Source organism: Osmerus eperlanus, chromosome 8 (genome assembly GCF_963692335.1).
Source record: "Osmerus eperlanus chromosome 8, fOsmEpe2.1, whole genome shotgun sequence".
NCBI lineage: Eukaryota > Metazoa > Chordata > Actinopteri > Osmeriformes > Osmeridae > Osmerus > Osmerus eperlanus.
Genome location: NC_085025.1, coordinates 17,726,954 through 17,869,655, shown reverse-complemented (window position 1 = coordinate 17,869,655; position 142,702 = coordinate 17,726,954). Strand labels below are relative to the sequence as shown.

The window sequence follows — 142,702 nt, the reverse complement described above, 5'->3', positions numbered from 1 at the left end:
TGTTGAGATGCACATTTTGTCATATTTGCTGAAATAAACGAGGTGACACACACAAATTCCTGGAATTATAGATAGGGCACAGTGCCTGTAATGCAGTCGGTGAGTAAGATGTTGGTGACACACACAGATTTCTGGAATTATAGATAAATTGTGCAATGTCCGTGATGCAGCTGTTGTTGACAGTTTTTCTTCGTAGCTTTGGTAACTACATTTCTCAAAAGTACTTCTTCTTCAACCTCCACAACATGTAGGCCAATCATAAAAGCAATTTCTCATTATTTTGAACAAACTGTCAATGCTCTGGTATATTCATTGCCAATGAATAGTCTGCTGTTTCCTACATTATCAGTTGCTTGTCATGTTGATCAAAATGTATTTTATTGGTTCTCTTTTAAATAGTGTTCCCCCACAAACATCTAGACATTTAGTTATTTGCATAAGTCATTACATGCAAAATGGTTGAGGCAGTTGTCATAATTGTTGGCCTAATTCACCATACAGCGCTGCATGTACAATTCTACCTAAGCGTTTGCCATTTTTACAATAACATTTGTATTTTTTCCTTTGTGCTATGCAGTGCATTTGACACCGACAACCGACAGAGGAGGCTAAATTTGTAAAAACATTGTTCCTGTTGTAGGCCCTATACCTGTTTGCGGCTCGCTATATGCGTCAAGAAACTGATTGAGGAGGCTGTGCACCAGGGGCGATTCTAGGATCAGACCTTTAGGGGTGCTCAGCCCGCAATGAGAATGTGACATGAATACAGTGCCTTGCAAAAGTGCTAAACCCCCTTGCTAATATAAATCCCTAATTTCACTGGATAACAATTAATACATTTATGTATTATTATGCAAAATATTTAATGAATGAAAAAACTAAGGATGTTCCTTTCTTCATGAACTACCAGCATCAAATGATAACAAAACAATATTTTTTTATTATTATTATTTTTAGGGGTGCTGAGATGAAATTTATGGGTGCTTGAGCACCCATAAAAAGGGTCTAAAATGGGTCTAAAATCGCCACTACGTGCACATTTACAAGGTGTGAGTTTTTGTAAACGCATGAATTAATTTAACAAAATTCACTGCTGGCCTGTTTACGCAATCTTTCGTGGAGTCCCCTTGTCTTTAATGAGTTTGTCAGAAAGCTGTGCACTTTGCAAGACTACCGGTATTTAATTTTCACGAACCACTCATCAGAGCTGGCTATACAGCGTTTTAACTCCACACAGTGTCGCTTGAGATCAGTGGCTCAAGAGCTTAGTGGAGCTCAGCTTAATGCTTTGATAGTTATTTCTCACAAGATCCATAACTTGGCAAAAAGGATCCAGTGCGAAACATGGTGGCAAATGGTGGCGTTGCAAAGACGCTTTGAGTCGAAGCGTTTTTTCGAGTTTGCTTCAAGCAATCTCAACCTCACCGTCACCCCATGTAGGCCTATTTGTACGGTGACACACGGGTGCACAACACAACATTAGCGAAGCAAACAAAAGCTGAAAACAACAATATTAGCACACAACACAACGACATTAACAAAAACGAAACATTTATAAAAACGCTGCATTTCAAAGAACAATTAACTACTTACAACACCATAACATTAAGTGACAACACAACAGCATTCACAACCGGTTCTAATAAAACTTACACAGACAGACGGACGGACAAATATTTATTGCTTTATTATTACCTGGAAGCGGGAACTAGCACAGACTGACGCATTAAAGGGGTGATTGACTGTTTTTTGGGGGGTATTTCACACTGTTCCTTAACCCTCGTGCTGCCTTCGGGTCACATGACCCAAAGGTTCATAACGAACCATCATTGTGTTTACCCAATTTTACCCAATACAAAAACAAATAAAAATACTTTTCTTTTAACCTTCGCAATGTGGGGGGTCTGAGACAGCCCGACGGTTAAAAGAAAATGCTTCACTTTGTTTTTGTATGCGGTAAAGTTGTCGCAATACGACGGTGGGTCACAATGACTGATGGGTCAGAACGACCCGAGGAGAACACAAGGGTTAAGGTCTCCGAATAGGGTATGTAACATTGGTTGGGCTGAAAATGGCCCGGGTGCTGTTCTATGCTCGCCTGGTCCTAACCAGACTCTCGTACATTTCATTTGTACAGAGTCTGGCCTCGCTCCATTGACAAGCATTGACTTCCTTGTAGGCGGGTACTCTGTTGAAGTTTAAAACTATTGGATCTGCCCAGAGCCACTCTGATCTGCCATAACCAATCGCTAGCGTTCGCCAATTCCTTCACCACTACTGTAACAGAGCTAGCTGCCATAGCTGGAAAATCAAACTTTTCCCGAACCCCGTGGGGAGGAGGGCCACAACATCATGGCCACCAACAAAACTCAGCAAAACTTGTTCTTGCTCCGGCTTTAGCTGTTGGATATTCGGCAGCGTTGCCACAACGGACCGAATGGCTTCGCTCGCATCTTTCTCCGCCGCCATTACGGAACTACAACACAAACTAGCGCACGCCATTAACGTCATCGTTCTCAGCCATTCGCTGATTGGCCGGTTGAAAATCAACCTGAAAAATCTGACTTACGTACTGAATGGCCAGACCTAGTACAGAAGCAAAATCTAAATTGAGCGGAAGTACGTAGGAGGGCAGAGCCAGGCTAGTTCTATGCCCCCTGATGCTTCCATTCAATTTGTCCCGGGAAAAAACGCGAGGTTTTCTCCTTTTATGGTATGCTCATGAGATGAGCTGCGCGCTGATTGGTTGCTTTACAACGAGTGAAGCTGTGGAGCAAAGACGCAACACGGCCAAAACTCACTGAAACAACGAAGGTGGAGACTTGAAATAAAAACGTACAAATAAATCTATTGTGTCTACACAACACTGTTTTCAACAGATTGACTAGATATCATTTGAAATGATTACGTTAGTTGTTTCCACTTCTGTTGTCGAAGCAAACTGTATCGACTTAGGTGGGTAGAACGTTACAGCTTAGTAACTATATCGTGATTCAACTCAGCTTCAGTTAGCTAGATAAAAAATAACCTGCCAAAGATCTGGACAAACATGCATCGTGAATTGTAGATTTACATGTACGGGTTATTTATTCGAATGAAACTCAGTCAGGAACATGAAATAACGCGTTAGCCCCATTGCCAATAAACTAAATCATCACACATTACCTATGCTCTTGCATTAGCAAGCTAAACTAGTTTACATGCCTACTCTAGGTTTTTTCGCTATCTAGCTGTTCTTGCATTCCTTGCAAATCAGCGTTAATAAAAAGCAGATGAGCTAGAGTCTAGCTAACATTAGGTGCATTCGACATGAACTGACTTCATGCAGCGCTGCAGCCGGCTGCGGGCGGCTGACTTGAAACAGTGAATTCTGGTTAGACTTTTTGTCCGACTTGAGACGGCGCCGAGGCTAGGTCACTGTGACTTGGCCATCAAAGTACCGTGAGATCGATTCGAGAACTGCCGGCTGTGTAGCCGAGCGCATTTTCTCAAGAGCAACTGCACGGGTTCTAATGACGACACAGCTATTTCATGATTGGCCAGACTCACACACGACAACTTTGACGCTTGTTTTGTAATTATTCTGACACCTTCAGTTTCGCCAACGCTCAAATCCGGACCTAATAGTTTAATTGAATTAAAAATGTGTTGAAGAAAGGGTTTTAGTCTGCCTCTTCACTAACGAAAAGACTAAGTTTAATTATAAATAAAGTAAAGTAAGCAAACAGCGCTTGATCAGAAGCATTTATACTCCTGGATAGCTCCTGTCAGCTAACTAAACTTACTGTGTGATTGGTGATCGGATGTGTCCCTTTGTTTAGTAAAGTTCTAGTTGCACCTGACAATGGCCGGGTTTCCCAGATTCGTTAAGAAGCTCTTAACGCTATGAGCTTCTTAGGAGCGTTCTAAGAGCGTTCTAGAGCGTTCTTAGAACGTTCCTAAGAAGCTCTTAGCGTTAAGAGCTTCTTAACGAATCTTGGAAACCCTGCCAATGACTGTAACCAGTTGATCCAAGAGATCCATATTACAGTATATACCATGATGTTTTTCATGGTATTATGTGCCTGAAAGATTTTGACACTGGAGTGAACTATTGTGCAGGTGATGATGTATACAAGGAAATGATGCCAATGTTTTGCAGCGAATAACCACTTGACTGAGAAGCAACAGTCAGTTTAGACCAGCAAGATATATTCAATTGGTAATTGGCCTAACTGAAGGCAATTGTACTTAACCATTTCATAGATGTGCTAAATCATTTGAAATTTGTGCAAACTGTAGCAATTGCACTTGTCATTTACGAGGATGTGCTAATACAATTGCAATTTGATTAAAGGAATGAAAAATTCCAATCGTTTGTGAACAAGTTCCCAGTGTTTTGGAGGTTTGCACGTGTTGTTTTGAGAATGTCATTTCTGTTTCGTGAAATGAGCCAAAGCAATGGGGAAAAACTGTAATACAGAGTTGTTGTCCTCTAAGGTCACTGTTGTAGTCATGGCCAAGCGTGCAGACTTGGATTCATGTACTCACACAATCAATCAAAATACCACTTTTACACAACATTAATACTGAATTTTTATGTTACGCCACCGGTCACTCAACCAGTCGTTTGTAGGCTGGGCAAGCAAGCTAGCAGTGGCACAGAACAGTCACGTAATGTGACGAGACTGAATTTAAAAGTATAAAAACATACTAGGGACACTGACAACATCGGCAACCCTGCACCATGCATTATTAGTTTAATGTAATCTTTAAATTCAGGCTTGTCAGATTACGTAACTTTGTTCTGAACAGAACTGGGTGTGCAGACACATATGATAAGTTTCTCCTCCATCTTGAAATTGTAAAACCTAGACATGTTTACCATGAGCAACAGTTGCTACGTTACAAGAAACAAGAAACCAATCCGATTGGCCAACGCTAGCATTTTCACGCTCCTCATTTACATAAAGTTGAGAAAATCCAACTTGCAACGCTCTGCTCCGCTCGCCTTCCCACAATGCCATACGCAAGCATCAACGCCCAATTTCATTGACAATGAATTGGAAGCCGACGCTCCGCGCCGCTCCGCTCCGCTGTAGTGGACACGCACCGTAAGCGATCTCCGTTTATGTTCCTGGACCGGAAAACCAGAGGGCGGGTAAATGTAAATTTTGGGGCGTGACAAAGTTGATGCTGCAAACTTGTGACGTTTCAAAAGCTAGCGTTTGCAAGTTGCAGTTTCAAAATAGTAGTGAGAAGTGAAATTTTGATAGGAAAGAGGTTTCAATGGACTTTGAGGTTCACTGTATGTCTATTTTCAGGGGAAATCAGGTGGCTGAGCGGTTAGGGAATCGGGCTAGTAATCAGAAGGTTGACAGTTCGATTCCCGGCTGTGCAAAATGACGTTGTGTCCTTGGGCAAGGCACTTCACCCTGCTTGCCTCGGGGGAATGTCCCTGTACTTATTGTAAGTCGCTCTGGATAAGAGCGTCTGCTAAATGACTAAATGTAAATGTAAATGTATTTTACACACCAAACTGTCATTTTTCAACTATGACAAGGTAAAATCGGTTTTGCAATCAATCGCCCCTTTAAAGCAAACTTACATTGACAACTATTTGTGCAGTTTAGATTTTTTCGGCTACCTGCAAATTTGTCTCATTAGCTCTTATTTCATCTGATTGAAATCTAGGTCCAATATAGGATATTGTATCAATATATAGGGATCTTCATGTAAACCCTTCAACACTTCCATCAGTTGACTCCCTCCAGACATTCCTAGATAAAAAAAGAGGGAGAACTGAGCACCGAGATTGTGTTCACACTGGTTGAACTTGATGGTGTCTGTCAGAGTAAAGGAATGTCATCCAATCACTGAGCACTCTGTCCCCCAGGGAGGAGGCCTCGTGCTGGGTGGCCGTGGAGCAGTGTCCCTTTGTGCTGGGCCTGAGCAGCGAGAATGGAGAGCTTCTGCTGGACGAGTGGATCCAAGTCACTGAGGGCAACAAGACCAGAGAGAGGCACATCTTCTTATTCTGCAATGTGATTTTCATCACCAAGCTCAAGTAAGAGCTGTGCACAGATTGTAACACATGCACACACACACAGACACACACATAAATATGATAACACACCCCCACATAGATGAAAACAGATGATAACACACACACGATAACACACACCCACACACACACACAGATGGTAATATATGCACACACACACAGAAACAAATAGTGTATGAGTTTATCTAGCCTATAAACAAACCTAGAAGCTAAAACAAACTGTTCATCATGTCTATGTATTGTTTCACTCACAGTCCATTCCAAGAGCAAGGTTCTGCCCTTTATGATGGCAGAATAGCAGGATAGGACGATAGTACACATTAGTTAGTAATTAAGTTGTCATGTGCAAATTCTATGTTGGATGGAACAGTGTTTGGAGACAGACTTCCCTCTCTGATCAGACTTGGAGTCTGGACTGCTCAGTTTTGACACTTGCTCACACATAAACACACACTTGCTGTGCACACACACAAGACTGTACTTGACTGAAAATATCAGTGTGGCTAATTACAGGAGGGCATTTATGACAGTAAGGGGAATTCCTGGGTGGATGGGTTCAACCGACTTCTCTTTGTAAATAAAGTCGACACACAGGCAGAAACCTGGGTGCTTTCCTCTGAGGATTTGCCAAAACTGACCACTTTCGCTTTGTCACTGGCTTTGTTTTTCTCAGGAAGTTGTGAAGGATTTGAAACCTTTACAGATGCACAATAGTTGTCAGCTGATTTAGATAACACAGGATGAATGTACTGTACAGGTTAAAAAGCATAAACAGTGGAAGCTTTAACTAGCCTTGAGTGGGAGTTCAATCACAAGAGTAAGTGTTTTCTTCTTTCTTATTTCCCCTTACAGCTGCCCACAATTCCAGTTGAGAATTTGAGGGGGTAGAGTAAATATAATCATTTGAAGTTTATATATCAAGTTTATAACCACTCTGAGCAGTCTTATTCTACCCTCCTCCCCTTTCACCCCCTCCCCTTCATCATCCCCCATTCATCACCCTTCCCCTAAAATTCAGCCCTACGTCATCACCCCTCCTAAAATGACATTCAATCAAATCAAATCAAATTTATTTGTATAGCCCTTTTTACACGCAAGCATGTCACAGAGGGCTTCACATATGCCCATAGAACTGCCCCTCAACCAACCTAAACCCTCAAATTCAATCGTTTTTCCTACTTTCAACGATTCCAGGAAACAGTCCGTTGTAAATGATTTTTTTGGTGAAGAGGTGTGGGAGATGAGGAAATGGAGCTGCTAAAAGCTGAGCCATTACATGGCTGACCTCATGAAATTACCTTTCTTAAAATGTCATCACAATGTCAAGCAATGGATGACATAGAGAGTAAGGTCGGGGTTCAGAGACAGGTATGCTCTAAATAGCTGATAACTGGATATGTGATCTGTGTTCATTAAACTTCATAACTTTCAGACATCATATACACCACATTTTAATGCATGGTAGCACATTTGTTAAAAAATTGTTAATATTTGTAGGTTGAGACTCCACCTAATTTCTGGCCTGTACTGTACGTGTGTTGTGGGGGTGGTTGCAATCTACGCATTTATGACAGGGTGAAAGTCTATGGTACAGTATGAAATTAAAAGTGGTTAACAGGAAACTAGTCATGGAACACAACACTCTACCTCATGTCAAAAGACAGTACTGACATGAGCACTTCCTTAAAGCAGTCAATCACTGAATCCATTAAATGCAATAAAATAATATGCTAATATCTATCTGTCTGTCTGGCTCCTGTCTACTGTCTCATGTCTGTCTGTTTGTCTGTCTGTCTGTCTCCTGTCTGTCTCCTGTCTGTCTGTCTGTCTGTCTCCTGTCTGTCTGTCTGTCTGTCTGTCAATAGGCCGAGCTCTAGCTACCGTGTGAAGCATAGGGTGAGTCTTGAGGATGTGTGGCTTTATGGATTTGAGGACGAGCTAGAGGAGGAAGATGGAGAAGGAGAGATAGACCTCAAGACTTCCCTGGTCTTGGCATGGCCTCTATCTTTCTGTGTCCTATCCTTTCGGTGAGTAACAGCCAACACATACACGCATACAAACAACATTCTTTTTATCATGTTTTGCTTGTTTAGTAAACTTATGATTAGAAAATAATCAATTTGATGAAAATCCAGAGCTCTATGGTTGCTCCACTACAGTTATTTTCTTGTGGGTAAAACATTGATTACTGGTATCTCTTAATGAAGAATGTTCACCAAATTGCTATCCCTTGTAGATTAATTAACAAAACACAAAATCCAGCTGGATCACAAAAATTGCTACTTTTGTGAGAATGTGAGTTCTTGGATGAAATGGGGAAGTGAGAGCCAGTTAAGCCTTCAACATCACAAGATTATGGCTGGAGAAACAGGAAGTAGAAAACTGACCATTAGACTCATCATATGCTCGACTTGCAACAGGGGTTTTACTGCAGTGTACTTCGGACAAACAAGTATTCATTTTGGTCTTATGGTAGAAGGATAAACTAGACAGTTTTCTAATATGAACAAAATATGCTCAAATTATGATTATTTGACACCATGGATTAATTATATAAAGAAAGTAAAAGTGAAGTTAAATAAGGATAGTTAAAAACAATGAACATCAACAGGGTGTTGATATAGCTCAATGATAGAAAATTTGACTGCTTATGATCAGCAAATCCCAGGTTCAAACCAACCCCCTGTATTGTCTGTTGCTATGTTAAATGAATCCATTTTTATGTTCACATAAAGAGAGAGAGAGGAAGAAAAACATGATAGAAAATAAATAGATTCTATTGTTTAGAATCTAACTCAGTGTATAATTTTACATCAGTGACTTAATTATAATGAATATTGAAAATGGGTCATTGAGTCATGTCACTCCCACGGTGTTGTCAAGCTGTGCTGTCAAAACAGAACCCTCCAGTCTGGGGCACATCAGCCCTCACAGTGGTATCTGATTGATCAAAACTCTCTCTCACACACACGCACACAATTCCTGTTTTTAAATTAATGGACACGCACAAACACGGGCAAGCACAGCCACACACAGTTTACCCTTTAATCTGGGTTAGTGTATAGCACATGCACTCATCACTGTCTTTCCACTCCTCCACCAACCACAGTAGCTCCAGTTTGAAAGGAAGTGGAAGGTGTCTGGTTGGTGGCCACCATGATGCTGCTTCCTGTCCCCATGACTGAGTTCTGAGTTTCCAGCCAAGCTGTTAAAAGGGAGGGCGTGTAGAGTCTCTTCAGTCTGTGAAATGACACAGTAGTTGTCTGTGGATTAGTAACTTGCGCCATGCTGTTATTTTGCCTATAGCTCGCTTGAGGTGAAAGAACGCTGGATTGATACTCTTCACAGGTAAGCCCTATCACTCATTGATAATACAATAATACAGTACAAATGCTAATGGTTACTTAATCTTTATGATTTGATCAAATGTACAACACACTATATCTGTCATATTTTCAACAGTGTTATTGTTTTCGTGTCTGAATGTGAACTTTATTACCTGAACTTTTTCACTCATACCTGCTGTACAGTTAAAAGATGTTTAAGCAACACTTATATTAAGATGACTATTAACTATCATGTAACTACATAGAAATACCTAGAGTAAAAACAGTGTAGATACCTCAGAATTGTTACGTCATTAAATGGTATTGTTAGCGGTATAGGTTATTTCTAAAGTGTAAGAAGGCACAGTATGGGGGAGTTTAAGGGGTAAGTGGATATTGTACAGGGGCAGTTGATGGTCTTGTTACCAAAACAAGAACAATGTTAACATTTGCTTAACCCTGGAAAACCAAACCTCCCCCATACCAAGTTTCGCTTGTGTTATAACTTGTACCGCTAAACTGTAATGAAGTGTAACTACATAGCAGATCCATATGTAACTACAATGTTGTTCCTATAGCAGTAACGTGGCCAGAATAGCAATTTTGGGGGGTCATTTTAAAATGAGGGGGGAAAAATTGTAAGTAATCAGAAATTTGGGAAGACAAACATGTAAATGAGGGTCCTAGGCCCTCCAAGGCCTCCTAGTGGCTACGCTGTCCTATAGGTATTGGCAAGTGGTCACGTGGTAGTTAATGTGATCTGAATTTAAAGTTTTTTGAAAATTTGAAAATGTTTATCATTTAAAAAAAATCTGCACAAAATGTAAGGATTTATTAACTTCTGAGTAATGTGTTATCTAGCTGTAATAGAATAGTACTTGTTTTTGAGGAGAAAGAGCCAGACTCTTGCCACTCCTCCGTTCTATAGTCCATCTCAACTATGCACTACTGAACGGAAGTCACTGATAAAAAATGTCTCCTCATTCCAGGAGGACAAAGGAAGCTAAAGAAAGAGCAGGCTATACTTCTCAACCCCCAGGTGTCCTGATGAAGGTGTTGAGTAGCAGTGTCGCAGTAAGTCTCCTCTTCATTCTGCCATGTGAAGCAGCAGACATGGTGCTTCTCAAGGTACTGACCTAGAGACGGGGGACAAGACTGTGAAAGTCACTCATCTCTCTCTCTTTCTTTTTCTCTCTCTCTCATTTCAGGCTAAAACTCTAACAGGAGGAGGCATGGAACCTTTAATCAACTTTCCACTTGATGTGAGTATTAACTTCTACTGTGCTTCCATTTTTCTTTTTGTCAGCAGTTTAGTCATGAATGCATCTGTTTAACTAAAGCACCTGTGTCTCCCACACGGGAAAAGGTATGTCTGTTTTGTTGAAGAAGTGCTGGAATGTGACCAGTTTTGCAGCCTGTTGAACAGAGAAGCAGAGAAGCACTGATCATCCAAATCAGACTTAGGGAGGAAGCCTATCTGTGTTGTTGTGGGTGTGATGGTTTGAAGCAGGTGTTCTTTGGGGGGGTGGGGGCTGGTTGTGTGTGGTGTTTGATCCACTCTGCTACCCTCACATGTAGGTAGGCGGGTGGCCTGGGGATGTGTGAGTGTGTGGTGTTACACGTCCACACCCTACCCATTCCTTTTGCATGTTCCTCTTGCATGCTCATGACATCATCTAATTGTTCTATTTGGCATTTCCAGGGCGAAGCAAAGATCTACCAAAAGCAGTGTAACGAGGACGACCGAGGGACACAGCCCATTGGTGAGTTTGAAAGTCAACGACTCTCGACCGCGAGGTCGGTCGAGGGCTCAGTGTGTGTGCCAACGTGCGGTAGTGACACATAAAGGAAAAAGGAAACAGTTTGCAGTCCCAGAAAAGAGAGAGAAAAATAGTAGAATGTTTTGTATTAGCAAATGTCTTATTCTCTCCATTTCAATGATGGTATCGTTTCATGTGTTGCCTTCATCTGACACTGTGGCTCATCACTGATTCCTCTCATGGCAGAAAACGGCAGCAGGTGGAGTATTCTGAGGAAGCTGAGGGGCTCCAAGCTCGCCAGCACGTCCTTCCGTTCTGAGATGGACAACCACCTGTTTGGACGACCGCTCTCCAAGACTTGCCCCAAAGAAGGAACTCTCCCCAAACCCATCACAGTACGCACCCCCTCCTATCTAACCACTAGTACAGCCTGATGCTGATGCACACATACTGGCAGGCAGCCAACGCATCCAGTCTGACCCCCTCTGGTTCCTCTCTTCAGGAGATGTTAGTGCTTCTCTGGAAGAAGGGCCCCACCACTGAGGGAGTGTTCAGGAAGACGGGGAACAGCAAGAACCTGAAGATCTACCGGGAGCAGCTCAACTGCGGTGAGGACGTGGACATGGAGAACTTGCCCGTGGTCATCCTAGTGGGACTCCTCAAGGTAAACAACTCCATATTTTATGTAGTCCTTTCCTCCATCTCAGCTAACTGAACACTACTCTTGCAATGCATTGAATTGCCAGTCCAAAATTGTTTTTACCGGTTTTCCTGAACTCCCAAACCAAGCTAATTTCCCAGTTTATAATATGGGAGCCATTCTCTCTGGTGTTACAGCCTCCACTCTAAAATCTACATTGTGAAATTACTTAATCGCACTTTAAACTATCACTCTCCCGGTAGATTCAGCAACTGCATTTTCATGTGCCATCACCTCCTTGCATCTCCACTTGTTCATTCCAGAGTTTTCTGAAAGATCTTCCGGGTAACCTGCTGGTGTCTGAGCTGTACGAGGTTTGGATGAAGGCCTTGGAGACTGAGGACATCCAGCAGAGATCCACCGAGCTCAGGAGGTAAGCTAACAACCGCTAATAAAATAATTAAATCTACTCTAAGAGCACTATTAATTACTTTCATACCATATTTGAGTGACCCTGCGAACTATGGATGAGTAAGAAATAACTTCACATACAAGGGGGTTGTAGACAAACAGGTGTAGGAGTAAAAAAAAAAAACTGGTGTGGTATATAATTAGTTTAGGGGCTTTTGGATGGAGTTTTACAGAGAGAACAAAAACAGGAAGAAATGCCACTGCCCTAAATTATGCATTTCAGACAGGACACTTCTCTTTATGCCACCTTCCTTCTGAAAAAGGGAAGCTGCAATGTGGTGTGGAAGAAAAGGGCGGCAAACCAATCACTAATTTTCTTCCTGTTCTCTCTTGGTGTCCTTCCCCTCCCCCCTCCCCAGGGTGGCAGACAAGCTGCCTGGGCCCAACGTCCTCTTGCTGCAGTGTTTACTCTGCGTGCTTCACAACATCAGTGAGAACTCTGATGCCAACAAGATGGATGCCTACAACTTGGCTGTGTGCATCGCACCCACTCTGCTGCACAAGGACAGCACACTAGACGAGCAGAAGGAGCAAGTGGATAAGGTAAGAATCCAGTTCTGACTAAGCTAGCGCACTGGCTCTGTGAAGCTGCCTGTGCGGTCGGAGCAGTGAAAGCCACAAGTAGTTACCCAAGATCTGTAGACTTCACTCTGCAATGGGGACTGTCATGGCACGAATATATAAAACCGTGACACTTTCACACTTAGCACTTTCGTTTCGAGAACTTTTTCACTCTCTTTGAAATTAACTTTGTGTTTAAACTCATGTTCCTCATTATGCAGGTGACCGAGCTGAGCCAGTTCCTCATCAAACACTGCTATGAAGTATTTGGAGAAAAAATTCAGAGTCTGCTGGGAGATCCAGATGAGGAAAACTCAGGTAAATAAACAAGCCAAGTCATTTTTACAATTGTGGGTTCACTGAAATGAACTTATCTAAACTCAGTTGGTCCCTCACATCGGAAAAGACGACTAAGTATACGACTGACCCCATCAAACTGACCGAATCCTCTTCGCTCCCTTTCTCTGTCTTCAGATTCCTTGTTCTCCCAGCAGCATGACTCGGCCTACGACAGCACCGACCCAGACGGAGGGGACAGCATGGGCTCCACTCAGGGGGAGGGCAGTGGTTCGTCCCCCTCTCTCCTCTTCTCTGGTAGAACAGAACACACAGCTGTCCCTTCCTGCTCCTTGGATACTATTTTCCACACCTTCACCAAGCTCCCCTTCAGCCGTCGCTGCTCCGAGCCAACCATCTTCCCCTCGGCTGAGGTGAGGTGCGTGCAGGGCCTAGCCCGCAGCCATGATGACTTCTCTGTGGAGAGGACGGCTTTCGAAGAGCAGCCCTTGAAAAAGCAGATCTCCAATGACTCCTTCCTGAGGTCTGGGCGGGGTGGGGCAACAGGTATTCAGAACCTTGGTGGTGGCTCATCCACAGAAATGCCGCCCTTCGACATCCGTAACCCTGGTAACGCCTCCTTATGTTCTTCGTCCTGCTCCCTGGAGAGCGCTGCGTCCAACCAGTCGGAGGGCTCGGTTTTCACCAGCTCCCCGAGGACCTCGCCGGCATGTCCTCGCAGGGCCCAGTCAACGCGTCATACCTCTCCCAGATCCAGCCACCAAACGCTAGAGTCCCCTGGGGTGACCCTAGAGGTCAAGCGACGCTCCCAGTCCGGGAGGGCCGACGGTAAAGTCCCAATGAGGACCAAGAGCCTGGGGCCTTTCTCCCGCTCCAGGGCCAGCCTGAAAGACCCCTTGAAAGACAAGCCTTTTCCCTGTGAGACCCTCCAGGAAGACTCCCAGAGTGAGGCTGAGCCTGGAGAAATGTCTCCCCGACCACGCCCGCTGTCAGCCATCGAGGTCTTCCAGCGGGCGGATAGCAGGCTCCCCAGCCGGCCTCCGTCCTACGAGCAGGCTGTGCAGAGTGCAGCTCAGCCCGCTCCTCCGCATTACCGCTCCATGACAGTGCAGGATGCCTCCAGAGAGCTCAGAAGGTCCCGCCCAGCCTCTATGAATGAGAACTTCTTGTCAACCTGTCCTGTCAACCAGTACACAGACTGTTTCTCCCAGGACCCTGAGGTTAGCGCCACTAGACCTGGGCAGAGTGTCACGTTCCGTCAGAGGGCCATGTCTGAATCTTTATCCCATGCTCATCATGACACGTTGACCAGGCGCTGCAGCCAGCCTTTTTATGAAGAGTATGCTTGTGCCAAGGAGACATACGTTTAAATACAATACCATGTGTCCCTATTTCCCTTGAATGTACACACATTATGTGCAACTATTAGGGTTAGACTTTTTCTATAGTACTGTTCAGAGGACAGAACCAAGATGTAAAAACAAAAAGCTATTTAAAAAGGATATAGAAAATCCTATAGTCTTTCCACTGAAAAAGGTATGTCAATAAACATGATTTGCAAATAGGGGAGACCCACATGCTATAGTATCAGTTTTTGTCTATTATTTTCCTTTTGTTGATTTGATTTGTACAGCCATTATGGACCTTATTGAAGTAGATTTCTAAGTGTTGTACTTGTGTCTTTTATATGTCTGAACAAAATCTTTACTTCCACTACATTAAAGCACCTTTATTATAAACTATCCTTGGCTCCTTTCCAGTTTGTTTGTAATTGAAGAGCTTGTGATTTTAATGCTATATCTTATCCTGTAAACAATAACAATGATGGAAGTTCCCAAACTGTAATGGAATCGTATTCGTCACATGGGCACAATGATTTGAGTATCTCATTGGACCACCGGACCACATCATTAGTTAATGCATTAATTAGAAATTTGGTCAGGGTTGGTCATGCAAGGATGGGTGAATATGTGCTAACTACAACACGCCTCCCATGTGCATGCCTCTTATGTAACAGACGCTGAACCCTTAATTGAGAGAACAGTATGTTCTGGCCTCTGCGCAAAGAGAAGGAAACCAGCCTCTATCACGTGGAAGTTTTTTCTTTGAATCACGATGAGACGATGCCACTGCTACTCTCTTCCTCTTGCAAACTTTGTGACATTATTGCTTCCTTGCTTCTCCTCTCTGAGCTGGCCTGCACTTTGATTACATTTGAGCCTACCAGCAGAAGAGATACATGAAGTCAACACATCTATAAAGACCCTCTGTCTGCCTTCAATATTTCAGACAATCACCCTTGTGAACATTGATATTATGAAATGCTTTAAAGGACTGTTATCAGGTGGTCACTGAAGACCACTCAGTTTCCATAACTGAGGTGCAATAGAAAGCTGGCATAGAGGAGAATCTTAACATTAAAACCACTGATGCTCTCTATAGATGTGTGCTGTATCTAAAAACCAAGAACTGAAATGTTTAACTTAAAATAATTGGATGAGTGGCCTGCTTATTACATAAGATAACTGAGAAAGGTTGAGAGTAATGAGCAATGACAAACCTTAGAATCAGGCAGAATAGTTTACCCTTCATCACAGATGACAGGAGATTAACAATGATCATCCTGAAATCACAGTGTACGAGGAGTTGTCAACAAACTATTTACAATACTGTGACCTCTGCCTTTAGTAAATGGTGGTCCATCACTTTTGTTCAGATTAGAATAATGAGACATGGCATGTAAATAGAAATTAACTGAAGCAAGGCATGTATCCAGCCTATATTAGGATATAGCCCACCCACAGATAATGGATTTACAAACGCCACATCTTACATAAGCTGCATGCCTTCTCCTTGAACCCCAATAAAGAAAAAACTATATAATGCAACAAAAATAGACTAAACTGTTAGTTATGTAAAGCTTGAAAGAAAAACATGCAAGTGGCTGATAATCAAAACCACCTGAAATTTGAAGAGAAGGCTGAGAGGATAATAACAGTGATTTGCAAATTGTGTACAGGTAAGGAATGTGCGTGGAATAGAGACGGAAGGCAAAACATTTAGACAAAAATTTACTTTTACCAATGAAGTTTGACCTTTGTGACACCAGCCTACTGGAGTTACTTCCTCTGAGATACTTTTCTGTTAAAACAGAACTGACTTTTGACGAGAGAACATGCTATTTGTGGTTCACATGCAACTCATCTGCCAAATTAGTGTTTATGTTTTTGATTTGTGCCCATATTTTCATTGCAACACATTGTTTTGCACAACATGTCATGTAGAACTTTGTACAAACTTATACTGATACTGTCTGTGGTTTCATGCATTTCAAGCATCAACCATGTTGTTTTCTTGCTTCATTATGTGACCACAACTAGTAGATTAGAACAAACACAAGAAGCTGTGCCAGTTCTCTACTGAAACAGCTTCAGACCGTGTAGGAACTACAGTCATTGTATAAGCATACAGATATAATGTAAAGCATTGTGAGAGAGCTTAGACCAACAACATAAAAAAGGAAAAGTGCCCTATATTAAACTTATTCTGTGAATCTTAAATATTGCTGGCATTGCGAAGCAACATTATTTTAATTTGGGCATAATAATAATAATAATAAACAATATAACATGATTTCTGTCTTCCAGTTTTTATTCATTGTTTTTTTTAAATAACAAGTAGGAGTCAACAACATGGACAACTCGATAATAAAATTCATAAAGCTTTTCGAAAAAGTGTATTAAATTCTCTACTCTGTTTTGTAGGGATTAGTTTTGTAAGCAGGGGGATCTCAAGTTGGTGATGGCGTGATGATATTTTGACCATGGAAACCAATGTTGTTCAACAAGGCAGCATGTCAGACACTGTGTAAGGATAGCCTGTCCACTCCCATGCAAATATTTTTTTACGGATGCAAATGTTTTTCTGCGGATGCAAATGTTTTCTTGCGGATGCAAAATATTATTGACCCTAATTTGACTCCATAATCGTGGCGCTTCCAGGCGCTTCCCAGCCAGTGTGTCCCAGGCGTAACCTGTCAGCTGTGTTGTAGATGCCTCGAGAGAAAAAAGGAAGGCCGTTTATCAATCCACGTTTTTCTCCGTTCTTGTGTTCTTGCGAACTCGTTTGACGTCATCTCATTGCCCAAGTACGGTTCCAATAAAGAACACAAGTCACCAAGAACGCCAAAAATACCCGGAAATGTTCTTGATCCGCCCCTTTTATCGAGGATGAATCGGATGGTGACTTGGCCAGCGAGAACGCACATGATTTCCCAGAAGTCATTGCAAGATGTCAGGAGAGGCGGACAAACTACTTTAAGTTTTTACTATTCATATTTCAGCTAAACAGTACGTGAAAATCTGCATCTGAATTAAAATGTGACGAAAATGGGCAGTTTAGTCGCTGAAAATTTGTTTATTTTATTGATGAAACGGCTACTTTGTAAATTTGCTCCGACTTTTCGATAACCTAGCGAGTCCAGGGTATTGCGCAATAGCCAAGAAAACCCGCATCTCAATTCATTCTCCGTCTTTGCGGTCTTGCAAGACCATTCTCGCATGAACGCTTGTAAGAACGTCCTTCAAAAGATTGTACTTGTGTTCTAACAGTGCGTTCACACTGCAGCGGAGCGGGCGGCGCGTGGCGTCGGCTTCCAATTCATTTTCAATGAAACCAGGCGTTGACGCTGCGTAGGGCATTGTGGGAAGGCGAGCGGAGCGGAGCGTTGCAAGTTGGATTTTCTCAACTTTATGTAAATGAGGAGCGTGAAAACGCTAGCGTTGGCCAATCGGATTGTTTTCTTGTTTCTTGTAACGTAGCAACCTTTGGTCATGATAAACATTTCTAGGTTTCACAATTTCAAGATGGAGGAGAAACTTTTCGTATGTGTCTGCACACCCAGTTCTGTTCAGAACAAAGTTACTAATGTGACGAGCCTGAATTTAAAGATTACATTAAACTAATAATGCATGGTGCATGGTTGCCGATGTCGTCATTGTTCCTAGTGTGTTTTTATAGCCTACTTTTAAATTCAGTCTTGTCACATTACGTGACTGTTCTGTGCCACTGCTAGCCCAGCCTACAAACGACTGGTTGAGTGACCGGTGGCGTAACATGTATTCTACTGTAATCTTGCACTAGTAAAATCTTGCACTTACATAAATGTTGTGTAAAAGTGGTATTTTGATCGATATTGTGAGTACATTAACCCAAATCTGCACGCTTGGCCATGACTACAACAGTGACCTTAGAGAACTACAACTCTGTATTAACTTGTCTAACACGCCCCCGAGCGTGGTGTACTGTGGGAAGGCAAGCGATGCAGAGCGTTAAAAAACGCTGCAGTGTGAACGCACTGTAACGCTGCGTTCACACTGCAGCGGAGCGGGCGGCGCGGGGCGTCGGCTTCCAATTCATTTTCAATGAAACCAGGCGTTGACGCTCGCGTAGGGCATTGTGGGAAGGCGAGCGGAGCGGAGCGTTGCAAGTTGGATTTTCTCAACTTTATGTAAATGAGGAGCGTGAAAACGCTAGCGTTGGCCAATCGGATTGGTTTCTTGTTTCTTGTAACGTGTTCGTCATGGTAAACTTTTCTAGGTTTGACAATTTCAAGATGGAGGAGAAACTTTTCGTATGTGTCTGCACACCCAGTTCTGTTCAGAACAAAGTTACTAATGTGACGAGCCTGAATTTAAAGAATACATTAAACTAATAATGCATGGTGCATGGTTGCCGATGTCGTCATTGTTCCTAGTGTGTTTTTATAGCCTACTTTTAAATTTAGTCTCGTCACATTACGTGACTGTTCTGTGCCACTGCTAGCTCGCTAGCCCAGCCTACAAACGACTGGTTGAGTGACCGGTGGCGTAAGATGTATTCTACTGTCATCTTGCACTAGTAAAATCTTGCACTTACATAAATGTTGTGTAAAAGTGGTATTTTGATCGATATTGTGAGTACATGAACCCAAATCTGCACACTTGGCCATGACTACAACAGTGACCTTAGAGAACTACAACTCTGTATTAACTTGTCTAACACGCCCCCGAGCGTGGTGTACTGTGGGAAGGCAAGCGGTGCAGAGCGTTAAAAAACGCTGCAGTGTGAACGCAGCGTTTGCCTTCTTCGGATTGATAAACAGCTGAAGTGACATGTGTATGACATCATTGTGTATGACAATTTACATTTTAAGTTTTTTTAAGACAAAATAGCGACTTTAAAAAAAAGCAGTGTGTATTTTTTGTGCCTCTCTTTTCGAATTCAACATTCAAATTACTAGACAAAAAATTACATCCTGAGAAAAGTGGATTTTGAGGAGTATAGCTCCATAGACCTCCATTCATTCTGCACTCGCCCGTTAGCACCCTCATATGGAACTAGAGTGGAACTGCAACCAGTTCAGAACCCGGAAGTTTCCTGAGTGGCAGTTCTCTCCCAGAGCCATAGAAAAAGGCTTTTTCTATGGCTCTGCTTGCTGCTATCTGCATATCGGGAAGAGAAAAAAACAACAAAACAAACTTCCCTTTACAGTAGGCTACGTGTGTTTGCTTAACACTCGTCAGTTGACTAAGCCCCAGAGTTCAGGAGGCGAAACAAGAATGGCAGAGCCCCTTAGGACGTCTTTTGAGGGATGGAGGTATGCACATTACTTCGTATTAGTTGCGCGAAAGGACAAAAACGTAACTGTACAATGTACATTGTGCCCACGCCAAAAACACCTCTCCACCGCTGCGAACACAACCTCTAATCTGTCAAAGCATCTTCAACGGCAACATGCTAACTCAAGACTATAGCTAAGGATCCCCAAACCCTGAGTGACACTGACGCCGATAAAAGGTTGCCGTTTATGGAGGATTATAGGTGCCAAAACTAAATAAATAAATGGATAAATATGTAAAGGGAATTGTGTACTGAATGTAGAGAACAGAAATTGAAACTTAAGTATCGATCTTATCACGCCAGTATCAATCAATAGGCTACTGATACCAACGTTGGTATCGATCCTATCGGTCTTGAGATCGATTCGCCCACCCCCTATGCTGTACCATCTCGCCGAGGATCGTGAACACATTTTCATTGATGTCTGTGTCAGTCAGGGCCGATATCATTGATATAATTTCAGCGAAGCTCCCACCCCTCGCCCCTCGGCTTGAAGCAACGGCCCCGGTGGATGTAGGTGGTATTGCATTTCGTGTTTGACTTCCGACTCTCCCGGTCGTTTTTATTCTATTAACTCCAGTCAACATTTACAAAACTATCTCCCCCAATAATTTTTGTTCGATTCTCGAACCTGGCTCATACTACTAGCTTTTTCATAGAATAAGTTTTCCTGATTTTTGCTAAGTTTGAAACCAATCCGAAATGGGTAAACTAGCACCCCATGTATTTGCTTACGTCAATAAAATTTGCTTGCAAATGTGCTCGCGGATACTAACAGGGCACGAGCACAAAAGTTCACGTTGGCCGATAGCCGATTTACTTGGAGCTGAAAGAAATGGCTTGAGTTGCCTGCCCTGTTGTAGCAAGTTTAGCAAATGGTTGTCACACATACATGAAATGTTGTTAATATAGTTTATTCCCGTTATTTTAAAATAGATTTGATTTTTCGTAAAAACGTTCATGACATGATGGCAAATATTATATTATGTTAAGCGTGAGCATAGATTGTTGACATGTCTATCTGGAGCAAAGACGAAGATTAATAGTACTTTAACTGATAACCACAATAGGAAATGATATATATATATTTAAATAATATTAGTCTTGCCTTCAGAAGCTTTTGTTAAACACACTCATTATTCTTTTTTTGATCGTGTCAAAGCCAGACTGCTTTTGTGGGACAATGAAGGTCCTCATGTGACTCTATGTTTCACCCCCACTTATATCTGATGGAAACGTCTTGTATATAGTTCTGTTAATATGCCCCTTTCAAAGGCACGTTCAATAAAGTAGATTATATTTTAGACACACTTCTCAATTTATTACATTATTACCAAGTCTTGTTAGATCACGTTATATCCATTAATAGGCGTTTGGGTTAGGGTTAACCCTACAAAACCAATTGGTTTTGTAGGTTGAACATATAAAACACAAGCCACATTTCTACACTGATGTTAAATTGAAGGCAGTGTGATTTTCGTGGAATTTCGTTTGAATATAAAGTTGACAGTAAGCTATGGTAAGTCTGCATTATGGAAGATTTCTGTTACAAAAATAACTATTAAGCTTTCTTTGCCTGGCGAGAACAACGACGGAGCTAAGTGTTCATGTTAACAGTTTATTTAATCCGATACAATGCGTTGGAAATCATACTCAAATCACGAAGAAAAAAAACAACATATGTGATGAGTTCCATCTAGAATATCCCTATATATAGCCCTATAGACTATTTCTAAAAAACAAGTGAAAGGAATACTATACAGTGACAGCATACATTTCCGTAAAGTTTGCATCATATCTCTGATTCTTATCGGACTTCTACCCCATTCTGCCACTGCAATGCCTTAGCTCACACGCTCGCAACCATATAAATCTATGCTCGCGACTGGTTGTCGCAAAGTATGACGTGTACAGCTAGTTGCAACCGGAAGAGTCGGAAGTGGAAAGATGGCGCGGTCCAGTTTCGTACTCTCGCTTGCCTCACTGCGCCACTGAGCACTTTTCATAGAAATTAATGGGGACGCCATCTTGGAAGACAAAAGTTGCTTCCTCTAGTTATATTAACTCTATGATCCGCACTAGGTGCTGCCATCTTGAATGAGTCAAAAGCAGTCGATTCAAGTTGAACCACTAATCAGAGGCTTAAACCCGCCCCCTGACTTTGTGACGTACACGACGGATTTATTTTGCTGCAGCAAGTTACACCGTGGATAAATGTAAGGATAAATAAATAAATGTAAGGATAAATAAATAAATGTAAGTATAAATAAATGTTAACACATTAAAACGTAAATATATATATACACACAAATACATGTAACATTTATATATTTAGTGTCTCATTTAATTTGTAATTTATATATTTTGTATGTCAATTAGGCATTTCATTATATAATTAGTCATTTATTGAAGCTTTGTGTTATATAATTATTTATTTAGTCTTGGCCCCTATAATCCTCCATAGCCGTTGCCATTGTTGCCGACACCAGCCATGACTTGACTTTCAACATCAGCAGGTTACCAAAGCAGAGATAAACAGGCTTGTAGCAGCATACATAGTAGAGGAAATGTTGCCATTTAAAGTTTTAAGCATTATTTTATTTTGAGACATTTTGCTTACTGCCAGTACTGTAGCCTAGTTATGCTTGACAACTTTTAGGTTGATGTTCAAAACTTTTTTGTGAGCTTTGTGGTATTAAAAAGCATAAAAGAGAGATCTGTCCTCATTATAAGTATGAGTTGATTTGTCCATATATATTGTTATTTGGCAAGTGCATCTCAGGTGATGTCACGGAGTAATCCAAAAGTAATGTAACTAGTAGTGTAACTAGTTACTTTCAGCAGTGAGTAATCTAGTCAAGTAAAGCATTAGTTTTTTTTTTTAAGTAACTATTAATGTGTAATCTATTACTTTTTTTGAGTAACTAACCCAACACTGCAGATAACACAATTAATAAAGCACTGTAACACAACACGTTGTGAAATGTAAATGTGAAATGTAAATGCAACACGTTGTGAAATGTAAATGCAATCGACTGTGGGCGCTGTTTAGCGTTTGTAAATGGAACATAAAATACTAAAATTATTTTACATAAAATGTATTGGTATTTTAATGAATTTGACAAGTATTTAATTCCTATTTTAATTAATGACAATTATTTAATGGTGTATTTATTTAATTCATTTTGGCACTTTTAGTCCTCCATCGAAGCAGGGCTTTCTTAGTTTATTTTTACAGGGACAGTGCACATTAATCAACGTTTCAGTAAAAGTGCCGGTTTTAGCCAGCCGGCTAATTTTCAACCGCAGTCCCTGGGCAGGTTATTAGACAGAGATTTTCTCCTTTGGAACAGACTTGAACATGGTCTTGATGTTTAGGGCTACCTTTCTTTTTGCCCATTATATGCCATTTAAAAATCTGAATATTAAATTGAATACAACAAATGTGGACACAAATTACTTTAATAAAAGTAAATTATTCACACAAAATGAATTGAACAGTTTTTCAACAGGTATACAAACTAAATGAATTAAGTCACATGACAGCAAACCCCAAATGTCTGTTCCTTCCCACCAATACTGGTTGCCAAACTTTGGTTACTCTTCACAAAAAGACCAATATATACCTCAACTTCATTATAACCAGGTCGTCAAAACCTGATAAGGACTTGTCATCTTATTCCCAACTTCACCCATTGTTCCCAAACTAAATAACATATGGTCTACTCTTGCCGTGTTGATAGGAGCAGCAAAGATAGCTGATCTAATTGCTTCCAGATTAATATTTTAACCCTGTACATGGAAAACCCAAAGCTCTGTTATAAGGCTGTGAAGTTTGATGGTTGATAAGCAAACTAATTTCTGATGCAGTCAGATGTCTCCAATTCATTGTTTAAATATTCAAAAGTTCCCATGTTATTTTCAAATTAAGCTATAATATTGGAAACAATGTCCTGAAATTTGATCAAATTAAAGCGCTAGCATTCTTTATAACCAAATTAATCTCCAAAAGGAAGTCTAATTGAACCTGACAACTGGATATATCATTTACAATTTGTATAATAAAATTTGTGTTATTCCCTCTCCACCCCCACCCTACCAGGGGCAGCCCTCCTGGCCTGGTCAGGTCTCCAGCTTGCTGTCCTTTTTCACATGGCTCTGCATGTGTCCAGGCAGCTCCTGTAAGTGGGACAGGCCAGAGATATGTTGTCATAGCTCAGTAGCACAACACCAGAGAACTCAAATACTTGTATCCCCTTGTTTTCACAAGAAATGAAACCAGGCGCCTTACTTTCAGCGAGGATTGTTTGGCAGAAAAGAAGGCGTCACAGGACTTCCAGCGGCACTTGACATTCTGCAGCTGTGCATTACTGTGGTCACAGAGCAGGTGCTGAACGAGGTGGTCCGCCACGGCAAAGATCAGAGAGCAGCCCTGCCACTGCCACGGTCAGGACGACAACGTTGAACATATTATCAACTGAGGTGGTTCCTTTAACGCTTTCTTCCGAAACACGTCAAAGTTCTATCCTGAATGTACCCATTTCATTGGAGTGACCCGTTTGTTTTTGGGACAAGCGTGGACACCATACACATCAGGACATTAAGAGAGAAGGGACAAATTAGAGCGTCGTACCCAGCAACGATAGTTCTCGATCAGGTTGAGTTTCACCGCTTGTACAGTCCCATCGTAGCAGCCCGTATAGATCTATAGAGTAGACAACAACATTAATTGTACATGAGATCCATATTCTAGCAGCATGCAGGAGCCCTCTGTGTCAACGAAATTTTTATGTAACAAAGAAAACAATACTAATAACCATAACCCTAATAATAAGGGGGGGGGGGGGTAGTTCCTTTCATGAACTTACTATACTCTTATGGATGGCCATACACATCACCATGTCTGTGTGGCCTCCGTACACCTGCAGGCGGTCATGGGACTGGGAGGAGACAGGGAGAGGGGTAGACAGAGAGAAGGTTAGACAAGGAGGGGGAGGAACACACACAAACAACAACTTAATCATTCTCCAAAATTTATAAGTGTATTCATCTGCTAAATAAGTGGTGGACAATGTGTTTAGTGTTCGCATTCATACCAACACAGTGAGACAGATGTAAAAACTGTTGGTCAGACTGGTTTCTGACTGTGTCCAAACAGGGCTTGGCTACTCAACATACGTCTTGTTTAGTGTGCACCTCTGGATGCTACGTGAACAAACCACCACAAGGCTCTTACCTGTAACTCGTACACGCGCACCAGCTTGTCCAGAGAGGCTGTGACCATCACTTTCCCCAAGATGGCTAATGCTGTCACTGCGTGTCCATGACCCTTATAGATGCGTACCAGCTCTCCATTCTAACCACAGGAAAAATAAATGGACAAACGCATCTCGACAGGGTAACATCTTACAGCGTATGATATCAGAAGATTTTTTTTTGTTTGGAGAATGTCCTTCATCCCACCAGCAGGAGAGGGGAAGGAGGAGGGGTTGACAGGAGAAAAGGAGGGGTTGAGAGGAGGAGGAGGGTAAGGAGCAGGGATTTAGAGAAGTAGGTGGTGTTTAGAAGAGCCTCACGTGGATGTTGTGGGCGTGGACCGAGGTGTCACTAGAGCCGCTGAAGACCAGATCGTTCACCACCTGAAACAAAACACCTGAGTTTTAGAGTTTAGTTTTACAAGATCATTCAAATGTGTGTAGGATATCCTTGACATCCCCCTACAGTACCACAGGAGGTACCTGGGTGCCGTTTCTAGCATCAATAAAAACATAAAATAAATTAAGAGTACAACAACTTCTCCTCCCCCAGTCAGACTAACCCCTTGTTCAGAGTACATTCGAGGTCATGCCCACTACCTTCATGCAGAGAACCGTCTTGGTGTGTCCCTGCAGGGAGCGGAGCAGCAGGCCGCTGCGGGCGTCACGGACACTGATGCTGCTGTCGTAGGAGCCCACCAGCAGCACTCGGCGAGAGCCCTCCTGCGCTGTGCCCAGGCAGCTCACCCCCCGGGGGCCGTGGCACTCAAACACATCCAGCTGCCTCTGGGTCTACGGCCCAATGAGGGGTGGGGGGACAAGGGACACAGGGATGGAGAGGAGGGCAGGGAGAGGAATAAGGAAAGGAAGGAGAACACACGAGAGGACAAGAGTTTGAAGTCGAAAGAAACCCCCATTTGATGAGATTTGAAATGGGCACCGAGGCTTTGAGCTGACCTTTAACTCGAAGCTGACCACAGATCCATTGGCAAGGCCCACGTAGAGAATCTTCCAGGCCGTGTGCAGACACAGCACCCGGTCAGACAGGGAAATCTGCTCCAGACACTTCATAGACTGGGAGGAGCCGAAAACAGAAAAGGCAGTCCGGGTGACCGAACGATGGGACATTTGCTATACTTTGTGACAGAAATATCAGGCCCAATGGCATGCTGTTTGTGTACTTTGATGCTGTAGCAGCGGACGGTCTGGTCACTGGAGCCTGTGTAGAGGCGAGACGGAAGACCAGGCAGAGACGACACCAGCAGGCAGTTGATCTTGTTGGTGTGGCCCTCAAACACAGCCTGGCACTGCCTGCTCTGAAAAGACATGTGCAATTCATCCATCCATTCAGTTCATTCCATCAACATTATTTCGGTAATACAACGTTCCGTACTTTTAAACTGGGATACATGGCAGAGGCAGTACCTGTAAGTTGAAGGTCCGTGCTGTGTTGTCTCCGGAGCATGTGTATAGCAGACCTTCGTGAATCTGAAGTCCATGGACAGGGCCTGTGTGGCCTTCAAAAAACCCCAGAGAAGGTTCTTCATCTGAAGGTCCCGTCTTGTGGGGGTCTTGCTTGATACCCTTAAGGAGTGCTGGGGGGACTCTGGTCTGGGTGCTGGAGGAGCTAACTTCCACAATGGATGGTTCCAGGGGCCCAGGAGGGGTAGAGCTGGCCTGGGGAGGAGCAGGGGAACCACGGTCATCCTCGCTGTCGGAGTCCTCGATGGCGACTACCTCCTCCATGCGGCTTGCTGAGGTGGTCTCCACCATCTGGATAGAACAGTCGCTGTCCTCCAGCGACTCCGAGGCCACAGAGGCCTTGATGGGCCCCTCGAGGTCCTCCTCGGAGTCGCTGGCGGAGGAACTCGAATCCTCCAAACTTCTCTTCATCTCCAGCCTCAACTTGTCTTCTCGAACATCCACAGACTTGGAGAGAGTTGGTGCAGTGGTGACATTTACCTCCCTCTGGTTGTTAGGAGGTGACACTGCAGGCAGGTTGACTAGCAGGGAGGCTGGGTTTGATGGGGCAGTGGGGGGCATCAGCTGGGCAACACTGGGTGGAACCGGTGTGGTTATGGGTGATGACGGAGACTGGCTAGCCCTCTGGAGGTTCGGACTGACAGCAACTGAAACCACAGAGAAAAAAATCACGTGATTAAATGAGAAGATCATGGCTTCAGTTTTATTAGCATAGAGATGTGAGCAAGAATAATCCACAGCTCCTACCCGTTTCCAGACTGGGTGGGAAAACATACTCCTGTTTCAATATCTGACTTGGCAAGCTGTAGAGGGGAAGGTGTTGGGGGTCAGGGTTGATTGTGGGGGGCAAGGGGCCCAGTGTGTGCAGGGACGCGGTCAGGGTGGGAAGGGGAGGCGAGAAGGCCACGGGGGGCAGGATGGAGGAGACCACGTAGGGGTTTGACAGCACAGGAGCAGGGGGAGGGGAGTTGTGGGTCGACAGCGCTGTAGCGGTGTCCTCGTTGCTAGTCACCACAGAGTATCCAACTGCAGATCAGAGGTGGAAGACAGGAAATTACATCACTGGGCCTCATTGTCATTCTTGCTTGAAAAAGGAATTTAAAAAGGTGATTCCCAGGAAATGTTCCTCCCTTCCCAACACTCACCTTGCATCCCCTGTAGGATCTCAATACGCCTGGCTCGCAGACCACTGACCTCCGCAATCACCTGGAGGAAGGGCTTCCGTTTAGATAGACTTAAAAAAACTAACATCCGTGCCAAAACAACACACGTCACACTGGTGTGACCTTGAAAGGAGGTTTGTGCGCACCTGCTGTTTGACCAACAGGAGCCGCTGAACTTCGGTGTAGGCGGCCTGCAGTGAGCTGCGGGCCTGGATGAGAGAAGCGTCCACAGCCAGCATGGACCGGCTCAGCTCCTCCTCTTTCAGAGACACGGCTAAGAGCTGATCCACCTGGCCAGAGTCTGCTGCACAGTATAGTTCATCAGTTACAGCCACCAGGGACAGAGTCACACGCTGTTCTAGACAGATGCAGCTTGTGCTGCTACGACTAGTCTAAACACCAAGTAACTGTATGCAATACTTCTAGCACTGTCCTAACGGCCTAACCCAACTAACATTAGCAGCAGTAGGGAAACATTATATGGACATACCCTTCTTTAATTTCCCCTTCTGTCTTTCTCCACTGTGGTCAGCAGATACACCAGGTAGTTCGCTATCCTATTGCAAATGGGCAAAAACAGTTTTTGTTGTAAATGTTGCTGTGGGGATTCAACATGTATATGTACACAAACATACATGCCTATACACATTGTGACGTCACGAGAGGCTGGGTCCTGGAGGAGTGCTACATTCCCCAGAGGTGGCTGCAGCCCTGAGCAGCTGTGGCTCCCTCTGCTGGGGGAGTCGGGGGCTCCATCCCTCCCTCAAAGCGGGGCGTTCCCGCACACCTGGGACTGATCAGACCCTGATGTCCTGAGAGGTTTTGTTTAACCCTTGTGTTATCTTCGGGTCATTCTGACCCATCAGTCATTGTGACCCACCGTCGTATTGCGACAGATTTACCGCATACAAAGACAAAGTGAAGCCTTTTCTTTTAACCGTTGGGCTGTCTCAGACCCCCCACATTGCGAAGGTTAAAAGAATTATTTTAATTTGTTTTTGTATTGGGTAAAAACAACGATGTTTCGTTATGAACCTTTGGGTCATGTGACCCGAAGGCAGCACGAGGGTTAAGAGGGAGAGCCACAGTTAGGTGGTGTGTGGGGTTTGGAGAGGAGGAGGTGGTGTGTGGGGTTTGGAGAGGAGGAGGTGGTGTGTGGGGTTTGGAGAGGAGGAGGTGGTGTGGGGTTTGGAGAGGAGGAGGTGGTGTGTGGGGTTTGGAGAGGAGGAGGATTCCTGCGCCAAGAAGAGGCGCCGTGTATGTTTTTGACAACCTATGTGAGTTTGGAAGTTTTTTTTTTGTTGTTAATTCTGAAGACGTCTAATAAACTCCTTGTTTTTGTTCGACCCCGGTGTCCTCGCACTACTTTGAGCTGTCCCGCTGAGGGCTGTGTAGCCTCTCGTGGCGTCACAACATACACACACACACACACATTTATCTTGACTAAATGTAAATCTTTCTACACACACACACACACACACACTCGCTCACAGTGTTACACCTCTTCCTCTTCTCAGCTCTGTGGACCACTACTCCATCGTCACCATGACACCAGCTAGGCTCTGCCTTCAGAGAGACAGGGAACCCTGACGCTGCTCTGGGCTGTTCCACCCTCTGGGCCCTGGACGCTCCCTCTCCGTCAGGTGAAGCCTGGGCTGGGGGAGGAGACAGGTCATGGTGCCCAGACAGGGGAATTTCCTCGTCAACAGTCAAGCCCTCTGGGTTGGAAAGATGATGTACCAGCTCAATCCCAAACCTGAAACAACATTAAAGCGAAATCAAGTAGAATCCCCGTTCACACACAGTTTTTCACTGGTTCAGTCTATGAAAGCCTCTCAGCCAACTGTGAGGCAGACTGATTGACTTATTCACCTGGGCATGCCTTTGACCTTCTGCTGGTTTTTCCTGGTGGCCTCCTGGTACAGCTTCCAGTTGACCTTCCTATGGGAGCCAGACAAGCTCAGCAGTTTCTGCATGGTGGGCTTCAGCGCCGCCTCCTTCTCTGCCTGGCCCTTCCATGATTCGCTGGCGTTCCGGATCCTGCAAGCCGTGTTGAGGTTGGGCTGAGGCCCTGCTTCACTAATATGTCTGCTAAGGGAGGGGGGCAGCTCCAGGGTACGGAGTCTGGGCACCCTTCCCTGGGCTGCACTATCCCCGTTAATCTGCCTTTTTGTGTCAGACATGGGGTCCACAGTTGCCTTTGACAGCTCTGTTTTCTTTTCTCTGTGCGGCTGAGTCTGTGCTTCACTGGAGGCCCTGCATGGATCCCTCCTCCCCAGGGCCCTCCTAATCTGGTGGAGCATCACAGTGACTTCCTCACTCCGTATGGGACCAATGTCTTTGTCTTCAACCTGGGAAGGGCCTGGGTTAGGGTCATGTAATCTACAGGTAGACACAGGAGTGTTGAGTGCACTTTTCCCTGAGTCCGGGGCTCTTTCCGGAATGTTCGGCATGGGCCACATATGAAATGTTATGGACCCAGCTTCAGGTAAGTCATCATTGGTGTAGTCCAGGTCTGTGCCACTACCAGTAAAGCTATTATAAAGACCCATGTCTCTGCTGATGGACATAGTTGACTTGTGTGGAGTGTGGTTGACTGGTTTAGCTCCTTGAGGGTTATTTTTTTCTTTTTCAAGCTTGCCTGCTAATGACAACCTCTCATTGTCGTCATCTCTGGTGAATTTATTCTGGTGCTTGTTGTTGCAAGAACCTGAAGTAATGGATTTATTATGGTCCTTTCGTTTTGAGCTTGTTGATTGGGTGGCCTGGGATTGCTTATTGTGGCTAAGTCTCTCCGGTTTATCAGACTTTCCACCACCATGATGCTGGGGTGTGCTGGGGTATCCAGGCAGCAGCCACCCAAGTCTTCCAGCTAACCTGTTCTCCTTATTCTGATCCTTCTGCTCAGGCTGACTTGTTGCAATTCTGGTTTGGGTCTTCACCAGAGGTTGCTGTCTTTTCACCTGCTTTTGATTCTGTCCAGGGGTTATGTTCTTCTGTCGCCCCTCTGCTGTTGCAGGTTTCATTGTCTTTTGTTGCTGCAAGTTGTGCTTCTTTGTCTTGTTTCTTTTCTTTTTCCTGGAGTAAAAGACAAACAACGAATCACGACTTGTTTTCAAATTAAACAAAATAACTTGACGGACAAAATACAAACCACATAACTAGCTCTGTATGAACATATGAAAAACCATGCCCCTACTGTGAAAGTCTGAGTTCTTTGTTGCGTATCCTGATTCTTGAAAGGGTCTCATTGTCCAGGGTCCACTCAACGAAGATGGGCTTTTTATTTTTCAGAATCAACTTTTTTATGTTGGCTTTGTGTTTAGGTGTAGATATGTGACTTGCATAGCACTTCAGACCAATGTGGCTTGTCCCACAAGCCTGGCAATCATGAGTATAGTCCCTGTAGAAGATAAGGAGAAGGAAGGATGCATTTCCCACCATCAAACAGTCAACATTAGTTCAGTTGCCCAAAAAAAAATCATTAATATGTTTACAGCTGACAATGAAAAAACGGCCTTGTTGTGAACGGGAATTGAGGATGGAAACAAACGCAGGAGCTTACCTGCCTGTCACAGCCTCAAGTTCCCGGTGGTGTTGCAGGCTCTGCATATGATTATGTGCTTTCTGTAAGATACAGACATATGTATTATTATTAAAGTTTAGTCTTTCACTTAAATAAAAACAATACTGCTTCCAACTGGATGAAGTAGCTAGCCGCCTTCTTACTGTTTTGTTAAATGACATTCTGCACAGCATACAGTTGCTCTTTGCGGCAGGATTTTTCATGGTAACGTTGGTCATTCTTAACTCTAAAAGGTAATCTGTAACATTGACATGGTTGTAGAAAAAACATTTAAAGCGACTTGTTATGGTTGAATGACAAACATCTTGAAATACAATTGAATCATTGCAAGAAAGGTATATCCAAAACATACCTCACAAACCTTACGTTAGCTAAGTATCAGTCTGTTATTTGTAATAACTTGGATTGTAAGGATGGATTGCAACATGTGCTTACAAATGTAAAGTTGTGTCAATTATAACTCTTCCTAGTCTTGTTGACATGTAAATAATAGACACCGGTTACTTGACAAACCAAAAATTATACATTACTGCTGTTTAGCTAAACCTCACATGCTCAACTAGCTAGATCGGCGCCATGGTTGAAAGTATAACTCCACCCCCTTATGTCCAACGTAAGCAGTACGGTTTGAAGCAATAACTGTAAGGTTTGGAGTAGTCTACTATGGCAAGTCTTCATAAAAGGCTAGATTTCTTTAGAGCAATATCAAGACAAAACAAATAGAAAACATCACAATTATTTGATTCCATCAAAAAAAATCCTAAACATTTGTTTGAAGTCTTCAGCCTTACCCCTCGCAGCTTGGCGGTATTGCATTTCCGTTGTGGCACCCGGCTCGTTCCGGTCATTTTATTCCATTTCTGCAAGTAAAAATATGTAAAACCATTCGTTTTAAACAAATCCAAAATGAGGAAACTGGAACCCTATTTTTTTTGCGGACCGTCCCGCCTGCCGGGCCCCATCAACCGTTTAGGTGTATTCTAATAATAAATAGACGGTGTGATCGGCTGCTGGCCACACACTCACTGAACTGTAGGTGGCGGCATAGGTACCTTCAGCAGGGTGCGACTGACTCCCAACCATATCAAAAAAAGAAGAAGAACGGGTCGTTACATTGCGGAAGTGAATACTTTGTGATGATTATTCTGCTAGAGTAGCCTAATAATAAAAACTGTCACACCGTAGCCGACTCACAGATCTTTTTAATTAATTATTCCGCTAAAGGGGGGAGATGTGCAATGGTTGTGTACAAAAAGAATACCCTGACAGGGTGAGTTATTTCATTAGCTCTCCGTGATGTGTTTATGTATGTTTGTACAAAAGGCCCCAAAGTAATTTGACATTTTAGTTCGGTTGTGATTGGTTATTGTTTAATTAATAGGGTGAGCCAACCCACGTGACCGTAACTGTCACAGAATAGAAGTAGGCTTTTCAGTTGTGGTCTGGGGTAACACTATAGCATTTTTACAGTTATTGTGCTTGAATGAAAAGTGAGTATTTCTTCAATTGTATTACTTCTTGTATTGTATTTTCTTGTGTTTTTATGCAGTTATGTTATATCTTATTCGTTAGCGAGTTTGTGTTTGAGTTTGTCACCTCGTCTGCTGATAGCTAGGTGAGTTCGACTTCATGCAGCTGTCGGCGCCGCCGGCGCTGCATGAAGTCGAATGCACCTATATACGACCTCAGTTTTCAGCCCTCGGCTCACCAGACCCGTGAATCTGCCATGTAGATTGTAAACCTGTTGTAGGCTACGTTAGCAGGACGGCAAAGTTATAATTGAAGCCATTTTGTTATTTCTTAGTTTATGATTAACATTAAAAGTAAGTTGATAATATAATGCATATGGACATATACAGTATGTTGTGCTATTTTTCATTGTATCTTTGTTATCCTGTTCTATAGGAGACCACACACACACAGACACAGACACGCATACACATACAGATGCAACAAGGAAGAATAAAGAAAGAAAATAGTAAACCCTCTGAGCTCATTTATTCTTACATGCTGTGGACACAGTGGCCTTTAATGGTTTTCTGGCCGACACACTGGGGTGAACACAGAGATAATGCAGAGCTAGTGCCCAGTGTTAGAACTCATTCAATATCTCCACTACAATGTTCGTAGATAGAACTTTGTCCTCTTTTACTGAGACCACTTTGTTAAGGGAGAGCAGAGCGAAAACAAGACTTTGGAAACTCTTGCACCAGTGCATTGGCTGGCTTGATCTCTCCAATAGTCCTGGAAATGCGACCACATCCCCTCTGGTGTTTCAGAGGCCATCTAGATATCAGCCAGACTGACACAGCCAGACTGACACATGATGTTGGTAGCCCTCCTTCTCAGCTAGCTGCTCTTAGTTGGCCTCTGAACAGTATGGGAGACACTTTCTATGATGTTGTAGTTTCATTACGGCTCCTAGTGCGGCAAAAGATCAGAATATCATGGGATCTTCTCCAGCACTGATTAGGTCAATTATAAAAGTCTACTTTGTGTATAAACTTACAATTTGTAATTCTGGGACATAGGCCTACTGTATCTGTTCACTAGCTTGACCATCTTTATCACAAACACAGGGAAGCATCTGTTTGGAGAATGGTTCCTATCTGATGAATTACCTGGCCTGTGCCAACTGCCACCAAAGGGACTTTGTCTTGATCAGTAATAAGTCCACAGAAGAAGAGGATGGAGAGGAGATTGTCACTTATGACCGTGAGTCTTATGTAGTGCCGGCAGCAAATACTTACCTTATTGTATTAAAATGGTTATATATGATACTATTATCTTTGCATGACCTCTTTTCTGTCTTACAGATGTGTGTAAGAATTGTGAACACGTGATAGCCCGGCATGAGTACACATTCTCTGTGGTTGACGAATATCAGGTAAGGACAGTTGCACAGTATGGAAAGACAAACCTGTCACAGGACTGACAGATACTCTTACTCAAACATTACAACATTAATACCAAATGTACATTTAGCAGCTTTCATGCAGTGCAACACAGTTAGTCAAGTCAATTTTATTTAAAATAACAGCTGTTAGCCAAAGTGCTGTACAATAACGAATAATTAAAACACAATAGGACACAAGACACAATCACAGACATTGCACAAACATTTTATCACTCTACCTACGGCCATATGCAACAATAAATAAATGAGTTTTAAGAAGAGATTAAAAACCATCATATGTTGTTGATGCAGTTTTTATGTTAAGTGGCAAATTATTCCAGAGTTGTGGAGCAGCCGCTGAGAAGGCTCGATCTCCCCTCACTTTGAGCAAAGAGTATAGCACAAGAGGCGACACTGATGCTTTTTTGGTAACAGTCACTAGGGAACGCTTCGTTCGCGCGCCGCCATTGTGGAGTGACAACATAGGTAAATATTTATCATATTCTCATGTAGGCCTATGTGTTAGTGCATGTAAACCAGCAGATACTATTTTAAAACAAATTCCTGCATTAAAATAATGCATCATGACAGTTTGTATGATTTGAAATGGTCATTTCACAATAGCATTTAATTATCGCGGCAAACAATGACTGCACTGAACTGTAATAAGTAAAGTACAAAAAAGTTAAAATAACGAAACCTGTAATTATTAGTTGTGAACGAATATCATTCACGTCTAACTAAACCTAGTCACGCGAAAGTGAACGAGGTAAACAATTCCTTTATCTTTCATCTTCTGAGCCTATGCAGGTCACGTGAAAAATGATCCAAAGACCCGTACCCGGCAGATTTTTATTTTAACTTATTTTTTTTCTCTCGGCCACGAGAAAATGAACGAATCGCTCTCTGAGACTACTCGTTACTCCCGAGTCATAGCCTACTAATTATTCGTTCAAGAATCGTCACAAACGACACATCACTACTGCCGAGTCGCTTTCACTCCAAAATGGCGGAAACGTATCGCTGCTACTGGGCACTGGTGTTGCAATGGAGCGTTCTATTGGTTCTATTGTTTATCAGAATCAGAAACGTTTGCACAGACAAGGAATTTGCTTTGGCAGGAAGGTGCAAACATTAAACATATAGGAATCTAAAATTTAAATATGAGGACTAACTATACTAAGGGTACATAACTAGCAAACTAAGGGTACATGACTAGCAATGGAATTAGATTAAAATAAACATATATACACAATAAAATATAAAATATAAGTTGCAGTAATTTACAATATAAAAATACAAATATTACAAAAAATACAAATGGTACAGGATTGTATTGTCCAGTGCAAAAAGCAGTGTTGTTTTAAGGGCATTAAGTATTCACTTCTTGTATTCACTTGTCAATAAGTTCTTTGGTTTGAGACGTGTCCTTGGAACAGTCAACCGAAGACTACCGGTTGATCGGAGGTCTTGTGATGTATTTTGATGGAATGAAAGAAGATCAGAAATATATGGACCCATGCAGACTATTATAAACAAACAATAATGCCTTTAACTGAATACTGTATTTGACTGAGTGCCAGTGTAGTGACCTGGGGCCTCTTGTATAAACGTTGCGTACGCACAAAAAACTTGCGCACGCACACTTTGTGATGTATAAAGATTTACTTGACGTGAGAATGTGCGGGCCGTCACAGAAAGTTTTGAGCAGACGTGAGAATGTGCGGACCGTCCGCAAAGTCTTGTCTGGCTCTGTAACGTGGCGAATTCTAACTGAAAAGTGCCAAAACTCACCAAACATTACAAAATAAAGTTTCCACTACTAGGTTTATGACGTTGACTATTCAAAAAACATAAAAATAAAAGTTTGATCATTAATGTGGATGATCACATCAAAATGCCAAAACCCATAGCCTTCTGTTTAATCCGCCACCACTTAATAACTTCTGTTAAACTTGAGGGTGTCAAACGAACGACAAAATCACTCAGGAAATGCATGTCACGCTAATCCTATAGCTGCTATGCTGTTACGATGCGCCACCACTCGTTTCTTCATTTAAAGTTTTACATCGGACCATTTCTTCTTAATTTCTGCCATGGTCCGGTTCTCTGAACCCACATCATTTATGTGGGTTCAGAATTCGGTCAAATAAAATCAGTAAAATAGACGCAATGAGTGGAACATGGCATTTTATTTTGTTTGAGTTTTAACTTTAACTCGCTCTGGATAAGAGCGTCTGCTAAATGACTAAATATAACTTGTCCAGTGGGGCAAGTACATTTCTCTTCCACTTTTCCTACAAAAAAAATCCACTTGTCCCGGACAAGCGGACAAGCCTTAATGTCGAGCCTTGCAATCTGGATGAAATGAAAGCATGTATTACAGACTCCATAGTTTTGGATGATAAAAATGACTTAGTTTTTAGCTATATTCTTTAGTTGATGGAAACTTCTGACCACATCATTGATCTGTTTATCAAAAGTCAATGCAGAATCAAACGTAACACCTACATTTCTAGCATGTGTATGAAAGTTCCCAGATAGAGGTCCTAGTTTACTGGCAACCATCTCTGTTGAAGCAGAGGGGGCCAAAGATTAAGACTTGCGTCTTTGCTTTGTTTAACTCAAAGAAATGTTCAGACATCTAATGCTTAAGATCTCTCAAACAATCCAACAAACACTGTACACTTGAAACATCCTTTGGATGTAAGGGAACATAACACTGAGTATCATCTGCGTAGCAGTGATATGAGGCATTATATTTCCTAAAAATGTTATACAGAGGGAGCATGTATAAAGAAAATAAAACAGGACCCAGAATTGAGCCCACTGGAACCCCATACAGAACTGGTGCATTAGACAATGAATAGTTGCCAACCTCCACAGAAAAGTTGCGGTCCTTTAAGTAAGAATCAAAAGTGGATGAAATAAGTGCACTAGATAAAACAAAGGCTGGAAGTGCACAGTTCTAACTGTATAACAGTGCCAAATTAATAATTAATGCCAAGGAACGGTCTGTTACAAGACACAGTGTAACAACAACACTGTGATACATATGACACATGCACACAGTGGAAGTCAGACAGTGTTTAGACCCTTTCACTTCAGCACATTTATGTGTGAGATTAAATTATAAATGGATAAATTAGCTATTTTATTATTGTAATAAATAATAATAATTGTGCAATTGTCTATCAATCTACACTCCATTACCTATTAGGTCTGGGTTTTGACTGGGCCACTCAAGGACAGTCAGAGACTAGTCCCAAAGCCACATTGTTGTCTTGGCTGCGTGCTTCAGGTCACTCTCAAGTCTAAGGTTGCGGGCACCCTCGAGCTAGTTTTCTTCAAGGACCTCTCTATGTTTGGATGTATTCATCCTTCCCTCAGTTCTGACCAGCCTCTCTGCTGCTGAGAAGCAACCCCATAGCATGATGCTGCCCCCACCATGCTTCATCATAGGGATGTTGTTAGCCAGGTGATGAGCAGTGCCTGGAGTTTTCCAGACATGGTTCTGCCCAAAGACCAGAGAATAATTTAAATGCTGTTTGGCAAACTTGCTGCCAACAGCCCTTTTACTTGTGTGGCTTCCTTCATCCACTCTACAGTTAATGCCTGATTGATGGAGTGCTGAGATTTACAGCAGGTTCCCCCATCTCTGCAGAGAACTTCCAAAACTGTCTTAGAGTAACTTATGTTATGTTATTGGTCACCTCGCTGACCAAGGACATTCTTGCACGGTTACTCAGTTTCCTGGTGGCTCTAATCTTCTGTTTAAAACATTTTTCAATTATACTAATATTGAGGCCTCTATGCTCCTGGGAACACTTAAAGCTTTAGAAACGGTTTTATATATTTTGCCCTGATATATGCCTCACTACAGTTTGATTGTGGAGGACTACAGAGAGTTCCTTGGACTTTATGTCTTGGTTCTGGTCCTGTCTGACATGCAATGTTAATTTTTGGACCTTATACACAGGTGTGTGCCTCTGTAAACTAGAGCCAAACGATTCAATTTGCCATAGTTGGATTCCAATCCAGTTCTAGATACATCTCAACAATAAGTAAAGCAAACAAGATGCAGTTGACACTAAATTGTGCCACAGCAAGAAGTCTGCATACTTATGTAATGAGACTTGTTTCAGATTTTTCATGAATTAGTTGAAATGTCTAAAAACATGTTTTCACTTATTTCACTCATTATGGGTAATTGAGTATATATGACTGTGGGGGAAATAAATATTACACAATAAAAGGTGCTAAAAGTGATAAGGTGCAAATACTTTCTGAAGCCACTTTATGTATACGGTATACATTTTTCAATACCCTGTACTGTTCCATTTAGCCATGGATGCTTTTACCACAAAAATGGATGACGTTGTAATGTGTTGTTCTTCTAGGAGTACACAATGCTCTGCTTGCTCTGTGGGAAGGCAGAAGACTCCATCAGTGTGCTGCCAGACGATCCCAGACAGTCTGCCCCTCTCTTTTAGACCTGCAGCTCAGCAAGCTTACAGCCAAGACAAACCAGCAGCATCTCACCTTAAGAAGGCTGTGCAAGTATCGCGTCACAGACCACACTGCATTGGTTCTCTCATATCTACACTAGAGATAGTATCCATTTTCATCTCAGATTTAGTATGTGGTGAAAATATCAGTGAGTGTGAAAGTGGTAACTTCTTTAACAAGATTTGGAGCCAAGGAGAATATAGATCACATGCAGGGGAAGCAGATTCATTCTGGACCTCTGTCATGTTGATAAGCTCAGTCAGTGAATACATTTTGGGGAAATGTCTATTGAACTTCTGAGAAAGAAAGGTTTTGTATGAATTGTTTAATCTTGGAATCAAAATGTCAGTTTGTGTCAATGCAGCTGTAACAATGGGAAGAAAAAATAATTGTATAAAATAAACTTTTTTTCATGTAGTATTGTACGTAATGAGAAATACAAAATTTAAACAGTTACTGGTCTGTATATTTGATCGAAGTATAACAAAATAAATAAGTACAAAACAAATAAACTACAAGCCAACATTTACAAAGTCCTTGGCAACAATATTCATGCTCTTTGTATGCATCATATGTATATGGAGCTTAATGATTACGGGTTCACACATGAAATCGAAATAGTATGTCTTTGTCTGAATTTCTGCAGCCTTGAAGTTTAGACTCACAACATTGTGATACTGGGTTGTACGTCCTCATTTTCTTTGTCAGTGATGATACCGTCAGGCTACCACCAGCTAAGACTGGAACCATGATCTAACAGGAACCACATACTCACTACCTTAAGCATTGTTCCTCAAAAATGCAGTCAACAACACTCCCAGACCTCAGTGCTCTGGTACTAACTCCGCTCATACTGAAATGATGAAAATAACAACTCACTACCTTAAGCATTGTTCCTCAAAAATGCAGTCAGCAACACTCCCAGACCTCAGTGCTCTGGTACTAACTCCGCTCATACTGAAATTATGAAAATAACAATCCAGCAAAATAAATGGCGGTTATTCCATAGGCTCGGACTCAAGATAAACATGTTATATATAGGGGAGACAGGAATGGACATGTTATGTAGGTTAGGCCAGAACGTTTTTCTAGAGGACTTAATACATTTTGCGAAATAAGTTTCAAGGTCAGAAAAGAAAGATTATTAATTTCAGCAAAAGATAATTGTAGTGTATTCTTAATGTCGTAAGATGATTAGAAAAAGACATTGTTCGCTGGTCTGCATGATAATATATTTGATATGGACCAGTTGATAAAAAATACACAGTTAAAGCCAACACTGTACAAAAAAAATATGCAAGTCATTTGCAATGATATCCATGCACTTACACTTCAGCACGAGTGCATTTACATTCCAACATTTTCGATGACCTCTCTTTTGTTAGCAAATAAAACCATACAAACACATTGCTAATACGCTAGAATGTGTAATATATTTCTAGATACGTCAGAATAATACATTACAGTTTAGATTAGACTACATGCCCTGATCCTTGACAATATTAATGCTGATGTTTGTATAGTGAGGTTCATATGGAATGCCACTTACTTGCTCTCCAATTCTCTTTCTACAGTTTTTCTTTAGTTCTAATGATACATATCTACACCGCAGCAGTTATTATAATATTTTTTTACATCCCTCAAATACTGTGGAGTACAGATCTTTTTGGTCTTATAGTATGTAGTGTTAAGATAATGGATAAAGAAGAGTTGGCAATTTCCAGGTTTGAGTCATTCCTTGAATCAAGCCACATTGTCAAGTACTTTTGAGAAACATCCATCAAATAAATAAATAAATACATTTTTTATCATACATTTTACAATTCATACAGTACATTCCCTTGAGTAGATAAGGTATTTACACATGCTTCCATGAGGCTGGGCCAGAAACGGCCTTCTGTACATACATGGACAAGATACAGCATCATGTTAGTTGCTGTACCACCACCCCCCCTCCACCTATCCAGTCATCGGCTCACTTTGCCGGAGCCCCTCCCTTCGTGGCTGGGCCCCCCCCCTCGGTGACCCAGCGCGGCCCCCCACAAGCCCCTGGGAGGGGGGGACCCTGAGATGCTGGAGGGGGAGCGGCTCCACCCCGGGAAGGCCCTTCCCTGGTGGAGCTCCTGGCGGGAGGGGGAGGAGCTGAGGGATCGCTGCAGGGCATTGGAGGAGCTGCGGGGGCGGGGCGGAGGGCTGAACACGGCCCGCTCCTGCATCAGCTGGGTTAGGCTAGCGAGGAAGTCCGCATCGCTGGTGCTGCTGGCTCGAACCCGGAACCGGCGACGCCTAATGAAGGGGGGGGTTTACGTGTTAACAAACTTGGACCAGGACAATCATTCACTTCAAATCATAACAGTAGTAGATGCTGCTTCTGATGAGGTGGAAACAACATAAAAGCAGAGCTGTCCAGTGGTGCTCCTACCTGGTGTCTACAGCTGGCCGGGTGGGAGGTTTCCCAGGAGGGGGGCGAGGCAGGAAGCGGCCCGCCAGCTCCGGAGCAAGGGGAGAGCTGACAGGGCGCGGGATCTTGCTCCTGCTGCCAGAGGAGGAGGATAGGGACAGGGGCTCCTCTCCAAGCCAGTCGGAGCAGGAGAGACGGTCCCGGGGCAGGGCGCAGGGCAGGTTGTCACAGGACAGAGAGGGCGAGGGGGAGTGGGTGGGGGAGCCGGGGAGGGGGCTGCTCCAGCGATGGCGCTTCTCGGCTGCGAGCTCCCGGGCGAGGGGGTCAAGGGGGGCGTTGGCGTCCCGTACCGGGATACGGCTCGACCTCGGGGAGGCAGGGGAGTCCCTGCGCCTGAGTAGGGGGGGAGGAGGGGAGGCGGCCTCTCCAGATGGCTTGGCCCTGGGGTGCTGGTTGGGCTCGGAGGAGCGGTCGGGTAGGCCGGAGTCACTCTCTGGGTCTTTGGCCAGGTGAGCTGGGGTAGTTGTGGCCAGGCTTGGCACTGGGCTGGAGGCTGGCTCCACCACCTCTCCCTCCCCTGGTCCTTCTGCTGGGGCTGCTTCCATGAATGGGGCCTCCAGAGGTATGGCAGCGCTCTTTTCCTGTACTGGGGACTGTGGCACAAGATGAGTGGGCACAGACTGGGGATGGAACACATGTTTAGGAGAGATTAAGAAGGGGAAAGAAGAACACAAAGGAACACCCAAACAAGGTGTTTGGAAGCATTATCACACTGCGTGACGCATGCTCTCACCTGCTCCAGCTGGGCTCGTCCTCGAGGGAGGACGGAGGGCATCTGTCCCAGCATGCCTGGCAGCCTGCGGTGGCCCAGCAACCAGGTGCAGGGCATGGCCATGTGAGACAGGACGGGGCTGCAGGGAGCTGCCTCCGGGAGGCAAGACGGGTCCTCGGCCAGGGCCTCTCCTTGTGGCTTCTGCTCCAGCTCCAGCATCACCCACTCCTGGGAGTTTCCCTCCAGAGGTACGGGGCCCAAATCCTCCTCCTGGGCGGGGGTCCCTGCCACTGGACGGTCCTCGTTACAGGAGGTTGCCTGCTCCCCTACAGTCCTCTCAGGAATGGGCTTCTCTCTCTCCTGGGACAGCCCCAGTCGCTGCTTACCCAGACTGGAGAAACAAATCGCACGACAGGTCAAGTTAGGTCCATTAACGAGACCAGCGATTATATGAAACACACAATCCAGTTGTGTTACCAGTCCAAAACCATACATTAGCACATTATTAATCATCATTACTGCTACTGACAATACTTCTTTGAGCCTTTACTTGCTGCAGGCCTCAATAAAAACAGCTTTGCAGTAAAATATTTTGTTAACTACAGCTGTTTAAGCAGCAGAAGACAATGGCTTTAGAGAAGCTGTGGAGTATATCAGAGGAGGGAGCGGTTCTGGTACTGACTAGGCCTCCAAGAAGCGTTCAATGGTGGGTTTGGGCTCGGGGGCCAGCCTCTTCTCAAATGCCAGGCTCTGGCTGTGCCTCATCCTCCTCAGCAGCGGGGCCGCCCGGTCCAGGAACATGGTCTCGGAGCGCACCCGGCGAGGAGAGCTCTGGATGGAGCCTGTGTTGGGGCTCTGGTTCCCCTGGTTCTGACTGTGCTCATCTTCACTCACCACCTGTGAGAAAGACCAGCTCATAGAAATGTGTCGCAAAACAACAGTAACTCTGACAAAAAACTGCAGTTTTGGGCATCCATCTGCAGGGTTTTTGTTTTCAGTTTCCATGGATCTGTCAAGTCAAATTGTATCTTCTATTCCCTAAATAATTTAGCCACAAAAGTGAGAAATGTAATTAACTAGATGGCAGAAATTACAGTGTAGTAATCATGGGCTTCGTTTCCCGATAACGATGGATCGTAGCTGTTACGAGGGTTCTCTACGATCAAAATAACGATCCATCGTTATTTCTTACGTGCGTTTCCCGAACATGCTCGTAAGGAGAACCATCGTACGTGTCTCTTACAAGACGCTGTCCATTGTACTGAAATGTGATTCTTCTGACGTAACTTTAAGACTTTAAAATTAAAACGTTAACCAAAGTAATTGACGAATTACTGTACACAAAATATTTTCTTGTCGCTACAGAAAACTTTACATTTATTATAGGCTACTTATTTTAGTACTTTTCAATGTACATTGTATGATGCTACATGAAGGCAAAGACAATAAAGTGAACGGGCAAACTATGCTTCATCTGAGTTTTACACCGGTGTTAGGACCCTGCAATCAGCGACACAGGATGCTAAATACCAAGAGGTGGTCTTGGAAATTAAGTGGGCTCGTCTCCAAATTGAGGAGAGGAAGCTCTTGTTTGAAGAGATGAAGTTCACAAGGCCCTCCATTTCTGTGCCTATTCTTCTGCCCAATCAACAAGGTAGTGTCAAATTTATAGCCTAAGCATACAATGTTTATTTAAATTAAGTAAAGGTTGAATTGTCTATTGTATCATATATTCAGTGTTGCCTGTCCAATCCTTACATGTTGTTTCACCTTATAGATCCATGTGAGGAGCAGGAGCAGGGAGAACAAATTCCAATAAACAACCATTTCTCAAATTACTTGTGCCTTGGTTTTTAACTCTTCTCGGTACTCCACTTTCCATGAGTCCTACATTTACTACTTGATTGAACGACAAGGTTTAAAACCATGCATATAAATGGTATCACACATGGCATGTCCCAGCTAGCAGCCTAAATAATTCAATGTACAAATACAAGCATCTCAATCCAACATATTTACTGTCTTATTTTCTAGTGTTGACGATATCTACAATCTTGCAATCATAGGCCAACAGCTTTCCAAGACCATGTTTGCAATCTCATGATTCTCACATATTGGCCACAAATGACATTGTGACAAATACATAAGTAATGAATACCCCATGTCTTCAACATGGAATCATTGTTTCTGACATGAATAATCAACTCTACTTTAATTGATAGTTGATCAATTATACTCATAAGATATGTCAGATGACATCATGATATCATGATGCTCCTGAACCACATAGAAGCAGACCTGCAGAGGCTAACAAGGAGGTCCTTGCACTGACCCCTGCAACCCAACTACTGGCAGTGTAAGGTTCTATGCCACTGGCAGTTTTCTGGAGGTTCTTGGAGATGGACATGGGCTCTCCAAGGCCTCAATGTCAAGATCTGTGCAGGCTGTAACAACTGCATTACTTTACCACATCCAATTCCCCACAACCAGAGGGGACAAGTCTGCGGTGCAGGACTTAAGTTATCTTCAATGGCTTTTATGATTTTTGTATGAGTTCACTCCCTCCCAGCCAACACTGTGGAGTCCTTCCATTTCCTGGGCGCTACCATCTCCCAACATCAGCCTTGGCTCTGCCACCAGCCTCTTCATCCACCGAGCGTTGGCGTGCTACCAGCCCTATAATTCTAATAAACATCTTCAATGTTCAATTGTTGTTGTGTTATTGCACTCGTAAAAGTGTTTCGTTAATGCATTTCTAGTTACTATTGCACATTACAACAGCCATATTTCAATTTTATAGTATTTTGAATAAGACTGACAATTGTTTGTTAAATCTACCTTTGTTTATTGCATGTGCCAAACACCCCAAATCAAATTATTTTGTGTAACCTAAATTTACTTGAGAATAAACCGGATTTAGATATTTTTTCGGCACTTAAACTTGTATGGTTCACTAACAAATATCCCAGTTCCAGCGTAACTGGTGTAAAAACACAACCAAAATAATCTTATTTTCCATCTAAAGTAACTTTCAGCATTAGTCTAATGTAGTTTTCATGGTCGGCCTACGTGTGTCTCCACTGAGTCCCTTTGCTATGATGCACTTAGCGATCTACGACTGCTCTGGAGCTCTCGTTAATCTACGAGCATTTTCAAGTGCCTCTTTAGCTACGAAGGCTTCGGGAAACGGCCCGTACAACTAAGATCCGTCGTACAATGGACTCTACGATAAACTTAGGCTTACGATGCTTTCGGGAAACGCACCCCAGTTTGGTCCCAGGAGTGTTGAGCATGGCCAAGGTATTGCAGCTGAACTAGTCCCTCCAGAGAACTAAATAGCTTCCTGGTTCAGATGTTGTGTTTCACCATGGGGAGGGGGGTAAACCGGGCTAAAAACATCTGGTGTGTTAACTGCCCTCTGTCGGTGCACTTTCTAACCTTCCTGGCGATAGGTTGGGTCTGCTTGTGGTTGCGGTTGCGGTCCATCTCCTCCCACACGTCTACCCCCTGGGTGTTCTGGGCGGGGATGGGGGGGCAGTTGTCTGCGTCGCTGAGCCGCTCACCCTGCAGGACATCCTCTGTGTTTTCCCTCTGCAGCTCCCCAGGGAGCACAGACGCATTGGCCATGCTGGGGGCACACACACACACACACACACACAGACAAAGGTCATTCAGCTGCTTCTTTTGGTGTAAATTACAGTAGCAAGCGTTTGAGGGATCTGGCTGACACTGCAGGTTTTTGTTCCAGAAAAGGCTTAGCTGACTTGACAGTAGGGCTGTCCCCGACTAAGATTTTCTTTGGTCAACCAATACTCGACTGAACACTTCTGAAAATCGACTAATCGAAATTTGAAAGTTTTTTTTTTTTCTATAAATGTCACAATGTTTTTCATCAAACCATTTTGTGTGATGTTTTACCTCACTGTTTTAAGAGATAATATGAAAGAAATACATACGTTAGAAGGGAGATTGACAACTAGACAAACACAAATGTACAAAAAAATTCCCGATCTGACTCAATGTAGAGCTAGCTGCTGGACATTCCAGATTCAGCCGCTATAAAATTAGCTATTACTAATAATAAGCCTCGTGTCACCAGTCCTTTTGTTACCAAATGCCGATATAATAAAAAATGTGTGTCTGTGCATGAGTGTTTGCATGCATTAGCGAAGTAGGCCAACTTACTTCTTAGTCGACCAAGAGCATATCGACCAAACAATCGACTAGTCGACTGAGTGGGGACCAGTGTTGTGGTCAAGACCAACTAAACCGAGACCAAGTCAAGACCAAGACCAGAGTGTATCGAGACCGAGACAAGACCAAGGCAGGTCGAGACCGGGTCAAGACCAGACCATTCAAAATACACAATCAGTAGGGTTTGACTAGGTAAAAAGTTAGATTTGATCTGTAACTGTTAACAAAAAATGTGCACTCAAAGTTGTGCCGTGTGCTTATGGTTGTGGGTTTTTTCTTAGAGGCGCATAACGCCTGGGACACACTGGCTGCGAAGCGCCTGGAAGCGCCGCGCAGCGCCACGATCGGCTACAACTGGGTCAAAGCTGTTCACACCAGACGCGCATTTCTCTGCGCCGGTTACCAAGCCTTTCAGCTACTCTGAGCTTTCTTTTACGCTGACATGGTACATAAACATGGCATTGGCTATATCCCAGCATTGATCCATATCTACATTGTCCTTGTCAAATAGTCTACAATTAATGTAGTAAAATCTTAACATTCTTTTTTTATTCAAATATATCAACTAATATGGTGTATTTTATCATCCTGCAGCCGTTTTCGCAAGCGTCTCGAGAAAAAATTCGACCAGCTGCCTAAACGATCGCTGCAGATCGCAGGCAATCGCAGCGCTTTGAAGCCAGTGTGGTCGGTCCCATTTGATAACATGGGCGCCAAAAGAAAAAAGGCGGCACTTCCAGGCGCTTCGCAGCCAGTGTGTCCCAGGCGTTAGTAGGCTACTCGATTTCTGCTATCACATCTCTCTCTCACCCAAGTGAAGGAGCGCGGTACAGCAGCATTTAACTTAACATTATTAAGTCGGGAGAGGTATGAAGCTGACATGAGTTAACGCTGGTGTAACAACTTTATATTCATCATTAGCTACATAGATTTATGTGGCTTGGCTCGTTATCACAAACAAAATCTGGCAAGCAACTGAAACTAACGCCCTAAAACATACAGTATTAATACTTGCTAAATCTCTGTGTAATGGGGGAAGAGTTTTGGTACAGAGGCATATTGAAAATTGTAGGTAGCTAGCTTTGCTAGCGTCAATTACGCCTAGCTTACTTTTTTAAAAATGTTTTCTTTCTAAATGCCGGTACAAGTTCGATGTAGGCCTAGTCCCAGCCGTCTCTGTGAGCGTCTCTTTGCAGAATTTACACAAGCTGTGTGTTTTCTTTTGGAAGTTATTGTAAACTCTTTGTGGCTCAGGTAACCAAATCTAATTATAGCAGATTTGGCCAACATCTTCAGACAGCCACTGTTTCACCTATCTCCCTCATTCATTTTTGATGTGCGAGGAGGGGTGATGGGTCATTTCAAATGAGAAATTAGTTAAGTTATTGGTTGCATTTGAAGCGTGACGTTTTACATCCAATAACAGTAATGATAGGCCTATTAACAAATTAATTAAACAATGCACAGGCAATTTAGTGATATTCCCGCAATTGTGGTCTTGACGGGTCTTGAAATAAAATCCTGATTCCTCTTTGTCCGATTCCGAGACAAGACCTTCAAAATGTGGTCTACAACACTGGTGGGGACAGCCCTACTTGACACACATTCCAATGATTAAATTGAAATATACATTTGGAACCAGTCAATTAAGGAAAAGATGGCAGCTGATTCAGCTAAAGTTGACCAGTGGCATCACTTTCAGGAGGTAAAGTAATCAAATAGTTAAGATTCCAAACAATGCATTGCTCTTGTGGAAAGTAAGATAGATACACTGTTAAATCTCTTTAACCTTAAAACAAACCCATCCGATTTCTGTATACTCAGTGATTGTATCACTACTGACCCCAGGTCTGCTGGTTTGTGATAGTGTCAGTACTGACCCCAGGTATGCTGGTGTGAGGCGGGTGAGTTGCTGGGCCGTGGTGGCTGAGGCAGTAATGGTCAGCATATCCTCAGTATCACCCTTCTCCCAGTCATAGGGGTCATTCTCCAACACGTTGTGGCTTTTCATAGCGTTCTCAAACAAGGACATCAAAAGCTGCATCAAGAACAGGCCAAATAAACAGCATTGAGCACGGATAGTACAAAGTAAATACCAGTACAGCTGCAAGAAAAAGTATTTGAACCCTTTGAAACTACCTCTATTTCTGCATAACTTGGCAATAACATTTATCTGATATTAAACAAAGTCATATTAGACAAACTACCTTACACTACTGATAAGCTAATTATAAATGTTCTTGTATTTATATAACATACCATGTAAACATTCAATGGGCAGGCTGGAAACGGTATGTGAACCCTTGGATTCAATAACTAGTTGACCCTTTTATGCAGCAATAACATCAAGCAAACATTTCCTTCAGTTGTAGATGTGACCTCTACAACAGTCAGAAGGAACTTTTGACTGTTCTTCCTCACAAAACAGTTTCTGCACTCTTGAGGTTAAGCATCTCAATCGGGCTGAGGTCAGGACTGACTAGGCCACTCCAGAAGGTACATTTTATTCCATTGAACCCACTCTCGTTGATTTTACTCCTGTGGTTTGAGTTGTTGTCCTGTTGCATCACCCAACTTCTGTTGGCAGACAGATGGCCTTACTTTCTCCTGCCAAATGTCTTGATAAACTTGGAAAGTTATTGTTCAGTGGATAGCGGCAAGCTGCCCTGAGGTAGCACAGGAGCCCCAAACCATGATGTCCCTCCACCATTCTTTACCGTTTGGATGACATTGAATGTTAAGTGTGCTGTTCCATTTCTCTCCACATATAGCATTGTGTGTTTCTTCAAAATACCTTGTCTTTTTTTCATCTGGCTACAGAATATCATGCCAGGAGCGCTGTGGAACTTTGTTTAGCAAACTGCAGACGTGCAGCTATGGGTTTTGGACAGCTGTGGCTTTCTCTGTTGGTGTCCTCCCATTAACACACAGAAGTCATCTATCCATCCAGTTTATTGTTTTGCGTATGGAAGGCTTCACTAACCCTTCAACAGAAATCTTCTTGATCTCCAATAGCATTCTGTGCTGTGTTCTTGCTGTCATCTTTGCTGGAGGAGTAGCAAGAGTACTAAACGGTCTCCATTTATAGACAATTTGTCTTACTGTGCACTGATGAAGATCAAGGCTAGATAGATACTTCTGTAACCCTTTCCAGCTTTACAAGAAGTCTTAATTGTAGGTCTTCTGAGAAGTTCTTTTGAGGAATGATTTACATCAGTCAATGCTTCTTGTGAATAGCAAACTCAAAATGGTATTTATAGGGCAGCTCTGACCAACACCTTCAATCTTGTCTCATTGATTGCAGGGCTTGAAATTGCAACCATTTTGGTCGCCATATGCTCCTAAAATTGTGTCTGGGCGACCTCAAAATATATTTGAGAGTATTTGTGCAAGTGCAAATAATTGTTATGGTGCAAGCTGTTTAAATTTCTTACAAAACGCTCACTAATTAGCCTACTACACAGTACTTGCCTGCTGTGAGCTGATACAATGACCGGTCCACCGTTTTATCCAACTTTCCATAACCAATTAAACTTTATCTTCTACATTATAAACTTTGATGCAGTTTTTAGATTAATTTTAGCCGTCAGTCACTCCTTGTCACTGCGCTCCGTTGTAACATGACAAGGAGCTAGGGTTAGGGAGTCAGGTGGCTGAGCGGTGAGGGAAACGGGCTAGTAATCCGAAGGTTGCCAGTTCGATTCCCGGTCATGCCAACTGACGTTGTGTCCTTGGGCAAGGCACTTCACCCTACTTGCCTCGGGGGAATGTCCCTGTACTTACTGTAAGTCGCTCTGGATAAGAGCGTCTGCTAAATGACTAAATGTAAATGTAGCTTACTAGCACGCAAAATAAATCCAGGGCTCTCAAGTCTCATGCATTCACCATGAGACTCACGCATTTCAAACATTTCTCACTATTATTAGTAGGGTTGCAAAATCCCAGGAATATTCAAAGTTGGAAACTTTCCACGGGAATTAACAGGAATATACGGGAATTAACAGGAATAAACTGGACATTTTTGGGTAATTTAACTGTATTTACCTTGTCATAAGCAGACATGCATGCAAACATTTATAATACAACTTTTGTGTGGACATACATAAATCCTACTCTCACTGCTGTGAAAAGTTAGTCTACTGTATACAAATAAACTTGGTATTAAAATTAACATGGCTTAAGTTTACCAAGTAATCAATATGCTAGGTAATGACTTTGGGAAAGATCACTTTCTACATGAACTAGTTCAGTTCATAGTTCACACATTTTAAAATGAACTAGTTCAGTTCATAATTCAACATTTTTAACTAAGTTCACAGCTCCAAAAATGTTGCGAGCTATAATTGAAATCTCTATCTGTACCGCAATACCGCTCTTGGCATCTACGCAATTCGGCGCTCTCACACTTGCCAAGCATAGGGCTGAAATGTTCAGACTCAACACTGATGACAGACGTTCAAAAACAACAGAACGTTTTAAGTTTAGGTTTATGTTTCTGGCAGACAATGTTCCCAAACAGCTGGATTCAGGGTCCAGCTGAGCTAGGCGTGCATAGTCTTGTTCTCAACTACATTGAAGTTCCCTGTTATATGCTTTTTTTCAAAATTCCCCAAATTCCCGAGCCAAATTTCCAGTGGAAGCTTTCCGTAAACTTTACGCCCCTTTGCAACCCTAATTATTAGAGTATTCGGTGGGTGCTCATACATTTCTGCTGGTGCTAATAACTTTTCAGTTGGGATCACCAGTGCCACCAAGTAAAAAAGTTAATTTCAAGGCCTGGATTGGGTTCTTGGTTACCCAACTCCTGACTCCAATTAGCTTTGGGAGAAGTTAGTTGCCTAGGGGGTTACATACTTTGTCCACTGTGCCCTGTGAATGTTTATACTGTATGGCAAATAAAGATTTTTTTTTTTTTTTATCAAGTTTTTAGTGTTATTAACTGAAGCAGACTGCTTGTGACTGACAGGATTACATTTCATGACCAATTTATAAAGAAATCCAGGTCTTTCCAAAGGGTTCACATACTTCTATCTGCAACTGTAGATAAAACAGACAATTTTTTTGCTAACAGATTGGGAATGAATGAATTACGTGTGACTGATAAAGTACCTGATAGTCTGGCTTGGTGAAGTAGTCCAGGGTCAGGATATGATCGAGGAAGATGCTTAACTCAGACGGGAGATGTTTCAGCATGAGGCGATGGTCATATGTCTCCTTTAGATTACCTACTTGCTCCTAATTAGGAGGACAGGACAAATAAGGAAAAGAAGGATGAAAAAGATAAAACACAAACAGAACCTGCTGAGCACATTTAGCTAGAGTAAGTATTTTTTCCACCAATTCTTACTTTGTCTTTGACCTTCCTCCATGGTAGCTGTCCCACCATGAACTCCACCAGCATGTAGAAGAGAGACCAGAGGTCATCATGGCGGCCCATCTCCTGCAAAACCAGATAATGTACAGGTGAGGAAACATATATGTGCACTCCCAGGCTCTCCTCAATGAACTCTCCTTAAAAAGGTACAGAAGTTAAGTTTTGTCCACTATAAACATGGTGTGTAAGCTAGGGCAGGGAAATTTGGTCTAAAAAATAAAAGCTGGGTCAGGGCCTGCAAGGCCTTCTCTGCTGGCCTGAACATCCTCAAAAAATATGTAAATGAAATTATAAAAAAATGTTGCGGATATATATTTTTTTCTTCATAATTCCCCCCTATCTTAATGTCATTCAATTAATACACTGACATAAACAAAAAATATTCTCCGTAGTCTGTTCTCTTCATGTTATATTATATCCACTTGGTTGAGTTGCTGACAGTGTTGTATATTATGGAGAGCTTTTATCCAATCATAATTCAGCTAGCTTGAGTTGTCAGGCTCTATGAAATCTGCCTGAGGCCTTCAGAATCAACAGAGCAGGCTCCCGTGCGCTGTAAGTGAACGTAGACTATCAATTGTGATAGCCCAGTGGTTCTCAACAGGGGGGGATCGGAAGGGGGGCGGCCATTAGTTTCCTTTACAAAATACTTCTGCATTTTCCCTCTGCGTCTATGTTCAGTGAGTGCCGAAAACCGGAGCGGCACATTCCGTGACCGCACTGTAGCTGACATACAGGAGAATGAACTGCGCATGTCAATGCGGTGTTGCCACGGCCCAAATTGGCAAATTGGATCTTTGGCTTGATCGACTGATTAATAAAAATGTTGACATGTTTCCCAACTTCGCTGACTGTGTTCAAGAGACAGGGATAAATATCTCTCATTTGATTGATACGGTCGCTCAACATGTTGAAGGGCTGAAACAACAATTCAGGCGTTATTTCATTGAGGATTTTACCTCATTTGCTTGGGTCAGGGATCCCTTTAAGTTGCCATGGAGGAGCATTAAGTCAAATTAAAGAGCGACACCAGATTGCGACACCTCTTTAGCTCTTGCTCTCTCTGCCTTAGTTTTGGTTGAGTGTGATGACTGAATATCCTCAGTTGACTGATGCCACCGTAAAATTGCTTCTTCCATTTGCCTTGACTTATCTGTGCGAGGCCGGGTTTTCAAAATTCCTGCCTTCGAAACGAAGTACAGAAAACTTCTCCAGGTGGAGGATGACATCAGGCTCACGCTGTCTGACATCGAACCTTGAATCGCGCTTCTTTGTAAGCACGCGCAGGTGTCCCACTGATAACATAATGTCTTGGCCAACGAGACAGGCCACTCTCCTATAACTTGTACGCAAATGTTTTTAGAACCTAGAGTTCCTCTTGTTGTTCAGAAGCAATTTTCATAATTTAAGAGCAAGTTTCATACCTGTCAGTTATAGTTTTATTAATGTTCTCTAATCTTTAAAAAAAAAATCTATCCATCCACCCACCCATCCACCTACCTACCCATTCAGCCACACCCACTTACCCACCAACCCACCTATCTATCTATTATCAATATCGGATGTGTGTCCATGGGGGGTGGGGGCTTGACACATGATGTGGAAGGCTTGGGGCAAGGGGGGGTGGGGGGCGTGACACATGATGTGGAAGGCTTGGGGGGACTTTAGTTCCAAAATATTGAGAACCCCTGCGATAGCCAATCAGATCTCAAGTCTGCGAAAACCAAGGCCAGCTAGAAGGCCTTAAGGCCGAATTATACTTCTCTGACTCCGTTACGGACAGACGGATGGACCGAGTCGGACGGATTGGTTGAATTTATAGTTCTCCGAAGGCTGTGGGTGCTGAAAACACTTCACTGCCAGAAGAGTAGGTGGCGCTGCACTGCGATGCTAGCTAGGTTATCGAAAAGTCGGAGCAAATTTACGAATTAGCCGTTTCATCAATAAAATACGCACATTTTCAGCAACTACACTACCCATTTCTCGTCACATTTTAATTCAGATGCTGATTTACATGTACTGTTTAGCTGAAATATGAATTGTAACAACTTACAGCAATGGCGGTCAAAGGTTTCTGTTCGTCCTGTTTATCACGGCAACCCCGCCCCTGACGCAAGTTCTTAATACGGACCAATCACAGCCAAGGGGTTTCCGTAAAATGACGGACGGACGGATAGTCAGGAAAATCAGGAGGTGCACGTAGAGCTCTCCGAGGGGCTCGGAGAGGGCACGGAGAGGGAATTTCTCGTCGGAGAGGGCGTTCCCTGTGTCCGTCTCCGTAAAAACGGAGAAGCATAAATCGGCCTTTACGGTGCGTTTACACTGCAGCAACGCGATGCGAGCGACAACATGTTTTCCATTCATTTTCAATGGAGCCAGGCGAATCGCTTGCTTGGTGCATTGTGGGTAGCGACGCGACGCGATCAAGTTGAGATTTTCTCAACTTTATACAAATGAGGAGCGATTTTCACTAGCGATGGCCAATTGCAGTGTTTTCTTGTTTCTCGTAACGTAGCAACCATGGTAAACATTTCTAGCTTTCAGTTTTTAAGATGGAGGAGAAACTAATCGCCTGTGTGGCTGCATATCCAGTCCTGTACGATACGTCTCTGTATTTGTACAAAGACATTAATAAAAAGAATGAGGACAGGCGCAGGTTTGCCGACGTTGTCGGTGCTCCTGGTGGGTTTTTTGTACTTTCAAATTCAGTCTCTCGTCACATTAGTTACGTAACTTTGTTCTGGTAACTAGCTAGTAGTAGCCCAGCTGGAACTCCCTGGTCGTATCGACAGATTAGCAGAGACTTTGAGTAATATAATAAAACGTTTTTACACATGTCAACGTGTTTGTCTATTAAACAGTTTTGTATTTTGTATACAAGTTGTATTTTGATCGATGTTGCGAGTACGTAAACCCAAGTCTGCACACTTGGCCATGACAACTACAACAGTGACTTTAGAGAACTACAATTCTACATTAATCTGTTTGATACGCCCCCGCGCGTGGTGAACTGTGGGAAGGCGAGTGATGGCAAGCGATTCGCGTCGCTGCAGTGTAAACGCACTGTTACGCTGAACTTTACATGTACACGTCCTGTGATTGGATAAGCACTTGTGAGAGCCAGAAAGAGGGCATTCCGTTAGCGCGAGTTAGGCTACTAAAAATTTACAAATACATTTGGATCATCTGCAATTTATAATGTAAATAACGTGGCGCATAACATGTTCAATTGTTTTGCTGTTGCATATTCTCAGAAACAAATGCAAATAACCTGTTTACTTTAATTTTCAATGAATAGTTTGTTTTGTTATTGTCTTGTTGGTGACATGTGAAACGGCGACAATGCGCAGTTTTTATTGGACAAACTTGTTTAAGCTTACATAGCGTACTTTTGGTGGACTTTGGTGGACAAACTTTTTGACTCATCTCTTAAAATCAGGGAGTCAGGTGGCTGAGCGGTTAGGGAATCGGGCTAGTAATCCGAAGGTTGCCAGTTCGATTCCCGGACGTGCAAAATGACGTTGTGTCCTTGGGCAAGGCACTTCACCCTACTTGCCTCGGGGGGAATGTCCCTGTACTTACTGTAAGTCGCTCTGGATAAGAGCGTCTCCTAAATGACTAAATGTAAATGTAAAATCGCCTTTTATTTTTGTGTTTTGACAGTATCCGTGATCTTAGTTTCCTACTCTTAATTGTGAATGCAAGCTTATTGATTTTAAATTCTCCGGAAATTATGTGTTGCTCGACTAGCCTATGTTAAGGTGATGTAATGTGTAAGTGTGATTCTGTATGGATTCTCGAGCCGTGGTGTCATATTGATGCTATTATGAGGTGTATTAATTTAGGTAGGACCAAGTATGACGTCACTGAAGGCCTAGGCGTGAAATGCACGGCCCGCCACTGTATATTTTTAAACATCGTCCTTGGAGCCTGCTACTTCCAGCACTCCTGTTCTAGCCAATTGTTGGAGAGACAGGTTTTCCTCCTTGGCTCATTTTGTGAAACTACTGTCAATCACATTTGAGCTCGAGGAAAGCACAGAAGTTCAGACAAGAATTTGGGACGCCGTTTCTCATTAAATGTTATGGCAGTGTAATGGTGAGATGTATAAATTACCCAGACTTACCTTGTTTTTATGTGCATTGACCGAGGCATAGCGCACGGTTCCTCTGAACCCTGCCACAGGACGAGGCTAAAAGAGAAGCAGAGACTATTGTCTTGAGAAATAAAAATCATTAAAAAAGTTTAAATGTACTTTTATTTCTATTAGTCACCCACAAAATGGCTTTAAACAATAAAACGGACAATCCTCAAAGCCAAGTTGAAATACTTACAGGACGGACTTCCTGACAGGAGTTGGTAAATTGACGAGCCAGGCCAAAGTCAAGCATGTAGCAACATCTGCATGTGCTGGCCAGTCGTCCCATAGCAAAGTTTGACTGGGGTTTTATATAAGCAGGGAAAAGGTCACTCTAGTCTCAGCTGCTAAAGAAGTCATTGATCTCAAAGTAAATCATCCCCCTTGGTCATCAGCCCCTTGTGTCCCCACTGTCTAAACTCCTATCTGCTTACCGGTTTTATGTCACGATGTAGGAAACCCACTGAATGGATGCTTTCGATGGCCTCTAGCATCTGCCGGCCCAGTCGCAGTGTGGTGGAGACTGAGAAGGTACCGCGGGTCATGGTTCGGCGCAGGTCTGCTAAATTCCGCCCCTTTAGCACCAAATCATTATGTTGAGTGAGGAGATCTCATTTACTTTATATAAATATTGCTCATCCTTTGCAGATTTAAAAGTACACAAACCTGCTCCTTGCCATACCTCCATTACCCTGTCTGGTAACGACAAACTAGCCGTGTCTAGAGAGACAGCTATAGTTATAGAGTTCTTACCTGGAGTTCCATTACCACATAGTTGAATCGGTCATTGCGGCCACAACCAACAAAGCGGCACACATGATCTTTGCCTGCACACAAGAGGGAGAAAAAAGCATAATAAGACATCAGTCTGAATGCTACAGTGTTTGGAGATAGGACATCGTTTTTACCTTGAAGCTTTTTGAGCACGGCCACCTCCATCTTCAAGACCTGCTTGGGCTGCTGAGCAGACTCCACCTTCAAGGCCACGTTGGCTTGGTTCAGCTGATCCAGAACCTCGTAGATCTCCCCAAACCCTCCTCCCCCAATCTTCTTCACCTGCAAAACACCAAGGAGAGCAGGACGTTTTCAAACTGGATAAGAAGAAAGACGTGTCAAGAGTGAAATCATACCATGACTGTTCCCGGTGCCATGTACGTACCACCCTCCATCTCTCCCGGACCACGTCTGCCACTGACAGGATGTCTGTTTGCTCTACAGCCCCACTCATCCTGAGTGCTTCGAGTGCTCCCGACAATGGCCTGCACCTGGCATTAGTGACGCAGGCTTCTCACTGAAAACAGGGGAAAAGCAGACAATTGAGTACAAATGGAAATATTAACAACTTAAGTGTCTAATCATTGCATAATAAATCAGTACAATAAATAATTTCCCTTTGTAAAATATGAACTAGTCTAGAGAACACGATGAGCCATCGTTCAGCTAAAATAAAGGTTGCTGGCTTGATTTAATACACGTCAATGCAGTGCTTATTTACTGCATTGACACAAGAGTTTGGTTTATACACTACTGCTAAACCTAAACAGCATGATTAATATATATGTCATATACAAGGAGGAAGACATGGGTTTGATAAAAGTTTACGTTATTTTGCCTTTACAACTGAGATCGACCTCTTATATCCATAGCAAATTAGCTAGCTCGCTAGCTAACTGACACGCTAGGTATCCATTTGCCAGCTAACTTGTACTAATAGTACTGTACTCTCAACGTTGCCTCAATCAAGGTTGATCAAATACAAAGGCACTAAGTCAGATGTCATGTTGTTTAGCAAAACGCTAGCCGATGTTGAATAGCGAGAATTGTCACTTTATTAGCTTGCAAACTAGATGGATTGGCTAGCTATCAAACCTATACTAGCTAACTAGGTAGCCTAGCCAAACGATAGCTAGTCGGCCAATTATAACGAGTTAATTGTCTAATATTATATCGAATAGTAGCTAACGTGTTAGAGCTATGTCTGAAAATAACTTAACGAGGGCAGTGTGGTATTGTTAACGTCACAGTACGTAGCTAGCTAGACTAGCTATTTTCAGTCAATATAGTCTACCATACAGCCAGCTGTGTTGTCACTGTACTGGCATTGGCAAGACAAAAATGCCCATGAAGAACTCAGGACTAGGTACCTACCTTGCTATATTGGACCATTGCAAATATATGGGCAAGCGGAATAACCGAAATGTAAATTAATTGAAATGTCCATCTTATGTGTTAATACAATGTTTGGCTAGTTAACGTTAGCTAACTAGCTAATAGCTCTATTGCAGGCTTGAACAGAATGGGAGATTTCTCTCATTCACACAGCAACGGTTACGTCACGAACAAAAACTCCTCCCTGCATTGATTGATCACTCTGCATGCCATACAGTACCTTGCATGATAACATCCATGCAGAATTTTGGAGAGGATGCCCACGCCTGGTTTGTCACCATGCACAATGTCTAACCAAATAGAGATTTTATCTCTATATATATTACATATTATTCACGTAATAGTGAGGTATGCCTACCTCATCTCATAAAAACTGCGACGGATGGGGATAGGATCCTATACGCAAGTCCAGTACCGCTGCAACGCTTGGCGCATATACTGTAATGACACGTTGGTAAATTGAGGTCGTTCATGTTGACACTGTTCGACCGTTAATATTCGGTTACTAAATCAATAGGGACTATTGACTACCTACTCAATTGCTGTTCATTAATCTTAGGGTCCCTATGAAATGTCACTTCAATAGTAATGCCACTGCATTGGGGAAAGTCCCAGGGTACATGTTGGGAAGCCCCCAGAACTTCACCATCCATTCCAAGAGATCCTCCCCGCACTGGTTCAACAATTGTAGCAAATGTGGCCTACTGATTTTAATGACTGCAAACAGTGTAACAAGCCACGACTCAGCAGTACTTTGTAAACTACAGTGTTTCCTCTGTGGAGTCAAGTAGACACGTTGTAAAAGATCATTTGTTACACGGATATGGAGATGAGCTTGGCCTAACCCAACCGGATTGGATAACAGAAGGACGTAAGTTGAGCAGTTGAAGGGTGAGGCATCGTATTCATGGGCATTAGAACTTAAAAGTATTTCCGCAGCATGTTAGATTTACAAAAGCTCTGAATAGATCAAATCAATTGCTTAATGCAGTAAGTACTGGTGCACACAGCACTCAAATCTGTGATAAGATGTGTCTTTGCTTAAACAAGTCGCACTTTTCATACTTATGACGACATCACTGGTTTATGTACGTGCTGTAAATTGTTGCGAGGACAAGAGTTGTGGACATGTTTTCCTGGAAATGTGCAATGTTACACTTCGCAACATTGTAGTTGTACACATTTTTTTTAACTGGTTTTCGGATCTTACATTTTCGAGGGACCATGCCCTGCGTTTAATGCTCTCGGTGAAAAATGTATTTACTCTAGACTCAGCCGAAGAAAGTTGTCGAAGTATGTCATCTGTTGCGCATGATCTCATTATGGAGTCGCATGCAGTCGACTTTGGCCGATCGAGCAAAGTAGTTTCAAGGAACTCGCTGTCAAATGCACAATGCAACATTGAGATGGTATGTGTTGACCAAAATACAAATGTTTTTTTCGGGTCACGTGCATGCGCAAACATACACAATAAGCGTTTGAAACCTGTTAAATAAGTATCTAACCTATGCAATGATTCTGTTACCATTTGTCAGGAAGCGTTGTATTCTATGTTTGGCTATATAGCTGCAGATATAGCGTTACATATGTATATACACTTTGTTAGTTTATTTTGGCTTTTGTGTTCTACAGTTTGAAAACAACATTTATGCTGGAGTAATGTATACATATATTTTTCTTTTACTTTCATTATGATTTCCCTGTTTGTGATGTGTCTCTGCAAAGGCCATGGCGTTAAACATATTGGTGCTTCCATACTAATGTATTTTTATTTTCTCTCAGGGTCCTGTAGACGAATGAGGGTCACAGGAGGATCAAGCATTGCTGCAGACTACAGATCTGACCTCGGGAGGCGGGGTGTGTGGGCCCACCCTGTGCCCTTTCCTGTTGGACTTCCTCCTGAATCTCACTGTTAACACAATTAAACAAAGAAACCAAAATATTCTTGTTCAGACAGGGGCAGTATAGGCTCATAGATTGTATTGGTCTTTCACCTCTTTAATCAAGTGATAAAGGCTGAAAAGGCCCCTCTGTCACTTGTTGGTTGGTGGTTGTTTCTTAGTGATATTATGAGTCTTCCTCCTCAGCAGAAGTTGAATACAGACAAGGGTGTCAAACAGAGGGCTACAGCCGTGAAGGAACCCATGCAACATGCAGGGGACGTGTTCTACGGCATGGGCCTTCCTGCTCTGGACTCAACTGACATGGATTCTGGAGGCAGCACAGCTGTCTTCAACCCAGAGAAGGGGCCCCAAGGGCGTGTACACTACCAGTCCACTGCCAAATGGATGCACCAAGACCCTACACAGGCCCCTGGCTGGTCTCAGGAAGCCCCTTTGCAAACCTGGGGCCAAAACTTTGGCTCTTACATGGGAGGGATGAACAACATCAGGACCCAGATGGCATTCCCAAAGGGGGGGCATGATGGTGGAGCTCTGCAGATTGGGGGAGAAAAGCAAGCCCCAGGATCCCTGGAGGTGTACAGAGAGGCTGCCCAGGCCCAGGCAAGAGGTCTGGAGTGGGAGCATGCCAATGCAGCAATGCGCCAAGCCCATCTTCAGGCCTTCCAACAGGGCCATAAGGGTGTGGACGTTCAGGCTCAGCCTCACATGCCTGGGTCCATGCTGCAGCCCTTCCAGCTGGCTTTTGGACCTACGAAGCAGCACCTTCCATCTGCATACTATCAGGTGTACCAGGGCAACAAGGGTATGCCAAACCTAAGTTACAGTGATCCACCTAAAACCCAACACCAAATGCTACAACTTCAGCAACAGATGCAACAGCACCAAATCCAGCAGCAGCAGCAACAACAACAGTTGCAGCAGCAGCATCACCATCAACAACAGCAGCATCAACAGTTACAACACCAAATACAACAGCAACAAATGCAAAAGCAACAGCTGCAGCAAATGCAACAATATCGTCAGCAGCAAATGCAGGAGCAAAGACAACAGGCGCATCAATTGCAGCAACAACAGCAACCACACCATTTACCACAACAGGAAGTACCGCAACCACAGCTTCAGCAAAAACGGCACCAAAACCAACACTTTATGAGTTATCAGTCCCCTGAGAGCTGTCGGTCTAGCACCAGCCCACCCCCTCAGAATGATAACGTCCAGTTACTGGACACCCAGGAGCAGGCAATAGAGACAGAGAACCAGTTTAGTGACTCCTCAGTCACATCTGATTCAATCCCTCAGAAGGTGTCCCCAAACTCTGCAGAGCCCTCTGATGCCCCTCAGGTTCTCCCTCGTCGTTCTCGCCGTCTGTCCAGGGACGGGCTATCCCCACTGGGTGGCCCGCCCACTATGGCCCCCTGTACCCAGGCTTCCAGGGAGCTCCTGGCCCCCCAGAATGGCCAGGTGGCTGGGGGGGGAGAAGGGGTAAATGCTGGGGAGGCACAGGCAGCAGCAGGGGGCGTTATCCAGAGCACACGCAGGAGGAGGAGGGCATCGAAAGAGATCAACCTGGAAACTCTTGCTCAGAAGGCCTCAGAGATGGAGCCTGCCAAAATGGCCAAGGTAAATCCAAAGTCTTTAGTTTTCATGTTTATTTCTAAGAGTAACGTCACCTTGTTGCTGTTATGCTTATGCTAATCGAATCAGACTTGGCTTAAGTACAAATTTTCGGGGAATTTCCGTCATTGATGTTTTTACACAAATAGCATATTTGGCATATTTTTACGTTTTCAAACATTTTTCCTGAAGATTTGTTGGGTCTTTGTGTAGCCATGCAAGTGATTGTGTCACACTTAACCCTGTGCTGCCTTCGGGTCACATGACCCAAAGGTTCATAACGAACCATCGTTGTGTTTACCCAATTTTACGCAATACAAAAACAAATAATTTTCTTAATCTGCAATGTGGGGGGTCTGAGACAGCCCAACGGTTAAAAGAAAATGCTTCACTTTGTTTTTGTATGCGGTAAAGTTGTCGCAATACGACAGTGGGTCACAATGACTGATGGGTCAGAATGACCCGAAGATAACACAAGGGTTAAATATGGCAGCTTGCATACAAAGCTCTGTTCCTCTTACACAAGGAAGAACATGGTTTCTATGCAGGATTTCCCCATGATTTATAACGTCTTTTGTGAGGTCTGTTTTCTTGACTTTTTGGTAAGTCAGAGAAGTTTACAGTTTATATAGCAGACTAGTGGTGTTAAGTCAGAGATGTTTACAGTTAGCTAACTAGTGGTGTTAAACGTGTGCATGCATGAGTGGATTTACATGGTCGTACACAGTGAGTTCCCTATTCACTGGAAAGCCGACTGGTGCAACCTGAAAAACAGCTTTTCTATTAGAAAAATCTCACTTTTGGGAGGGTATATCAATTTGCTTTCTTCATTACTTTTTTTGCTAAGAGACAGGAGCTGCCTGACCTTGCGAACCAGGATTTAAGGAAGGTCAAATCTACCCAACACAGTGAACGCATCCATTCAAATCAGTAGTTAGTCTACATATGTAGTTTGCATTCTCTATAACAAAAACACAATAGCAGCATTGCAATACTTCTGGCTTGAGTCCAATAAATACATTGCAATTTCATGTTTGTCCAGTAACAATTCACCTTGGGGAGGGAGGTAAGGAACTGAATTGTGTGCAGAGAGAGGCAGTGCTGGGTGCAATGTTGAACAGCTGCATGTCTCCACACCTCCACATTCCTTATAACCTCCCCAACCATTCAGCAGAACTAGGGAGGGGCTGCAGAGGCAGGCTCATACTCCCTGACTACCACAACTGGCTCCTAACAGGCCTACCACTGTTTGTTCACAATCCAGGCCTGAATCACCAGTGCTATGCTGGCCTACTGGAGTAGTTTGAGGGTGAAAGAAACACCTCCCCTTTTCCACTTTCTATTTAGTTGTGTTATAGACTTAATTTAAAATAGTGTCAACTTAATCCTGTCCATTTATGCAATATACACCACAATTTGAACACAATTAATACTTTTTCAGAAATGTCTTCAAATGAATACAAAATAAGGAAATTCCTTATTTAGTACTGAGATCCTTCGCAATGACTGAATAAGTTCAACTATATATTTTCCTTATAATTTCCTTTGACAAACCATGTTGTCTCTGGAGCAATTGGACATTTTAAAAAGGCACACACTATCTAAATAAAATAAAAATGCGAAGGTAACAAAAAATAAACACTGAACCAGTTCCTTGAAAGTAAGTTCATATGAAGACAGTCTCCAACACTGTGAAATGGAGAACATTTGGAATCACCAACATTCTTTCTTGAGTTGCCAGTATGGCTGGACAAAGTGATTGGGCAAAAGAGAGGCTTTTTATCAGTAATGTGACCAAAAATACAAAGATCATTCGAACCAAGTTTCAGAGTTCCTTTGCAGTGATGGTTGAGATTTATTAACCAATATGCCAGATGAGTATCTCTGTACTGTAACTCTCCAGCAACCAGGCTTTATGGTAGAGTGGCTAGACAGAAGCCATTTCTGACTCAAATACAAATTATAGCCTGCTTGAAGTTAGCCAAACAACACTTAAAGAACTCAGAGCCAGAGGGAAATGATTCTCTGGCAGTTAAAAGACTCTGAGAACAAAATGAAAAAATATCCTGTCTGATAAAAAATGCAGAGAGATACCTGCAAAATCTATGCAAATCTGGCAAAACCCAGCTACTGCTCATCACCCAAGAACATCGCTATGATGCAGCATGATGGTGGAAACATCCTGCTATGGAAACGTTTACCAGGACAGGGACTAGGCGGCTTGTCAGGATTGAGGGAGTGATATTAACCAAACAGAGAAATCCTTGAAGAAAGCCAGCGCACACACTATCAGGCTAGGGCAAAGATTAAGAATGAGAACAACTTGAAGTTCACAGCCAAAACAATGCTGGATTGCCTTCATCACAAGTTTCAATTTTCAAAAGTGGCTCAGCCAAAGCCTGCACAGGTACTTCATATATATATTATTGGAGAGCCCTGGAAATTGCAGTTCACCACTACTCTCCACCCCCATCTGACAGAGCTTGAGAAGATCTGAGGAATATTCTGTATAAAAATACAGAATGGGATATATTGGATGAGTCAGGTCGGAGTCAGGTGGCTGAGCGGTTAGGGAATCGGGCTAGTAATCAGAAGGTTGCCAGTTCGATTCCCAGCCGTGCCAAATGACGTTGTGTCCTTGGGCAAGGCACTTCACACTACTTGCATCGGGGAAATGTCCCTGTACTTACTGTAAGTTGCTCGGGATAAGAGTGTCTGCTAAATGACTAAATGTAAATTTAAATATTGGTCTGGTAGGCACATCTCTAACCTTGTGAGACAGCTTGATCACAACCACACAAGAATCCATCTTGACAAGCTACAACATATTTGTTTGTGTCCGAACCACAGTGGTTCGGACCAATCAGTGTCCTATGAGGAACTACTGGCACCTGTGATAGACGGTGACAAACATCCAGTCACTTGCCAAGTATTCTTTGAGTGCCTAGCCTTTTCTAAACAGTTTCCAAGGACAACTTCTCAGATGGATATGTGTAACAGTCTATCGGACGAGTCAGGTTAGCTCATCCCAGCTGAATCTGTAGCTACATTCAAAGTTGTTATTGCTTGGCTTTTATAAAGAGCTTTTACAAAGTACTGAAATAAGTGAATATAACAGAATACTTATGTAAATAAGGTTTCAATTTAAAATGTTTAATGACATTTAAGAATATGTTGTCAGTTTGTGTTTAGATTGCAAAATACATGTGTAAAAAGTGGTGTGTGTGTGCCTGTGATCATGCAACAATGGTACATCTCTCTATCTCTCCTATCCCCATTCTTTTTCCTCTTCTGTAGCTCATCTTAGTTTGGTCTTTCACCTCACCTTGTGTTTAACTTGATCTCCTTTATGTGTGCAGCAGGAGGATGGTGCCCATGGCCGGCAGCCTGGCATGGTGCCCCTGGTTATCCCCGTCTCTGTACCAGTGGGTCAGACTGATTCCTGGCACCACAGCTGTACGGCCCAGCGGGACCCGTTTCCCCCCCAGCCTGAACAGCCCTCCGTCATTGTGGCTCGTCGTCGCTCACTTAGGAACTCTCTGTCTGATAGCTTCGGTCAGGTATGGACAAGATTGCAGCAGGACCAGGGAACGACTAATCACCATAGAATAACTAGCTTTTTTCAACAAAACAGTGAGACTTCTTGATGATTGTGATTATAGTCACAATCATCAAGTCATTTTTATAGTCATTTTAGCATAGCTTGACTGGTTGATGATGTAAAGCCAGCAGTAAGCAACAGTTTATCACCCTAACTCTACTCACTCTTGCTGCCACTCAACGGTTGTATTTGTTTTGCACATTATGTCTGCTGTCATTCCTGGAATCATTTATAAATTCCCCTGTATCATTGTCTCACTCAACCAGGATGCGGAGAGTGACGCAGGGCAGGACGACGATGGGAAATTGTCCAAGTCCAAACGGCGGCCCCGCCCCGAGCCCCTTTTCATCCCACCTCCCAAACCGGTCACCTTCATTGCCCCTTCCGTCTACTCCAGCATAACCCCCTACCAGAGCCACCTGCGCTCGCCAATTTGTATGCTGGAACACCCTTTCGTTCTTCCCCCCTACACCCCGCCACCTATCCTCTCCCCCGTGCGCGATGGCTCAGGACTCTACTTCTCCACCTTTCTGTCCTCAATCGCTGCTGGCAACCAGAGCCTGCCCCCACCACCCCCTCCCAAGTCAACCTCACGCAGTCTTCTGCGTTCTTGTAAGTTTCCTGACCAAAGTATTATATTGAGGCCAAATCCATTTATGAATTGCCACGCTACTCTTTTTTCACAATATATCATTCTCCTCGGCTTCCGTCTTTCTGTACAAGTTATCTGTATGTTATGTCTGCGTTTGAGATCTTATCACACCGTGTTCCATCAGTGTGGGGTTTTAACTGTTTTTTTTCTGGTTGCATACTGTCCTTATAAAGTAGTCAGCCCCCCAAAATATTTAAGGATTCCTTAATCTTCAGGGTGTAAATGTTCCTGCTTTTGTTATTTCCTAGTATTTGGCTTGCTGGACTTGCCAGACGAGGTCCTAAAGAAGTCTGTGTCCATTGTGTTTTCCAGGCAGCTCAGACATCACGCCTCCAGTCCTACCTTTGATTACCGACCCCACACCTGTCAGCTTTGAGCCGTGAGTGTTAGAAGCCAATCTTGTGGTGCTGGAAAGCTTTCTCGACATCATGATCAGTGCCTTCATACACACTACAAATAGTAGCATGAACACCTACACACGTAACATGTTGAATTGTAAAAGTAGAAGACACCAGGGAAGTATTGCGGTTTCTATAATGTCTGTACCTCAGACTCTCTTGTTCTCTTCATTCCTTGTTGCCCTTCCTACCTGCTCTCTGTGTTTCTGTGTGTAACTCTCCAGGCGTATTAACATTGGACTGCAGTACCAAGCAGAGGTTCCAGAGCTGTGTGAGCGCTGCCTCCCCCAGATGGACCAGCCCAAGGCTGACCTGGTCTGGGTTCCCATGGAGAAGCTTCACACCAAACACGTGGAGCAGCACAGATGTAAACACATCTCAGAAATCATGGGACATGGAGTTTCAACGCTCATAAAGTTTTGACCTCTTCCTGCTCTTCTCTCTTTCCCCCACACCCTTTTTTGGTGTTCCTGTCATACTTTTCCTGACCAGCAGTTTAACATTGCCCTGCTCACTTTCCCCCTCTAGTGGACGATTGGATGAACTTGGCATGTTCAAGTGTTTTCTACGGTGGAGGCACAAACCAGGAACTAGCACTACACTGTCTGCACGAATGTGGTGGAGACGTCCTTGTAAGTACAGTCGCTCACCCTCTACCGACTGACATGGCGACTGATGTTGATGTCACCTGTGTAACATGATAGCTTTGATACCGATACTGTTGTAACGGATGAGCTCCCAATGATGAACTGTTTCCCCAGGAGGCACTGGCTCTCTTGCTCTTCAAAGAACCTGTTTTCTCTGAAGGCCATCACCTGGCTGACTATCACTACTCAGGTAGAGAAACTCTGTTTTTAAGTGTGGAACATGTGTATTAGGAACAAGGAAGCTATCTGAAAGGGGAGATGCTGTGTCAGTTACACAAAAACAGTTCAGGCTACATCATTACAACCCACATCTTTCCATTTCTGTCTCTCTCTGTCCCCATCTCTTGTTCTCTCTGTACAGTGCATCTGGAAAGTATTCACAGCGCTTTACTTTTTCCACTTTTTGTTGTTACAGCATTATTCTAAAATGGATTCAATTAATTTTTCCCCTGAACATTCTACACACAATACCCCATAATAAAAGTGAAAAAAGTTAGTTTACAGTTTTTCACAATTGTTAACACACGTTTCTCAAAACTGCACACACAAAACTGAAAACCTCACACACAAAATGCTAAACCTGACACTCCCTTTGCAAGATGACTCTTTGCCATCAAATCTCTTGCCTGTTCACAAAATGCAACTTGTGTTCTCATTTGGTACACACAGCTATATTTTCAAATGACACACACATGCCATTCATAACAGTACACACAATAAGCATTTGCTGCACACTACCAAGCATTCACAGCACACAGTAATGCAAAATTGAAAACACAATTCTAGAAATGGAACACACCATATGAATGACAATGACTGGAGAATGAGCCATTTCAACTTTTGTAAAATGTCTCAGTGTAGGCCAAATTTTTTCATAGTCAAACATAAAATAGTACACATGCATATGCAGCAAAAAAAGGTTTATTTCTGAACAGTACAGTACTGTCAACGGGCCTGCTCAACCCATTGCAGCACACAAATTGATGTTCCCACCACGCTGGCCGGGGACCTCAACAATGGCGCGCTGGCCAATGACATTTCTGCCCCGGCGCCTCCTCTTCACCAGGTTGAATCCAACCTCATCAATGAATATGTATTCATATAGCTCATTAGCTGTGTCATGCTCCTGGATCCGCTGGAACAGACAGCATGATAATGCAAGTTATAGTATGGACACAGATGGGTCAACACAGTGGGCTACAGTGAGACACTGTAGAAAAGGAACAATATTGGATTACAGGTACAATACATGAATGTGTCAGTGCTGAAATGTATGGGACTTACAAGCACAAACTCTTGCCGTAACTCCTTGATGTGGTCTGTGTTCCGGTCGAATAGGACCCAGTACACTTGTTTCATCCGCATGGCATTCCTGCGGAGAACACGGTCCAGTGTAGAGAGGCTGACGGTCTGGATGTTTCTGAATGTGGCATGGTCAGTCAGGATCCTGGTTTGTATCTGTCGGAGTGTGATAGTGTTGTTTTCACGAACCATTTTCACAATGTCAGTCTCCTGTTCGGCTGTGAAAGTGCATGTTCTTCCTCCACGGTGTGGTTCTCTTTCAGTCCTGCAAAATACAAATACAGTGAGCACACTGTATTCTATTGATATGCAGTATTTCAGTACACAAGGCATATATAATTCATACCTGTTCTACATTCTAAAGGTTCTAATGATGGCAGCAACTGTGAAGTGGCTGAGATTTGGTTGGACCCTCTGGCCAGCCTCCCTCATGCTCAAACCATGGTTGAGCACATGGTCAACCATGGTGCCCCGAATCTCATTAGAGATCACCGTTCTCCTTCTTCTTTCTCCTCCTCCTCCTCCTTCTTCTTGTCGTCCTCCTCTTCCTCCTCCTTATCCTCCTCCTCCTCCTTGTCATCCTCTCCCTCCTCTTCCTTGTCCTCCTCTTCCTCCTCTCACTCTTACCCCTCTCCTTCTCTGGTTGTTGATATGTTCTAAGTTTTCCATTGTTCACTAAACAAAACAGAGGCTCAAGGCCCTTTATATGTTTCAGTCCTGATCACAAATTGCTCACCAGACCTGAGTGTTTAGAGATTTGAATATTTGTGTGTTGTAGGTTGATGCTTTGAGACTTTACTTGAGAAGTGTGTGCAACAACTGAACATTGTGTGTAGTGTTTTGACAACAAGGTGATGTGTAATGCAGATAAGGGAGTGTGAAGTAGTGCCAAATTGGGTCGAGCAATTGGTACATGAAGTTAAGGTTGTGAAATTTGTGCCAAATTTTTGCTTTTTGTGTGTTAACAATTGTGAAAAACTGTAATATTTGTAATAGATTTGCAAAAATTAAGAACGAAAATATAACATGCACATAAGTATTCACAGCCTTTGCTCAATACTTTGTTGAAGCACCTTGGCAGTGATTACTGCCTCAAATCTTTTTGAGTATGATGCTAGAAGCTTGGCACCTATTTTTGGGCAGTTTCTCCCATTCTTCTTTGCAGGACCTCAAGCTCCATCAGGTTGGATGGGGAGCATCTCTTCACAGCCATTTTCAGATCTCTCCAGAGATGTTCAAGTCTGGGCTGTGGCTGGGACACTCCTTTGTCATCTTGGCTGTGTGCTTAGGGTTGTTGTCCTGTTGGAAGATGAACCTTCGCCCCAGTCTGAGGTCAAGAGCGCTCTGGAGCAGGTTTTCATCAAGGATGTCTCTGTACATTGCTGCATTCATCTTTCCCTCTATCCTGACTCCAGTTCTTGCCGCTGAAAATCATCCCCACAACATGATGCTGCCACCACCATGTTTCGCTGTAGGGATGGTATTGTCCAGGTGATGAGTGGTGCCTGGTTTCCTCCAGACATGATGCTTGGCATTCAGGCCAAAGAGTTCAATCTTTGTTTCATCAGACCAGATAATTTTGTTTCTCATGGTCTGAGCGTCCTTCAGGTGCCTTTTGGCAAACTCCAGATGGGCTGTCATGTGCCTTTTACTGAGGAGTGGCTTTCGTCTGGCCACTCTGCCATACAGGCCTGATTGGTGGAGTGCTGCAGAGATGTTGTTGTCCTTCTGGAAGGTTCTCTTGTCTTTACAGAGCAACGCTGGAGCTCTGTCAGAGTGACCATTGGGTTCTTGGTCATCTCCAAGAACCCCCGATCGCTCAGTTTGGCCGGGCAGCCAACTCCTGGAAGAATCCTGGTGGTTCTGAACTTCTTCCATTTACGGATGATGGAGGCCACTGTGCTCATTGGGACCTTCAATGCTGCAGAACATTTTCTATACCCTTCCCTAGATCTGTGACTCGATTCAATCCTGACTCGGAGGTCTACACACAATTCCTTGGACTTCATGGCTTGGTTTGTGCTCTGACATGCACTGTCAACTGTGGGACCTTATATAGAAAGGTGTGTGCCTTTCCAAATAATGTCCAATCATCTGAAGTAACCACAAGTGGACTCCAATCAAGTTGTAGAAACATCTCAAGGATGATCAGTGGAAACAGGCTCAATTTTGAGTGTCAAGGCAAAGGCTGTGAGTACTTATGTACATCCTATTTTTAATAGATTTGCTCAAATTAAAAAAAAAAAAATTAAATTGAGGAAAAATCAGAATTTTATCCACTTTGGAATACGGCTCTAACATAACACCATGTGGAAAAAGTGAAGCGCTGTGAATACTTTCCAGAAGCACTGTATGTCTCTTTCTCTCTGTGCCTCAGAGTGTTTTACTCACTCACTCATTCACTGACTAACTCTCACAAACACACACTCAGACACCCGTAATGTGATTTAATTATAGAGTGTACTGTGACTCATGTACCCTCAGGGTCAGATAGTTGGACCCCAGCAGAGAAGCGCTACTTCAACAAAGGGATATCTGCCTACAGGAAGGACTTCTTCATGGTGCAGAAACTGGTACGCCCATATAATAGCCACATGTATTGCACCAGGCAGCCTGGATAAACTCTTTGGAGAGCAGTATGAGGTAACTAAGCTTGTGTGTATTTACAGGTGCAGACAAAAAGCGTGACACAATGTGTGGAGTTCTACTACACTTTTAAGAAGCAGGTGAAGATTGGCCGCAACGGAAGTCTGACATACGGCCCCCCTGAATCCCCAGCAGAAAAGATCACAGAGGCAACTGTGGATGTCAAGGTAATTGGTTCAATAATGTTTTTAACCTATGCTTTTTATTTCAAAAAGCTAAGATGGTAAGAAATTCTATTTGTTATTTTATTCAGTATGTTTAATAAAAAAAAGATATAAAAAATATAGCTGCAGACAGCAATGGCGGGTTCCTCTTCAACATTGCAAACTTTTGCAAAATTGACATGATAACATGTATTTCATACATGTACACAACATTTCAAGACAATTGGAGCAATGGCTTATTTTAAGTAATTTTTTTAAATGATTCACAAATAGTCACGGTAGAGAAAAACCCATTCTGCCAACATTATGGGTTCTTGAGACTTTTTTGTTCCCCATGAGCAATAACGCATGCATACCAACTTTCAGACCTCTTAGCCTGATGGGGTCAAAATGCCACCCTTTTGAAAGTGACAACTTTGAAGCGTGTTCTGTACGGCCACCTGTGCTCTGGTCAGGCCCATCGTGCAGAGATCCATTCTTTAAAAGCTTTGACTCAGGACTAGGAATGACATCACACCCATAGATATATATAAAGGCTAGATGTCTTACGGCGGAGTCTAGAACGTCCGCACATGGCGGCCATCTTGCTACAGACAACTCGCTCACCCATAACATTGTGTTGGTGCTACATGTACTTTTTAAATAACCATAACTTGCTCAATTTTCAACCGATTTTTAAACGGTTTGGTTTGTTATCAACGTCAGAGATGTAGGTATGCCACTGCATACTTATGAATAATTGTTTTAAAAAAAAATATAGAATAGAAGTATGCAGTGGCATAACGACATCTCTGACGTTGATAACAAACCAAACCGTTTAAAATCGGTTGAAAATTGAGCAAGTTATGGTTATTTAAAAAGTACATGTACTTTTTAAATAAGTGGGAGTCAGGTGGCTGAGCGGTGAGGGAATCGGGCTTGTAATCCGAAGGTTGCCAGTTCAATTCCCGGTCATGCCAACTGAAGTTGTGTCCTTGGGAAAGGCACTTCACCCTACTTGCCTCTGGGGGAATGCCCCTGTAAGTCGCTCTGGATAAGAGCGTCTGCTAAATGACTAAATGTAAATGTACATGTAGCACCAACACAATGTTATGGGTGACCGAGTTGACTGTAGCAAGATGGCCGCCATGTGCGGACGTTCGACTCCGTTGGCCGGCAACGCGGACGAGACATCTAGCCTTTATATATATCTATGATCACACCTGTGTTCAGGGTTGCCAGGTCCGTCAAAAATATCCAGCCCAACGAGTGCTCAAACTAATCCAATATTTTTTGGGTGTACAACGGAGGAGTTACCACATTTATCCAATAGTTAAAATGTCAAAATGACTTGTGGATTAATATTTTCCTGGTTTTCTGCTATTTCTGCCACCGAACAGAGACACAGAGAAGTGTGTAGAGGTTATGAACTATTACTGCTCGCTCTGCCCACACACTTTCCATTGACTTAAATGTCTGTTAAATGTCAAATCCAACTATAAACTAGAGAGGGTACAATTTCAGGGGAAATTGTAGGGTGTGCTTGCTTGCGTCGGTTGCACAGGGGTCCGTTTTTTAATGACATTTTTACAACTGATATTTTTTTTTTCTGCTCATTTACAACTGAAAATACGAGTGAAGTGTAGAATGAAATGGATGTCTTCTCATTTCCCCTGCAAGAGGCAGCGTTGAATCAAAACGAATACATTTGGCAGACCGGTGTACAAATTGACCTAATCTCTATGATTTAAACGTCCTTTTAAGTTTTTCCCTTCTCGTGATATTTTCATGCATTTAGCCTACTCATTGCATTCATTCATTAATAAAGAACCCCCTTTGAAGATTATTCTACGACGTTACCCGGCAGTAGAAGATGGAATCGCGATTCAAACAGTACCATCTGCTAACTGAAAATATGCCCCCCAAAACGTAAATAAGCTTGACATTTATTTAGTGGAAAATCGCTCATTCATAAAAAGCTCACTGGTAGCGATCATTGTCAGTAACAACGCAAAATGCGATATAGCCCTGTGTGGAGAAGCTGCCCCGGTAAATTGTACTACTACGGTACAGTACTAGACTACTGCTGTGTTCGTCTCGGTAGCGATTGCGTTGGTTGAATTGGATTTAACGTTCCGTTGTACGGTTTAGGCTGAAATTAATTATTTTCATGAACAGATTGACAAAGTTTAGGCTGTGGCAATGAAGTTCAGGTTAGTAGTTAGATAGACTTTTGATTTAAGTAAGGGGAGTGCCGAACATGTTCTGTCGCCGTTTGACTTCCTACAGCTGTGTAGATGTTTTTGTAGTGTCTCGCGTAGGCTACAGCGTTGCAGTGATACACTGGATTGAAACAACAGGTAATGATAATTTCACCCACAATTCGTTTACTTGTAATCTAATGTCATAATAAATCCTACAACGAAAATGTATATGTGAGGAATGTTTATTTTAACGATTGAAAACAGATACATCATAGACCACTGTAGTATGTGTTGCCCGGGCAACACAGGCTAACGTCATGATGCTAATACTTCAGTGAAATAGTAGACTACTGTTTCCGAAAGTAGATGTACTTCCTTAATAATATCAGCTTATATTGTACATTACACATCACAATTGTGTGTCATATCACAAAGTAAAATGAGTAAATAGTTATCACCCTGGCCTCTTTGCTTGTGGCGTTTCTGCAGCTGCCTTGCAGTAAAGCTATAGTTAGCCTAGCTATCCCCCAAGTTAACAGATGCGAAACGAATGTTCTGCCAAAAGTAGTCACGCGTGTTTTCGTGACGTTAGTGACGTAGTGACGTTAGTAACGTCAGTGACTGTGGCTAGCAAATTAGCCACCGTTAGCTTCACTTTTCGCCACAAAAACTTAACTTCAGCCTAAACCATGCAACGGAACGTAAATTCCAATAGAAGCAACTCAATCGCTACCAAGACGAAACTTTTGACACCTACGTTGTCTATGTAGGCCAAATATTGACTGAGTTTTAGGGGGGCAAAAAGAAATAAAAATAATAATAATATATATGTGAGAGAACAAAGGTTGTGCTCTCGCCGAAGGCTTGAGCACACCCAATAATATATATGTGAGAGAACAAAGGTTGTGCTCTCGCCGAAGGCTTGAGCACACCCAATAATATATATGTGAGAGAACAAAGGTTGTGCTCTCGCCGAAGGCTTGAGCACACCCAATAAGAGTGTTCCAATCAAATCAGATTTTCTTTTTTAAACCTAGAGGTTTAAAAGGCTACCTCTGCCTAAACTGACCTGCACCAACTCATAGCACAGCATAGAGTTTCAACATCCACATTTAGTCTCTATTTTTTACTCTACTCTTAATGCATGACTATGTTTCACTTATGGTCTGCACCTCTCTGTCCCCAACTGTCTCTGGAGTGGGGGGTGCGGGCTTAATATCCAACAAATTACACCCCTCAACTTTTAAAACAGATCTATTGGCCTACTACAATTGTAAATATCCTATGGCTTCTTCTCCAATTGGGCCTTGATACAATGCCATCTAATATTTTCTGCACATTCTACATGTGTTTTCCAACACCAGTTACAATCAACCCTTCACCATTGCATGGTGCCATTCATTCTTCACAGATCACACCCATCAAGTCAAAGTGAATAGTAACTGGTCCAACTCCATGTCCAAGCCCATGGTATCTGTTGAGGAATACAGTCATCACACTTGGGGGAGTCAGGTGGCTGAGCGGTTAAGGACTCGGGCTAGTAATCTGAAGGTTGCCAGTTCGATTCCCAGCCGTGCCAAATTACATTGTGTCCTTGGCACAATGTAAAAAGCACTTCACCCTACTTGCCTCGGGGAGAATGTCCCTGTACTTACTGTAAGTCGCTCTGGATAAGAGTTTTTGCTAAATGAAAATGTAATGTTATATAAACAGTTTTGACTGTGAAATGCAGTGGCATAACTTGAACTTGAATCCAAATGTCTTGACCTGATGGAGACCCATGCAAAGTCACTCAAAACGCAGGTTTGATTCCAGGCTCTGGCAAGAGTATTTAGCTCTAAACTGGTCAATATATACACATCTGACCAAAGACCAGGGTCCTGTACTACGAATCTAAATTTGGCGATAACGAGGTAACTTCAGGTTCAACCCAGGGTTTTCTGTATCACAACGGTGGATCACTTGTTACCGGGGTAGATCGCCATGGTAACACATGCTGAACGCCTAACCTCGTTGGGAGCAGGTTAAGTTGGAGATCAGAGATCAACCGGTATAAAAGCCCCGCCTAACTCATTCTTGAGGATAATGGCGTCACCGTTCATAGAAGATCCTGTGGAGCTTGGTGCGCAGATAGTGAGAGGTGTGCTCAGAGGAGCCAGAATATTTAGAGACCGACAAATCCCTTTGGCATTCCCTGATGAGTATCTTTATGAAAGATATAGATTCTCAGCTGAGGTAATTACATATCTTTGCCAGCTTCTTGAGCAGTATGTTGCCAATGCGACACATCGAAGCCGTGCGCTCACAGTCCCACAGACTGTTTGCATAGCGTTGCGTTATTTCGCTACGGGTACTTTTAAGCAGTGTCATGTTGATATGTTATTCCTATTCACTGGGGTGTCTTCCCTTAACCCCTTATGTTGTCCTTGGGTTGCTTTGACACATTTTCTAATTATTTCCATATCAGAAATTTGGGTTTCCTTCAACGAAAACATTTCAAACCAAAAAGAACAATGTGTATGGTACCGTGCAATGATCTTCACAAGTTATATAAATGATCATTTCAGTACTTTATTGAATTTGGATGTTTCATTCACTTTTGTAGCATTTTTCAAAAATAATAAATAGGACATTGAAAGAAAGAAATGGTGAAAACCCCCACAAAAGACTCAAAAGGCACAACAAAAAAGCCACAAAAAGGTATAAAAAGACCAAAACGTAGAAAAAAGTTTAACAAATACATCCTCGTGTGTTCTCCCTTTCCTAGGAACACAGAAAAAGAATGTCAGTGTAACTAAGTTTAGTGTCATTCATTCAGTGATCATTCATTCACTATCTCTTCTCATATTCCAGTTTTTCTACATCCAGCCTTGTTTTTTTTCATTAAAAGCCTCTTGTACTCTATATCGAGCCTCGTATATTCTATATCGAGCCTCTTATACTCTATATCGAGCTCCAGGGTTCTTTTATACAGGCCCCTCACATTGTCTGCTACAACCTGAAACAGATAAAGAACATTGTCCCTTTGCAAGGCACACTTGGAGAAAGTTGAATGTGTCCATTTGACTACTGTGTTTCAAGGTCCATTGCTTAAGTAGTAACCTGTCACTCTTGTGACAATTATTATTTAAACTAAATGTACACTAAATGTTTGGAGTAGTAAGGGTCGTCTACTGAGCAGAATTTGGGAATTAAAGATCACAGCACACAGAGGTAGATTTTAGAAAAGGTAAATCCCTGGCCTGTATTTTCTCTTAAATAAAATAATAAATGGCAAGTACATAAAGCACTTTGCAAACAATTTGAGATCAACACAATGATAGTGCGAGTCAGGTGGCTGAGCGGTTAGAGAATCGGGCTAGTAATCAGAAGGTCGCTGGTTCGATTCCCGCCGTGCAAAATGACGTTGTGTCCTCGGGCAAGGCACTTCACCCTACTTGCCTCGGGGGAATGTCCCTGTACTTACTGTAAGTCGCTCTGGATAAGAGCGTCTGCTAAATGACTAAATGTAAAATGTAAATAGTGCTGTATAGCAATATACAGAAAGATAATTATACAAGTCAGGTAGTAAAAATAAAACAAAATACAAAAATGCCCTCTCTTTCTTAATACCTTGGGTGCACCCTCAGGGTTTCCGCGGGGTCTTAAAAAGTCTTAAATTCTGAACTTAAAATTTAAGGCCTTAAAAAGTCTTAAAAACGGCTAGATTTTCATCCGAGGTCTTAAATTTAATCTAGTCAGGTCTAAAAAAGGTTTTACCCAAGTCACACACTCACTCACACACTTTCTCTCTCTATTTGAGGGCAAGTTTGTTTTACCCTATTTTCATTTTGGGGATAAGGCACGTTGTTGGGTGTGGAAGGTTACTAATGTGATTAACCTATGTGTAAAATGGTAACACTTTAGAATAATGGTCCGTTGTTAACAAGTAGCTATGCAGGAAGTAATAGGTAGTACTACGTTAACACCGAATTTAATACTATTAACTAACATGGAACCAAGATTAACTAAGCAGTAAGTAATAGCAAATTTATGACAAAGGTAGTTCCTTGGTAGGTATTTGGTTATTACTAAATAAATATATCCTCTTGAGAACTACTTGTGAACTATGACCAATTAAGAAAGAATAACCAATTAATTACTAATCACAAAAGTAACATGTCTAAAAAGTTAACAATTTGGTTGTTTTACTCTTAACATGGTCATAACTTTTCAGAAGCTTGTGCCTCAAATGGGTTCTTTGTGGAAACCAGTTTATGAATATTATATCCCCCCAAATACGTTAGCTACAGGTTGAGATTGTGACTACTCTTACCAAAGGATGGACGTATGTTCTCTGTTTATTTCAAAATTAAACATGGTATAATACAAATAATGATAACTTGTTTAACATTTTTAATAATTAGGAAGTGATGCTGACACGCTCATGATTGGATTAGTTTACTATTATGAGCTCTTAAGTGTCAGTTCAATATGTCTCAGACTCCAAAGACCTACCTTTATGTTACAGTATTTTGTAACATAAAGGTAATTTTGTAAAATATGTCTGAATGAAACATTTTTTGTTTGGCACAATGATGAAACCTAGCATTTAAACAAAAAATTCTGTATTTTGGAATGAAACATACACATTCAACAAACTGTGATGAGAAACTGAATCAAACATAATGGCTAAACAAGTAATATAGTAAATGGCTAACCCTAACCCAAATTAACGTATAGGCCTACTCACTCTGTAATGAGTGAGTAGTAAATATCCAGCCAAATACTGGATATTTACCATCCATAAAAATGTGCCAAATGATTTCGCGCTCCAAACTCACTCATTGACGTTGCACCAGAGTATAGGTTTAGGGAAAACATGACATGGATTTGAGGACAAATAGGTTTCGGTAAGCTAAGTCGACTGGATTTGGAAAATGGACCGGCCGGGATTTGATATTTTCTGAGCTGCAGAAAGACGTAATAGCAGTCACATCGAAATTGCCCGCATAATCATACAGTATGATCAAATATTGGGGAGGACGTGTCCCATAATCATACAGTATGATCAAATATTGGGGGGGACGTGTTATAACGTTAATATTCATAAACTGGTTTCCACAAAGAACTCATTTGAGGCACAAGCTTCTGAAATGTTATGACCATGTTAAGAGTAAGAAAAAACACAATTGACATTACTTTTGTGATTAGTAATTCATTGGTTATTATTTCTTAATTGGTCATAGTTCACAAGTAGTTCTCAATGAGGATATGTTTATTTAGTAATAATCAAATACCTACCAAGGAACTACCTTTGTCGTAAATTAGCTATTACTTACTGCTTAGTTAATCTTGGTTCCATATTAGTTAATAGTATTAAATTCGGTGTTAATGTAGAACTACCTATTACTTCCTGCATAGCTACTCGTTAACAACGGACCATTATTAAGTGTTACCTGTAAGGTTAAATTAATGCTTTTTCAATGACTGAATTCATTTAAATAAAATGTTTTTTTCAGAATTTCTTTGATTTGATTTGAATTTTGGTAATGCGTCGTGTAGGTCTTAAATTTCGATCTTTATGGTCTTAAAAAGGTCTTAAATTTGACTTACTGAAACCTGCAGAAACCCTGACCCTATAACTCCGACTAATTATAAGGCATAAACAAAAGAAAACAGATCTCAGATCAATGTGTATACAATTATGCAAAATCTTAACAGCTCGTATACACAATAACATATATAATCACGGTGTTCTAGGATCTGGGTTAGCTCGCCATCAAAGTTGTTCAGCGCCAGAAAAAGAAAAAAAATCAACAATAATATTTTACATATGAACATTAATTATTTATTATCTATAATTATTCATATTCGTATTTATTCACATCAATATTTACTATTATTATCTTACTCAATTATTTATGCTTTTAATACCAACTGCATTAACAGAGCACGTTTTCATTAACAAAACAAAATTAACGCTCACCAATCCAATGCAGTCTGATTTGTGCATCCTACCAAGCACGTAATGGCGGCGCACACACATGCACACACACTGCATATGTGACGCAGAAAGAAAAGAACAAAATGAGGAGAAACCCGGTTCCTCTATTGCGTTCCGCTATTATGACTTAATAATAAGAATAAGAATACTAACAAATACAATAGGTTTCCTCCTACCGGAGGAACCCTAATGATAATAGGCTTTCTCATACCGGAGAAACCCTAATAATAATGATTTTAATTAATGTTCCAGAGCTCTCAGCATCCCATGCTGACTCATCAAGAGGGGGACAGCAGGAAGTGGGAAGGGTCATGTGAGCAGAGTCAAGATGGCACAGTAGTTTCTGACACACTACAGGCCCATGAGAACGTAAGTCATTTTTATTACCACTTATTATTTTCCCAGTTTTGTCTTTAATTTATGTTCTGCATAAAGACCTTCAACAGTTGTGGAATTTACTGTAGCAAGCACAACGGTTGGTGAACAACACTTTTTATTTAGACTGGAATGGTGGTAGTGCTCAAAGAGAGGGGTTTGGTGAATAAGGTCTCTTCCCAGTCCCCTCCTCCCTGCAAACCGCGGCCAGAGTCTGCAGGAAAGAAGAGACGAGCACCCCCAAAACCTCCACAGGAACCGGAGGGTGTGTTTCCCTGCAAGAAGTGTACCAGGTATGTGTGCATGTTTGTGCCTTATTTGTCCACTGGCCACATGACTACAAACAGGATGTATGAATCTCACAGTGCTACATAACCACTAGCATGCCTAGCTAACCTTAACTTTTATTTTACTCAAGGCTGCAAGTCTAACACATTTACATATACATTACATTTATGCATTTAGCAGACGCTTTTATCCAAAGCGACTTCCAAGAGAGAGTTTTACAAAAGTGCATAGGTCACTGATCATAACAACGAGACGGGTAGCCAAAACATGCATACATTGTGATAAGCGAATAAGTGCCAATGGGAAGAAACATAAGAGCATGTAGTTAAACAAATTACAAATGAAACAACATTAACCTCAAAAGTGCAAGAGTGTACCTGTAGGAAAGCAAGCAACAGTAATATAATTTACAGTGAGAACAAGTAGTTAACTCAGTTACAACTAGCCAACAAGTTACAACTAACCAACAAGTGCAACAAGACCCTCAGCAAGTGCCATTGTGTTCCTGGAGGAAATAAACATCGGAACTAGAGCCCGACCGATATATCGGCGGGCCGACATTATCGGCCAATATTCGGCATTTTCCAAACTATTGGTATCGGCATTTATAATGGCCGATAAATGAATATATATATTTTTTTTTTCAAATGACTAAGTTTCATATCTTAACTTTGTATTTTTATACATTTTATTTATCAGAAACTGCATTAACATATTATTTTAGTGAGGAAATAATAACAGGAGTCAGAGGCTGAGCAGTTAGGGAATCGGGCTATTAATTAGAAGGTTGCTGGTTCGATTCCCGGCCATATCAAATGACGTTGTGTCCTTGGGAAGACACTTAACCCTACTTGCCTCGGGGAATGTCCCTGTACTTAGTCGCTCTGGATAACAACTTCTGCTAAAAGTGACTAAATGTAAACTACAAATAACTAGGGTTAGGGAAATCAGTTTGTTTTGTTATGCGTTTCTGGATTTTTAAAATATTTTTTTATATCGGCCGATATCGGAATATCGGATTTTTAAATCACCAAATATTTGTATCGGTATCGGCCTTAAAAATCCTTTATCGGTCGGGCTCTAATCGGAACCAACAAATCTTTCTTAAGTACCGTTGTACTCCCGAAACAAGTGCGTCTTTAGCCTTTTCTTGAAGGTGGGGAGACAGTCAGTATCTCTGATGGAGGTGGGGAAATTATTCCACCATTGGGGGGCCAGATAGGAGAAGAGCTTGGGTTGGGAGCGGGCGCTCTTGAGAGGTGGGGACCACCAGACGGTTGTCAAAAGAAGACCATAGGTGGCGGGTGGGGGTGTAAGACTGGAGGAGAGACTGGATGTAGGCAGGTGCAGTCCCATTCACCGCTCGGAAGGTCAGTACCAGGGTCTTGAATCTGATACGAGCTGCATTCTGAATCCTCTGGAGAGGGTGGGTTGCGAATGCAGGGAGACCGGCGAGAAGCGAGTTGCAGTAGTCCAACTTGGAGAGGACAAGTGCTTGGACTACCAGCTGGGTGGAATGCTCAAACGGGTATCTGCTGATATTCCGGATGTTGTAGAGGGTGAATCTACATGACCAGGAGACTGCGGCAATGTGTGCCGTGAGGGAGAGCTTGTCACACATGGTAACCCCGAGGTTCCTGGCAGAGGATGAAGGGGTCACCGATCCAAGGGTGATTGAGAGATCGTGGGAGATGGAGGGTTTGGCTGGGATGATGAGAAGTTCTGTTTTGGCGAGGTTCAGCTGGAGGTGGTGCTTGCAAAGCCGCAGTCTTTGCGATATCTCAAGCCACAGTCTTTGCAGTTTCACCATATAAATAATACAAGCCGCAGTCTTTGCAGGAATACAAAACACACCAGCCGCAGTCTTTGCGGTATCTTCAGCCGCAGTCTTTGCGGTGTCTCGAGCCGCAGTCTCTGTGGTTGCCTGATATAAATAACATGTAACTCAACAAAATAAATAAAATGTAACACAATCAATAAAAGCAGTAGTACAAGTCAAAACACAAGCCGCAATCTTTGCGGGAATCCCCCCCCCCCCCCCCCCAACAAAAGAAATCGTAAAAAGTAGTCAAACCCTTAAATAGACATAAAATTAGTTAAATGCTTTGGTAAAAAGATAGGTTTTAAGTGTAGGCCTACAATCTTGTCCCTGACATCCATGGACAGCTCTTTTGTCTTGGCCATGGTGGAGAGTTTGGAATCTTTTATACAGGTAAATGTGCTCCTAATCTCAGCTCGTTACCTGTATCAAAGACACCTGGGAGACAGAAATCTTTCTGATTGAGAGGGGGTCAAATACTTATTTCACTCATTAAGATGCAAATCATTTTATAACAATTTTGACATGCGTTTTTCTGGATTTTGTTGTTGTTGTTCTGTCTCTCACTGTTCAAATAAACCTACCATTCAAATTATAGACTGATCATTTCTTTGTCAGTGGGCAAACGTACAAAATCAGCAGGAGATAAAGTATTTTTTTCCTCATTGTATGTGTTAATCAGGTACATAGGTTTCATTATACATGTCCCAACCACTTGTTGAAAACGGCAAACCTGTTCCCCCCACTTTTTATTTATAAAATTACATTTTATGGCTGCATCCAAAAAGCTGTCCCACTCACATTTGAAAACAAAATGTACACTCCTAGTATTAATGCACAGTATTGATATTTGATCGTGTGGAGCCTTTCTTGGAGCATAACTTATTAAAGATGGTCAAATGTACAGAAATATGTGTCATTGTTGTCCTTTTTATCATGATTGATTTTACTTTTGTTCTTTGGGGCCATCCAGGGTGTTCTACAAGGTGAAGAGCCGCAGCGCCCACATGAAGAGCCACGCGGAGCAGGAGAAGAAGGCTGCCGCCCTGCGCCTGAAAGAGGAGGAGGAGGCCAGAGTGAGGGTGGCTACGGAGGAGGCCAGGATGAGGGAGGCCACAGATGAGGCCAGGGTGAGGGAGGCTACGCTGAGGGAGGCTGCAGAGGAGGGACAGACAAGAGGCGGAGTTAGAGAGGCAGAAAGGCCAGAGGCCAGCAGCCGCGAGGAGTCTTCAGAGGCTGAAGATGAAGATGATGAGGACTGGCACTGAAAAAACAAGGAGAGAGGTGAGCGTGAAAGAAAGAGAAAACAGCCGGATATAACAAAGGGAAAACATGGGCAAAAACAGGACCAGTTTCAAAGAGAAATCTCACTCACAGAAAAGAACAAGATTCTTAGAGGACATGAAATGGAGAAACACCTCTCTGTACTCTTCCACACTCCACATTTATAGATCCTGTTTTATCTGTTTACTTCCAATAGGAATATATTTTTGTAAATGCACTTGCATGCTTTGCTATCACTGTATCACTTATTTAATTGAATATCTATGAAATGTGTGGACATCCCTAAAATAGTTGCTCTTTGTAATTGTCAATATAATTTTTTTATGGATACTTTGCAATAATATGATGATTAAAGCAATTTTCTCTTTTTCTCTTTTGTACTGGTAGACCCTTTTCTAAAAGTGTGGATTGAATATGATCTTAATAAATTCTTCCGGGTTTTTATTTTTAAGAGAATATTATGGTGAAAGGTTATCTAACTCAAAGGTTAAATTGCACATTTGTATTACAATTAAGGGACCTTTAAAATGTTGTTTCTGTATGAGAATGTCATATAAAGTCATATATAAAACTGCAATCCAATGATTCTGAACACGCTAATCATGTGAACAGCCATTTAATTGTGAAACATTTATTAAAACGTTTACTCACTCTGTGTTGTTTTCTGTAGAGTTGTAGCTTATGCTTATGTCACCGTTTAGGACTTGCATCAAGGTGTCTTTGTTGACAGGATGACCAGATGAGAGCTGTTGCTCCAATCCTCCAGGAGATGGAGGTAGTGATGCAATGTTAAGCACATGGCCTGTTCCTAGTCCAACCCGACAATAGATGATGGACTACTACACAACCAACAGGAAATATATACTGACTTCTTCCTTTTGATAGGTGAGCATCTGATGTAGTTTCCATTGTAGCAGCTAATGGTTTCTAAGTTTTGGCTCACAATACAGCCACTGAACTGTAACATTTACATTTTTTATTATATTTTTTTTGTGTGTGTGTGTTTTCTCTCCAGGAAGATGTCCCAGTGTATAGTGGCTATGAGTCAATAAAGTGCCGTGGCCAGAGGCTTGGTGGTGCTGGATCCAGCCAGAAGGACAGGCCGGAGGGGTGCCTGGACCGGGTCCACGCTGCAGATGAAGACTGGCTCTGATTGTGCAGAGGTGGCATTCCTCAGCCATTTCAAAGTGCTCTCAGTAACAGGCTGTACATGCTGGTGTAGCCCTGCAGCACTAAAAAAAACGAGACGCAAGGCAGAAGCCTGGAGATGATAGAGAATAAAGTGGCACAGGCTTCATCCACACTCATCACTAACGTCTGTGGCAGACAGTCGTCTGTATGTTTTCCACCAGTTTTAGAGAGACGATGAGAGGAGGAGTGGGGTGTGAATGCAGTCCAGTTTTAACCAGCTCTGCCAGGAGCGAGGGAAATCAGGGGTGGTGAAAGGGGTAAATCTATGCCCATCCTTTTTTGTCTCATCTTCAAGGTTCCAAGATGTCATGCTATTGTGTCACCAGGAAATAGGTGTTTGCACAGCTGAAAATGTGTGACCTTGGGTGTTTTTTTTTAACATGAAAATTGGCCATAAATCCCAGCGTTGTCCTCAAAAAACCTATTAGCTTTTTCTCCAACTGGCCATCTCTCCCTCTTTGCCGCTCTCTCTCTCTGGGGAATGCTGAGGCAGCAGGCTGAGGATCAGATGTCATGGTGCAGCACTCTGTCTTCTAATAAGGCCCGATTAAGGGAAGCCACACCCAAAGATGGGCTGGAAGTTGAAGGAATGGCTAGGGATTGAAGTGCAGGGGACGCTATGCTGTGACCTTGAGTGGGACCAGGGTTAAAGCAGGATCATCATCATGGAATGTCTCAGAAGACAAATGATCAGATCAATTCTTCTTGTCCAGCAAGGCCGAGGTTTAAGCTGAAAAATGTGCTGTGATATTATCTACAGTCAGGCTCTTATAGTCCTTTGGCATTTTTAATCAACAGAGATGGAGAATAATTTTCAAAGCGTGACCTGTAAGAGTGAATGTCAGTGTCACACTGCTTGGCCAACATGGAAGCAGATCTTACTGTACATCTAAATGTTTTATTAGCATGTGATCTCACGGGCAATGCATACATTGATGTTGACTCAGAATCATTAGGATCAATTCCACAACGCAGTTATTGAATAATCAATCAATTTTATGTCAAACCTGTCTTCACTGGCCTTCATGGACCACAGATCCAATCATCTTTACAGACCCCTGACCCCTAAGAACTCTCTATCAGATTGGCTCCTGTAAACCTCCTCTCTTTTCTTCTCCTGCTGACTCCCCTTCTCCTCACCCTTCCTCTCCTCACTGTTCCTTTCCTCTCTTCTCACTTCACCCCGCTTCTGCTCACTCCTCTTCTCTCTTCTCCTCTCCTAGCCCCACCTCTCCCCACCAGTGGCGGATCTAGAACATTTTACATGGGGTGGCAAAGGGGTGGCAAGAGGTCTTGCCAGGGTGGCATGGGTAAACGGTACATGGGAATCCCTATATGTGAAAATACTTTAAACTATGGTAGTTATTGTTTAATCATGCCCTTACACACTACACGCGTTTTTAATTCACAACAGGAATAAGCCCAGTCAGGGGCCGGTGTGGGACCCATTTTCAGCTCGGGAGTGTAATAATATAATGGCCAAAACCAGCCCATCCCCACCAGGCCCTGAGCCATTTGTTGAACATTCGGGGCTTAACCCGAACCTAGGACCTAGTCAAGGGTTTGATGTGAGGTGAAATCGGACCTTCACATTAATGCGAGCGCGCAATCAAGATTTTTTGCATTAATTTCAGTGCAATTTTTTGGGGGGGATTTATGTAATATAAACATTACGTTGGACTCATATTGTTATATTTTCTGGAAATTAAAACAAAAAATGTTACCTGAAAGATTCGGGGCTTTTGACAAAACATATTTTTCCCACCCATGCAGGAACCTAGATTTGTGAAGTTTCTTTTTTTTCCTGGCTTTTTCAGTTCCTCCTGAAATCTTTTTCCCATCCATTTTATTCTTTTTGCATCAGCTTAAACTCCCTCCACAACAATAAATGATGGTTTAGGGTTGTCTCCATGGCAACAACCTTGGTACAGGCACTTGTGTTTGAGAAAGAGAGCATGCGCAACAACTGAAAACTGCACTTTTTAATGCACGTGTGATCATGCGCTTATTTAAATTAAAATCAGTGTAGCCTATTAGCTTACTTATCAGTCACACAGTAACTTAACAAACTTAACACATCGTTGTATTCGGTGTGTGAAAAAACAAAGAGAAAGCAGGCGATCTGCCGGCCCAATTTATGAATTGGCAGAGCGGACCACCGGTAATTCTCCCGATTCTCCCGATGGCCACTCCGGCGCTGAGCCTTGTGTTCAAACAAAAGAAAACTGTGCATCTTTTAAAAAGTAAAAGTATAAAAAGCAAAATTAAAATTCAAAGTACAATAATTGTGTCCAAGATGCAGTGGACTACAAGTATAAAACAGCAGACAATACTCAAGTACTTATTATAATTAAAAACTTATAATTACAGTCCACAAATGATCCATGATCGACCAGCAGTAAACGTGGATACAAACAAGATTGTATAGGCTATTTTATATTAAGCTCTGTCTCGCACAAGCATACTGGACAATAGTTCTATCCAAGGGTCATCAGGCTTCTGAATGGACATTGATATGGACATTGATACATTTCTCAATGGTCATTTTACATTGTTACATTGATACATTTCTCAGAATCAGAATCAGAATTCGGTTTATTCGCCATGTATGTTATACAAACACGGAATTTACTGTGGCAAACACTAAACATATACGAATCTTAAATTAAGTAAAGGTACAGAAGTTTACTATTCCTAAGAACTAAACAATCTAAGAATAAAACAATTTAAATATAAATAAAATATATATAAAAATAAGAATGAGCAGCATGAGTGGTCAACATAGTGCAATAGTGCAATCAGATACTTAAGTGCAATCAGGTTAAATAATGAATGAATGTCAATGAGAGTCCTTGGCCTTGTTGAAGAGGCCAGTAGCAGATGGAAAGAAACTGTTCTTATGGCGTGAGTTTTTTCCTGATGGACCGCAGCCTTCTGCCGGAGGGGAGTAGCTGGAACAGGGAGTGGCCAGAGTGGGAGGGGTCGGCCACAATCTTCCTCGCTCGCCTCAGGGTCCTCGAGGTGTGCAGGTCCTCGAGGGTAGGCAGATTGCAGCCGATCACCTTCTCAGCAGTGCAGATGATACGCTGCGGTCTGCTCTTGTCCTTGGCAGTGGCAGCAGCGTACCAGATGGTTATGGAAGAGGTGAGGATGGACTCAATGATGGCTGTGTAGAAGTGCACCATCATTGTCTTTGGCAGGTTGAATTTCTTCAGCTGCCGTAGGAAGTACATCCTCTGTTGTGCTTTCTTGGTGAGGGAGCTGATGTTCAGTTCCCACTTGAGGTCCTGGGAGAGGATGGTGCCCAGGAAGTGGAAGGACTCCACAGTGTTGACTGGGGAGTTGCACAGGGTGATGGGGGTGAGTGGGGCTGTATTCTTCCTGAAGTCCACAACCATCTCCACTGTCTTAATAGCATTGAGCTCTAAGTTTTTCTGGCTGCACCAAGTCACCAGGTTGTCAGCTTCCCACCTATAATCAGACTCGTCCCCGTCAGAGATGAGCCCAATGAGGGTGGTGTCGTCCGCAAACTTCAGAAGTTTGACAGATGGATGACTGGAGGTGCAACTGTTGGTGTACAAGGAGAAGAGCAGAGGGGAAAGGACGCAGCCCTGAGGAGATCCGGTGCTGATGGACCGGGAGTCAGAGACTTGTGTTCCCAGCTTAACGCACTGCTTCCTGTCAGACAGGAAGTCTGTGATCCACCTGCAGGTGGAGTCGGGCACGTTCAGCTGGGAGAGCTTGTCCTGAAGCAGGGCGGGGATGATGGTGTTGAAGGCAGAGCTGAAATCCACAAACAGGATCCTGGCGTAGGATGCTGGGGAGTCCAGATGCTGTAGGGTGAAGTGGAGGGCCATGTTAGTGGCGTCATCCACCGACCTGTTGTCTCTGTAGGCAAACTGCAGTGGGTCCAGGAAAGGGTCGGTGATGGATTTGAGGTGTGCCAGCACAAGGCGCTCAAAAGACTTCATAACCACAGAGGTCAGGGCGACGGGTCTGTAGTCATTGAGTCCTGTTGGCCTTGGCTTTTTGGGCACAGGGATGATGGTGGAGGATTTGAGACAGGCTGGCACATGGCATGTCTCCAGGGAGGTGTTAAAGATGTTGGTAAACACCGGAGACAGCTGGTCAGCGCAGTGCTTGAGGGTGGCAGGAGAGACAGAGTCCGGCCCAGCTGCTTTGCGGGGATTCTGCCTCTTGAAAAGTCTGTTAACTTCACTCTCCTGAATGAAGAGAGTCGTCACTGTAGAGGGGGGGAGGGGGGAGGCCTCTTGGGTGGGAGCGGGTAGATCAGGACAGTCCAATTGTCTTTCAAATCTACAGTAGAACTCATTCAGGTCGTTGGCCAGGCGGGAGTCGTTAGTGGAGTGGGGGGCTCTGGGCTTGTAGTTGGTAATCTGCCTGAGCCCTCTCCAGACAGAAGCAGAGTCGTTAGCAGAGAACTGGCGCTTCTGTCTCTCTGAGTACAGTCGTTTACCCTCTCTCACCGCCTTGCTAAACTTGTTCTTCGACTCCTTGAATCTGTCTCTATCCCCACTCCTAAATGCTTCCTCCTTCTCTGACCTCAACCTTCTGAGCTCTGCTGAGAACCAGGGCTTGTCGTTGTTGAAGTTCACCCTGGTGCGTGTTCTCTCTAGTCACTTTACACACTGTCACTTTCAGCTCAATATTGCACTATTGCACTAACTGTACCCCACTTGTCTTAGGTTAATATATGTCCTGTCTAAGGCTAATATAGGTCTTGTTTTAGGTTAGTATAGGTCTATAAGGTTATTGTATAGGTCATTATGTGTATTAGTGTATGTGTATTATTGTATATTGTATACTTTATTTTGTATATTAGGATGTTTATTACTGTTATTTTATTTTTATTCTATTTTATTGGAGCTTACCATAGATGTAATCTATGTTCTTAGTACTTATATGTTATGTTATGCTAGGTTGCTTGCGTTGTCATGTCCCAAGAATTTCAGTGCCCGGTCTGACCTTGTGTTGTTATGTGCACCTGACAATAAAACTTGAGACTGAAAAAGTGGCTCGCACACTCGCTGTGTGCAAGCCTGACTGTGTGAACGCAGCTCTGCACGTTTGATGCAGTAGCTAAGTATTTGAGGGGCAGGGGGCTAAGAAAACATATAAAATAAAAAAATTAATTGTTCACTTTCGGTAAATGTATTATTCAGTTCAATGTTTTGAGAAGCTTGTGGACATAGTGGCAGTTTGTTTTTACAGTTTTTGGATCACCAAAGTTAGGGGGGCAGCTGGGGGGGGCAAGGCTCTAGAGTGGGGGGGCAGCTCCCCCCCCTTCCACCCTGTAGATCCGCCCATGCTCCCCACCCCTCCTCTCCTCCCCTTTCCTCTCCTGCTGACTTCTCTTCTCACCCCTCTCCTCACCCAACCTCACCCCTCCTATTCTCTCCTCTTCTCAGTTCTCCTCCCCTCTTCTCTCCTCCCCTCCTCTCACCCCTCCTCTCGTCACCCCTACTGTCCCCTCTTTTCTTTCCTCTCTCCCTCTGACTCTTCTCCTCAAGGACTTCAGATCCTAGAGTGATACACAGTGAAGGTAGCTCTCTTGCTGGTCTTCCCTCACATATCAACTCACTTAGCTAAATTAAGCGCATCTGTCCACATTTTGGCTGGCGTCAGCAGCATAACTCTCACATGGTTATGCAAATTGACTTTCTGACAGAGGGCTCTACAGTCTATTCATCTCCTCTCTAATGTATCAAGAGCACAGACGAGGAGCTGGCAGGAGACGCAAGGCTGAAATGCTTTCTTGTGTCAGAGTGAGATGGACCGCAGTGCTGCCATGTCTCTGCATGGAGTGCTTACAGTGACAGAGTGTGGCTACCTTGCCCTCTTGTATCTGTAAAACATGAGATGTTGTACATGTTTTAAAGAGAAGAGTCCCCAACCTGGTACTTTGTCCCACACTCCATCCTCTGTCCTCGTTGATACTGCGGGGTAGAATTAACTTGTTCCTCCAAAGTCATGGTCTATGATGTGTTGCTGTGCACAGGGATTCTGTAGAGACCATAAATCAGAAAGCTGTAAAACTGTACGTAGGGGAGGGACGGGTACGGGCGTACGACAGAGTTCATTTGCTTAGTTCTCAAGATGGAAATGTTATGAATGTTAAAGGAACAATTCCTATGAACACTAAACAGGTGCTTAGTTGGGCCCTCAGGCCCCTCTTGAACTTTCTATCTCCTTACTACTATATGTAGTTTCATTCATTTTGGTAATGTCTCCGCTGTGGAACTAAATGACTGTTTGAAGGGCTTGATGAGACCCACCTTGTGGAAGTGTCTATTGCTGTCGCAATGCCAAATGCACTCACTAAAAGTATGGCCTATTCAGGCCTAATTCCCTGACTCTTGCACATCCATCAGGAAGGGACAGGGTATGTAAGGTCATTCTTACTGAGTCACTGCTATAACAAAGAAGTTCAATCGGACAACAGACTACTGTTTTCCCATGTTGATACCTATCCTCGTCAAAATTGCCAGGAAGACAATGTTTGGACAGGTAAAAACATGTATTTTTACACCACAAAATCTATTAGTTGTCTAACGTGTTTAAATGGGATCTGTCACAAGAAGCACAAATACAAGTACGAAAGTTTACTAAGCACAACTACACCTACAGGTGATCCATGAAGAATCCCCTATATAAGTTTCCTTCTGCCCTCATTTGGGAGAAAATGACGACTCAACTCCCTTCCCTGAGCCATCAACTTTAGTGTCAGACTCTCCAGTGATGCATTACCGCCTCTGATCGAACGTGAATCTGCCATCCATCACAAAGCTATCAGCATCCAGCCATCCCCCTCCAGAGAGGGGACTGATCTAGTGTCCCGGAGCTTCTGATTTATCTACATGATTCACCCACAGCTCAGTTCACTGCGCCGTCGCCCCAGCTGTCCATCCACCTGTCTCTGTCCCTCCCCTGCAGACTTGATATAGCGGTGCTGCTGTACCAACACTTTATGGATTGTGGGTAAACATCAGATAGAGGTCCAGGTCCAGGCCAAGACTAGCCAGGGCAGGAGTGGGGTGGGGTGGGATGAGATGCTTGGATTCAGAAATGTTCCATCTGCATTACAGACTCTTAATCGATTCTGGCCCCTGACCAGATGTCCATTAGTAGTGTGGAGGTAACATTGAACAAAGGATGAATAAGATTGTTGTACTTCAGGGGGCAGGACCACTGTGGCTTAAGACATTCCTAAGACTCCCCTCTGTGTATGTGAATACATACATTTATTGAATAGGAGAATATTAGATAAGCTTTTTGAGCTGCATTTCTATCCTAGTAAATCCATCAACAGTACGAACAGCATACTGCAGAGCTATGGGTTGAAGATAGGACTTGTTGAAATATTACATTAAATTCTCTTGATTAATTCAAATTTAAATTCAATAGTTCAGGTAAAACTAAACAATGGTGCACACAGAAGCAGCTTTGTATTCCAAAGTTCCAAAGAGTCAAGTAAAAGCAAGCTGACAAAAGATGAGACATGTTTTTGACGCGTCAACTGGAACTGTGAATGCAGTTCATGGTTCCTCAGCATAAAAAACTTGCTGATTGAATTTAGAGTTGCTGACCTGACTTCTAGCGTGTTTGTTTCAAGCAATCACATCATTTCCCCCCTCAACAGCGATAAATTAAATCTGCTCTGCTCTTGATTCCACTCTAAAGGAAGGATGGTCTGCTTGCCCAAACATGCTTGGAAGATTTGACAGGCATGATTTGACAATCCCAGGACAGTCATGTATACTGACTGACCTTTTTCAGTTTATCTTTGTGGTGATGAAAAAGGTTTTCCCAGAGGAAGAAACTGGGTGGTTTAAGGATTGGGATTTAGAGATTTTTTAATAGACACAATCTGTCACGCCCCTGGATGTGACACTGTTTCTGTTTCTCTTTTTCTTTGTGTTCTCCTCCCTCCCTTTCCCTGTGTGTGCGTGTGTGTGTGCATGGGCGGAGTCTCCCGGGACAAACAACCATCCTCACCTGTGGCAGATCAGCAATCAACGATCTATGTAAACCCTGCTCACCATCCAGATTCTGCCAGATTGTTAACTCTACTACGACATTAAACACTTACCTTTTGAAACCTTTTGGCTCACGAGTCCGTTTTAAGGTCCGAACATTGCTGTACCGTAAAACAATCAGTCAACAGACGAGTCTGTGTTTTCCTTAACTGCCACTTTTACTGGAAGGATAAAGATGCCCTGTTATACAGTCACGCCCCCAGACATTTTTCAAAGGGGTGGCCAGATGGGTCAAGGGAAAATCTTGGGGTGGCACACCAAAATCAAAACACATGTTGTGATCGGCCCGAATTGCCTAAGTTAGTAATAGGCTACTCTCTCTAGACCAGGGGTACTCAATTAGAAACTTAAAAGGTCCACTCACCAAATTTCCATTCAGTCCAGGGTCCGGAAAGGACCATGGTTTATTTTTTTGGCCCTTACATTTACATTTATTCATTTAGCAGACGCTTTTATCCAAAACGACTTCCAAGAGAGATCTTTACAAAAGTGACTCACTGATCATAACAACGAGATAGCCACAAACATTGCGGGTAGCCAAAACATGAAGCATACATTGTGAAAAACCAAATAAGTGCCAAAGGGAAGAAACATAAGAGCATGTAGTTAAACAAGTTATAATTAAACAACATCAACCTCAAAAAGTGCAAGAGTGAACCTGTAGAAAAGCAAGCAACAGTAAAATATTTCACAGTGAGTACAATAATTTGTAATCAGTTACAACTAACCAACAAGAGCAACAAGTCTCTCAATAAGAGTCATTGTGATCCTGGAGGAAACTAACTTCAGGTATAGCAAATCATTCTAAAGTACCGTTGTACTCCCGGAACAAGTGCGTCTTAAGCCTTTTCTTGAAGGTGGGGAGACAGTCAGTGTCTCTGATGGAGGTGGGGAGTTGATTCCACCATTGGGGGGCCAGACAGGAGAAGTGCTTGTGTTGGGACCAGGTGCTCTTGAGACCACCAGACCACCAGATGGTTGTCAGAAGAAGACCGTAGGTGGCGGTTGGGGGTGTAAGGCTGGAAGAAAGACTTGATGTAGTCGGGTGCAGTCCTGTTCACCGCTCGGAAAGTCAGTACCAGGGTCTTGAATTTGATACGGGCCGTGATGGGTAGCCAGTGAAGGGAGATGAGGAGCGGGGTAACATGGGAGCGTCTGGGTAGGTTGAAGACCAGGCGGGCTGCTGCGTTCAGAATCCTCTGGAGATGACGGGTTGCGCATGCTGGGAGACCGGCGAGCAGCAAGTTGCAGTAGTCCAACTTTGAGAGAACAAGTGCTTGGACTAGCAGCTGGGTGGAATGCTCAGACAGGTATCTCCTGATCTTCCGGATGTTGTAGAGGGTGAATCTACATGACCGGGAGACTGCAGCAATGTGGGCTGTGAGGGAGAGCTTGTCATCCATGGTAACCCTGAGGTTTCTGGCAGAGGATGAAGGGGTCACCGTCGCAGATCCCAGGGTGATTGAGAGATTGCGGGAGATGGAGAGTTTACCTCAGAGTTCCGGGGTAATTTTGTTCAGTGTCTATGCTTTGTGTCATAGTGAGGTTTCACGTTAGCTCTCCCACATGGGCAACCGTCTCATTGCAGATTAAACACATCGGTTTTGTGCTCCCCACCGGCAACACAAATGCATATTTGTTAGTCCATTCTGTCTGAAATTTGCGATTTTCTGAACCAACTTTTCGCTTTTTGCTGGTTTTTGTCACACCATGATTTTTGCTAAGGAAGAAACAAGTAGGCTACCGTTAGCAAATCGATTAGCCTGCGTTGTTGCGAATGACACACACAACCTGCGTGACCCACAGAGGTTGCGGACAACGTTGAGTGAGTTGTCATGGTGATTACTATTACAGCTCCTGATTGGATCTTTGGACACAGAAGATAGAAACCACATCTAGTAGGAAAACAATATAGGCATGAAATCACGCACCAATGAAAACTTGCTTGGATCATGACTAAATTAGAATGTTCATTTTGGCTTCGGTCCAAATTGTATTGCGTCTGGGTCCGGATCCGGACTGCGGCCCGCCTATTGAGTACCCCCGCTCTAGACTGAAGTGAACTTTAGTTTGTCTAAACTAGCTAGCAAGGTAAGACAGTCAGCCCTCCCAAAATACAGAATTTAACTACCAATCGCTAGCGTTCGCCTTAGCCAACTCTTTCACCACTAACGGAGCTAGCTTGAAAATCAAACTTTTCCCCAAACACATGGGGAGGAGGGCCACAACATCATGCCACCAAGAAAACTCAAAGATTGTTCTTGCTCCGGCTTTAACTTCTGGATATTCGGCAGTTGCCACAACGGACCGAATGGCTTAGCTCGCATCTTTCTCCGCCGCCATTACTGAACTTCAACTCAAACTAGCGAACAACATCAACGTCATCGTTCTCAGCCACTCCCTCTGTTCGCTTATTGGACCGCCAAAAATGTGGCTGGAAAAAACAACTAATATACCGAAAGCCCAGACCTAGTACAGAAGGAAAATGAAAATTTAGCAGAAGTACGTAGGAGGGCAGAGCCAGGCTACTCTCAACTGGCCTAGTGCAACCTCTTGTGGGGGGGGGGGGTTGACACAGGAGTGTCAGGATCAGAGTGTGGAGATACGTGACAGGATCTGAGTGTGTAGTTACGTGGATTTCTATGATGAAATGTTTCAATCGTATACTCTGGTTTCTATAGGCTAAAATGTGTTTTAAAATAATTTTTTTAGGTTGATTTGTCCTACAGGGAAGTTGAAATCCCATTTTCCATTAATGAAAAAATTAAAATAAAATCTGGATGACGGACAATATGCGACTCGCGATGGGGGGGGGGGGGGGGGGGCAGGGGGACCACGACGGCGCTACTGCTCATATGAAGACTCTCTTAGTTTGCCTTTTAAGACCATTACATCACTATGAATGTGGATCTGCCACCTGAAAACAGAATAAATCAGGATGGTTTTATTCTCCCTTTAATGGTTGCATACAAGGAACTTCTTTCACAATCTGCCTGGCAGTCAGGTTTGTATTACTTGAGCCTTTTTATTAATTTTATATGCCATAGACAACAGAGTGCAGGTTTTCGCGTGTACTCTGTTTCTCTCCTTTTTCTGTCTGTGAAACTTACACAGTCAGCTCAGAATAACAGGAACTGTGCTGATCTTTCAGAGCTCTTTGGGTCATTAAACTATATTGATTTATATAATTCCAACATCTCAGATAACAATCCCATTCTCATTGGCTACGGTCACATTGATTTCCCATCAGCAGATGTGTACAGTTGGGGAAACGCATGTAGTATACATTATTGATGTCACAATAAGGACTGGCAACTGCTGCACTAGACTGCAGCAAAGAAGAAAATAGAAAATATTAAGCTAATAAGATGGATAAATAGTAAATAAATAATAGTAGCATGAATATTAGCAACAATGTTGCTGTGACATTTAGGGCCTCTATTTATGCTGTGGCAATATAGAGGTGATTTAACTGAGTGCAATTTTCTTTGAATGCATTAGGCAATTATTTGATGAATAATTACTACACTTGACAGTCATGACAGTGCTCTCTGGTCATTTGCACTACAGGCCTAATCAACTGCAAAAAATGGTACATGTAATTCATGTTGACACTTTGCAACAAAAGCTGCACTATCGGTTTAAAAATCATGCTGAGTCATGACAGTTAGCACAACAGACAGATAGCGGAAAATGACTTAGCGACTTGATTTGTTCCACCTGAGTGTCAAGGTTCTTCCAACGATGATATAAAAACAAGTAATGATGTTGGGGGCACAGGGATGCGGGGACATAATGCATTAAAATAAAATGTATCTCTTCACTATCTTTCCAAATCAGCTGTGACACATTTCATGATCCTGTGCTCTTACTTTATTGGAGTATCTGGTCTCCCCCATAGCAGTGTCAACGGTACTGTGTCAGTAATAATGCAACTGCTATATACTTGATAGCCTGTCACCAGTAAACATTAACCGTTCTCATGGACCAAATCGTGCTTGTATTTCTCTCAAAAACATGACTGATGAACATCAGTATCTAGTGGATGCAAGTTAAGATGGAACCCAGGTGACCATAGTCTTATACAAGCCTGGATTCATGTGACTGAATCTCTGTGGGGAAAGGGCGTGTACTTTCCGACACATTTACTATAGTTTTGTGGTATTTCATTGATTCTGTCATTTGTTAATTGCTAAGATAATAGCAATTAAGACACTTAGACTGGTAATTATGTCAAGTGAACTTAAAAGTATTGGGCATGCCCTTCATTGATGTAGCATCAAAATGGTTTTGTACAGATAATGGTATTTATCTGTATAAAAGCAATAGAAAATCTTGCTTGTCATGGATTTGTCACTACATTGGTTTATTAGGTGTTCTAAAAGGTTGAGTGTCCAATTACAACCATCTCCTTGCACACACTATCTCCTGTACATAACTCATGCATACTCCACATGGTATGGTTGCAAAATCCAAATCCTGTTAAAATCTGTCGTGGAAGTTTTTGAGAGAATCAATCGTTTAAGCTGAAGTCGGGTGAAGTACAGAGTTAATGTTTATTTGACATAGATGTAAACTTAATAACGTTATCAACATAATATCATCGACACACAAACATAAGACAATAACACAAAGACAATTCCATACAGCTCCATTTAGCATTCTAGAATGGAACCGGGAGAATCCAGCCCACCAGCACTACCCAGCTGATGGCCCTGAACCCCCCAGAACATTCTTCAACAGACCATTTTATAGATACGACAGTTCTCAAAAGTCATTGGTCCATCCTACAGACATGCAGCTATACCAAATCTCTTCTGTCATTGGTTAAATCCTTAGAACAATACAGTTGAATCCACATTGTCTTCAGACCAACTGTCTCTTTCCCCCAGGTGACAAGAACTCTCCCAGGTCACCCAGACTTCCCGTCTCCTAGTTAGGTGTCATAAAACTGCAAATGGCATCTCTACCAAATGGAGTTGAATCAACATTCATTGTATCAAGCTTCTTAACCAACTGTAAACTTCTCCTAAAACACATTCATTGTACATAGGCCCAAAATTTATTTCACAAATCCTGTGGTGATATTTTACATTCTTGTTTCTGATGAGTTTTTATGGATGCATGGATCATAAGTAAACAGCTTGGAGGGTTACAGGCAATAAATAACACATTCACTTATCTCAATCATGCAGTCCTTTATGATATGCTGTAGGCTACTACGTTGCTTGTAAGACAAAGTGCAAAGACTGTCCGTGGAAAACCTTTACTGTAAATATATCCACTCCAATGGTGAATTATCTTAGCTGGTGGAATTAGGTGGTCTCTTCTCATTCATGCTTGTGTGGTTGTTGTTTTATCACTTGAACCTCCACTCAAGGAGGATGTGGTGTGGTTGTCATCTGGTTTCTCTTGATGTGCCCCACCTCTTCTCTTTCACTTGTGTCCATCATCTTATTCCACTGAGTCATTAGCAAGGGCCCAGAGTGCCGCCACCCACTTTTACAGCCTCCATTAATGCCTTGCTCTCCATATGAGACCACCATGGAGAGAGTTCCACTCCATCATTTGAGTTAACAGCCATATCATTCAGATATTTTTCATCCTATTTGCTTTGGCCTGACCTGGCTCAGCCAAGCTCTCTGTCGTTCAGATTGACTGCCGAATTGTCTATGCCAGATGGATGGTGTGTAAAAGTATACCTTGCCTGACGGCTGATGGCTGCACTGTAAGAAATATGTTGCATAGCCAGTCTATCCATGACCTGCATTTGATATACAGCAGAGGCAAAGGAATAAAATATTTGATGAAATATGAGGTTTTGCCTCATACTAGTTACTTTAGTGTACCTCCTTTGGCTTCAGTTTAGTTGCATTTACATATAGCTACAGAAAAGATACCAGCTGTGCAACTTTTTTAATCTCAACTTCCTATACCCTTTAATTTTTCCAAATAATATAAACCAGTCTGGCGGAAGCATAAAAGATCCCAAGAGAGGGGGAATTAAAACTGGATGGCGATGAGTATAGCCTTCTATGTGCTTGTTGTGTCCTCCCCCCCCCCATATGAAGGATAGAGGAGTCCACCTGGGACAGGGGATTTGGTTCTTATCTCCATCCATTTAGTTGGTGAGGGTTCCTAGACATGCCTCTAATGGAGAAAAATGTACGTGGCCAAAGAGTCTAATAGAAAATGCATCATGAGATAAGCCACCCTCAACTTTCCAGTTAAAGGAGAGAAGGTGAGACCAGTTAAATAGGACATTAAATTTAGTACAAAAATAATGTAAAGCCAGGACCAATATTAAAAAAGAGTGACAGATCAAATAAAAAAATAATTAACAATGTGATTCCATCATATGCCATTTTTCACCTCCCATTTCCTTTTCATAATGACATCTCAAGAACACCATAAAATCCCTAACCACCTTGTTAAGGCTTTAAAAAGTAATAAACATAATTGTGCTAACTGGTCTTCCATTGCTAAATGAGCCATTATCTTACCATGGGTTTTCTTTGTGGCATAAAAAGCATTAACGAAACCATACATTGCAGCATGTACTATTAAGATGTGCATGCTGCAATGTGCCTTACTCTCGCCACTTGCATACATTCAGTGAAACAACCATTTTCAACAACTGAAATGTTATATCAGTATTTGAGTAATTGTAGTATTGCCAGTCTTCTATGAATGTTTGATTTGTGTGTTTCAGTTATGTCAGGCTATGCTGTAAAGTCTCTGCATTTCCTTCTTTCTGAATTAATAAACCCTCCTACCCCACATTGCCTTCATTTTTGCAGTGACCTTTATATTGCAATCTAAAAAATCCATGTCAACAACTTTACAGACCTCAGGACACTTTTTACAGTAATGAATTCCTGTTCTTACCTCCATGACTGAGGGAAAATCAGAAAGTAAGGAGAAATAGCTTTTTTTCTGATATCAGGCTTGCCTTCATTTCCCAACATTTAAATAAGACAAAACAACAGTGGATGTTCAGTAAAACATTGTAAAACTTGATGTATGACAATGTAACTGTAGCTGTAATGTTTTATTGACATGGATCTGTGGCAGGAAACTGGAATAGTTAAGAATCGTGCATGAATAAGGGTATTCTGGACCAATGCTTCTCCATCCAGGTCCTCGGGACTCCCTGCACTGCATGTTTTAGATGTTTCCCTGCTCCAATACACCTGATTCTAATAAATGGGTTTTCATCAAGCTCTGCAGAAGCCTAATAACGATTTGTTTGAATGGTGTGTTGGAACAGGGAAACATCTAAGGTAGGGGGTCCCGAGGACCAGGATTTAGAAACAGTGATCTAGACTAAACAGTGGACTGTTACTGTGGTGCAGCCCTGGAGACCCCATCAGAGTTGTTTCTTCTTGCACATTAATCAATGTTAAAGCTCTAGTAAATGAAACATTATGTTAATTTAATGCACCATCACATCCATTCATCACAAGAGGGCTGATATGGTTTGTGCACAAGCAGGGTAGCTAACACCGTGGAAACAAACCTAATGTTAAAATGTGTACTGTAGTTGCATTTGAAATACCCTTCAGTGATCTTCACCTTCAAGAAAAGTTTGTTAAAAGCCGCTTTCCTCCTTTCAAAAGTCAGAACTCAACTACAATATAGTCTCCACAATATTCTCTCAGTATCTGTATTATATCTCCATTCTGTACAATAAGTTCTTTTCAAATCTAAGCCCACAACAGTGCATTCCAAATGAGGTTGCCCTGTTATGCCCTCGATATCAAAACAAAGAGATGTATCTCTGATTCAGCATGACACAATGTCAATCTGGTCTTAATGTTTAAAAATCCATATGGACCCATGTCTATGTTGACCCACATACTTGGGGGGGGGGGGGGGGGGTCCACAGGGCTGTGTGCACATACATGGTTGTGCCTTGAGGCAGAGAGAAGAATCCCTTGTTATCTGGATGAGACATAGCACATCACAGAACTATACCACATGCTATATTTGATAAGAGACACTATTAGCAATAAGTAATAACTCTCAGAGCAGAAAATATTCTTAGCAACTTCAACAGTCAACACACACTGCCTGACAGAAATTGAGCAGCAAGATAAATTATAACTGTGCCTGCAATAAAGACATAACATGTTGAATACTCTTGTCAGGTTCCTGGTTGCACTTACAGCAAGTACCTTTGCTAAAAGCCTCACAAAGTTTGAAGTATTGAAATATCAGCACTCTCTATTGCAGTTAGATATGAAGTGTGCCAAGAGCATCCCACTGCCATGTGAAACTTACGGTACGAGTCCCCTGAGAACAAAACTGATAACACTACTCACCTAAAACACAGAATCAAGATGGAGGATTTCTCTAGCCTGGCTCTGCCCTTCTACGTACTTCCGCTCAATTTTCATTTTACTTCTGTACTGCGTCTGGGCTTTAGGTGTATTAGTCAAATGTCTCTGGTAAACTTTTTACCGGTCCAATCAGCGAACAGAGGGAGTGGCTGAGAACGATGACGTTGATGTCGTGCGCTAGTTTGAGTTGTAGTTCCGTAATAGCGGCGGAGAAAGATGCAAGCGAAGCCATTTGGTCCGTTGTGGCAACGCTGCCGAATATCCAGAAGTTAAAGCCGGAGCAAGAACAATCTTTGATCCCCACAGGGTTTGTTTGATTTTCAAGCTAGCTCTGTTACTGGTGAAGGAGTTGGCTAAGGCGAACTATAGCGATTGGTTATGGCAGATCCAGAGTGGCTCTGGGCAGATCCAATAGTTTTAAACTTCAACAGAGTACCCGCCTTCAAGGAAGTTAAAGCTTGTCAATGAAACGAGCCCAGACTCTCTGTACAAATGAAATGTACGAGAGTCTGGTTAGAACCAGGCTAGGATTTCTCCCCACTTCAGATCAAATTAATTTAAGCAGTGACAAACATTTAAGCAGAGGGGAAATCAATGGCGTTTGCCGCAAATATTTGCTTTGATTCTATGTATAGGGTGCCTGATCTGACATCAGCAAAACAGAAATGTAGATTACGCATTGTGGTGACCCCCCATGTTGAGAGATCCATACGAATGTCACAGTGCTAATGAAGAAGCAAAGAGTAATAGCCTACTTTCTCACTAGATCTAATTTCTACTGATTTTGTCCTTGGCTGTTTAAGCAAAATGCATCATCTTTAGACCCACAGCTTTGGACAATTTTCCCACATTCCTGTCAGCAAGGACAGCAGCTCCTCCATTCAAAGATGATGAAAGATGACTGCAAATCAATATTAGCCTCAATTGCAGAGGAAACTACAGAATGGAACACTTTCCTATTTTAGGATTCTAAATATCCTTTATTTGACCTTGCAGTTTTGGCTCCTTTAATTGGTTTCCTGCAGTTATAATTACACAAATTATATATATATTTTGAAAGATGTTGGCCATAGCTGGAACACCTGTAGAAAAAGTTGATCTGATACTGTACATGTCTATCTCCAGGCAACATATAGAGGAAAATCCTTCTGTACAATATGACTTGCTTCACAGTTAAAATAAATGATTGAGACTAAAGGCTCAGACTATGTTACAACCAATACATAAATCATCTGGCTTATCGAACAGGGTTTATTTTATTAGTATGTCCACACAGCATAACCATGGGAGCTAGCATGCCAACATAAATGTATAAGACAATGTCTCTAATCATTATAGCCTGCATTTCAGAGCTAAGGAGCAGTTGGCTGCTTGTTCATCTAGCTGCAATCCCAAAGCAATAAACCTATATATACCAATTCTATATAATACATTACATCCCTTATGTACAATAATATATAGTTTCTGTTTTTCGATGTTGTATATCTCACCCTTAACTCAGAACCCTTAAATACTTCAAAACCATACATGCACCAGATACATTAGCATGAGCAGAAACCTCTTAGCAAAAATGTGAGAATGTCCCTCACTTTCTATATCTTAGTTATTTTGGTGAGTACTAAATTCCACAGGCACACATCTTCAACAGGTTTTGAAAGGAAGACAGAAAGAGAGGTAATGATGGAAGAGAACTGGACTGTACTTCCCAGTGTGGTGAGCTTCTAAACGAGTAAAGACAGATGATGTTAACAGTCACAAGACTCATTTTGCTGCCCTATTTTAAGTGTCAGTGCCACACACCTCCTCTATGTCTTGAAGACTAAAGGCATCCGTTCCATCTCCAGCACTGCTCTCACTGTTCCCGAAGGAGATACCTCCCATAAAAGGGTAGAAGCTGTTGGCATACAGGTCTCTTATGTTGTAATATGGGAGGTCTGGGTCCTGTCTCTCAGGCTTACTCAGGCATCGGCCCTCATCTATGGCTTTGTTCCTCTGGTAGTATTTGGAGAACTTGTTAAAGATGATGCTAATGGGCAGGGCAACAACCAAAAGACCACAGATGATACAAAGAGTGGCTACCAGCTTCCCCAGCAACGTTACAGGGCAGGTGTCACCATAGCCCACAGTGGTCATGGTAATGGTGGCCCACCACCAGCCGACGGGGATGGTGCCTAGTTCGGTGCCCTCCTCTTCCTTCTCAGCGGAATAGATAAGCACAGAGAAGATGGAGATACCCACTGAGAGGAAGAGCAGAAGCAGTCCCACCTCGTTGTAGCTGTGGCGGACTGTGGCACCCAGTGCCCGCAGGCCAACAGAGTGTCGGGCCAGCTTCAAGATCCTGAAGACCCTCATCAGTCGTAGAACCTGGACCACCTTACCCATGTTCTCCAGGTCCTCATTCTCCTCTGCGTTTTCCTCGTCCACAGTCTCCAATGCTAATGTGGCGTAGAACGGTAGAATGGAGGCAACGTCGATGATGTTTAAGGGACTCCCTAGAAACTTTTTGGCAGAAGGGGCTACGATGAGCCTGATGATAAACTCAAGTGAGAAGCAGACTATGCAGACAACCTCGAGGATCGCCAGAACAGGGTCTTCTACAGGTCTGTCATTCTCATCCACCAGCTGGAACTCAGGCATACTATGGACACACATGGCTACAATGGAAGTCAGCACCACACTGAGAGACGCCACAGCAATGACCTTTGAAGCACATGAATAACCTGGGTCCTCAAGCCTTAGCCACACGTAACTCCTGATCTCTGCACACCACGCACCCTTGAACTTGGCCATGTCCTTATCCAAGGCCGAGAGCTCCTCAAAAGACGATTCGAAGCTTGGCACCTGTTGCTCATCACTTCTGATGTCCCAGTCCCTGTCCTCAATGTATCCCTTCCTTTCTTGGTACCAATTGCTACAGCAGGAACTCAAGTGAAGCTCCTGAATGCCCCAGTACTCAATCTCTTGAGTGAATGAGAAGACACACAGCTCCTCCATCATATGGATACGTCCTGTGTGGTAGAAGTTGAGAACACATAGGAAGACTCTAGGATTTCTGTCAAAGTAATACTCCTTGTCCATGGGGCTATAGTCATCACAGAGTTCCAGGATGGCTTCTTCATTTTGGCAGCGCAGCAGATGGCCCAGGCGTGTGTGAGGAAAGCGGAGCACTGTCTCTTGATTGACTTCATATCTGACGCCTCCCACATTGAGGTAGACCTGGTTCTCCTCATTCCCACAACGATGGAGGATTTGTCCATACCCCATGTTGCTGAAAATCCATAGGTTGAATGGATATGAAGACAGTAGTGGGAATATGAGTGTGCAGCAGTTTGAGGGAACTAGTCTTGACACCAAGGTTCTATTGAGGAGAAAAAGGACACTGGCTTAAGCAAATTTCTTTCAACGTTTGTTATTTATCCTTTTGGATAACATTCACAGATATGCAACTGCTTTTGAATTTACAATAAATATATTCGTCTTCAGTTGTAGATATTTAAATGAGCAAATCAACGAAAAATTGGCTTTAGTCTGACTTAGATTTGTTTATGTATATAAAGAGCTTTCTGCGATCTCACTTAGCTAAAGTATAGGACTGTTAATACAAGAATCGAATCATGGCCCGGGACTATGCAGAATAAATAAAACATTGACAGTAGATTGAAACTGGACTCGCACATTACGTATCTAAAATGATTCAAAATACCAAGCAGACTGTTACACACAAATGTAATAATGTATTTCCATTGTTACCAGTGCAGGAATGTTCTTGGGGCAAACAAATTAAAAGGAACAATTAACGCTGCAAAGTAAAGAACGGCAACTCAGCAAATCATTTTAGAGCACCTACCTGATCCTTCAGTATTCATTTAAGAACCTCACCAAGTATGTTTGATATCATTTAGAAGTCAAAGTACATTGGAGTCCTTTTCGCAGCGCTCGAGGTCTCCTACTGTCTGGTGTTGAATGAGCTCGAAGTGCACTGTGCACAGCATGAGCGATAGACCCGAACTATTGGACACAGCGCGCGACACCAAGGCACGCGCCCCACAATTCCAACCTCAATGTTACTGTCCCACCGTCCACGCTCCAGGCATTTTAGTGAATTGCTTAGGGAGGGGCATGCAATGGGGGCGTATACAGTAAGACTGGTTATTGTCATCCTGTATTTTGAATTCAGTTTGGGACAGAAGCTATGCTAAAATAATCGAATCTCTATAAACAGACCGACTATTTTTAACAGCTCTTTTAATGGATAGAAATTCATAAGAATGTGGGCCTATTACGTTAAAGACAACCTACCAGGAGGACCCGATCAGCCAGCTAATTAAACGGTAATGAAGTTCACCTGTTCGCTTATGTCTAAATAAAAAACAACGTCTGGATGAAAAGGGGTTTCTCTAGATTATTTCTTTGCAAATGACCAGAGTATATTCAATATTTCCTTCTAATCACACAAAAGCGGCAAGAAGTTCAGCTCAACTGCTATGGCCCGTAATCTTGGAATAGGGTTTGTTGCTTGGTGTTGTGTAAATACTTTTCAACCTTATGTTTTGTATACAATGTTGACAATTACAAATGTTTTCAGGTTACTCCTCATGATTACAGTCGTGAGCATACAAGTGCAAAGCAAGCGCTCTCCAAGTAAGGCAATCGTGTTGACTGATCAAGGCTCGCATAGTTTACGGTGAAAACAAAAAATCTTAAGCAATCCCTTTTTCAGATATTGACTCCGTCTGCCTTGGCAACATGCTTCGCTTGAGTATCGGACCTCTCAAGGGGAAAGCTCTGGAAGTTGATGCAAAGAGTAAGTTGACATTTATATGACACTTGTCATGGTTGTTTTAGTTGGATACAAACCAGTCGTTGTTTTAATGTATGATATTACTACTACAGTGTCACCTTGACTCACTTTCAGATGCCTCTCATATCCTGGCCTTGACACCAAACCTGGCCTCTAAGTGTGGATTCAGTGTAAAAATGGATTCAATGGGAAATGCCATGGTCTTTGCCTCCCTTCAAAATTGTTTTGTCCAAAATTCGGTATACAAACTCACAGTAATAAATACATTTTCCTTTATTTTTTTAAATAAATTGTCAATTGCATTTAGGAAAGTAAAGTTGGGTGTGCTGCGGTGGCTGCCTTGTGCTGAAGATGACGCAAATCTTTTGTAGACATGAATCACAGCATTTTATGACGTTATTGTCATGCGTTTAGGATGATGAGACATTTACCACAGTCACATACCTCAGACTAAAAGGGAACAACATTACCAATGATGAAACATACGCAGTAGAAAAGACCTGTACATACACTCCTTGGGCATTCCGAGAGATTCTCTGCGATCGCAACTACATGGAAGTAAGTGAATCCAGGAAAAAACTATAAATGGTATCAACTTATATCTCTTTTTTTTGTGGGTTCTGTAGCCTCCGGGCTCGTGCTTTTGAATTTAAGGGTTGAAATGGGTTGCAACTAATTGGACATGGTGACATCATCCCTAGGTCTCTGTCAGAAGAACTGTCCTCGACAACCCCCTGCCAGAACAGTCCAACGCTAAGAGCTACACGAACCTAGGACGCTTCCGAAGAGCAGCCAATCCAAAGGCAATGCCTGCTACTGTCAGATATGTTGGTGCTGTGTCACAAGTGGGTTTTTTGAATATTTATAATTGCCTGGAACAGACTGTGCATGGGTAGCACTCTTAAATGTTGGGGCATGACGTATGGGAAATGTATTGTTTCACTTAAATGACTAGGCCACAAAATACAGATTAAAGGGGACATTTAGTCTTTCGATGTCCTGGGCAGGGTTACTAATGAGCCGTTTCACACAACTCCAACCACAGGCTGTCCTGACATGACAGATGGTTAATGTATTTTTCTTGCGACAGACTGCTACTGCTTCAGGTTATAGCGTCACTACAGTGGTCTTCACGATTCCGGAACAAAGGGTCATGAAGATTGACCAAGTCCAAAGAACTGGTTATGGTATAACCAACACTCCCACACGACTTGTTCTGCGAAGCCCACTTAACGCACCAGAAATGTTCTTCCAGAATGTAAGCCCTTTAGTATGCTCTAAACTTCCCAAGTTTGTTGATGGTCCCATGTCTAGTTTTCTTGATGTCTTTACAGGTAGCAGGGGTACCAATGGCTGTGCTCAAAACCTCCACCATATTGGAGAATACATTGTTGTCTACTCAAATAGATTCTTCTGTTGCTTGCCCAACACCAGGTATAATTATTCTTGTGTCCCTTCCCTATCCTGTTCGATTAACAAACAAAAAGAACTAGAGCTCTTTGTTAAAACTGATTTGGTGTTTGATTTTAGGAAGTGTCTCCTTTACGCCAAATATGATCACCTGGTCTGTGCCCCAGCGCATCGACCCTCTGGTATCTTCCTGCAACTTCCAGCTCAAGGAAGTGTTCTTAGGGGTGGAAGGCATGAGGCTGAGCCCCGGTGAAGTCATGGCCAGACGATACTCCTTGTCGCTGAACAAGATGCATATTATCCTTCAGATTCCAGTTGGTGCTGTTGGAGGTTACTTTAAAGTCAGTGGATGATGGGTTATTCGTTTAGGGATATATTGTTTTGATTTAATTCCTGCATCTGGCTTACTTGTACTATAAATAACCTGTGTTCATTGCAGAGCCATGTCAAAAATGGTCAGTACCTCACCACATACTCTATTGAGCCCATGCTTGAGATTCTGTGGACTGAGGATGATCCTCCTAAAGACACTAGATACAAAGTCCTCTTCCCAATCACCACTCCCTTTATAATCAGCCCTCTACAATTGGTTGACCGTGAGTCTTTGTCTTTCTGTTTTGCATTTTGCCATATGGTGAGCCAGGACTGATGCTAGGATCTCGCACAATATTGCTTCTTGTGTTGCTCAGGTATTGTTCCTGAAGAGGGGGTGTTCAAGGTGGAATTGGGGACTTTCCTCCAAGATGTGGAGCTGATAAACATCACATTTCTTGATGGGGTCCTTTCTGTAGCTGAGTGTAATGACCGAGGTTTTAACATTGAAGAACTCAGTTTCCCCAATGGGTCAAAGTCCATTGCACTTACCGTGCCCTTCACTGACCGTGCTGTCTTAAATAAGGTATGTTTCTCTACACTGCAAAGGAAGACATGTAGCCTACTTGATGATGATTGATGTGGTGATTTGTGAAATTATGCCATTACAATTGTTTTTACATTTTAAATAGATGGATGCTCGGAATGTCATCTACACTCTTCACATGGTCTTTGGCTTGGTGGTGTTGCCTGAGTATTCTTCATTTACTTACACTGCAGTTACAGAAGTGTCAGTGAAGGGAATTGGTAAATGTCTTCCAATACACCTAAGAGGCAATGTTTTAATTCTCCTTTGTAGATCATACAGACTTGTCCTTAAAATGCTTTCTTTCTGTAGTTCCAGCTTATATCACTGGAACCTGTGATCATGAGAACTTTCATGTCACTGTCAAGTCTGGGAATCAAGTCCAGAACTTAAGAATTGTAGTCGGGCAGCGTCTGCTGACACCTGAGATTGCTGAGCAGTATCGCATTGTTACAGAGGGTGCACACATCTTTATCACTGTGCCGTTCTATGCCCCCGATACTGTATTTGAGGTATGGTGCACTTGAGCAGATTGATCGTTTCATAGAAATTCTGCAACCGGTGAGGTTCTGCATAATACATTTCTTGCTGTCTGGAGTAACTCTTGTCTGGTCAGGTGATTGAGTCGTTGTCCATCCGAAGCAAGCTACACGTGTCTCTGAGAGATCCAGTCACTATGAACATCCAACACTTCTCCTTGTCTTGCAGCTTCCTCTCTGCACTGACTGGTATACCTTCAATATAACGCAGCTGCTTTTTATACTTGTGATTTTTTTTCCAACTTGGCCTTTGTTTGTATAGAATGTTTTGCCAATGGGACGATTGCTGCAGTGGCTGCAAAGATTGAATCTGTTCCAAGTATGATTCCCAGTCAACTGACCCTAAAAGACCCTGCCTGTGGACCAGCCTACAGCGATGACCGCATTGCTCGTTTTCTTTTCACTGGACGCTCCTGTGGCACCACTAGAAAAGTAGGACCTTGGAGTCTTTGGCAATGAGCAGATTCGTTTGCGTCATTTTCAGTAACTTGCCCTCCTTTTTTGCAGTTTATATCCAGTGTCATGCTGTATGAGAATGAAATCTCATTACCTTCTAAACCGGTTGCAGCAAATGGAGTCCAGATGGAAGAGCCACAATATATGTGAGTGCTTGACACAATGTAGATCATGTTGATTGGTTTGGATTGTGACACATGTAACTCCTGTCCTGTTGGTGTCTGTAGGTTGAAAGTTTTCTGCTACTATATGGTAAATGCAACACACAGTGCAGCCTTCCTCACCAACCCACGCAACAATGACCCCCATGTTCATACCACCAGAAGCCAACTGCGGGTCATAATGAGACTTGCTCAAGGTACAAGTGTACTGAATTATTATTTAGTTCAGACAAACTTGTCTACAAAAACCTACTGTAAGTCTGACTCAGTGGGCACCTTTCCTTTTTCAGACATCTCTTACAACTTGTTCCAAGAGATGGAGGAATTCCCACTTGTGTTGAATCTGAGGGAGCCGCTGTATTTTGAGGTAGAGGTGGAGGTGCCCATGAACTCTGATCCTAGGGTGGTGCTGAAGTTGGAGTATTGCTGGGCTACCCTCAAAGAGGACAGGAAATCCCAGCCCAGATGGAACCTCATCATTAATGGGTTATTTTAATTCCAGACAGATGAATACAAATTCCCCAATGTTTTTGTTGTCAAAACTCTGACCTCCACCTCTCCCCACTCCCCTTTCCCCTGCCAGCTGTGAGAACACAGAAGACCCATTCCAGGTTGTATTCCACCCTGTGTCAGCGGATGCTCGAGTCCAGTACCCCTCTCATTTCAAGCGATTTGAGGTCCAGATGTTCTCCTTCATGGATGAGGACAACCCAAGTTACCTGGTCAGTAATTTACAGAATTTGATTTGGTCTTACAATGGCATAATTGTAGCTCGCGACAGGCCATGGTATATGGTTATATCAGAGCCAAGGGGTGTTATTCAGCCCATGCCAAGCCCATTATCTGTAATATTTAATAACCATATATCACAGACTGAAGCTTTGATAAAATGGTCACAGTCTGGCAATAGCTAGCTAACCAAATTCCCATGTAATTAAATCAATACAATGCTAGCCAGTGATGAGAAAATAAATATGCTGGCTGCTAGTATGTACATTGCATAGCAACTGCCTTGCACCATGTTAGCAGCCACAACAGACCATTTTGAACATAGATTCTACTAATAAACTAGAGAGGGTACAATTTCTGGGGAAATTGTAGGGTGTGCTTGCTTGCGTCGGTTGCACAGGGGTCCGTTTTTGAATGACATTTTTACAACTGATATATCTGTATATTTTATATTAAAATGCATACTTATTATTTATAAACATTACATAGATTTAAAAGCATTTTTTGTGCTGCTCATTTACAACTGAAAATACGAGTGAAGTGTAGAATTAAATATGATGTCTTCTCATTTCCCCTGCAAGAGGTAGCCTCATAGCTGAATCAAAACGAATAAATTTGGCAGACCGGTGTAAAAATGGACCTAATCTCTATGACTTAAATGTCCTTTTAAGTTTTCCCTTCTCGTGATATTTTCAGGCATTTAGCCTACTCATATTGCATTCATTCATTAATAAAGAACCCCCTTTAAAGATTATTCTACGACGTTACCGGCAGTAGAAGATGGAATCACGATTCAAACAGTACCATCTGCTAACTGAAAATATGCCCCCAAAAACGTAAATAAGCTTGACATTTATTTAGTGGAAAATCGCTCATTCATAAAAAGCTCACTGGTAGCGATCATTGTCAGTAACAACGCAAAATGCGATATAGCCCTGTGTGGAGAAGCTGCCCCGGTAAATTCTACTACTACAGTACAGTACTAGACTACTGCTGTGTTTGTCTTGGTAGCGATTGTGTTGGTTGAATTGGATTTAACGTTCCGTTGTACGGTTTAGGCTGAAATTAATTATTTTCATGAACAGATTGACAAAGTTTAGGCTGTGGCAATGAAGTTCAGGTTAGTAGTTAGACTTTTGATTTAAGTAAGGGGAGTGCCGAACATGTTGTGTAGATGTTTTTGTAGTGTCTCGCGTAGGCTACAGCGTTGCAGTGAGCTACACTGGTTTGAAACCACAGGTAATGATAATTTCACCCACAAATCGTTTACATGTAATGTCATAATAAATCCTACAACGAAAATGTATTTGTGAGGAATGTTTATTTTAAAGATTGAAAACAGATGCATCATAGACCACTGTAGTATGTGTTGCCCGGGCAACAGAGGCTAATGTCATGATGCTAATGCTTCAGTGAAATAGTAGACTACCGTTTCCAAAAGTAGATGTGGGCCCCTTCCTTAATAATATCAGCTAATATTGTACATTACATTTCATAATTGTGTTTCACATCACAAAGTAAAATGAGTAAATAGTTATCACCCTGGCCTCTTTGCTTGTGGCGTTCCTGCAGCTGCCTTGCAGTAAAGCTATAGTTAGCCTAGCTGTCCCCCAAGTTAACAGATGTGAAACGAATGTTCTGCTACAGGTAGTCACGTGTGTTTTCGTGACGTTAGTGACGTTAGTAACGTCAGTGACTGTGGCTAGCAAATTAGCCACCGTTAGCTTCACTTTTCACCACAAAAACGCAATTTCTACTTAAACCATGCAACGGAACATAAATAAAAATACAACCAACGCAATCGCTACCAAGACGAACCTTTTGACACCGCCGTTGTGTATGTAGTCCAAATATTGACTGTTCCTTAGGGGGGCGAAAATAAACAATAATAAATAAATAAATATATATGTGAGAGAACAAAGGTTGTGCTCTCGCCGAAGGCTTGAGCACACCCAATAATTGACATTGTGTACAGATTGATGTTTGATGTGAGCTACCCTTTTAATAATGGACCAATACAAGAACATGGTGATGAGTGAAGTTATTGACATTATTTCTATGGACACGTCTTCACCAATTCTCAAGGTATATGTCCATTGTGACGTGGTCATCTGTGATGACAAGTTTCCCAGTGATGGACTCTGTAGTGAGCAGTGTGTAAACAAGAAAACAAAAGGTATGCTTTAAAAATGTTAAACAAATTCAAATAATAATAATGTTAAATAAACAACTATTCTTTTTATTTTTTATCCACCTTGGCAGGTCAAAGACGTGCGTTTTCAGAAGGGGACAGTACAGAACATGTCACATCAGGACCCATTCTGATGTTCAAATAAAGTTTTTATAGACTATTACAATATCTATTCAGTGAAGTGAATAATGTTTTTTGCTATACCATCGCAATTTGATTTGAGGTTAGCGGTCGTGGAATTATGAATTGTAATTTTGAGGCATTGATTAGCAGGAAAAACTGACAATGGGCCCCTTGGTGTTTCTAAATGAAGAAAAACTGGAAACACTATGCCAGGTATTCTGACCCTACCCCTGTTATTCAACTGTTAACCTACACAATACCACATAATTACACGTATGAAATGTATACAGTATTCAGATCCTTTAGTACTTTTGTAAACGGTGTCTACAACTGGGTCTTTTTTAGTATGCCTCTCTTTTCAGACCCCTGGACTTCCTTCAGGTAGACTCACTGTCAAATTGGATTAGGAGTTTTTTCTGCATTCATGGCAATTAAACCAGATTAGATTTAAGTGCAGGACTTCTGGCAGGTTGTTATGTATTTGTAAGGAATGACTTCTAATCCCCTCTACCATAAACACCTGATTGATGGATTGCTGCAGAGATGGCCATTTTTATTGCAGGTTCTCCAGTCTATGCAAAGGTATTCTCAAGTTTTGTTACACAATTGGGTTTTTGGTTGTGACACTAACCAATGCTTGGCATTCAATACTTTAGCAAAAAATAAATACATTTGTACCCAATTGAGTTTCCTCAGTTTGTACCATGCCTAACGACTCATACCTCAAGACAGACCTATGCGCACACACTTCTCAAATCAAAGTTAACTGAGTGCGGCCATCCCCAGCACCAGTAGGTCTTGTGCACATGATGTATCTGTGTAGTATGGGGTCAGTCAAGACCCAGACACTTTTTAAAAAGACACCATAAGCATCAATGTAGAGCATTTCCTCTGTGCTTAGGGGTTTTGAAAATGGGGTGAGGAGCCATTTATTGAATGCACATGCTTTTGATTTTGGCAAACTATTTTGTTTTCATATGGAACCCATATATTAACATGTGTAGTCAGTTGAACCTGACATTGCTCCAAATTGTCTTTTGATGTTTGCTTGTTCTCCCAGTATAAGGGAACTTGATGTATTGACTACTCAATTTACTAATCCCATTCAAAGCGTCCATCACTGAACTTGCTCATCGGGATGCTGTGATATCCCAGCTATAGGACAGAATTTGAGAATCATTATTATCGTTTCCAAAAGGGGCTTTAGGCAGAAAGGTAAAAAGTGTTAATCGTATCATACATTTGTGTCTGCTAATTGTCACTTGTAACCAGAAACCCAAAGTGGCCAGTGCTTGTATTTGTACCAGGGTGGCACTGGTCCAGCTTGGCTTGTCTAATCCTGGACCCAGTTAAACTCATAGATCCAAGAGCATCACCGTAGGGAATCTAAATCGTCATCATCATGGGTGCATTACGCACAAATGTCACAGCACTATTTCTATGTTTACAGCAAGACTGGTTACTTTCGAGCCCTGTTTTGTACTAACATGGTTATAAATGAGTAGCCTGGTCCTAACCAGACCCTCATACATTTCAATTGTACAGAGGGTCTGGGATCTCTCCATTGACAAGCGTTAACTTCCTTGAAGGCGGGTACTCTGTTGACTATTGGATCTGCCCAGAGCCACTCTGATCTGCCATAACCAATTGCTAGCGTTCGCCTTAGCCAACTTCTTCACCACTACTGTAACGGAGCTAGCCACCGTAGCTGGAAAATCAAACTTTTCCTGAACCCCGTGGGGAGGAGGGCCACAACATCATGGCCACCAACAAAACTTAGCAAAGATTGTTCTTGCTTCGGCTTTAACTTTTGGATATTTGGCAGCGACTCCGCCGCCATTACTGAAATACAACTCAAACTAGCGAACGACATCAACGTCATCTTTCTCAGCCACTCCCTCTGTTCGCTGATTGGACCTACAAAAATGTTGTTTCCAAAAACCGACTAATACACCGAAATCCCAGACCTAGTACAGAAGCAAAATCAAAATTGAGCGGAAGTACGTAGGAGGGCAGAGCCAGGCTAATAAATGAGGCCCCAGGTGTATGTCTCATACCCCTTTTCCACCAACGCATTTTGGGTGCTGGTTCGAAGCCAGTGCTTAATCTCGAACCAGTTATTTCTCTTTCGACAGCTTAACCCTTGTGTTATCTTCGGGTCATTCTGACCCATCAGTCATTGTGACCCACCGTCGTATTGCGACAGATTTACCGCATACAAAGACAAAGTGAAGCATTTTCTTTTAACCGTTGGGCTGTCTCAGACCCCCCACATTGCAAAGGTTAAAAGAAAATTATTTTAATTTGTTTTTGTATTGGGTAAAATTGGGTAAACACAACGATGGTTCGTTATGAACCTTTGGGTCATGTGACCCGAAGGCAGCACGAGGGTTAAGAACCGGCTCAGAACCAGGGAAAGTGGTTCTTAACCCTTGTGCTGCCTTCGGGTCACATGACCCAAAGGTTCATAACGAACCATCGTTGTATTTAGACAATTTTACCCAATACAAAAACAAATAAAAATAATTTTCTTTTAACCTTCGCAATGTGGGGGGTCTGAGACAGCCCAACGGTTAAAAGAAAATGCTTCACTTTGTTTTTGTATGCGGTAAAGTTGTCGCAATACGACGGTGGGTCACAATGACTGATGGGTCAGAATGACCCGAAGATAACACAAGGGTTAACTAGCACCACAACTAGAACCGCCTGCGTCAGGGGCGGAGTTACCGTGACCAACAAGACGAACAGAATCCTTTGACCACCATTGCTGTACGTTTTTACAATTCATATTTCAGCTAAACGGTACGTGTAAATCAGCACTGAATTCAAAATGTGACGAAGTGGGCAGTGTAGTTGCTGAAAATGTGCTTATTTTATTGATGAAACTGTTAATTTGTAAATTTGCTTTGACTTTTCGATAACCTAGCTAGCATCGCAGTGCAGTGCAGACACTAGTTGCTGCATTTGATCATAATCCTATCAAATGAGTGAAATAAGACACAAATTTTGAGTTTGTTTTGAACTTTATTAAGTATGAGCCTATATTTGACAAAAATGTAACACACAAGCCCTATACAGCAAAAGTTTATAAAATGTTGCGCAGATATTGCCAGTGTTGTCATACTGCTGCTGGTATTGCGCAATAGCCAAGAAAACACGCATCTCAAACTCGTGTTCTTTAAGGCCGATTTATACTTCTCCGTTTTTACGGGACGGACACAGGGAACGCCCTCTCCGACGAGGAATTCCCTCTCCGTGCCCTCTCCGAGCCCCTCGGAGAGCTCTACGTGCACTTCCTGATTTTCCTGACTATCCGTCTGTCCGTCCGTCATTTTACGGATACCCCTTGGCTGTGATTGGTCCGTATTAAAGGCCGAAATATGCTTCTGTGTCTCCGTTTACGGATGGGCGGGCGCACGGATACGCATGGATACGGACGGATAGACTTCGTTTATGGTTCTCCGTAGGCTGTGGGTGCTGAAAACAATTCACCGCCAGAAGAGTAGGTGGCGCAACGGTTTTTTGTAAGTCGTCGTGGAGTGTTTATTTACCTAGGTTATCGAGAAGTCGGAGCAAATTTACAAATTAGTCGTTTCATCAATAAAATACGCACATTTTCAGCAACTACACTGCCCATTTCTCGTCACATTTTAATTCAGATGCTGATTTACATGTACTGCTTAGCTGAAATATGAATTGTAAAAACTTACAGCAATGGCGGTCAAAGGATTCTGTTCGTCCTGTTTATCACGGCAACCCCGCCCCTGACGCAAGCGGTTCTTAAAACTGACCAATCACAGCCATGGGGGTCTCCGTAGCTCTCCGTCGCTCTCCGAAATTACGACGGATAGTTAGAAAATTCAGGAGGTGCACGTCGAGCTCTCCGGGGCTCTCCGAGGGCTGACGGAGAGCTCGTAGAGGGCGTTCCACGGAGACGAGGGCGTTCCCATGTGTCCGTTTTTCGAAAAACGCAGACGCATATATCGGCCTTAAGAACCGCTTGCGTCACTCTGTTGAAGTTTAAATTTATTGGATCTGCCCAGAGCCACTCTGATCTGCCATAACAAATCGCTAGCGTTTGCCAATTCCTTCTCTGTTACACTACTGTAACAGAGCTAGCTGCCGTAGCTGGAAAATCAAACTGTTCCCGAACCCCGTGGGGAGGAGGGCCACAACATCATGGCCACCAACAAAACTCAGCAAAACTTGTTCTTGCTCTGGCTTTAGCTTCTGGATATTCGGCAGCGTTGCCACAACGGACCGAATGGCTTCGCTCGCATCTTTCTCCGCCGCCATTACGGAACTACAACACAAACTAGTGCACGACATCAACGTCATCGTTCTCAGCTACTCCCTCTGTTCGCTGATTGGCCGGTAGAAAATTAACCTGAGACATCTGACCTACTTACCTCATGGCCAGACCTAGTAGAGAAGCAAAATCAAAATTGAGCGGAAGTACGTAGGAGGGCAGAGCCAGGCTAGTGAAAATCAGCATCTGAATTAAAATGTGACGAAAAATGGGCAGTGTAGTCGCTGAAAATGTGTTTATTTTATTGATGAAAGGGCTCATTTGTAAATTTGCTCAGACTATTCAATAACATAGCTAGCGAGTCCATGGTATTGCGCAATAGCCAAGAAAACCTGCATCTCAATTCATTGTCCGTCTTTGCAGTCTTGCAAGACCGTTCTCGCAAGGACGCTTGGCAAGAACGTTCTTCTCAAGAACGCAAGTACGTTCTTAGCGTTCTTCGGATTGATAAACAGCCGTTGTTTCACTTAGAACAACTGGCCAATGGATAGCAGTGTATGGGATGACGCAAAAGCGTCCACTACAGTGGCTGATGTGCAACTAAACCACCAAAACCCATGCATATACAAGAAACAGAGTTTTGAATAGCTGTCCACTGTAGTGACCACTATGCGTGAAAGGGTTTGAGCAAGCTCAAATTAACGCCGCTAAACTAGACATAAGGCTTTGAATATTGCGTTACTGAATGCGGTTATGTTACTGTAGCCAGCAATCTTAAAGAGTTGTTTAACAAGCTTTGTTGTAGTTAGACATATTTTGTCATGCTAACAGGTTAGAGATCATGGCGACGAGCGTTCGCTGGAGCAGAGGGCGACTGCTTCAATCTGAAGTGGTTGATGAAATGCTTTTCCTCATTAGCGAGTTAATTTGGGAAGCCAACGATCGACAACAACAACCTGGTAATTATGGAGGATTATAGGGGCCAAAACTAAATAAATAAATACTTGGATAAATAAATAATTATATAACACAAAGCTTAAATAAATGACTAATTGGGTGTGCTTTGCCTTCGGCAAGGGCACAACCTTTGTTCTCTCACATATATATTATTGGGTGTGCTTTGCCTTCGGCAAGGGCACAACCTTTGTTCTCTCACATATATATTATTATTATAATTCTTTTTGCCCCCCTAAAACTCAGTCAATATTTGGCCTACATAGACAACCTACGTGTCAAAAGTTTCGTCTTGGTAGCGATTGAGTTGCTTCTATTGGGATTTACGTTCCGTTGCATGGTTTAGGCTCAAGTTAAGTTTTTGTGGCGAAAAGTGAAGCTAACGGTGGCTAATTTGCTAGCCACAGTCACTGACGTTACTAACGTCACTAACGTCACGAAAGCACGCGTGACTACCTGTAGCAGAACATTCGTTTCGCATCTGTTAACTTGGGGAATAGCTAGGCTAACTATAGCTTTACTGCAAGGCAGCTGCAGAAACGCCACAAGCAAAGAGGCCAGGGTGATACCTATTTACTCATTTTACTTTGTGATGTGAAACACAATTGTGAAATGTAATGTACAATATTAGCTGATATTATTAAGGAAGTAGGCCCACATCTACTTTTGGAAACGGTAGTCTACTATTTCACTGAAGCATTAGCATGACATTAGCCTCTGTTGCCCGGGCAACACATACTACAGTGGTCTATGATGCATCTGTTTTCAATCGTTAAAATAAACATTTCTCACAAATACATTTTCGTTGTAGGATTTATTATGACATTACATTAAAAGTAAACGATTTGTTGGTGAAATTATCATTACCTGTGGTTTCAAACCAGTGTTGCTCACTGCAACGCTGTAGCCTACGCGAGACACACTACAAAAACATCTACACAGCTGTTTAGGAAGTCAAACGGCGACAGAACATGTTCTGCACTCCCCTTACTTAAATCAAAAGTCTATCTGACTACTGTACTAACCTAAACTTCATTGCCACAGCCTAAACTTTGTCAATCTGTTCATGAAAATAATTAATTTCAGCCTAAACCGTACAACGGAACGTTAAATCCAATTCAACCAACGCAATCGCTACCAAGACGAACACAGCAGTAGTCTACTAGTACTGTACCGTAGTAGTAGAATTTACCGGGGCAGCTTATCCACACAGGGCTATATCGCATTTTGCGTTGTTACTGACAATGATCGCTACCAGCGAGCTTTTTATGAATGAGCGATTTTCCACTAAATAAATGTCAAGTTTATTTACGTTTTGGGGGGCATATTTTCAGTTAGCAGATGGTACTGTTTGAATCGCGATTCCATCTTCTACTGCCGGTAACGTCGTAGAATAATCTTCAAAGGGGGTTCTTTATTAATGAATGAATGCAATGAGTAGGCTAAATGCATGAAAATATCACGAGAAGGGAAAAACTTAAAAGGACGTTTAAGTCATAGAGATTAGGTAAATTTTACACCGGTCTGCCAAATTTATTCGTTTTGATTCAACGATGAGGCTGCCTCTTGCAGGGGAAATGAGAAGACATCTATTTCATTCTACACTTCACTCGTATTTTCAGTTGTAAATGAGCCGCAAAAAAATGCTTTTAAATCTATGTAATCTTTATAAATAATAAGTATGCATTTTTATATAAAATATACAGAAATATCAGTTGTAAAAATGTCATTCAAAAACAGACCCCTGTGCAACCGACGCAAGCATGCACACCCTACAATTTCCCCAGAAATTGTACCCTCTCTAGTTGAGTGTGCTTTGCCTTCGGCAAGGGCACAACCTTTGTTATCTCACATATATATTATTATTATTCTTTTTATTCTTTTTGCCCCCCTAAAACTCAGTCAATATTTGGCCTACATAGACAACGTATGTGTCAAAAGTTTCGTCTTGGTAGCGATTGAGTTGCTTCTATTGGGATTTACGTTCCGTTGTATGGTTTAAGTGGAAATTAAGTTTTTGTGGCGAAAAGTGAAGCTAACGGTGGCTAACTTGCTAGCCACAGTCAATGACGCTACTTACGTCACTAACGTCACGAAAACTCGCGTGACTACCTCTAGCAGAACATTAGTTTAGCAGCTCGTTAACTTCTGGGAGATAGCTAAGCTAACTGCTTTACTGCAAGGCAGCTGCAGAAACGCCACAAGCAAAGAGGCCAGGGTGATAACTATTTACTAATTTTACTTTGTGATATGACACACAATTGTGACGTGTAATGTACAATATCAGCTGATTTTATTAAGGAAGTACATCTACTTTCGGAAGTATTAGCATCATGACATTAGCCTCTGTTGCCCGGGCAACACATACTACAGTGGTCTATGATGCATCTGTTTTCAATCTTTAAAATAAACATTCCTCACAAATACATTTTCGTTGTAGGATTTATTATGACATTACATTACAAGTAAACGATTTGTGGGTGAAATTATTATTACCTGTGGTTTCAAACCAGTGTTGCTCGCTGTAGCCTACGCGAGACACTACAAAAACATCTACACAGCTGTAGGAAGTCAAACGGCGACAGAACATGTTCGGCACTCCCCTTACTTAAACCAAAAGTCTATGTAACTACTAACCTTAACTTCATTGCCACAGCCTAAACTTGATCTGTTCATGAAAATAATTAATTTCAGCCTAAACCGTACAACGGAACGTTGAATCCAATTCAACCAACGCAATCGCTACCAAGACGAACGAACACAGCAGTAGTCTAGTACTGTACCGTAGTAGTACAATTTACCGGGGCAGCTTCTCCACACAGGGCTATATCGCACTTGGCGTTGTTACTGACAATGATCGCTACCAGTGAGCTTTTTATGAAAGCGATTTTCCACTAAATAAATGTCAAGCTTATTTACGTTTTTGAGGGCATATTTTCAGTTAGCAGATGGTACTGTTTGAATCGCGATTCCATCTTCTACTGCCGGTAACGTCGTAGAATACTCTTCAAAGGGGGTTCTTTATTCATGAATGAATGCAATATGAATAGGCTAAATGCCTGAAAATATCACGAGAAGGGAAAAACTTAAAAGGACGTTTAAGTCATAGAGATTAGGTCAATTTTTTACACCGGTCTACCAAATGTATTCGTTTTGATTCAACGATGAGGCTGCCTCTTGCAGGGGAAATGAGAAGACATCTATTTCATTCTACACTTCACTCGTATTTTCAGTTGTAAATGAGCCGCAAAAAAATGCTTTTAAATCTATGTAATCTTTATAAATAATAAGTATGCATTTTTATATAAAATATACAGAAATATCAGTTGTAAAAATGTCATTCAAAAACAGACCCCTGTGCAACCGACGCAAGCATGCACACCCTACAATTTCCCCAGAAATTGTACCCTCTCTAGTTGAGTGTGCTTTGCCTTCGGCAAGGGCACAACCTTTGTTATCTCACATATATATTATTATTATTCTTTTTATTCTTTTTGCCCCCCTAAAACTCAGTCAATATTTGGCCTACATAGACAACGTATGTGTCAAAAGTTTCGTCTTGGTAGCGATTGAGTTGCTTCTATTGGGATTTACGTTCCGTTGTATGGTTTAAGTGGAAATTAAGTTTTTGTGGCGAAAAGTGAAGCTAACGGTGGCTAACTTGCTAGCCACAGTCAATGACGCTACTTACGTCACTAACGTCACGAAAACTCGCGTGACTACCTCTAGCAGAACATTAGTTTAGCAGCTCGTTAACTTCTGGGAGATAGCTAAGCTAACTGCTTTACTGCAAGGCAGCTGCAGAAACGCCACAAGCAAAGAGGCCAGGGTGATAACTATTTACTAATTTTACTTTGTGATATGACACACAATTGTGACGTGTAATGTACAATATCAGCTGATTTTATTAAGGAAGTACATCTACTTTCGGAAGTATTAGCATCATGACATTAGCCTCTGTTGCCCGGGCAACACATACTACAGTGGTCTATGATGCATCTGTTTTCAATCTTTAAAATAAACATTCCTCACAAATACATTTTCGTTGTAGGATTTATTATGACATTACATTACAAGTAAACGATTTGTGGGTGAAATTATTATTACCTGTGGTTTCAAACCAGTGTTGCTCGCTGTAGCCTACGCGAGACACTACAAAAACATCTACACAGCTGTAGGAAGTCAAACGGCGACAGAACATGTTCGGCACTCCCCTTACTTAAACCAAAAGTCTATGTAACTACTAACCTTAACTTCATTGCCACAGCCTAAACTTGATCTGTTCATGAAAATAATTAATTTCAGCCTAAACCGTACAACGGAACGTTGAATCCAATTCAACCAACGCAATCGCTACCAAGACGAACGAACACAGCAGTAGTCTAGTACTGTACCGTAGTAGTACAATTTACCGGGGCAGCTTCTCCACACAGGGCTATATCGCACTTGGCGTTGTTACTGACAATGATCGCTACCAGTGAGCTTTTTATGAAAGCGATTTTCCACTAAATAAATGTCAAGCTTATTTACGTTTTTGAGGGCATATTTTCAGTTAGCAGATGGTACTGTTTGAATCGCGATTCCATCTTCTACTGCCGGTAACGTCGTAGAATACTCTTCAAAGGGGGTTCTTTATTCATGAATGAATGCAATATGAATAGGCTAAATGCCTGAAAATATCACGAGAAGGGAAAAACTTAAAAGGACGTTTAAGTCATAGAGATTAGGTCAATTTTTTACACCGGTCTACCAAATGTATTCGTTTTGATTCAACGATGAGGCTGCCTCTTGCAGGGGAAATGAGAAGACATCTATTTCATTCTACACTTCACTCGTATTTTCAGTTGTAAATGAGCAGCAAAAAAAAAAATGCTTTTAAATCTATGTAATCTTTATAATTAATAAGTATGTAATTTTATATAAAATATACAGAAATATCAGTTGTAAAAATGTCATTAAAAAACGGACCCCTGTGCAACCGACGCAAGCAAGCACACCCTACAATTTCCCCAGAAATTGTACCCTCTCTAGTTGGGTGTGCTTTGCCTTCGGCAAGGGCACAACCTTTGTTCTCTCACATATATATTATTTTTATTTCTTTTTGCCCCCCTAAAACTCAGTCAATATTTGGCCTACATACACAACCTAGGTGTCAAAAGTTTCGTCTTGGTAGCCTTTGAGTTGCTTCTATTGGGATTTACGTTCCGTTGCATGGTTTAAGTGGAAATTAAGTTTTTGTGGCGAAAAGTGAAGCTAACGGTGGCTAACTTGCTAGCCACAGTCAATGACGCTACTTACGTCACGAAAACTCGCGTGACTACCTCTAGCAGAACATTAGTTTAGCAGCTCGTTAACTTCTGGGAGATAGCTAAGCTAACTGCTTTACTGCAAGGCAGCTTCAGAAACGCCACAAGCAAAGAGGCCAGGGTGATAACTATTTACTAATTTTACTTTCTGATATGACACACAATTGTGACGTGTAATGTACAATATAAGCTGATTTTAATTTGGAAGTACATCTACTTTCGGAAACAGTAGTCTACTATGTCACTGAAGTATTAGCATCATGACATTAGCCTCTGTTGCCCGGGCAACACATACTACAGTGGTCTATGATGCATCTGTTTTCAATCTTTAAAATAAACATTCCTCACAAATACATTTTCGTTGTAAAATTTATTATGACATTACATTACAAGTAAACGATTTGTGGGTGAAATTATCATTACCTGTGGTTTCAAACCAGTGTTGCCCGCTGTAGCCTACGCGAGACACTACAAAAACATCTACACAGCTTTAGGAAGTCAAACGGCGACAGAACATGTTCGGCACTCCCCTTACTTAAACCAAAAGTCTATGTAACTACTAACCTTAACTTCATTGCCACAGCCTAAACTTGATCTGTTCATGAAAATAATTAATTTCAGCCTAAACCGTTCAACGGAACGTTGAATCCAATTCAACCAACGCAATCGCTACCAAGACGAACGAACACAGCAGTAGTCTAGTACTGTACCGTAGTAGTACAATTTACCGGGGCAGCTTCTCCACACAGGGCTATATCGCACTTGGCGTTGTTACTGACAATGATCGCTACCAGTGATCTTTTTATGAAAGCGATTTTCCACTAAATAAATGTCAAGCTTATTTACGTTTTTGAGGGCATATTTTCAGTTAGCAGATGGTACTGTTTGAATCGCGATTCCATCTTCTACTGCCGGTAACGTCGTAGAATAATCTTCAAAGGGGGTTCTTTATTCATGAATGAATGCAATATGAGTAGGCTAAATTCCTTAAAATATCACAAGAAGGGAAAAACTTAAAAGGACGTTTAAATCATGGAGATTAGGTCAATTTTTTACACCGGTCTACCAAATGTATTCGTTTTGATTCAGCTATGAGGCTGCCTCTTGCAGGGGAAATAAGACATCTATTTCATTCTTCACTTCACTCGTATTTTGAGTTGTAAATGAGCAGCAAAGAAAAAATGCTTTTAAATCTATGTAATCTTTATAATTAATAAGTATGTATTTTTATATAAAATATACAGAAATATCAGTTGTAAAAATGTCATTCAAAAACGGACCCCTGTGCAACCGACGCAAGCAAGCACACCCTACAATTTCCCCAGAAATTGTACCCTCTCTAGTTGTGAGAATGCTGTTAAGCATTCTCACTATTGTTTTCCTGTTTCTCTTTATTATTGTTGGAATGCTGCTTCAGCATTCCAAGTATTGTTCTTTGAATCTTTATTGTTGGAATGCTGAAGCAGCATTCCAAGTATTGTTCTTTGAATCTTTATTCAACTTATTGTTGGAATGCTGCTTCAGCATTCCAAGTATTGTTCTTTGAATCTTTATTCAACTTATTGTTGGAATGCTGAAGCAGCATTCCAAGTATTGTTCTTTGAATCTTTATTCAACTTATTGTTGGAATGCTGAAGCAGCATTCCAAGTATTGTTCTTTGAATCTTTATTCAACTTATTGTGAGAATGCTGTTAAGCATTCTCACTATTGTTTTCCTGTTTCTCTTTATTATTGTGAGCATGCTGTTAAGCATTCTCACTATTGTTTTCCTGTTTCTCTTTATTGTGAGAATGCTGTTAAGCATTCTCACTATTGCTTTTCAACTTCTCAGTTCTTCCGCCGTTTTTTGGCCTTTAACTCGTTCTGCATACTTTAACCGATTCCTACAACTTTTGTATCAAAACGTTCAGCTGCTTCAGGAGATGATGGCTATGACTTTTGGTATTTCTCACTTTTATACTTTTTAAGACATTAAGGTTTTTGTGTAAATTATTCTCCCATTAAAAGTAATGGTAAATCCTTTCAAATCATTAAAAAGCTTTCTCCTCTTTCAAACGTAACTACTTCAGCTTACTTTCAACTAGAGACACCATTCAACCTTTAAAATGTTCACAAGACATTCAGCTATTCCCAAATGATTCAGCTTTTTCAAATGTTCAGCCAATTTTGAATTATGACAGTTTGAAATACATTAAAATGTTTGCTCCTTCTTGATTTTTATGAATGAGCAGCAAGCAGAGTGGCACACTCTGCTTGCTGCTCTTTTTCTGATATTCAACTAATTTGTCAAACAAATTCCTCTAACGTTCATATAGTTTAACTTACAGAAACAAGTTATACCTTAAAATGTAGGGAAGATTGTCCTCTTTCAGCCAATGTAACTACTAAAGAGCTCACATTTACAGATTTTCAGCTATGAGCCTTGAAGCGAGAGCAGCCTTTCAAATTCTCTCACTAACTTCAATGGAGAGGTGAGTAAAATCAGTCAGAGAAAGCAAGAAGGAACAAGATTTTGAAACTGCCGATAGAGTCGTATTTCTGACCGCACAGACATATAAAGGACATCTCTGGTTTCGGCAGAGTCTTGGGTCTCGGAAAATATCCTTATATTTTGGATTGGACGTATAGTTTTGCGTCTAGGTCAACTTGTTTGAGGTGTGGATGCTAGGTAAATGTTCGTTTTTCTCTCTGCCTAGCTCGTTAGCTATCACAGCTGCGCCATCACCGTGGCAACCAAACAAACAAGCACCAGGAAAGCAAAAGGAACACGTTTTTGAAACTGCAGGTAGAGTCGTATTTCTGACTGCACAGAAATATAAAGAATATCTCTGGTTTCGGCAGAGTCTTGGGTCTCGGAAAATATCCTTATATTTTGGATTGGACGTACAGTTTTGCGTCTAGGTTATCTTGTTTGAGGTGTGGATTCTAGCTACATTTCTCTTATTCTGTGCCCTCAACGCGTTAGCAATCATAGCTGCACCATCACCGTAACGACAGACACGCACCACTCAGTCTCTCACACAGGTGATTGGTACATTTACTTGACCATGAGAAACACGATTACTAGCAATTGTCGGTTTATACCAATAATACGATTACTCCGTTTACATGTGTAATTAGTTATGCGATTACTCAATAAACGCGTCTACATGATTCTTTTTTATTAATCGTTGTATGCTCCACGGACAAAACTTGCACCATCATCCTTCTGCAACAAAGTGTCGCCGTGTCTTCCTGTATCGGCCCTACTGCTGTATGTTTCATTCCATCAACACATTGAATCCTACTAAGAAAGCCGAGTAAACGCACTCAATGGTAGGCTACATCTGCTACTGCTATTACTATCCCAACTATAATTTAATCTGTTAAAACGATAATATTCTTGTTACGACTAGCTAGCCTACTTCTTCTTCTGTTTAACAGTTCAGCTTTCAGCTTCTCCCACATTGTAGGCTATTTTAGCTCTTAGCTTTGTTAAGATGATGCAGTTCAGCTTCCACACTGCCTCTTTTGTGTGACTCACACATTTTTGAAATTCATTTCAGCTTGCGGGTATTTTCTCATTTCTCACTTTCATACTTTTTAAAATATTAAGGTTTTTGTGCAAATTATTCTCCCTTTAAAAGTAATGGTAAATCCTTTCAAATCATTGTTGGAATGCTGCTCCAGTCCCTTTCAAAAATACCTTTCGGTTGCTTTGAAGCTTCAGCTTATAACTTTCTACTAAATGTTCACTATTTTCAGCTTTTTTAGCATGGTCAGCTATCCCCATTCAGGTTTTCAGCATTCTCACTGCTGTTTCGCAGGAACAGCCGTTTCTAGTTATTGTGAGAATGCTGTTAAGCATTCTCACTATTGTTTTCCTGTTTCTCTTTATTGTGAGAATGCTGTTAAGCATTCTCACTATTGTTTTCCTGTTTCTCTTTATTATTATTATATCAACTTCTTAGTTCTTCCGCCGTTTTTTGGCCTTTAACTCGTTCTGCATACTTTCACCGATTCCTACAATTTAGGTATCAAAACGTTCAGCTCCTTCAGGAGATGATGGCTATGACTTTTGGTATTTCTCACTTTTATACTTTTTAAGACATTAAGGTTTTTGTGCAAATTATTCTCCCATTAAAAGTAATGGTAAATCCTTTCAAATCATTAAAAAGCTTCCTCCTCTTTCAAACGTAACTACTTCAGCTTACTTTCAGCTAGAGACACCATTCAACCTTTAAAATGTTCACAAGACATTCAGCTATTCCCAAATGATTCAGCTTTTTCAAATGTTCAGCCAATTTTGAATTATGACAGTTTGAAATACATTAAAATGTTTGCTCCTTCTTGATTTTTATGAATGAGCAGCAAGCAGAGTGGCCCACTCTGCTTGCTGCTCTTTTTCTGATATTCAACTAATTTGTCAAACAAATTCCTCTAACGTTCATATAGTTTAACTTACAGAAACAAGTTATACCTTAAAATGTAGGAAAAATTGTCCTCTTTCAGCCAATGTAACTACTAAAGAGCTCACATTTACAGATTTTCAGCTATGAGCCTTGAAGCGAGAGCAGCCTTTCAAATTCTCTCACTAACTTCAATGGAGAGGTGAGTAAAATCAGTCAGAGAAAGCAAGAAGGAACAAGATTTTGAAACTGCCGATAGAGTCGTATTTCTGACCGCACAGACATATAAAGGACATCTCTGGTTTCGGCAGAGTCTTGGGTGTCGGAAAATATCCTTATATTTTGGATTGGACGTATAGTTTTGCGTCTAGGTCAACTTGTTTGAGGTGTGGATGCTAGGTAAATGTTCGTTTTTCTCTCTGCCTAGCTCGTTAGCTATCACAGCTGCGCCATCACCGTGGCAACCAAACAAACAAGCACCAGGAAAGCAAAAGGAACACGTTTTTGAAACTGCAGGTAGAGTCGTATTTCTGACTGCACAGACATATAAAGAATATCTCTGGTTTCGGCAGAGTCTTGGGTCTCGGAAAATATCCTTATATTTTGGATTGGACGTACAGTTTTGCGCCTAGGTTAACTTGTTTGAGGTGTGGATTCTAGCTACATTTCTCTTATTCTCTGCCCTCAGCGCGTTAGCAATCATAGCTGCACCATCACCGTAACGACAGACACGCACCACTCAGTCTCTCACACAGGTGATTGGTACGTTTACTTGACCATGAGAAACACGATTACTAGCAATTGTCGGTTTATGCCAATAATACGATTACTCCGTTTACATGTGTAATTAGTTATGCGATTACTCAATAAACGCGTCTTCTTTTTTATTAATCGTTGTATGCTCCACGGCCAAAACTTGCACCATCATCCTTCTGCAACAAAGTGTCGCCGTGTCTTCCTGTATCGGCTCTACTGCTGTATGTTCCATTCCATCAACACATTGAATCCTACTAAGAAAGCCGAGTAAACACACTCAATGGTAGGCTACATCTGCTACTGCTATTACTATCCCAACTATAATTTCATCTGTTAAAACGATAATATTCTTGTTACGACTAGCTAGCCTACTTCTTCTTCTGTTTAACAGTTCAGCTTTCAGCTTCTCCCACATTGTAGGCTATTTTAGCTCTTAGCTTTGTTAAGATGATGCAGATGATGCAGTTCAGCTTCCACACTGCCTCTTTTGTGTCACTCACACATTTTTGAAATTCATTTCAGCTTGCGGGTATTTTCTCATTTCTCACTTTTATACTTTTTAAAATATTAAGGTTTTTGTGCAAATTATTCTCCCTTTAAAAGTAATGGTAAATCCTTTCAAATCATTGTTGGAATGCTGCTCCAGCCCCTTTCAAAAATACCTTTCGGTTGCTTTGAAGCTTCAGCTTATAACTTTCTACTAAATTTTCACTATTTTCAGCTTTTTTAGCATGGTCAGCTATCCCCGTTCAGGTTTTCAGCATTCTCACTGCTGTTTCGCAGGAACAGCCTTTTCTAGTTATTATTTATCTTCTATTTCTTCCGTGGCACCTTTCAGCGCCTTCAAATCTTCAGCTATTAAAACCGTTCAGCTATCAAAAAATTCAGCAGTTTCAGGCCATGGGTGCTATGACTTTTCAGCTTTGTACCTCTTATGCTTGAATTAATATAAATCAATATTCATAATATTTTTAACATGGGTTTCCAATGGAGTTTTCTTTCAAATCCTCTCAAACTTCTTTAAACTTCTTCAACTTCCAAATCCTTCTTCTTCCTCAATCTTTCAGCTAGAGCCACCATTTAAACTTTAAAATGTTGACAAAACCCTCAACTATTTTTAAATAATTCAGCTTTTTGATATCTATTCAACTTTTTTCAATATCACTGATTATGTTTCATGACTTTTTCAAGCCGTTTCTGAGATTTACATGGGTGTTTACGTGAAACGACTGAAACGCTTAGAGTGGAGGGCAGCTTCGGATGTCGTTGAAAAAATATTTCTAGTTTGCCAGCATTGCCACAATTTTCGCTCTTCATGCTTCGTTTTTGGATCAATAGATAGCTAATTTTGTGCTGGTCGTAGACAGTTGTCTGTTGAATCCAACAGACGTACACATTTGTTCAGAGCCCCACGAAAGCGAGACAAAGTCCAACTCTCGCCCCATAGAGACCAATGCAAATCTGGTGACAAAATCGTCAGAGAAAGCAAAAAGAACAAGATTTTGAAACTGCCGGTAGAGTCGTATTTCTGACCGCACAGAAATATAAAGGACATCTCTGGTTTCGGCAGAGTCTTGGGTCTCGGAAAATATCCTTATTTTTTGGATTGGACGTATAGTTTTGCGTCTAGGTCAACTTGTTTGAGGTGTGGATGCTAGGTAAATGTTCGTTTTTCTCTCTGCTTAGCTCGTTAGCCGTCACAGCTGCGCCATCACCGTGACAACCAAACAAACACGCACCAGGAAAGCAAAAGGGACACGTTTTCGAAACTGCAGGTAGAGTCGTATTTCTGACTGCACAGACATATAAAGAATATCTCTGGTTTAGGCAGAGTCTTGGGTCTCGGAAAATATCCTTATTTTTGGGATTGGACGTATAGTTTTGCGTCTAGGTTAACTTGTTTGAGGTGTGGATTCTAGCTACATTAGTTATTCTCTCTGCCCAGCTCGTTAGCCATCACAGCTGCGCCATCACCGTGGCACCCAAACAAACACGCACCAGGAAAGCAAAAGGAACACGTTTTCGAAACTGCAGGTAGAGTCGTAGTTCTGACTGCACAGACATATAAAGAATATCTCTGGTTTCGGCAGAGTCTTGGGTCTCGGAAAATATCCTTAGATTTTGGATTGGACGTACAGTTTTGCGTCTAGGTTATCATGTTTGAGGTGTGGATTCTAGCTACATTTCTCTTATTCTCTGCCCTCAGCGCGTTAGCAATCATAGCTGCACCATCACCGTAACGACAGACACGCACCACTCAGTCTCTCACACAGGTGATTGGTACGTTTACTTGACCATGAGAAACCCGATTACTAGCAATTGTCGGTTTATGCCAATAATACGATTACTCCGTTTACATGTGTAATTAGTTATGCGATTACTCAATAAACGCGTCTACATGATTCTTTTTTATTAATCGTTGTATGCTCCACGGACAAAACTTGCACCATCATCCTTCTGCAACAAAGTGTCGCCGTGTCTTCCTGTATCGGCCCTACTGCTGTATGTTTCATTCCATCAACACATTGAATCCTACTAAGAAAGCCGAGTAAACGCACTCAATGCACACATCTGCTACTGCTATTACTATCCCAACTATAATTTCAGCTGATAAGACAATAATATTCTTTTTATGACTAGCTAGCCTAGGCCTACTTCTTCTTCTGTTTAACAGTTCAGCTTTCAGCTTCTCCCGCATTGTATTTCAGCTCTTAGCGTTGTTAGATGATGCAGTTCAGTTTCCACACTGCCTCTTTTGTGTGACTCACACATTTCAGCTTGCGGGTATTTTCTCATTTCTGTATTTTCAGCCATTTAAAAAAAATAATTTCAGATTTCAGCATTCCAACGCATTTTCAGCAGGAAATGCCTTTTCTAGTTATTATTATTTATCTTCTATTTCTTCCGTGGCACCTTTCAGCACCTTCAAATCTTCAGCTATTAAAACCGTTGAGCTATCAAAAAATTCAGCAGTTTCAGGCCATGGGTGCTATGACTTTTCAGCTTTGTACCTCTTATGCTTGAATTAATATAAATCAATATTCCTAATATTTTTAACATGGGTTTCCAATGGAGTTTTCTTTCAAATCCTCTCAAACTTCTTTAAACTTCTTCAACTTCCAAATCCTTCTTCTTCCTCAATCTTTCAGCTAGAGCCACCATTTAAACTTTAAAATGTTGACAAAACCCTAAACTATTTTTAAATAATTCAGCTTTTTGATATCTATTCAAATTTTTTCAATATCACTGATTATGTTTCATGACTTTTTCAAGCCGTTTCTGAGATTTACATGGGTGTTTACGTGAAACTCTAGAGTGCAGACTGAAACGCTTAGAGTGGAGGGCAGCTTCGGATGTTGTTGAAAAAATATTTCTAGTTTGCCAGCATTGCCACAATTTTCGCTCTTCATGCTTAATTTTTGGATCAATAGATAGCTAATTTTGTGCTGGTCGTAGACAGTTGTCTGTTGAATCCAACAGATGTACACATTTGTTCAGAGCCCCACGAAAGCGAGACAAAGTCCAACTCTCGCCCCATAGAGACCAATGCAAATCTGGTGACAAAATCGTCAGAGAAAGCAAAAAGAACAAGATTTTGAAACTGCCGGTAGAGTCGTATTTCTGACCGCACAGAAATATGAAGGACATCTCTGGTTTTGGCAGAGTCTTGGGTCTCGGAAAATATCCTTATTTTTTGGATTGGACGTATAGTTTTGCGTCTAGGTCAACTTGTTTGAGGTGTGGATGCTAGGTAAATGTTCGTTTTTCTCTCTGCCTAGTTCGTTAGCCATCACAGCTGCGCCATCACCGTGGCAACCTAACAAACACGCAACAGGAAAGCAAAAGGAACACGTTTTCGAAACTGCAGTTAGAGTCGTATTTCTGACTGCACAGACATATAAAGAATATCTCTGGTTATATCTCTGGTTTAGGCAGAGTCTTGGGTCTCGGAAAATATCCGTATTTTTTGGATTGGACGTATAGTTTTGCGTCTAGGTTGACTTGTTTGAGGTGTGGATTCTAGCTACATTAGTTATTCTCTCTGCCCAGCTCGTTAGCGATCACAGCTGCTCCATCGCTCTGGCAACCTAACAAACATGCACCAGGAAAGCAGAAGGAACACGTTTTTGAAACTGCAGGTAGAGTCGTATTTCTGACTGCACAGACATATAAAGAATATCTCTGGTTTCGGCAGAGTCTTGGGTCTCGGAAAATATCCTTAGATTTTGGATTGGACGTACAGTTTTGCGTCTAGGTTATCTTGTTTGAGGTGTGGATTCTAGCTACATTTCTCTTATTCTCTGCCCTCAGCGCGTTAGCAATCATAGCTGCACCATCACCGTAACGACAGACACGCACCACTCAGTCTATCACACAGGTGATTGGTACGTTTACTTGACCATGAGAAACCCGATTACTAGCAATTGTCGGTTTATGCCAATAATACGATTACTCCGTTTACATGTGTAATTAGTTATGCGATTACTCAATAAACGCGTCTACATGATTCTTTTTTATTAATCGTTGTATGCTCCACGGACAAAACTTGCACCATCATCCTTCTGCAACACAGTGTCGCCGTGTCTTCCTGTATCGGCCCTACTGCTGTATGTTTCATTCCATCAACACATTGAATCCTACTAAGAAAGCCGAGTAAACACACTCAATGATAGGCTACAGCTATTACTACCCCAACTATAATTTCAGCTGTTAAAACTATAATATTCTTGTTATGACTAGCTAGCCTAGGCCTACTTCTTCTTCTGTTTAACAGTTCAGCTTTCAGCTTCTCCCGCATTGTATTTCAGCTCTTAGCGTTGTTAGATGATGCAGTTCAGTTTCCACACTGCCTCTTTTGTGTGACTCACACATTTCTTGACATTCATTTCAGCTTGCGGGTATTTTCTCATTTCTGTATTTTCAGCCATTTAAAAAAAATAATTTCAGATTTCAGCATTCCAACGCATTTTCAGCAGGAAATGCCTTTTCTAGTTGTTGGAATGCTGCTTCAGCATTCCAAGTATTGTTCTTTGAATCTTTATTCAACTTATTTATCTTCTATTTCTTCCATGACACCTTTCAGCACCTTCAAATCTTCAGCTATTAAAACCGTTCAGCTATCAAAAAATTCAGCAGTTTCAGGCCATGGGTGCTATGACTTTTCAGCTTTGTACCTCTTATGCTTGAATTAATATAAATCAATATTCATAATATTTTTAACATGGGTTTCCAATGGAGTTTTCTTTCAAATCCTCTCAAACTTCTTTAAACTTCTTCAACTTCCAAATCCTTCTTCTTCCTCAATCTTTCAGCTAGAGCCACCATTTAAACTTTAAAATGTTGACAAAACCCTAAACTATTTTTTAATAATTCAGCTTTTTGATATCTATTATATCTATCTTTTTTCAATATCACTGATTATGTTTCATGACTTTTTCAAGCCGTTTCTGAGATTTACATGGGTGTTTACGTGAAACCCTAGAGTGGAGGGCAGCTTCGGATGTCGTTGAAAAAATATTTCTAGTTTGCCAGCATTGCCACAATTTTCGCTCTTCATGCTTCCGTTTTTGGATCAATAGATAGCTAATTTTGTGCTGGTCGTAGACAGTTGTCTGTTGAATCCAACAGACGTACACATTTGTTCAGAGCCCCACGAAAGCGTAACGACAGACACGCGCCACTTAGTCTCTCACACAGGTGATTGGTAGGTTTACTTGACCATGAGAAACCCGATTACTAGCAATTGTCGGTTTATGCCAATAATACGATTACTCCGTTTACATGTGTAATTAGTTATGCGATTACTCAATAAACGCATTTACATTTACATTTATTCATTTAGCAGACGCTTTTATCCAAAGCGACTTCCAAGAGAGAGCTTTACAAAGTGCATAGGTCACTGATCATAACAACGAGATAGCCACAAAACATTGTGAGTAGCCAAAACAAGAAGCACACATTGTGAACAACCAAAAATAAGTGCCAAAGGGAAGAACCATAAGAGCATGTAGTTAAACAAGTTACAATTAAACAACATGAACTGCTATAAGTGCAAGTGTACCTGTGGAAAAAGCAAGCAATAATAATAAAAACTATATCACAGCGAGTACAAAAATTTAAGTCAGTTACCACTAACCACAAGAGCAACAAGTCTCTAAGCAAGAGTCATTGTGATCCTTGAGGAAACTAACATCGGGTCAAGCGAACCATTCCTAAGTACCGTTGTACTCCCGGAACAAGTGCGTCTTGAGCCTTTTCTTGAAGGTGGAGATACAGTCAGTGTCTCTGATGGAGGTGGGGAGTTGATTCCACCACTGGGGGGCCAGACAGGAGAAGAGCTTGTGTTGGGACCGGGCGGTCTTGAGCGGTGGGACCACCAGGCGGTTGTCTGAAGAAGACCGTAGGTGACGGGTGGGGGTGTAAGGCTGCAGGCTATACTTGATGTAGACGGGTGCAGTCCCGTTCACTGCTCGGAAGGTCTACATGATTCTTTTTTATTAATCGTTGTATGCTCCACGGACAAAACTTGCACCATCATCCTTCTGCAACAAAGTGTCGCCGTGTCTTCCTGTATCGGCCCTACTGCTGTATGTTTCATTCCATCAACACATTGAATCCTACTAAGAAAGCCGAGTAAACGCATAGGCTACATCTGCTACTGCTAATACTATCCCAACTATAATTTAATCTGTTAAAACGATAATATTCTTGTTACGACTAGCTAGCCTACTTCTTCTTCTGTTTATCAGTTCAGCTTTCAGCTTCTCCCACATTGTAGGCTATTTTAGCTCTTAGCTTTGTTAAGATGATGCAGTTCAGCTTCCACACTGCCTCTTTTGTGTGACTCACACATTTTTGAAATTCATTTCAGCTTGCGGGTATTTTCTCATTTCTCACTTTTATACTTTTTAAAATATTAAGGTTTTTGTGCAAATTATTCTCCCTTTAAAAGTAATGGTAAATCCTTTCAAATCATTGTTGGAATGCTGCTCCAGCCCCTTTCAAAAATACCTTTCGGTTGCTTTGAAGCTTCAGCTTATAACTTTCTACTAAATTTTCACTATTTTCAGCTTTTTTAGCATGGTCAGCTATCCCCATTCAGGTTTTCAGCATTCTCACTGCTGTTTCGCAGGAACAGCCATTTCTAGTTATTATTCTTTTTATTTTTTTTGCCCCCCTAAAACTCAGTCAATATTTGGCCTACATAGACAACCTATGTGTCAAAAGTTTCGTCTTGGTAGCGATTGAGTTGCTTCTATTGGGATTTACGTTCCGTTGCATGGTTTAAGTGGAAATTAAGTTTTTGTGGCGAAAAGTGAAGCTAACGGTGGCTAACTTGCTAGCCAGAGTCAATGACGCTACTTACGTCACTAACGTCACGAAAACTCGCGTGACTACCTCTAGCAGAACATTAGTTTAGCAGCTCGTTAACTTCTGGGAGATAGCTAAGCTAACTGCTTTACTGCAAGGCAGCTGCAGAAACGCCACAAGCAAAGAGGCCAGGGTGATAACTATTTACTAATTTTACTTTGTGATATGACACACAATTTGACGTGTAATGTACAATATAAGCTGATTTTATTAAGGAAGTACATTTACTTTCGGAAGTATTAGCATCATGACATTAGCCTCTGTTGCCCAGGCAACACATACTACAGTGGTCTATGATGCATCTGTTTTCAATCTTTAAAATAAACATTCCTCACAAATACATTTTCGTTGTAGGATTTATTATGACATTACATTACAAGTAAACGATTTGTGGGTGAAATTATCATTACCTGTGGTTTCAAACCAGTGTTGCTCGCTGTAGCCTACGCGAGACACTACAAAAACATCTACACAGCTTTAGGAAGTCAAACGGCGACAGAACATGTTCGGCACTCCCCTTACTTAAACCAAAAGTCTATGTAACTACTAACCTTAACTTCATTGCCACAGCCTAAACTTTGTCAATCTGTTCATGAAAATAATTAATTTCAGCCTAAACCGTACAACGGAACGTTGAATCCAATTCAACCAACGCAATCACTACCAAGACGAACGAACACAGCAGTAGTCTAGTACTGTACCGTAGTAGTACAATTTACCGGGGAAGCTTCTCCACACAGGGCTATATCGCACTTGGCGTTGTTACTGACAATGATCGCTACCAGTGAGCTTTTTATGAAAGCGATTTTCCACTAAATAAATGTCAAGCTTATTTACGTTTTTGAGGGCATATTTTCAGTTAGCAGATGGTACTGTTTGAATCGCGATTCCATCTTCTACTGCCGGTAACGTCGTAGAATAATATTCAAAGGGGGTTCTTTATTCATGAATGAATGCAATATGAGTAGGCTAAATTCCTTAAAATATCACGAGAAGGGAAAGAGATTAGGTCAATTTTTACACCGGTCTGCCAAATTTATTCGTTTTGATTCAACGATGAGGCTGCCTCTTGCAGGGGAAATGAGAAGACATCTATTTCATTCTACACTTCACTCGTATTTTCAGTTGTAAATGAGCAGCAAAAAAAATGCTTAATTTATGAAGGGAATGCAACATCAATATGAAAATTTGAATACAAATTTAAAATTAAAATGTAAAATTTGAATTTTCATGATCATTTAATGATTTTTACTTTAATTACTTGTTCATGATTATGATCATACTAAAACACAGGACAAAGAGTTTTTTCAAAAATACTGTTAGTGTGTCCCGCTGAGTCGTGTTACTGCACGTACACGCCGGCAACAACTCACAGCAGGGGAGGGGCAAAGTGAGCTTGAGCGAAGTTAGACGGTGTTTGCACAAGTTACAACCACTATGATGTAAAGGGAATTGTGTACTGAATGTAGAGAACAGAAATTGAAACTTAAGTATCGATCTTATCACGCCAATATCACTCAATAGGCTACTGATACCAACGTTAGTATCAATACTATCGGTCTTGAGGTCGATTCGCCCACCAGTATGCTGTACCATCTCGCCGAGGATCGTGAACACATTTTCATTGATGTCTGTGTCAGTCAGGGCCGATATCATTGCTATAATTTCAGCGAAGCTCTCAATATGATGTAAAAAAAAAAGTGAATTGGCAGTTGCCTCCATCTCTTCAGCTACTGACAAAATTTCGACCACTGTATAGTGATGTGTCGTTCGTGAACGATTCGTTCATTTTGAACGAATCATTAGTATGACTCGGGAGTAACGAGTAGTCTCAGAGAGCGATTCATTCATTTTCTAGTGGCCGAGAAAAAAAAAAAGTTTAAATAACTAAACCTATAATTATCACTTGTAAACGAATATCATTCACGTCTCACTAAACCTAGTCACGCGAAAGTGAACGAGGTAAACAAATCCTTTCTGTTTCCTCGTCTGAGCTATGCAGGTCACGTGAAAAATGATCCAAAGATCCGTATCCGAAGACCCAGTCAAAATGAACGAATCGTTTATGTTACCTCTATTTACCAGTACTGAGCCTATGCAGGTCACGTGAAAAATGATCCAAAGACTCATACCCGGCAGATGAACGAATCATTGATCGGAAGACCGGTTGTCAGAAGAACGAAACATTGATCCGAAGACACGGTTGGGAGCCGGGTACGAGTCTTTGTATCATTTTTCACGTGACCTGCATAGGCTCAGTACTGGTAGCTAGCAAAACCAGAAATGATTAGTTCATTTTGACTGGTTCTTCGGATACGGATCTTTTGGATCGTTTTTCACGTGACCTGCATAGGCTTAGTACTGGTAGCTAGCAAAAACAGAAACGATTCGTTCATTTTGACTGGGTCTTCGGATACGGATCTTTGGATCATTTTCCTCGTGAGTTGACAACAGTTTCTATCCAAGGGCCAGCAGGCTTCTGAATGGACATTGACATGGACATTGATACATTTCTCACTCGTCACTTTACACAGTCACTTTCAGCTACTGGTTGCACGATCAGCAATATTGCACTGTACCCCACTTGTCTTAGGTTAGTATAGGTCTAAGGTTAGTGTAGCTCATTATGTGTATTATAGGTCTAGTATATTGTATACTATTTTGTATATTTAGGAGGTTTATAATTTGTTATTATCATTTTTCTTTTAGCTTATCATAGATGTATGTTATGCCAGGTTGCTTTGCATTGTCTTGTCCCAAAAATGTTAGTGCCCAGTCTGACTTTGTGTTGTTCTGTGTACCTGACAATAAAAGACTTGAAACAGATGTCTACCACTCTTTGTTTACATATCTATATAGAAAATGAAGGAATCATTATGCCAACAACGAAAGGCATCTTTGGGCTCTTCACTTCGTTTACCTGCCTCGTATAAAACGTGACCTTGGATTGTTTTGCAATCAATGGAATCACAACCTACTGAGGACTGCCAGATACATGTTAAAGAATATATTGTGCTTAGTAAAGTTATGCATTGTGCTTATTAAAGTTCTGTCTTATGAACTTAGAAGTGTGCTCAGGCTTAAACATTGGGTCTCACACTGGGTGTGGGAAGCAGGCTGTTCTTTGTGTCTCTATCTCTTCATTTTCAGAAACAACCTTGAAACCGGGTGGAGATGGCACCCGAGCAGGTGGGACGCATAGGCAAGAACAACTCCCTGATGCACGAGAGAACAAGCTCAACCCTCTTTTCATCTTTCTGTTTTAATTGCACTGTATAAATATATGCTGGGGAGGGACAGATAGCCAGTTGGACTTCGTGAACCAACCCAAACTCTGTTGCGGATAGGGAAACGTAGACAACCCCAGAGCTCTGGACGTGTTGATTTCTAACTGATGCATTAAAGCTGATATTATCGGACCTCTGCGACTCCAGACCACTCTTTCTAGAACACAGATTTGTGTCATTGAATACCATCATTACATATTGGAATAGACACAAAGAATTTGAATCCTTCAAATGGTGACCCTGACGCTGAAAAGAGGGAGTCCAGAGGGTTCCGGCCCGACCGACAGATCGGGAGAGAGACCCATACACCGGTACGAGTGTATGGGTGTATGGGACGAGGCAGACGTAATCGTCGGGCGCGCCTCAATATAAAAAAGGTAAGCAGACACCTGTTAAAAAAGTACTGCTATTCGGAACTGAGAACCAAATTTAGACGATTACTATGTTTCATCGTACCTAGTCAAATCAACAGTAGTGGGAAATCAACCGTTTTTATGATTCAAAATAGTTAAATTCCCTGAGGTTAAGTGTCCTCAAAGAGGTTAAGTGTCCTCAAAAGGGTTAAAGTCCCTGAGGTTATGTGTCCTCAAAAGGGTTAAAGTCCCTGAGGTTAAGTGTCCTCAAAATAGTTAGTCCCTAAACAAGTAATATTTGTGTGGAGTCAGATTGTGTTGAATAAAAATAGAGAGGAGTGTGGTGTGTCTTTTCTTTGTCCTCTCCGGTACAAGAGGGTTACAGTCCCTGAACGAGTCATATTTGTGTGGAGTCAGATTGTGTTGAATAAAAATAGAGAGGAGTGTGGTGTTTTTTTTCTTTGACCAAGAAGTTACAGAAATCCCGAGGAGAGATGGAGAAAGGTGGGTGCTAAAAGAGTCCTGTTACGTTGAGATCTTACAAAGGTTATCCCAGAGGGTATACCCCTGGTTTATAAATTGGTTCTAATACAATTGGAAGAGTTATACTAGAGCAAAATTAAGTGAATAGACGGTAAACGCTAACCAGCTGTGTTGGTCAAAGAATGGTTTGAGGAAATGTATTTGAAAAATTATGAGGAAGCGATTAGAAAGTTACATAAAAGATTGATTTAGAGAGGATCATGGAAGGTTATGAAAGAAGAGAATGTTTTGTGGATGTGAAGAGGTGATTGGTTTAAACACTGATGTTTTGAAGAGGAAACTATGAATATACTTTGAGGGTATATGGGATAACATTTTAAGTCAAAATAGTAAAATCTATGGGTTTTAAGAGTTTTGATAAAGGTATTAGATGTAATTTGGTTAAAAATGAGAAAGAGAAAATAACAAAATGTATTTTTATTTGGAGTTTAATTGTAATTTGGTTTTAAGTTTTATTTGAGAGTTTTATCAGAGCCTGGCATACTGTTTGGGATAAACAGTTAGGCTGTGATAATGTTGTATTAATAAATGGTATTAGTGCATGAAGAGGGTTATTAAAACATTAAGTTCTGAAATAATTTGGGAAGACTCATCAAGTCTGATAAATTGTGGTTATGATGGTTTGAGCTAATTGGCTCGTTTTGAACTGCAGCAAAACGAGTTATGAAGTTCTACCTATCTGACCTTTATAGAAAATATATTTGGGAAAAATGTTTGGTTAATAGCTACATTAAGAACATTATTTGGTCTATATTTCAGTTAAGAAGCATACGGATTCTGGTTTGGCATAATGAAAATTGCTTTTATCATATCTTTGATAAAAAGAGGTGTGATTTAGTAAAATAGAGAATCTAAAACAATATAGGTCTTAAACTTAACTGTTCTAAAAGACAGAAAAGGTTTTTTGGAGTGAAAGAAATTAGACTAACAGTTGATTTTCTAAAGAAGGGAACAAATAAACAGATTGTCATTTCTAGGCATGACTAATAGGAGTTGAATATCAAATTATGATGTATTGTCTTATTAGATGCTGTTACATGTGTTTGCTCAACAATAAGAAAACTGAAGGATCAATACTGCCTGGTAACTATAGATATGTTTACAGTGGATTGAAGTCTTTCCTAGTCCTGTACCAGATGCATTAATAACATTTGAATTGAATTATGGAAGATAATTCCACAACTTAAACCTAATGCTCACTAGAAAAGAGGTGTCTTCTGCTAAATTCTGTTCCAGGTGAAGCAGTAAACCAAAGAGTGGAGGAGTCAAATGAGGAGATTGGGTATTGATTAAAGTTATCAATGAAAGGAGGGATCTTATGAAAACTTTAAAATATCCTGTCTAATTTCTGAATTTTTCTATTTGTTTTGAATGTATTTTATTTTATTACAATTCTAAAAAGCTTGGCTAAAGTTGTATGTATGTGGTGAAGGGGGCCTGTGAGTATGTCCAGGTCTGCCGTGGATACATGGATGTCGAATGTCCACTCTGCGGAGTGACGGTGGGTTTTCCCCTATAACATCATTAGGGTTTTCCCATTGTGTCCAGTGTGTCCTCACCACTTGGCCATAACGCTGCATAGTCTCATCATTACTGTTGATTTGTATGTCAACATTGTGTAATCAGTAATGAGATATTTTTAAATTTGTGTTTGTTGTCACACCCTAACACTGGTATCCAAGGTATATTTGGAGCAGACGAGCAGCCAGTTCCAGGGGGCGGCTGCACCTGCCTTTGACTGGCTACAAAGAGTTGTGGTTCCCCTAAACCAATTTCAGCCAAGTGACGAACAGTTGGAACACCTCAGGCAACACACATCCTTTGGGTGGAGATAGAGATAGTTTGGGAACTGATGTTCTTGAACAGATCCTCAATGTCTTGTCTTAAATACAGTGCACACACACATCATTTAACTGTTGTAATCACATTGCTTACTCATTCCAAGGCCTATTGACAGTCACAATCACGTCAATGTAATAAAGATGAGCAGACCAAATACAATTTTGTTTGTTTGTGTTAAATGTTATTGCATTATGTAACTATGAAAATAGGATACATCGGATCAGCAGATCACATACATAACAAATTCGAAGATGAGTATCACGCCTTTGTAATCCATAAATTTAAACAGAACAAAATACATTCATGTGTTCATGTAAAATAAAATGTATTTACGACTACATTTAGCCCTCCCCATACTGATCCGCAGAACCTATTCTAACCTATTCCAAGCTCCACATTTCTTTTAAAGTTGTCATAAGTCTGGCCCACAGGTAAGTATAGCTCCAGCACGCATGTGTTTGCCTTTGGGAACCTGGCCAGTCCATCTTCTGGGTAGAGAAAGGCGAGCTCTGGCTGTACCGGAAATATGCAATACAGTCATGGCCGAAATTGTTGGCACTGTCAGAAATTGTTGGCACCCCAGAAATATTTCCAGAAAATCAAGTATTTCTCACAGAAAAGTATTGCAGTAACACATGTTTTGCTATACACATGTTTATTCCCTTTGTGTGTATTGGAACAAAACAAAAAAAGGGAGGAAAAAAAGCAAATTGGACATAATGTCACACAAAACTCCCAAAATGGGCTGGTCAAAATTCTTAGCACCCTTAACTTAATATTTTTTTGCACACCCTTTGGAAAAAATAACTGAAATCAGTCGCTTCCTATAACCATCAATAAGCTTCTTACACCTCTCATCCGGAATTTTGGACCACTCTTCATTTGCAAACTGCTCCAGGTCTCTCTTATTGGAAGGGTGCCTTTTCCCAACAGTAATTTTAAGATCTCTCCACAGGTGTCCAATGGGATTTAGATCTGGACTCATTGCTGGCCACTTTAGAACTCTCCTGCGCTTTGTTGCCATCCATTTCTGGGTGCTTTTTGACGTATGTTTGGGGTCATTGTCCTGCTGGAAGGCCCAAGATCTCGGACGCAAACCCAGCTTTCTGACACTGGGCTGTAAAGTGCAAACCAAAATCCTTTGGTAATCCTCAGATTTCATGACGCCTTGCACACATTCAAGGCACCCAGTGGCAGAGGCAGAAAAACAACCCCAAAACATAATTGAACCTCCACCATATTTCACTGTAGGTACTGTGTTCTTTTCTTTGTAGGCCTCATTCCGTTTTCGGTAAACAGTAGAATGATGTGCTTTACCAAAAAGCTCTATCTTGGTCTCATCTGTCCACAAGACGTTTTCCCAAAAGGATTTTGGCTTACTCAAGTACATTTTGGCAAACTGTAGTCTTGCTTTTTTATGTCTCTGTGTCAGCAGTAGGGTCCTCTTGGGTCTCCTGCCATAGCGTTTCATTTCATTTAAATGTCGACGGATTAGTTTGCGCTGACACTGATGCTCCCTGAGCCTGCAGGACAGCTTGAATTTCTTTGGAACTTGTTTGGGGCTGCTTATCCACCATCCGGACTATCCTGCGTTGCAACCTTTCATCAATTTTTCTCTTCCGTCCACGCCCAGAGAGATTATCTACAGTGCCATGGGTTGCAAACTTCTTGATAATGTTGCGCACTGTGGACAAAGGCAAATCTAGATCTCTGGAGATGGACTTGTAACCTTGAGATTGTTGATATTTTTCCACAATTTTGGTTCTCAAATCCTCAGACTCTCTTTACTCTTTCTATTGTCCATGCTTAGTGTGGCACACACAATGCAAAGCCTAAGTGAACTTCTCTCCTTTTTATCTGCTTTCAGGTGTGATTTTTATATTGCCCACACCTGTTACTTGCCCCAGGTGAGTTTAAAGGAGCATCACATGCTTGAAACAATCTTATCTATCCACAATTTTGAAAGGGTGCCAAGAATTTTGACCAGTCCATTTTGGGAGTTTTGTGTGACATTATGTCCAATTTGATTTTTTTCCTCCCTTTTTTTGTTTTGTTCCAATACACACAAAGGGAATAGACATGTGTATAGCAAAACATGTGTTACTGCAATACTTTTCTGTGAGAAATACTTGATTTTCTGGAAACATTTCTGGGGTGCCAACAATTTCGGCCATGACTGTATAATAATTAAGCC

General features: G+C 42.0%; 7 protein-coding genes across 21 annotated transcripts in view; 4 read left to right on the top strand and 3 right to left on the bottom strand.

The window, feature by feature from the left end:
- Nucleotides 1-14,840, top strand: part of tagapb (T cell activation RhoGTPase activating protein b) — a 20,249-nt gene extending 5,409 nt beyond the window's left edge. The window contains exons 3-14 of one of the 2 annotated variants that reach the window (XM_062468267.1): nt 5,876-6,046; nt 7,909-8,070; nt 9,350-9,391; nt 10,359-10,443; nt 10,578-10,631; nt 11,072-11,132; nt 11,376-11,524; nt 11,632-11,793; nt 12,093-12,202; nt 12,600-12,783; nt 13,023-13,119; nt 13,276-14,840. In XM_062468267.1, the coding sequence (XP_062324251.1) occupies nt 5,876-6,046; nt 7,909-8,070; nt 9,350-9,391; nt 10,359-10,443; nt 10,578-10,631; nt 11,072-11,132; nt 11,376-11,524; nt 11,632-11,793; nt 12,093-12,202; nt 12,600-12,783; nt 13,023-13,119; nt 13,276-14,468 (2,470 nt within the window). In that variant the 3' untranslated portion in view covers nt 14,469-14,840. The remainder of the gene's footprint in view (nt 1-5,875; nt 6,047-7,908; nt 8,071-9,349; nt 9,392-10,358; nt 10,444-10,577; nt 10,632-11,071; nt 11,133-11,375; nt 11,525-11,631; nt 11,794-12,092; nt 12,203-12,599; nt 12,784-13,022; nt 13,120-13,275) is intronic. The other variant, XM_062468268.1, reaches the window with a different exon arrangement.
- An 8,888-nt stretch (nt 14,841-23,728) lies between these two features.
- znf106b (zinc finger protein 106b) lies at nt 23,729-32,174 on the bottom strand. Of its 6 annotated transcripts, XM_062468259.1 has the most exons (21): nt 32,036-32,174; nt 31,388-31,482; nt 31,224-31,285; nt 30,858-31,061; nt 29,531-30,736; nt 29,150-29,414; nt 28,149-28,215; nt 27,805-27,962; nt 27,641-27,701; nt 27,243-27,521; nt 26,976-27,142; nt 26,439-26,690; nt 26,195-26,329; nt 25,971-26,087; nt 25,614-25,805; nt 25,335-25,397; nt 24,995-25,114; nt 24,627-24,698; nt 24,392-24,463; nt 24,050-24,196; nt 23,729-23,937 (listed from the first exon to the last, which is right to left on the bottom strand). In XM_062468259.1, exons 1-21 carry the CDS (start codon nt 32,058-32,060, stop codon nt 23,881-23,883), a joined length of 3,816 nt encoding a protein of 1,271 aa, XP_062324243.1. In that variant the 5' UTR covers nt 32,061-32,174; the 3' UTR covers nt 23,729-23,880. The 6 variants fall into 6 exon arrangements, with proteins under 6 accessions (XP_062324243.1, XP_062324238.1, XP_062324239.1 ...); XM_062468254.1 differs by having other exon boundaries at nt 26,439-27,142; XM_062468255.1 differs by having other exon boundaries at nt 26,439-27,142; nt 27,805-27,959.
- Nucleotides 32,175-32,319: 145 nt separating this feature from the next.
- On the top strand, nt 32,320-39,066 carry churc1 (churchill domain containing 1). Of its 2 annotated transcripts, none has more exons than XM_062468269.1 (4): nt 32,320-32,514; nt 33,824-33,959; nt 34,061-34,131; nt 34,482-34,733. In XM_062468269.1, exons 1-4 carry the CDS (start codon nt 32,476-32,478, stop codon nt 34,716-34,718), a joined length of 483 nt encoding a protein of 160 aa, XP_062324253.1. In that variant the 5' UTR covers nt 32,320-32,475; the 3' UTR covers nt 34,719-34,733. The 2 variants fall into 2 exon arrangements, with proteins under 2 accessions (XP_062324253.1, XP_062324254.1); XM_062468270.1 differs by lacking the exon at nt 34,482-34,733 and adding an exon at nt 38,541-39,066 and having other exon boundaries at nt 32,334-32,514.
- ttbk2b (tau tubulin kinase 2b) lies at nt 38,958-58,164 on the bottom strand. 4 transcript variants are annotated; one of them, XR_009931001.1, is made up of 16 exons: nt 57,677-57,840; nt 56,688-56,819; nt 56,437-56,584; nt 56,282-56,355; nt 55,963-56,103; nt 55,725-55,829; nt 55,517-55,582; nt 51,364-51,456; nt 51,126-51,251; nt 47,897-48,054; nt 45,261-45,450; nt 42,505-42,719; nt 41,844-42,213; nt 41,072-41,730; nt 39,577-40,935; nt 38,958-39,472 (listed from the first exon to the last, which is right to left on the bottom strand). XR_009931001.1 is itself a non-coding variant. In XM_062468265.1 (15 exons), the coding sequence occupies exons 2-15, from the start codon at nt 56,754-56,756 to the stop codon at nt 40,617-40,619; spliced, it is 2,733 nt and encodes a 910-aa protein (XP_062324249.1). In that variant the 5' UTR covers nt 56,757-56,819; nt 58,056-58,164; the 3' UTR covers nt 38,958-40,616. The 4 variants fall into 4 exon arrangements, 3 of the variants coding, with proteins under 3 accessions (XP_062324249.1, XP_062324248.1, XP_062324250.1); XM_062468265.1 differs by lacking the exon at nt 57,677-57,840 and adding an exon at nt 58,056-58,164 and having other exon boundaries at nt 38,958-40,935; XM_062468264.1 differs by having other exon boundaries at nt 38,958-40,935.
- Nucleotides 58,165-58,636: 472 nt separating this feature from the next.
- Nucleotides 58,637-83,215, top strand: mideasa (mitotic deacetylase associated SANT domain protein a). 3 transcript variants are annotated; one of them, XM_062468263.1, is made up of 13 exons: nt 58,637-59,106; nt 59,480-61,221; nt 64,575-64,775; nt 65,083-65,428; nt 65,781-65,847; nt 66,091-66,233; nt 66,395-66,498; nt 66,628-66,703; nt 70,300-70,388; nt 70,485-70,628; nt 79,047-79,163; nt 79,353-79,462; nt 82,250-83,215. In XM_062468263.1, the coding sequence occupies exons 2-13, from the start codon at nt 59,767-59,769 to the stop codon at nt 82,542-82,544; spliced, it is 3,147 nt and encodes a 1,048-aa protein (XP_062324247.1). In that variant the 5' UTR covers nt 58,637-59,106; nt 59,480-59,766; the 3' UTR covers nt 82,545-83,215. The 3 variants fall into 3 exon arrangements, with proteins under 3 accessions (XP_062324247.1, XP_062324246.1, XP_062324245.1); XM_062468262.1 differs by having other exon boundaries at nt 58,638-59,106; nt 79,341-79,462; XM_062468261.1 differs by having other exon boundaries at nt 58,639-59,106; nt 79,296-79,462.
- A 17,928-nt stretch (nt 83,216-101,143) lies between these two features.
- On the bottom strand, nt 101,144-104,413 carry LOC134025305 (potassium voltage-gated channel subfamily S member 3-like). Of its 2 annotated transcripts, none has more exons than XM_062468246.1 (2): nt 104,030-104,413; nt 101,144-103,508 (listed from the first exon to the last, which is right to left on the bottom strand). In XM_062468246.1, the coding sequence occupies exon 2, from the start codon at nt 103,412-103,414 to the stop codon at nt 101,930-101,932; it is 1,485 nt and encodes a 494-aa protein (XP_062324230.1). In that variant the 5' UTR covers nt 103,415-103,508; nt 104,030-104,413; the 3' UTR covers nt 101,144-101,929. The 2 variants fall into 2 exon arrangements, with proteins under 2 accessions (XP_062324230.1, XP_062324229.1); XM_062468245.1 differs by having other exon boundaries at nt 101,145-103,508; nt 103,998-104,413.
- A 90-nt stretch (nt 104,414-104,503) lies between these two features.
- LOC134025304 (uncharacterized) lies at nt 104,504-112,140 on the top strand. 2 transcript variants are annotated; one of them, XR_009931000.1, is made up of 22 exons: nt 104,504-104,657; nt 104,736-104,791; nt 104,871-104,954; nt 105,066-105,190; nt 105,366-105,509; nt 105,653-105,754; nt 106,042-106,209; nt 106,286-106,385; nt 106,482-106,702; nt 106,801-106,957; nt 107,051-107,259; nt 107,366-107,480; nt 107,572-107,771; nt 107,876-107,987; nt 108,061-108,230; nt 108,306-108,400; nt 108,482-108,612; nt 108,706-108,901; nt 108,999-109,137; nt 111,230-111,320; nt 111,407-111,671; nt 111,821-112,140. XR_009931000.1 is itself a non-coding variant. In XM_062468244.1 (21 exons), the coding sequence occupies exons 1-21, from the start codon at nt 104,635-104,637 to the stop codon at nt 111,478-111,480; spliced, it is 2,712 nt and encodes a 903-aa protein (XP_062324228.1). In that variant the 5' UTR covers nt 104,504-104,634; the 3' UTR covers nt 111,481-112,140. The 2 variants fall into 2 exon arrangements, 1 of the variants encoding a protein (XP_062324228.1); XM_062468244.1 differs by having other exon boundaries at nt 111,407-112,140.
- The last annotated feature ends 30,562 nt before the right edge of the window (nt 112,141-142,702 follow it).

Excerpts from the sequence above, each read along its gene's own strand:
- znf106b (XM_062468254.1), bottom strand. The coding sequence starts at position 32,060 with ATGCAATACCGCCAAGCTGCGAGGG. Across the intron at positions 27,963-28,148 it reads GAAGGGGAAATTAAAGAAGG|CAGACTCTGGCCAGGTGGAT; the intron begins GTATGTCCATAT and ends TATACTGTGCAG. Across the intron at positions 27,522-27,640 it reads GATCCTACAGGGGATGCAAG|TTGGATACTCTGTGGTGACT; the intron begins GTGAGTGTTGGG and ends TCTGATCTGCAG.
- LOC134025304 (XM_062468244.1), top strand. The coding sequence starts at position 104,635 with ATGGCCCGTAATCTTGGAATAGG. Across the intron at positions 105,191-105,365 it reads ATTGTTTTGTCCAAAATTCG|GATGATGAGACATTTACCAC; the intron begins GTATACAAACTC and ends TCATGCGTTTAG. Across the intron at positions 109,138-111,229 it reads AGGACAACCCAAGTTACCTG|GTATATGTCCATTGTGACGT; the intron begins GTCAGTAATTTA and ends CCAATTCTCAAG.
- LOC134025305 (XM_062468246.1), bottom strand. The coding sequence starts at position 103,414 with ATGGGGTATGGACAAATCCTCCATCGTTGTGGGAATGAGGAGAACCAG.
- ttbk2b (XM_062468265.1), bottom strand. The coding sequence starts at position 56,756 with ATGAGTGGGGCTGTAGAGCAAACAGACATCCTGTCAGTGGCAGACGTG. Across the intron at positions 56,104-56,281 it reads ATGTGGTAATGGAACTCCAG|GGGCGGAATTTAGCAGACCT; the intron begins GTAAGAACTCTA and ends TTGGTGCTAAAG. Across the intron at positions 48,055-51,125 it reads TCACCAAGCCAGACTATCAG|CTTTTGATGTCCTTGTTTGA; the intron begins GTACTTTATCAG and ends TTCTTGATGCAG.
- mideasa (XM_062468261.1), top strand. The coding sequence starts at position 59,767 with ATGAGTCTTCCTCCTCAGCAGAAGTTGAATACAGACAAGGGTGTCAAA. Across the intron at positions 65,429-65,780 it reads ACGCAGTCTTCTGCGTTCTT|GCAGCTCAGACATCACGCCT; the intron begins GTAAGTTTCCTG and ends TGTGTTTTCCAG. Across the intron at positions 70,389-70,484 it reads TCTTCATGGTGCAGAAACTG|GTGCAGACAAAAAGCGTGAC; the intron begins GTACGCCCATAT and ends GTGTATTTACAG.
- churc1 (XM_062468269.1), top strand. The coding sequence starts at position 32,476 with ATGTGCAATGGTTGTGTACAAAAAGAATACCCTGACAGG. Across the intron at positions 32,515-33,823 it reads AAAAAGAATACCCTGACAGG|GGAAGCATCTGTTTGGAGAA; the intron begins GTGAGTTATTTC and ends TCACAAACACAG. Across the intron at positions 34,132-34,481 it reads CTGTGGTTGACGAATATCAG|AGTTGTGGAGCAGCCGCTGA; the intron begins GTAAGGACAGTT and ends AAATTATTCCAG.